Source organism: Oncorhynchus gorbuscha, linkage group LG11 (genome assembly GCF_021184085.1).
Source record: "Oncorhynchus gorbuscha isolate QuinsamMale2020 ecotype Even-year linkage group LG11, OgorEven_v1.0, whole genome shotgun sequence".
NCBI lineage: Eukaryota > Metazoa > Chordata > Actinopteri > Salmoniformes > Salmonidae > Oncorhynchus > Oncorhynchus gorbuscha.
Window position 1 is genome coordinate 3300 of NC_060183.1, and position 144179 is coordinate 147478.

The 144179-nt window shown below is 45.0% G+C and overlaps 1 protein-coding gene across 1 annotated transcript; it reads right to left on the minus strand.

Moving 5' to 3' along the window:
* Window positions 1-13406: 13406 nt before the first annotated feature.
* Window positions 13407-51180, minus strand: LOC124048022 (myosin heavy chain, fast skeletal muscle-like). Its single transcript, XM_046368372.1, has 40 exons — window positions 51044-51180; window positions 50682-50909; window positions 48724-48870; window positions 48357-48513; window positions 46480-46507; window positions 46163-46274; window positions 45902-45994; window positions 45684-45744; window positions 44797-44895; window positions 43243-43346; window positions 42648-42786; window positions 40077-40195; window positions 39715-39864; window positions 39454-39624; window positions 38924-39227; window positions 35305-35369; window positions 35123-35210; window positions 34888-35005; window positions 34203-34326; window positions 33672-33808; window positions 33027-33282; window positions 31543-31785; window positions 31039-31215; window positions 30797-30942; window positions 30515-30605; window positions 28428-28817; window positions 28204-28330; window positions 27891-28009; window positions 25735-25931; window positions 22464-22647; window positions 22164-22329; window positions 21735-21859; window positions 21255-21563; window positions 20822-21025; window positions 20558-20683; window positions 15606-15776; window positions 15219-15323; window positions 15030-15125; window positions 13758-13889; window positions 13407-13524 (listed from the first exon to the last, which is right to left on the minus strand). Exons 2-40 carry the CDS (start codon window positions 50895-50897, stop codon window positions 13504-13506), a joined length of 5817 nt encoding a protein of 1938 aa, XP_046224328.1. The 5' UTR covers window positions 50898-50909; window positions 51044-51180; the 3' UTR covers window positions 13407-13503.
* Between the last annotated feature and the right edge of the window lie 92999 nt (window positions 51181-144179).

Consider the following 144179-nt stretch of genomic DNA (forward strand, 5'->3'; position numbering starts at 1 on the left):
TGGCCTGGCCTGGCCTGGCCTGGCCTGGCCTGGCCTGGCCCTGGCCTGGCCTGGCCTGGCCTGGCCTGGCCTGGCCTGGCCTGGCCTGGCCTGGCCTGGCCTGGCCTGGCCTGGCCTGGCCTGGCCTGGCCTGGCCTGGCCTGGCCTGGCCTGGCCTGGCCTGGCCTGGCCTGGCCTGGCCTGGCCTGGCCTGGCCTGGCCTGGCCTGGCCTGGCCTGGCCCCTGGCCTGGCCTGGCCTGGCCTGGCCTGGCCTGGCCTGGCCTGGCCTGGCCTGGCCTGGCCTGGCCTGGCCTGGCCTGGCCTGGCCTGGCCTGGCCTGGCCTGGCCTGGCCTGGCCTGGCCTGGCCTGGCCTGGCCTGGCCTGGCCTGGCCTGGCCTGGCCTGGCCTGGCCTGGCCTGGCCTGGCCTGGCCTGGCCTGGCCTGGCCTGGCCTGGCCCTGGCCTGGCCTGGCCTGGCCTGGCCTGGCCTGGCCTGGCCTGGCCTGGCCTGGCCTGGCCTGGCCTGGCCTGGCCTGGCCTGGCCTGGCCTGGCCTGGCCTGGCCTGGCCTGGCCTGGCCTGGCCTGGCCTGGCCTGGCCTGGCCTGGCCTGGCCTGGCCTGGCCTGGCCTGGCCTGGCCTGGCCTGGCCTGGCCTGGCCTGGCCTGGCCTGGCCTGGCCTGGCCTGGCCTGGCCTGGCCTGGCCTGGCCTGGCCTGGCCTGGCCTGGCCTGGCCTGGCCTGGCCTGGCCTGGCCTGGCCTGGCCTGGCCTGGCCTGGCCTGGCCTGGCCTGGCCTGGCCTGGCCTGGCCTGGCCTGGCCTGGCCTGGCCTGGCCTGGCCTGGCCTGGCCTGGCCTGGCCTGGCCTGGCCTGGCCTGGCCTGGCCTGGCCTGGCCTGGCCTGGCCCTGGCCTGGCCTGGCCTGGCCTGGCCTGGCCTGGCCTGGCCTGGCCTGGCCTGGCCTGGCCTGGCCTGGCCTGGCCTGGCCTGGCCTGGCCTGGCCTGGCCTGGCCTGGCCTGGCCTGGCCTGGCCTGGCCTGGCCTGGCCTGGCCTGGCCTGGCCTGGCCTGGCCTGGCCTGGCCTGGCCTGGCCTGGCCTGGCCTGGCCTGGCCTGGCCTGGCCTGGCCTGGCCTGGCCTGGCCTGGCCTGGCCTGGCCTGGCCTGGCCTGGCCTGGCCTGGCCTGGCCTGGCCTGGCCTGGCCTGGCCTGGCCTGGCCTGGCCTGGCCTGGCCCCTGGCCTGGCCTGGCCTGGCCTGGCCTGGCCTGGCCTGGCCTGGCCTGGCCTGGCCTGGCCTGGCCTGGCCTGGCCTGGCCTGGCCTGGCCTGGCCTGGCCTGGCCTGGCCTGGCCTGGCCTGGCCTGGCCTGGCCTGGCCTGGCCTGGCCTGGCCTGGCCTGGCCTGGCCTGGCCTGGCCTGGCCTGGCCCTGGCCTGGCCTGGCCTGGCCTGGCCTGGCCTGGCCTGGCCTGGCCTGGCCTGGCCTGGCCTGGCCTGGCCTGGCCTGGCCTGGCCTGGCCTGGCCTGGCCTGGCCTGGCCTGGCCTGGCCTGGCCTGGCCTGGCCTGGCCTGGCCTGGCCTGGCCTGGCCTGGCCTGGCCTGGCCTGGCCTGGCCTGGCCTGGCCTGGCCTGGCCTGGCCTGGCCTGGCCTGGCCTGGCCTGGCCTGGCCTGGCCTGGCCTGGCCTGGCCTGGCCTGGCCTGGCCTGGCCTGGCCTGGCCTGGCCTGGCCTGGCCTGGCCTGGCCTGGCCTGGCCTGGCCTGGCCTGGCCTGGCCTGGCCTGGCCTGGCCTGGCCTGGCCTGGCCTGGCCTGGCCTGGCCTGGCCCTGGCCTGGCCTGGCCTGGCCTGGCCTGGCCTGGCCTGGCCTGGCCTGGCCTGGCCTGGCCTGGCCTGGCCTGGCCTGGCCTGGCCTGGCCTGGCCTGGCCTGGCCTGGCCTGGCCTGGCCTGGCCTGGCCTGGCCTGGCCTGGCCTGGCCTGGCCTGGCCTGGCCTGGCTGGCCTGGCCTGGCCTGGCCTGGCCTGGCCTGGCCTGGCCTGGCCTGGCCTGGCCTGGCCTGGCCTGGCCTGGCCTGGCCTGGCCTGGCCTGGCCTGGCCTGGCCCTGGCCTGGCCTGGCCTGGCCCTGGCCTGGCCTGGCCTGGCCTGGCCTGGCCTGGCCTGGCCTGGCCTGGCCTGGCCTGGCCTGGCCTGGCCTGGCCTGGCCTGGCCTGGCCTGGCCTGGCCTGGCCTGGCCTGGCCTGGCCTGGCCTGGCCCTGGCCTGGCCTGGCCTGGCCTGGCCTGGCCTGGCCTGGCCTGGCCTGGCCTGGCCTGGCCTGGCCTGGCCTGGCCTGGCCTGGCCTGGCCTGGCCTGGCCTGGCCTGGCCTGGCCTGGCCTGGCCTGGCCTGGCCTGGCCTGGCCTGGCCTGGCCTGGCCTGGCCTGGCCTGGCCTGGCCTGGCCTGGCCTGGCCTGGCCTGGCCTGGCTGGCCTGGCCTGGCCTGGCCTGGCCCTGGCCTGGCCTGGCCTGGCCTGGCCTGGCCTGGCCTGGCCTGGCCTGGCCTGGCCTGGCCTGGCCTGGCCTGGCCTGGCCTGGCCTGGCCTGGCCTGGCCTGGCCTGGCCTGGCCTGGCCTGGCCTGGCCTGGCCTGGCCTGGCCTGGCCTGGCCTGGCCTGGCCTGGCCTGGCCTGGCCTGGCCTGGCCTGGCCTGGCCTGGCCTGGCCTGGCCTGGCCTGGCCTGGCCTGGCCCCTGGCCTGGCCTGGCCTGGCCTGGCCTGGCCTGGCCTGGCCTGGCCTGGCCTGGCCTGGCCTGGCCTGGCCTGGCCTGGCCTGGCCTGGCCTGGCCTGGCCTGGCCTGGCCTGGCCCTGGCCTGGCCTGGCCTGGCCTGGCCTGGCCTGGCCTGGCCTGGCCTGGCCTGGCCTGGCCTGGCCTGGCCTGGCCTGGCCTGGCCTGGCCTGGCCTGGCCCTGGCCTGGCCTGGCCTGGCCTGGCCTGGCCTGGCCTGGCCTGGCCTGGCCTGGCCTGGCCTGGCCTGGCCTGGCCTGGCCTGGCCTGGCCTGGCCTGGCCTGGCCTGGCCTGGCCTGGCCTGGCCTGGCCTGGCCTGGCCTGGCCTGGCCTGGCCTGGCCTGGCCTGGCCTGGCCTGGCCTGGCCTGGCCTGGCCTGGCCTGGCCTGGCCTGGCCTGGCCTGGCCTGGCCTGGCCTGGCCTGGCCTGGCCTGGCCTGGCCTGGCCTGGCCTGGCCTGGCCTGGCCTGGCCTGGCCTGGCCTGGCCTGGCCTGGCCTGGCCTGGCCTGGCCTGGCCTGGCCCTGGCCTGGCCTGGCCTGGCCTGGCCTGGCCTGGCCTGGCCTGGCCTGGCCTGGCCTGGCCTGGCCTGGCCTGGCCTGGCCTGGCCTGGCCTGGCCTGGCCTGGCCTGGCCTGGCCTGGCCTGGCCTGGCCTGGCCTGGCCTGGCCTGGCCTGGCCTGGCCTGGCCTGGCCTGGCCTGGCCTGGCCTGGCCTGGCCTGGCCTGGCCTGGCCTGGCCTGGCCTGGCCTGGCCTGGCCCTGGCCTGGCCTGGCCTGGCCTGGCCTGGCCTGGCCTGGCCTGGCCTGGCCTGGCCTGGCCTGGCCTGGCCTGGCCTGGCCTGGCCTGGCCTGGCCTGGCCTGGCCTGGCCTGGCCTGGCCTGGCCTGGCCTGGCCTGGCCTGGCCTGGCCTGGCCTGGCCTGGCCTGGCCTGGCCTGGCCTGGCCTGGCCTGGCCTGGCCTGGCCTGGCCTGGCCTGGCCTGGCCTGGCCTGGCCTGGCCTGGCCTGGCCTGGCCTGGCCTGGCCTGGCCTGGCCTGGCCTGGCCTGGCCTGGCCTGGCCTGGCCTGGCCTGGCCTGGCCTGGCCTGGCCTGGCCTGGCCTGGCCTGGCCTGGCCTGGCCTGGCCTGGCCTGGCCTGGCCTGGCCTGGCCTGGCCTGGCCTGGCCTGGCCCTGGCCTGGCCTGGCCTGGCCTGGCCCCTGGCCTGGCCCTGGCCTGGCCTGGCCTGGCCTGGCCTGGCCTGGCCTGGCCTGGCCTGGCCTGGCCTGGCCTGGCCTGGCCTGGCCTGGCCTGGCCTGGCCTGGCCTGGCCTGGCCTGGCCTGGCCTGGCCTGGCCTGGCCTGGCCTGGCCTGGCCTGGCCTGGCCTGGCCTGGCCTGGCCTGGCCTGGCCTGGCCTGGCCTGGCCTGGCCTGGCCTGGCCTGGCCTGGCCTGGCCTGGCCTGGCCTGGCCTGGCCTGGCCTGGCCCTGGCCTGGCCTGGCCTGGCCTGGCCTGGCCTGGCCTGGCCTGGCCTGGCCTGGCCTGGCCTGGCCTGGCCTGGCCTGGCCTGGCCTGGCCTGGCCTGGCCTGGCCTGGCCTGGCCTGGCCTGGCCTGGCCTGGCCTGGCCTGGCCTGGCCTGGCCTGGCCTGGCCTGGCCTGGCCTGGCCTGGCCTGGCCTGGCCTGGCCTGGCCTGGCCTGGCCTGGCCTGGCCTGGCCTGGCCTGGCCCTGGCCTGGCCTGGCCTGGCCTGGCCTGGCCTGGCCTGGCCTGGCCTGGCCTGGCCTGGCCTGGCCTGGCCTGGCCTGGCCTGGCCTGGCCTGGCCTGGCCTGGCCTGGCCTGGCCTGGCCTGGCCTGGCCTGGCCTGGCCTGGCCTGGCCTGGCCTGGCCTGGCCTGGCCTGGCCTGGCCTGGCCTGGCCTGGCCTGGCCTGGCCTGGCCTGGCCTGGCCTGGCCTGGCCTGGCCTGGCCTGGCCTGGCCTGGCCTGGCCTGGCCTGGCCTGGCCTGGCCTGGCCTGGCCTGGCCTGGCCCCCTGGCCTGGCCTGGCCTGGCCTGGCCTGGCCTGGCCTGGCCTGGCCTGGCCTGGCCTGGCCTGGCCTGGCCTGGCCTGGCCTGGCCTGGCCTGGCCTGGCCTGGCCTGGCCTGGCCTGGCCTGGCCTGGCCTGGCCTGGCCTGGCCTGGCCTGGCCTGGCCTGGCCTGGCCTGGCCTGGCCTGGCCTGGCCTGGCCTGGCCTGGCCTGGCCTGGCCTGGCCTGGCCTGGCCTGGCCTGGCCTGGCCTGGCCTGGCCTGGCCTGGCCTGGCCTGGCCTGGCCTGGCCTGGCCTGGCCTGGCCTGGCCTGGCCTGGCCTGGCCTGGCCTGGCCTGGCCTGGCCTGGCCTGGCCTGGCCTGGCCTGGCCTGGCCTGGCCTGGCCTGGCCTGGCCTGGCCTGGCCTGGCCTGGCCTGGCCTGGCCTGGCCTGGCCTGGCCTGGCCTGGCCTGGCCTGGCCTGGCCTGGCCTGGCCTGGCCTGGCCTGGCCTGGCCTGGCCTGGCCTGGCCTGGCCCTGGCCTGGCCTGGCCTGGCCTGGCCTGGCCTGGCCTGGCCTGGCCTGGCCTGGCCTGGCCTGGCCTGGCCTGGCCTGGCCTGGCCTGGCCTGGCCTGGCCTGGCCTGGCCTGGCCCTGGCCTGGCCTGGCCTGGCCTGGCCTGGCCTGGCCTGGCCTGGCCTGGCCTGGCCTGGCCTGGCCTGGCCTGGCCTGGCCTGGCCTGGCCTGGCCTGGCCTGGCCTGGCCTGGCCTGGCCTGAGCCTGGCCTGGCCTGGCCTGGCCTGGCCTGGCCTGGCCTGGCCTGGCCTGGCCTGGCCTGGCCTGGCCTGGCCCTGGCCTGGCCTGGCCTGGCCTGGCCTGGCCTGGCCTGGCCTGGCCTGGCCTGGCCTGGCCTGGCCTGGCCTGGCCTGGCCTGGCCTGGCCTGGCCTGGCCTGGCCTGGCCTGGCCTGGCCTGGCCTGGCCTGGCCTGGCCTGGCCTGGCCTGGCCTGGCCTGGCCTGGCCTGGCCTGGCCTGGCCTGGCCTGGCCTGGCCTGGCCTGGCCTGGCCTGGCCTGGCCTGGCCTGGCCTGGCCTGGCCTGGCCTGGCCTGGCCTGGCCTGGCCTGGCCTGGCCTGGCCTGGCCTCACCCTTACTGTAGCAATCCCCATCCTAGCTCTAACCTTAACCCCAATCATAGAAGCCTAATCCTAAAACCGAATTTTGACTAGAACCCTGACCCTAACCCTGACCTTAACCTCAACCTTAACCGCAGCAATCCCCACCCTAGTCCTAACCTTAACCCTGATCCTGAATCTAACCTCAGCCCTGACAATAACCTCAGATCCAATCCTGACCCTGAACATAATCCTGATTTTTAACCTCACTTCAAGCTCTAATCCCTAATCCTGAACCTGGACCTAGATTCTGACTTGAATTCAAACCCAAGTTCCCGTATAACAAATTATGTATCCTTAGGAGCAATAGAATTAGAGAACAGGTGCCCGTGTATATGGTCCTCTTGAAGGGCAATTTTTTCCTAACCCTAACCCTAACCCTTACTGGCTAGACCAGTTAAACTATTAAGAGGGGAAGAGTGTATTGATATTACTCCCCAACACTCTAATGTACTGAATCTATCGATTACTTTTAGACTTACAGCGGCAGAACAGCAACTTCTGGAGAAGGGCCTTATGTTTATTCCGACACCCGCTAAGATCGATCGTATGGAGCTCAGGAGGGATTTGCACACTTATCATAGAAAATTAAAATTACTTGACCATTTTAATTATAATACTGACAATCAAAGAGTACCATTCATTGGTCCATCACACTGGGAGCCTAAGCTACAGGGAGTGTCTAATACGATGCAGACTTTAATTCAAAGGGACTCTACTTCCTTTAGTACATTTAGGTTCTATATGGCAGGAAAGGATAATCTTACAAAACAAGAACGGAATTCCTTAAATTCCTTAAGTAAGAATTCAAACATAATTATAAAACCAGCGGATAAGGGATCAAAGATTGTCATTTTGGATAAAACCCAGTATCTGATAGAGGCGAACAGGCAGTTGAGTAATTCTAAACATTATAGGCCACTGACTCACTCATTGCAGCAGGAGACCCAGATACAAATGAGGGAGATTATAGGGGAACTTCATGAGAATAATTACATTACAGACAAACAAATGTTTTATCTATTTGGACCAGATACCCCACGCCCCAGACAATTTTATTTGTTGCCTAAAATCCACAAACCTCCTGAGACGTGGACCATTCCCTCAGAGGTTCCATGTGGTAGGCCGATTGTATCGGATTGTGGTTCGGAATCTTATAGAATAGCAGAGTATTTGGATTATTTCATAAATCCCCTGTCACGGAAACATCAAAGTTTCATTAAGGATACATACGAATTTGTGACACAATTGAAAGGAATTAGTGTGCCTAAAGAAACTGTGTTTTTTTCAATTGATATTGACTCCTTGTATACTAATATCGACACCAACTTGGGTCTCAGAGCAATCAGAAATATTTTCCATAAATATCCAGACCCAGATAGACCAGATGGGGCGTTGCTACAACTATTGGAACTTAGTTTAACAAGAAATGACTTTGAGTTCAACTCGGATTGGTTCCTCCAAATTCATGGTACAGCTATGGGGAAGAAGTTTGCCCCATCATATGCCAATATTTATATGGCAGAATGGGAACAATCTGCCCTCCCAAAATGCATAAAGCTTCCATCCTTGTATTTGCGGTATCTAGATGGTATATTTGGGTTATGGACACATTCTGCCTCAGATTTTATGGAATTTGTGAGGATTTTGAATACACATCATCCGTCGATTACGATTAAATACAACGTTCAGCCGGAACGAATAGAATTTTTGGATACAGAGGTATTTTTTGTAGAGGGGAGGGATAACCTGAAGCAATTAGCAACAAAGGTTTATTTTAAACCCACGGACACTCATTCCCTCTTACATAAATCCAGTTTTCACCCAAAACACACCTACAGAGGGTTGATAAAGTCGCAGCTTATAAGATTTCATAGGATTTGTACACAGGAAAAACATGTAAATGAGGCTATAGGAATTCTCTTTAAGGCTCTTAGACCCAGAGGATACTCAAAACGTTTCCTCCGCACTATAAGAGCGGAGGTGAACACTATGGTGGCAACTGAACCTATACATGGGAGGACTAACAATGATGGCTGTATTATCCCATTTGTCACCACGTATTCACAATCTTCTATGATGTTTAATTCCATAGTGAAGGATCATTTTAAGCAGACAAGGGGGGAGGGGGACACCCTCCAACAGTTCAGAGTAATATCAGCATATCGGCGAAATAAAAATTTGAAAGATGTGCTGGTACACTCTGGATTCAAGGAGAAGCTGGTGCGGCGGGGACCACACTTTAGACAAGTTAAATATATTCAGAATAAATGGTCGGGTCTAGGGGTCCCGGTGTGGGAGGGATTCCAATTGAAGACTACTAACATTGTATATGGAATTGAGTGTCTGAAATGTGGGAAATGGTATATTGGAGAAACTAGGAACTCCCTGGAAGCCAGACTCAAACAACACCTATATCATATAAGTAAAGAGTCAGTTAAAACCACACTATACACCCACTTTAGATCTCATCCAGTAGCCCAGTTAAGAATAGCGGGGTTGGAATCTAACCAAGGGTGGTCGCTAAAACAGAGACAGATCAAGGAGCGAAGTTGGATCAAAAAATTGGGTACTTGCAATCCCACAGGTCTCAATGAAAAGTATTAGAGACTCTAATTCTCCCAACCTTGATCGGAACATTAAACCTGAACCATCCCTATCCCAGTTTACCCTCACCTTAACCTGAGCAATCTCACTCCTAACCCTAGCCAAGTATCACATTCCTAATTTTAACCACAAATCTCAACCTTAAGTCTATTTTATTAAGCTTAAAACCTCATTTAATTCTGACTATAATCCTAACCCTAACCCTAACCCTGACCTTAACCTCACCCTTACTGTAGCAATCCCCATCCTAGCTCTAACCTTAACCCCAATCATATAAGCCTAATCCTAAAACCGAATTTTGACTAGAACCCTAACCCTAACCCTAACCCTAACCCACAAATCTCAACCTTAAATCTATCTTAATAAGCTTAAAACCTTATTTAATTCTGACTATAACCCTAACCCTAACCCTAACCCTGACCTTAACCTCACCCTTACTGTAGCAATCCCCATCCTAGCTCTAACCTTAACCCCAATCATAGAAGCCTAATCCTAAAACCGAATTTTGACTAGAACCCTAACCCTGACCTTAACCTCAACCTTAACCGCAGCAATCCCCACCCTAGTCCTAACCTTAACCCTGATCCTGAATCTAACCTCAGCCCTGACAATAACCTCGGATCCAATCCTGACCCTGAACATAATCCTGATTTTTAACCTCACTTCAAGCTCTAATCCCTAATCCTGAACCTGGACCTAGATTCTGACTTGAATTCAAACCCAAGTTCCCGTATAACAAATTATGTATCCTTAGGAGCAATAGAATTAGAGAACAGGTGCCCGTGTATATGGTCCTCTTGAAGGGCAATTTTTTCCTAACCCTAACCCTAAACCCCCCCCTAACCCTAACCCTAACCCTAAACCAACCACCCCCCCCCCTAACCTTAACCCTAACCCTAACCCACTCCTAACCCTAGCCATGTATCACATTCCTAATCTTAACCACAAATCTCAACCTTAAGTCTATTTTAATAAGCTTAAAACCTCATTTAATTCTGACTATAACCCTAACCCTAACCCTGACCTTAACCTCACCCTTACTGTAGCAATCCCCATCCTAGCTCTAACCTTAACCCCAATCATATAAGCCTAATCCTAAAACTGAATTTTGACTAGAACCCTAACCCTAACCCTAACCCTAACCCACAAATCTCAACCTTAAGTCTATCTTAATAAGCTTAAAACCTCATTTAATTCTGACTATAACCCTAACCCTGAACGTAACCTCACCCTTACTGTAGCAATCCCCATCCTAGCTCTAACCTTAACCCCAATCATAGAAGCCTAATCCTAAAACCGAATTTTGACTAGAACCCTGACCCTAACCCTGACCTTAACCTCAACCTTAACCGCAGCAATCCCCACCCTAGTCCTAACCTTAACCCTGATCCTGAATCTAACCTCAGCCCTGACAATAACCTCAGATCCAATCCTGACCCTGAACATAATCCTGATTTTTAACCTCACTTCAAGCTCTAATCCCTAATCCTGAACCTGGACCTAGATTCTGACTTGAATTCAAACCCAAGTTCCCGTATAACAAATTATGTATCCTTAGGAGCAATAGAATTAGAGAACAGGTGCCCGTGTATATGGTCCTCTTGAAGGGCAATTTTTTTCCTAACCCTAACCCTAACCCTAACCCTAACCCATTAAAAGGGCACACCTACAAACGAAACAACACCTGTATAACATTAAAAGGGCACACCTACAAACGGAACTCATAACCCACTTCCAGGAGCACCCCATCACACACCTTACCATATCAGGGTTACAGTCACATATAGGCTGGACCTGTGGGCAGCGAAAGAGGGTAGAACGGGAGTGGATCCAGCACCTGCAGATAATAACGCTAAATGGCCTGAACGAGAGGTTTTAGAAAATGGGTTTTAACAGATAGGAAAATGGATGGAGAAGAACATGGTTTTATTCATGTTTTATTTTTACTGTCTATATATTTATGGTTTGTTTGGTTTTAGTTTGGCACTTCCTCTTTTAGGTTTTTCCTTTCCTTTAACCCTTTCACACGTACCATCACACGGGTGTGATCGCTCTACAGTGGTCCCTGAAGCTTACGATCACACTCGTGTGTTTAGAATGCTCGTTTAGAACGGCAGTTTCGAATGACGCAACAATCAGCGTTTGAGCTGGCCACTGTAGGGTTAGGGTTAGAGAGGGTTAGGGTTAGGGTTAGAGAGTCAGACCGAAATGCAGCGTGTAGGTTACTCATGACTTTAATGAAGATAAATGCGGTACATGAAATAACTGTATAAGAAAACAACAAACGGAACGTGAACTAATTACAGCCTATCTGGTGACAACTACACAGAGACAGGTACAAACACCCACAAAATACAACGCGAACACAGGCTGCCTAAATACGGTTCCCAATCAGAGACAACGATAAGCAGCTGACTCCAATTGAGAATCGCCTCAGGCAGCCAAGCCTAACTAGACACATCCCTAATCATACACAATCCCAATTAATACAAACCCCAATATGAATACAACATATAAACCCATGTCACACCCTGGCCTACCCAAACATATACCAAAACCACAAAATACAATAACCAAGGCGTGACAGCCACACTTTTTTCTGAAAATATTTACACAAACACAGTCCTTACAAAGTTACGTCCAGAATGTCAGCAGTTTACTTTTGGATGCATTGTTCAGATATTCACAGAAGAAGATACAGCATAACACCATCATCCTTACCGGAAAAATGTAGGCTACATTTGTCCTAGCGTTGAGGATAGATTGACCCAACACAAGCAGTCATATTTTCTAACTCTCGGCTGATGTAAACTACAATATGAATTAGCTAATAGCAATTACTATATATAATGAATTACATCACGGGTGAGCTCACCATTGATCGAAATAACTAGGTAAAATACTTTATAGAAATTGAAAGTAATCCGACGATTAGTTTCAGCGCACAGCCATGCATTTTTTTCCTCACAGAAACCGAAGATAATAAGAGAAGAGGAGATGAGTTTGGAGTTTGGCCTTTTTAAGTACTACACCTATTGTATCAGATCATCAGAAATGGGAGGGATAAACAGGAGATAGGCCCGTGCACCGTAAAACTAACTAGTTGAAACGAAACACAATTATATTCAAAACCTAACCCTAACCCTAACCCTAAACCTAACCCTAACCCTTTTCCCTAACTGATTTGAAGAACACTGCAGAGCAAGTCTCATTATTCTCTACAAACTCACAATGTACACGCCGCAGGAAAGCAAAGGCCTTACGCTCATGTACCTCACTAAGCTGAGCTTTGAGGATGGTAGCACACAATGTCCATTGAAGTAACGAGGTTGCCAGCCTCGTACTCGAGATCAAGAAAATGTTGAAGCTGCAGAGATACCGTGATGAGATCCTGAGGCCCACTTTCCTGCCATTCATCCGCCGCCATGCATACGCCACCATCACCTCATGTTTCAGCATGATAATGCACTGCCCTGTATCGCGAGGATCTGTACACAATTCCTGGAAGCTGAACGTGTCCCAGTTCTTCCATGGCCTGCGTACTCACCAGACATGTCACACATTGAGCATGTTTGGGTTGCTCTGAATCGATGTGCGTGACAGCAGGTTCTAGTTCCCGCCAATACTCAGAAACGTTGCACATCCATTGCAGAGGAGTGGGACAACATTCCACAGGCCACAATCAACAGCCGGATTAACTCTATGCGAAGATGATGTGTCACTGCATGAGGCAAATGGTGGGCACACCAGATACGGGCTGGTTTTCTGATCCACGTCCCTACTATTTATTTAAGGTATCTGTGACCAGCAGATGCATATCTATATTCTCAGTCATGTGAAATCCATAAATTAGGGCCTAATGAATTGTATTTCAATTGACTAATTTCCTTATGTGAACTGTAACTCAATAAAATGTTTGAAATTGTTGCATGTTGTGTTTATTTTTGTTCAGTATATTTTAATGTGCAAAGATTTTGCATGATATACGATCTGCAATTTTGTATTTGAGGGACATGTTTCTCTAAACTCCAAACTTATTCTGGGGGGGATTGATATTCTGATAACTGCCAGATTGTCATTAAGCAATTGAGTAAACTGTTACTATAAAACCTTCATTGCACATTTTTGACGTATTTTGGCAGGGTCTTGGGAGGATTTGACAACAACACTTGATCCAATACATCTTATGGGTGCCTTGGTTCATCCAGATCTTTTTTATCCAGGTCACATATCTTGCTTTTGCTCAATTATGCAGGCAAATGTTAGCAATGTGAGGACATCCTGGTTGACTAATAATGTCAAATAATAATGGATAATGGGTTTCGGAAATACGTGGCAGCGCCAAATGTTAACTGGGTTCCATTTGAGATGACACGCAGCAAGTCCCATCTCTTCCATCTCCTCATTGGGTTTTCATTAGCCTATAAACCCATGTGGATGCTTGAAAGATGAATGAGGAGAGATTAATCAAAGATGCATGTCAAGTAAAATAACAACCCAATGTCATTCTCCCAGGACAAACTGGCTAGAAACAGCTAACTAGCTATGGGGTTGTTTTTGGTACCTGGTTTTTATTTTGGGTACCTGTTTGGTGTTGTTGGGGGTTGTTTGGGGTGATTAGTAGGACCCTTCTGGCTGAAAGTTAATGCTCTGGCATTGACATGAGCAAAGGGCAGCTCCACTGCCATTTCTCCAGCCTCATCCCTCAGCTGTTAACCCAAAAACATGGCTGCTGTAACGAGAGTGGATTCGGGAGATAACCACTTCCGTGGTGCCCCAGGTTATTAATGGTTGAATTGAGGCATGGTTTATTTCAATCACGTAATCAATTAAACGTCAGGTAATCAATTTGATAAAATAGCATGTCATATCATTTAATAATAGTAAGACACAACAACAGTCCAAAAAAAGTATATGTTGGCCAACATGTTTTTAATCAATGCTCACAATTTCACCATGAAAATCATATTTTATGCAACACAGTAAAATGTTAAGAGACTTTGATCTTGTTTATTCAGAAGCTTCTTTGCCCTGTAAGAAGGAAGAAAGAAAATAATGGATCAGTATGAAATAATGAACATGCTAAATTAATGAACATCAAAATAATATAATCAATCAAGCATTTAAGGCTCAGTAATAAGCTTGGATTTTTTATTTTGAATTTCAAAGTTCCATTTTAGTTTGAATTATACTGAAGCATAGGTGGAGTTGATGTGGCCATATTTGAACATGAGTCGGGTGTAGGTTTAGCAGCAGCTCTTTACCTTTCCACCGTCACGGGTCTTGGCTCTGAGCTTGTTGACTTGAGTCTCAGCAATGTCAGCACGCTCCTCAGCCTCCTCCAGCTCATGCTGCACCTTCCTGAATTTAGACATGTGCTGGTTGGCTGCTTCCTCCTGAGAGGGAGAGCATAACATCAGTATATTGTTTGAAGATTCAGGAAGCAAATTCATATTCTTTAAAAATAAGTATTTTAAATGTGTTTTTTATCTTCAGATAGCAATGTGCTGTAAATAGGGAGCTAGATGATACAGCAGAGAAAGTGTGAACGGGGATCAGACCACTGCCTGCAGGGTGAACGGGGATCAAACCACTGCTTGCAGGGTGAACGGGGATCAAACCACTGCCTGCAGGGTGAACGGGGATCAAACCACTGCCTGCAGGGTGAACGGGGATCAAACCACTGCCTGCAGGGTGAACGGGGATCAAACCACTGCCTGCAGGGTGAACGGGGATGAAACCACTGCTTGCAGGGTGAACGGGGATCAAGCCACTGCCTGCAGGGTGAACGGGGATCAAACCACTGCTTGCAGGGTGAACGGGGATCAAACCACTGGCTGCAGGGACATATCTGATCCAGGGGCACTGGCACTACCAGTAGACCAGCCACCAGGATGCAAATTAATACTAACCCTATACTATGCATTGAGAAATGTGCATAATATCTTCAGCAATTACTTGCCATATCAATTGAGTCAATATTGACTAATGTGCAGAAGCACTTTAAGGTTGGAATCCGTTAATACCACAACAACAAAGATGTTATTACAACAACAAAGATGTTATTACAACAACACAGATGTTATTACAACAACAAAGATGTTATTACAACAACACAGATGTTATTACAACAACAAAGATGTTTCTCAAAACAACAAACACTTTTGTTTTCTTTCACATCATTGACTTAAATTATCTATAATTTTCTTCTTGTTTATTTCTCGTGTTAGGGTTATATATTTCTTTACCTTTTATTGGTTATACTATTATTGACTACTGCACTGTTGGGTAGGGGTGTCAAGTTTCACTAACTTGCACACAGAATAGATTTTATTTTACCACAACACTTCATACTCATCTCCTTTGTTTGATAAACAAAACAGAAACAATAACAAATGCGCCTGGGGCGACCAGTGTTTCAACTTTTGTTAATCTCAGCTTTAACTAAACTGTATTTACATGAAGGTAACGAGGGAAAAATATGTTTTCGAAAGCATGCTTTCAGAGTATTTGACTAAGTACAGCAGATGACTTACTGCTTCCTCAGCCTGCCTCTTGTAGGCCTTCACTTTCATCTGCAGCTTATCTACCAGGTCCTGAAGCCTTCCAACGTTCTTCTTATCCTCGTCAGTCTGTGGGACAAAATCAAAGATTCACTGCCTCAGTTTTATATTCCAACCTGTTTGTGTTAGTGTAGATTTTGTGAAAAAGGCACTTCCTGTTACCTGGTAGGTGAGCTCCTTGACTCGGCGCTCATACTTGCGGACTCCCTTGACCGCATCTACACCTCTTTTCTGCTCGGACTCCAACTCAGTCTCAAGCTCACGCACCTTTGTAGAAGAAATTAACATAGGCATTTGTTTGAGGTGGTGAAATCATACATAACAAATCTTTGTAAAACAGAGGTATAGTCTTCTACTCAGTCAAGGACGTACAGTAGCTGTCTGTTCATATACTTTTACAATTTTAATTGAAGGGATCTGTAATGTTAACAGCAGCTTTTCATTATCTAGGTGGGTTATTGAGAGAAAAAGTCATTACACAATGCCCAAGAAACAATGTCCAGAAATCTGTTTTTCAATCCACTCTAATCCACCCTCTTGTTAACTCACCCTGGACTCCAGTTTCTGGAGCTGCTTCTTGCCTCCCTTCATGGCCAGGTTCTCAGCCTCATCCAGGCGGTGCTGCAGGTCCTTGACTGTGACCTCCAGGTTCTTCTTCATCCTCTCCAGGTGAGAGCTGGTGTCCTGCTCCTTCTTCAGCTCCTCAGCCATCATGGCGGCCTGGAATGGTAGTTTGTTTAATGTATGTCTCTCTAGACCAGGGTTCTCCAACCCTTCTGTAGGTTTTTGCTCCAACCTCAGTTATAATTAACTGGATGCAGAATATCAACCAGCTCATTATTAGAATTTTTAACATTTTAGTACCACTATCGTTTTCACTATATATCCTAACTCTTGGTGATGTCATTCGAAACCACAATTTCAACTCTCACTGCTATGTGGACGACATGCAGCTGTACATTTTGACAAAACATGGTGAAGCTCCAAAATTGTCTACCCTGGAAGCCTGTGTTTCAGACATAAGGAAGTGGACGGCGGCAAACGTTTTACTTTGAATCTCGGACAAAACAGAGGTGCTAGTTCTAGGCCCCAAGAAACAAAGAGATATGCTGTTTGATCTGACAAACAATATTGATAGTTGTACAGTCACCTCAAATAAAACTGAAGGACCTTGGCATTACTCTGGACCCTGATCTCTCATTTGATGAACATATCAAGAATATTTCAAGGGCAGATTTTTTCCCACCATAATAACATTGCAAAAATCTAAAACTTATGCAAAAATTATGATGAAAATCTCATCCATATTTTTGTCACTTCTAGATTAGACTACTGCAATGCTCTACTCTCCGACTACCCGGATAAAACATAAAATAAACTTCAGTTAGTTCCGGAGGTCTGACGATGGAGAAGAAGGCAGATGGAGAAGAAGGCAGACGGAGAAGAAGGCAGACGTTTTATGTGCCCCCAACCGATTGTGCTTTTTTTGTTAGTTTATTTGCAACGTATGTTTTTACTTATTTTGTACATATTGTTGCCGCAACAGTCTCTCATGACGGAAAATAACTTCTGGACATCAGGACTGCGATTACTCACCACGGACTGGCAGAATCCTTTTTTTCCTTTGACGAGTCTGATGAGGCCGGCGCGAAAAAATATACTTCTTTCTCAGGAACAGGCCCTGAGGAGAAAAAGGGTCCGGAAGGCGGGCTGCCTTCTGAGAATTCGTAAGCGATCGGAAAAAAAACACTTCCATTCTGCAAGCAAACTTGAAATCTTTGGACAATAAAATAGATGACCTACGTGGAAGATTAAACTACCAACGGGACATTCAAAACTGTAATATCTTATGCTTCACAGAGTCGTGGCTGAACGACGACACTATCAACATACAAGCTGGCTGGTTATACGCTGCACCGGCAGGATAGAACAGCGGTGTCTGGTAAGACAAGGGGCGGCGGACTATGTATTTTTGTAAATAACAGCTGGCGCACAATATCTAAGGAAGTCTCACGCTATTGCTCGCCTGAGGTAGAGTATCTCATCATAAACTGTAGACCACACTACCTACCTAGAGAGATTTCATCTGTATGAAAAACAAGAAAACGCTCACCTAGATGTGGCGCTTCTAGTAGCCAGGGACTTTAATGCAAGGAAACTTAAATCAGTTTTACCAAATTACTATCAGCATGTTAAATGTGCAACCAGAGGGAAAAAAAAAACTCTAGACCACCTTTACTCCACACACGCATACAAAGTTCTCCTTCGCCCTCCATTTGGCAAATCTGACCATAATTCTATCCTCCTGATTCCTGCTTACAAGCAAACATTTAATCGGGAAGCACCAGTGACTAGATCAATAAAAAAGTGGTCAGATGAAGCAGATGCTAAGCTACAGGACTGTTTTGCTCGCACAGACTGGAATATGTTCTGGGATTCCTCCAATGGCATTGAGGAGTACATTACATCAGTCATTGGCTTCATCAATAAGTGCATACCCCAACCAGAAGCCATGGATTACAGGCAACATCCGCACTGAGATAAAGGCTAGAGCAGCCACTTTCAAGGAGAGGGACTCTAACCCGGAAGCTTATTAGAAATGTGCCCTCTAATCCTAACCCTAACCATCAAACAGGAAAAGTGTCTATACAGGACTAAGATGGAATTGTATTACACCAACTCTGATGCTCATCGGATGTGGCAGGGCTTGCAAACCATTACCGACTACAGAGGGAAGAACAGCCAAGAACTGCCCAGTGACACAAGCCTACTAGACGAGCTAAACTACTTTTATGCTCGCTTCAAGGCAAATAACACTGAAACATGCATGAGAGCACCAGCTGTTCTGGAAGACTGTGTGATCACGCTCTCCACAGCCGATGTGAGTAAGAACTTTAAACAGGTCAACATTCACAAGGCCACAGGGCCAGACAGATTACCAGGATGTGTACTGCGAGCATGCGCTGCCCTTTCCCACCTGGACAAATGTGAGAATGATATTCATTGACGACAGCTCAGCGTTCAACACCACAGTGCCCTCAAAGCTCATCAATAAGCTAAGGAGCCTGGGACAAAACACCTCTCTCTGCAACTGGATCCTGGACTTCATGACGGGCCGCCCCCAGGTGTTAAGGGTAGACCACCAACAAACTATCATGGTCCAAGCACACCAAGACAGTCGTGAAGTGGGCACAACAAAACCTATTCCCCCTGAGTAGACTGAAAAGATTTGGCATGGGTTCTCAGATCCTCAAAGGGTTCTACAGCTGCACCATTGAGAGCATCACTGCCTGGTATGGCAACTGCAAGGCACTACAGAGGGTAGTGCGAACGGCCCAGTTCATCACTGGAGCCAAACTTCCTGCCATCCAGGACCTCTATTACCAGGCAGTGTAAGAGGAAGGCCCTAAAAATTGTCAAAGACTCTAGCTACCTTGGTCATAGACCGTTCTCTCTGCTACCGCACGGCAAGCGGTACTGGAGCGCAAAGTCTTGGATGCTTCTAAACAGCTTCTACCCCCAAGCCATAAGACTCCTGAACACCTAATCAAATGGCTACCCAGACTATTTGATCGCTGCTACTCTCTGTTTTTATCATTTGTATATAGTCTTGATGTTGACATTTTACTGCTACTCTTTAATTACTTGTTACTTTTATTTCTTATTCTTATCCGTATTTTTTGTAACTGCAATGTTGGTTAGGGGCTCGTAAGTAAGCATTTCAGTGTTAGGTCTACTACACTTGTTGTATTCGGCGCATGTGACTAATACAATTTGATTTGATTTGAAATACAGCTGCTAAAATCTTGATCATATTACTCCAGTGCTGGCCTTTTCCTGTTAATGCTATCGCTGATTTTCAAGGTTTTACTGCTAACCTACAAAGCATTTCATGGACTTGTTCCTATCTATCTTTCCGATTTGGTCCTGCTGTACCTACCCACAAGTACGCTCGATCACAAGACGCAGGCCTCCTTATTGTCCCTAGAATTTCTAAGCAAACAGCTGGAGACAGGGCTTTCTCTTATAGAGCTCCATTTTTATGGAATGGTCTGCCTGTCCATGTGAGAGACGCAGACTCGGTCTCAACCTTTAAGTCTTTACTGAAGACTAATCTCTTCAGTAGGTCATATGATTGAGTGTAGTCTGGCCCAGGGGTGCGAAGGTGAATGGCAAGGCACTGGAGTGACTAACCACCCTTGCTGTGTCTGCCTGGCTGGCTCAGCTCTCTCCACTGAGATTCTCTGCTTCTAACCCTATTACTGGGGCTGAGTCACTGGCTTACTAGTGCTCTTCCATGCCGTCCCTAGGAGGGGTGCGTCACTTGAGTGTTTTGCGGCCCCCTCGGGCTTGTGCATTGGGGTAGTAAGTTGGTGATCTGTTGATATCCCTTTAGTAGTGAGGGGAATGTGCTTTGGCAAAGTGGGTGTGGTTATGTCCTAACTGGTTGGCCCTGTCCAAGATTATCGTCATACGGGGCCACAGTGTCCCCGATCCCTCCCCCCTTCTCACCCTCCATTATCTATGCTGTACTATATGTACCGGGGAGCTAGGGTCAGTCTGTGCTATCTGGTGTAATTCCCCTGTCTTATCTGGTGTCTGGTGTGAACTTAAGTATGCTCCCTCTAATTCTCCCACTGTGATTATTATTTGACCCTGCTGGTCATCTATGGAACATTTGAACACCTTAAAGAACGATCTGACCTTAATGGCCATGTACTCTTATTATCTCTGCCCAGCACATTCAGAAGAGGACTGGCCACCTCTTAGAGCCTGGTTCCTCTCTAGATTTCTTCCTAGGTTCCTGACTTTCTAAGAGGTTTTTCCTAACCACCATGCTTCTACTTCTGCATTGCTTGCTGTTTGAGGTTTTAGGCTGAGTTTCTGTGTAAGAACTTTGTGACATCTAATGATGTAAAAAGGGCTTTATAAATACATTTGTTGGATAGATTTAGAGCAAAAACCTACAGGAAGGTAGCTCAAGACAGAAAGCCTCCCATGATGTACCAATGTTCCAACATACATATCTACTAAACCAACGTCAGTTTGGCAGAGAGGAATCGAGACGTTGGGAGCCATGAGCGCCCTGCAGTAAAAATGCTAACTTGATAGATCACTCCCAAAGGTGCTTCTACAAAGTATTGACTCAGGGGTGTGATACTTATGGAAATTACATCTGTATTTCATTTAACACGTTTGAAAAATGTCCTAAAAACATGTTTTCACTTTGTCATTATGGGGTATTGTGTGTAGATTGGTGAGACAAAAATCTAATTAATCCATTTTAAATTCAAGCAGTACCACAACAAAATGTGGAATTAGTCGAAGGGTATGAATACTTTCTGAAGGCACTGTAGATTAAATGTATTTATTAGGCTGTTAGAATCGATGTTGCCTCAAACTGGGATGCCTCGAGGCTCAGCCAATACTAGTGTTAACCAGCCCTGTTATCATTGGGGCCAAATGAAGTTGATGTAATTCAATAGATCATGAGAACTCACATCAGTGATGGCCTTCTTGGCCTTCTCCTCTGCATTCCTGCTTTCCTGGACTATGTCCTCCACCTCTCCCTGCACCTGCACCAGGTCAGTCTCCAGCTTCTTCTTGGTGTTCAGAAGGCTGGTGTTCTGGAGGAAACAAGACAAATGGTTTGACTCTCAAGAGAATTTACTTGTCATAAGGCAGAAGTTACAACATATAAAAGCAAGCACTGTGTAAATGGTATGTTTGGTTGAGTTTCATAAGAAATTGATTTTGACCTGTACCTGGGAGTGCAGCAGTCCAACACGCTCGCTAGCGTCCACCAGCTCAGTCTCAGCCACTTTGCGGCCTCTCTCTGTCACCTCCAGGGCAACTCTCAGCTCCTCGATTTCAGCCACCATCAGACCGTTCCTGCGCTCCACCATGGCTGCCTGCTCCTTCATGTCCTCTGAGGCACGGACGGCGTCATCAAGGTGCAGTTGGGCATCCTGGGGTTCATAATGACAGGTTCATTAGGACTTGTGGAAGTAGAGGTGATAGGATCGGTGATAAAAAAAATTATTGGTAAGAATTTCCTCAATATCCCTACATTTCCACAGTATATTAGTCCAATAGATTCAATATTTTAAATTGCATGGTTAAAGCCTGTTTTAAAGATTCACGAACAAATCCCTCCCCATTTTTAGATGTTTGAGCCTGATGTCCCATTCCCTTTACCTTGAGCTGTCCCTGGATGTTCCTCAGATGTTTCTGGGCCTCGGCCGCTTGGCGGTTGGCGTGGCTCAGCTGGATCTCCATCTCATTCAGGTCTCCCTCCATCTTCTTCTTCACCCTCAGGGCATCATTCCTGCTCCTGACCTCAGAGTCCAGGGTGCTCTGCATGGAGTCAGTCAACCTCTGGCTGTTCCTCTTGATCTGCTCCATCTCCTCATCCTTCTCAGCAATCTTCCTGTCTACCTCACCCTTGACCTGGTTCAGCTCCAGTTGCACACGCAGAATCTTGGATTCCTCGTGCTCCAGTGTGCCCTGGACAGGGAGAAGCAGTCAGGTAATTTGTGTTCAATAGATTTGGATGTGAATAACACCAGCAATTAAATATATATGACTACAATAAACACCATTACAGACATCATTGGACTGTAGCTAGCATTGGCACGGGTAACACTGCTTTTCCCATCAAACAGCTGCAGTTTGTACCTCCGCCTCCTCCAGAGCGGTCTGGATCTCAGACTTCTCTGTCTCCACGGTCTTCTTGGCCTTCTCTAGCTCATGGATGCTCTTGCCAGTCTCTCCGATCTGCTCAGTCAGGTCAGAGATCTCCTCTGCACACACAAACACAGGAGCAGTTTAGACTTGAGAGATAATTTTTTGTGGATATTACCAATGCACTGAAGTTGACATTGAATCATAATAACAGATAAATAATTAACAGCACTTCATATGGTCTTGCAAATATAATTGCCCTTCACTTCCTTGGGTTGTTCATAGGAACGCTGATTACGAGTACAAAAAATATAATTTTATACTCAGAGATGGTGTAATAGTAATTTAATGTAAGTTTGATGGTTAAAGCTCCCTCCATCTTTACAACACATGAGCAAAATATAACTGCTGTCAGATGCTCACGTTGCAGGTTCTTGTTCTCTCTCTTCAGAGTCTCCAGATGATCCAGAGCCTCCTCGTAGGAGTTCTTCATCTTGAAGAGTTCAGTGCTCATAGATCGAGCCTCCTTCTGAGCTCCTTCCAGCTCAGCCTGGCTTTCCTCATACTTCTGCTTCCACTCTGACAGAACCTAAGGAAATCCATAGGATTTTCATTAGAACTCATTGATGGAGTTTTGAATCAGGAATATGGTACAATTATACTACAACTGATCAAATTTCAGACAGAAAATATTACCCTAGAGTGAGGTTTATTCATTTTCACCTTGTCAAAGTTTCTCTGCTTCTTGTCAAGGTTGGAGGCCATTGTGTTAGCTCTCTCAATGTCAATCATTATGTCCTCCACCTCTCCCTGCAGCCTCTGCTTGGTCTTCTCCAGGGAGGCGCACTTGGCGTTAACTGCCTCAATAGTCTCTTCAGCCTCCTGCAGACGCTGGGCCAGCTTCTTCCTGTTGGACGACAGACGGTGGTTTTATTGTGAACAATTTTTTCCAAAACAAATGTTACAATACTTGACATTTTCTCAGAGCCCCCTACCACTAGTCTCTCTAGACATCTTGGTTGCCTCCCACAATGTTCTAATGTTCTGGCCTAACCCCTCTGTACATAGTAGAATGGCAGTTTGGTACTATGTCACGGCCTATATAACTACCCACTGGGCACAAACTGGTTCAATCAACATTGTTTCAACATTTGTCAATGTATTGTTACATAAAATACATTGGATTTAAAAAAAGGTATGAACAAACTGTGGTGAAAGGTGAAAATGAAACTACAGGATTACATCAACATGGTGACATTTTCAACACTGACAAACCTTGCATAAAATTTGTTGAATTTGTACCTTTGAAACAACATCAGATCTTCAACGTAATAATCTCTATCAGAAAAAAACAATAGGCTGGACAGCACCTCCTACTGGAGAGTTGATCTATCTACAACTACCCTTTGGTCCTCCATCCAGGGTTTTAACTGGGCTTCCATATTTGTCACAGGCTGTTACCAATCTGCTGTCGTGAGAATGGTTGTTGAGAAATCTCCACTTAATAGGTTCAGTGTTGCGTTGTTATCAAAGTCATTCCAAAAGGGTAGTTTTAATAGAGCAAATGAACTGGAACCATACATAAATACAATTATATTATCGATGATGCTGTTGATGGGAAGTCATCTTATTGTTTAAATTGAATCCAGGATTCAACTAAAAACAGACAATACATATAGGCCTAGCATTTTAAGCTTTGGCAGCTTTCAAATGGAATCTACAACTTAGTAAATTAAATGTTGGATTGATGTCTCCATCTCAAGTCTCTGAACCTAAAATCTAAGTTAAAAAATGACTAAATCAAACCATCCTTTAAAGTTTGATTTAGACCTATTAATTAACCTTGATTTTTGGTTGAAATGGAGATGTGAATGCAACATCAATTATTAATTTGTAGACAAACTGGAATTTAAAAAAAGACTCACAATTTGATATTACTTTTGTAAGACAGCCTAACATTAAGTTATTAACAATCTTACAAACTAATGTACAAATATTTGTTATTGTACATTAGATTTCCACAGAGTAATGAGTAACACATACATGGCCACATTTTGCGGTTACTCAATTTATGTCTAATGTAATCATAGAAAGCATTCAGGGTTGTCAGTCTGTGGAAATCTTACCATTGCTGTAATAATCTGCATCGAATATCGAACGGCATTGATCACTTGCACTATATACTTAATGTCATCTCAACTAGTTGAAATCCAGGTCATTTGGTTGTGTCATTTGATCGAGCACATTGATAGCATTAAGGGTTCTATTCAATCAGATCCTCTTTAAATCGACATCCACATTGCGGTTGTTTTGGTTGTGTCAAAGGTGGAACTGCGTTAGAGCTGTCAAATCCACAAATGGCACCTGGCATACACCTAAAACTGGCACTGTCATTGGCTGCACGGAGTCGCATTAAGAGAAATCCCATGCAGCCTTGCTTACAAATTTGAACACTGGAATGTGAGATGTAATCTACTCCTCCAATAGGGTGATAGATGTAATCTACAGTCGTGGCCAAAGGTTTTGAGAATGACACAAATATAAATTTTCAACAAGTCTGCTGCCTCAGTTTGTATGATGGCAATTTGCATATACTCAAGAATGTTATGAAGAGTGATCAGATGAATTGCAATTCTTGAAAAAGAAGAGTCAACAATATTGACTCTTTGCATCAACTTCATGGAATTTTCAGTAAAAGCCTTTGACACTTTTTAAATGCTTGTAATTATACGTCAGTATTCCATAGTAACATCTGACAAAAATATCTAAAGACACTGAGGCAGCAGACTTTTTTTGTGTAATTCTCAAAACTTTTTGCCACGACTGTACACCTCCATTAGGATGATAGATGTAATCTTATCCTCCATTAGGATGATAGATGTAATCTTGTCCTCCATTAGGATGACATATGTAATCTACACCTACAGTACATTAGGATGATAGAAATCCTCATTGTTTTGTTTAATGATTTTCAATTTGAGCGTCATAATTTCTATACAGCTACACTTTCTTGGTCTGAATTTGTTACGCAAGTGGGATAGGTGTGGCTTGATGACAATGATCAAGAGTGGCTTCTAACCAATTTGACAGTTCCAATGAAGTTACACCTACGACATTGCCAAAATATCAGCTATGTGGGTGACGGCTATCGCCGGTTAACGCATGATCTGATTGATTTTTTAAATTGTTTAATTATTGGTGAAAATGTGCTGGAATCTCATTGATCAATGTATGCCATCAGCATATCACCCTGCATACCACTGCTGGCTTGCTTCTGAAGCTAAGCAGGTCCTGGTCAGTCCCTGGATGAGAGAACAGATGCTGCTGGAAGTGGTGTTGGAGGGCCAGTAGGAGGCACTCTTTCCTCTCAATGCCCCAGGGCAGCGATTGGGGACACTGCCCTGTGTAGGGTGCCGTCTTTTGTATGGGACGTTAAACGGGTGTCCTGACTCTCTGAGGTCATTAAAGATCCCATGACACTTATTGTAAGAGTAGGGTTGTTAACCCCGATGTCCTGGCTAAATTCCCAATCTGGCCCTCAAACCATTACGGTCACCTAATAATCCCCAGTTTACAATTGGCTCATTCATCCCCCTCCTCTCCCCTGGAACTATTCCCCAGGTCGTTGCTGCAAATGAGATTGAGTTCTCAGTCAACTTACCTGGTAAAATAACGGATAAATAAAACAATAGATATATCTACCAAATATGACCCAAATTCTCCATGTTGAAATGACATGGTGGGTACCGTATCTGTTTGAATAAAATACAGATAGCAGCTCGCAAGATGGCAGCTACTAAGATGGGGATCACAGGTTATTTTTAATAGGACCCACCCCACATTCTTTTTCTTATTAAAGTTGCCAAGAAAGTGTCAAAATTGAAACCAGACCACACTGCTGTTGCCTAAGGTGTGGGTTTATGAGACTACTGTACCACTACAACGTCACCACCCACACCCTATATGTGAGTTTCTGCTGTTGCGTGCGACTCACTTGGCCTCCTCCAGCTCCTCTGTGCGCTGAATGGCATCAGTTTCATACTTAGTCCTCCATTGAGCCACCTCGCTGTTGGCCTTGGACATGCCGCGTTGCAGCTCTGCCTTTGCCTCCTGCTCCTCCTCAAACTGCTCCCTCAGTAGGTCACAGTCATGGCGGGCAGACTGGACACCATGGGCCAGTGCATTTTTTGCCTGTGAGATAGAAAGGAAAAGATAAAGAGAAATTAGAGAGATAGTAAAACAAATGACAGTAGATGGCGCTACAGTGGATAGTGGACATTTTACTCTGCTATAAAAAATGTAAATAATGTATGCTGATCTTAACTTTTTGGTATGCAATGTCTCCACTATCATTTCCTTTGACCCAAAAACATCTTCTGGACATCAGAAGAGCGATCACTTGCCTCAATTTGGATGAAGATTTCTATCTCAACGAATCGGCAGCTCTGGGCATTCTGCTTACTCCGGACCAGGCCCTAATCCCTGGTACTCGAAAGAGGAAGTGGCGGCCAAAAAAGAGGCAGGTGAGGCAGCCTCCTAATGAGATTACGTCAGCAAACAAATAAACCAACTTTCCCTTTGTTCTATTGGCTAGCGTACAATCACTGGAGAACAAACTGGACAAACTCTTATCAACGGGACCTAAAGAACTGTAATATTCTGTTTCTCTGAATCTTGGCTGAACAAGGAGGCACCCTGGACCCACTCCAACTCGCATACCTTCCCAACAGATCCACGGATGACGCAATCTCTATTGCACTCCGCCCTCTCCCACCTGGACAAGAGGAACACCTATGTGAGAATGCTGTTCATTGACTACAGCTAAGTATTTGGTATTTTATTAGGAACCCCATTGGCTGTTGCAAAAGCAGCAGCTACTCTTCCTGGTGTACATTTAACACCATAGTGCCCTCCAAACTCATCAATAAGCTCAGGACCCTGTGACTTTCTGACGGGTCGCCCCCAGGTGGTGCGCCTAGGCAACAACACATCTGCCACACTGACCGTCAAAACAGGGGCCCCTCGGGTGCATGCTTAGTCCGCACCTGTACTCCTTGTTCGCCCCACATCAGCAAGACAAAGGAGCTGATCGTGGATTACAGGAAACGGAGAGCCGAACAAGCCCAAATCCACATCGACACAGCTGTAGTGGAGCGAGTCGGGAGCTTCAAGGTCCTCTGTGTCCACAAGTAATTAACATGGTCTTCACACACACCAACACAGTCATGAAGAAGGCACGACAATGCCTCTTCCTCCTCAGGAAGCTGAAAAGATTTGGCATGGGCCCTCAGATCCTCAAAAAGTTCTACAGCTGCACCATCGAGAGCATCTTAACCGGCTGCATCCTGCATCATCGCTTGGCAACTTCTTGGCATCTAACCACAAGGTGCTACAGAGGGTAGTGCGTATGGAGCAGTACATCACTGGGGCCGAGCTCTCTGCCATCCAGAACTTCTGTTCTAGGCGATGTCAGAGAAAGGCCTTAAAAATTGTCAAAGACTCCAGCCACCCAAGTCATAGACTGTTCACTCTGCTTCCGCGGGGCAAACTGTACCGATGCACCCAGACTGGAAAAAACAGGACCCTGAACAGCTTCTATCCCCAAGCCATAATAATGCTAAATAGTTAACCAAATAGCTACCCAGACTATCTGCATTGACCATCCTTTTTGCACTAACTCTTTTGACTCATCCCATTCGCTGCTGCTACTTCTTATTATCTATCCTGTTGCCTAGTTACTTTACCTCTACCTTTATGTACATATCTACCTCAATTACCTCGTTCCCCTGCACATCGACTCAGTACTGGTACCCCATGTATATAGCTAAGTTATCATTACTCAGTACTGGTACCCCGTGTATACAGCCAGGTTATCATTACTCAATACTGGTAACCTGTGTATATAGCCAAGTTATCATTAGTCATTGTGTATTTATTCCTCCTGTTATTATTTTTCTATTATTTCTCTATGTTTCTCTCTGCATTGTTGGGAAGGGCCCATAAGTAAGCATTTCACTGTTAATCCACACCTGTTGTTTACCAAGCACGTGACAATTTGATTTGAAGTCTCTGAGAGTGGCGTAGTCACCGTCTACATGTAGATATTTCTCTACACTCTGTGGTTGGTGGAGTCCAGATTGGGTCCCTTACCTTGACCTCCTCCTCAATCTGCCTCTTCAGCTCCTCCACCTGCTGGGTGAAGGCCTGTTTGCCTCTGGTCATCTGAGACACCAGGGCTTCCTTCTCTTCCAGCTGGCGGCCAAACTCACCTGCAGAGATAGAGGGACATCTTGTTAATGGGGTCTCTGTTCTCTATGATTGAAAATGTGTTGTAGGGCAATGTTAGATGGTGAATAGTAATTTCTACAAATATTTGAATGTGGACTGGACTTCAAGCCCTCAACACATTTTATTGTGTACCACTTAAGCAAAGCATTGGTTTGTTGTTCATTGTTGATGGTACCATTTTCTGTCAGAAGTCTGGCCCTCTGTCCACTGATGTCAGTGACCTGGCGAAGATTCTCATCATTCTTCGTCTTGATCTCACTTAGCTGGTCCTCTAGAGTACGGCACATCTTCTCCAGATTGCCCTGTTAGTGAAACATGTACCATTATTACTTCAGTTCACATAAATGGAAATGTAGTTGACCCTCCTCAACACCGCTTGACCAAAACATCACTAATCACCTTAGCCTTGGCAATGGAGTCCATGTTGCTGGAGAGGTCATCAATCTCCATCTTGTACTCACTCTTCTCCTTCTCCAGCTTCTGTTTGACACGCTGCAGGTTGTCAATCTGCTCCCCGAGCTCAGCCACACTGTCGGCCTGCTTCTTGCGCAGAGCGGCGGCTGTGGCTTCATGCTGCAGGGTGGACTCTTCAAGATCACGACGCAGCTTCTGGAACTCAGCCTCACGCTTCTTGTTCATCTCAATCTGAGCAGCAGTGGCACCTCCGGCCTCCTCCAGCCTCTCGCTGATCTCCTCAAGTTCCCTGGAGAGATCAGCCCTCTGCTTCTCAACTTTGGCCCTGGCAGCACGCTCAGCCTCAATTTCTTCTTCCAGCTCCTCAATACGGGCCTAAAGTAGGGGGCAGGAGCAGCGGGGAATGAACAATAAAGTTGAAACATTGGAACCTCACAAAATAATAAAAGGATGTATATTTCATTCTGAAATCTTGCTCTGATTTATCATCCCAAGGGTCCCATAGATAACATGAAGAGTCGTTTTGTTAGATAAAATACTTTTTCATATCCTAAAAAGGTCAAATCAAAGGTCCATATAGCATGCACGATCGATTTAGAATTTCCACTCGTTCAATTTACAAAGAAAGGATTCTGTGAAAATCTAACCCTAAACGTTGTTTCAACCAGTCAAATTACATTTGTATTTATTCCATCAGAGATTCTAGAACATAACAAAACTTCACTATATCATTAGAGATGTAGTACATCCTGTAGGACACCAAATTTGGTCAGAGAGCGAAGCTTTCATGGCATGCCAATGACACGGGTGGCCTTCACTTGATTGACTGTAACTTTGTCAAATAAGCACCAATCGGGGGCAAACAAAACTAGCTAGATAACCAATGAGCTGGGCTTTACGGGAGTATCTGTCACACAATTTTTCTGCTAACATTGTGCGACAACAAGCCTTTTCCTTTTGGACAAAAATTGCAAGAACATGGAGAGTTATGAAGTTATGAAAACTGGTTGTTTCACAAATGTGGAATTTACAATATGGCTACTAATACTGTAAAAGCTCAATCAAAGTCAAAGTATACAGATTTGATGATATTCTTGCAGAGAAATGTAATGTAAATGTGTCCTTCACAATTTGTCCAAATGTACCTGGGTGACGTCACACTAAATGTCTTGTGGCTTACCCATACTTCAAGTTATCAGTCTGAAACTTTAACATGCACTGCTGCCCTCTTGTAGACACTATCGGAATTACAACCAGAGTGATGGCTAGACTTGGGATCTTTCTGTTGCATTACAAAGATGGTGGTGGAAAAAAAACTTTACATTTTCTTCTACCAGATCTATTGTGTTATTCTCCTACATTTAATTCACTTTTCCACAAACTTTAAAGTGTTTCCTTTCAAATGGTACCAAGAATATTCATATGTTGAAACAAAGCCAGTTACACTAATATATTCAATAGACAGTGTCCCATGTAGGAACCAAACCCAAATCAGTAAAATCCACCCATAAATTTAGATAGAGGTCTCTAGATGGATATAAACCATTTTAGCATGGACATTGCCATTGAGAGCTTCCACCATTTTAAAGTAGTTAACTGGGACAATGATTAGAGCATTGTCTTCTTCAAATTGTGTTGCCTATGGTTAGAAAATGGCTTTAAGCAATAACACTGCCATCTAGTCATGGCAATAAATAAATGACAAGATTTTGATATGGCTCAGGACTCCAGCTCTGCAGGTGGTGGTAAATCACCAATATTAGGTTTACACTTGTTTCAAGCACAAAAGAAGAAAACAATTGACTGTATTAAAATGGAGCTGTCCATGCTATCACATAGGCCATAATGTCACCGATAAAGTATTTGTCCTCTATCTAACTCTATGAAAGCCCCATCTTAACAACATCAGCAACATCAGAAACATCAGCAAGAAACAACATGTTCCAACCTACTGAGCCATCAGAAGCCACCAGTAAAAATGTGTGCTACCAGAAGAAATATGTCACAGTTTTTGTCAGGAAATTATTCAGGTGTTTGCTTTCCTGTACAGGAGCTTAGATCCTGTACTGTACCTGGAGTTCCTTGATCTTCTTCTGCAGCTGAGCTCCCAGAGACTGCTCATCCTCAACCTTGCTGAGGAGCTGGGTGGCCTCAAAGTCCTTCCTAAGAAACACAAACACAATGATTGCACAGTTGGTTTTGGTTCGATAGTTTAAAGACAGAGAATTATACCATTCACATAGTTTATAAAAATCACATGCAAATGCTAATTCATAATTACAATAATTAGTCAAGAACAACCATTGTGTTGATCAACATAGTAGGTAATATTGTAGCCATTTGATTGTGTTTACTTCTTGATTTTCTCATCAGACTGCTGCTTGTCATTCTCCAGGTCCATTATGGATTCCTGGGCCAGTTTCAGATCTCCCTCCAGCTTTCTCTTGGATCTCTCAAGGTCCATACGGAGCTTTTTCTCTTGTTCCAGAGAACCCTCAAGCTACAACATAAAAATACACATATTGTTGAACTCTAAACAACTGAAGCTAATGTCATCTTGCATACTATCATGGCCAAAATGACAAACTCCACTCACGTCGTCCACTTGCTGTTCCAGCTTGGTCTTGGCCTTGGTCAGAGTGTTGACTTTGTCCTCCTCTGCCTGCAGGTCGTCCAGTGTCTGCTGGTGGGCCTCTTGGAGGGCTTTCTTCTCCTTGGTCAGCTTGGCAACACTCTCATCCATAGACGACATCTCCTCTGTCAGATTTTTAACCTGAAAATGGTCACAACAAAATTTGTCTTTGGTCACTACAAAGATTTAGTTTGAAATGTATTGCATTAATTTCATTCAGATTTTAAATGTATCAACAAGTAATGTATTATTGATTTAACACTAGATTTTTTACAATTTTACACCATTTTTACACCATAAACAAAGGGGGAGCTGAACATTCAATGAATGTGAGGAGTACCCCGCAACTAAAATTCCACAATTTTTCCTGCACCCAGAATACGGCTTGAATTCCATTTCAGCTATGTTTTGAGTTGATTATCGTTTGGATTATTGTTTGGTTAGACTGTCTATGGTAAAGCATGAGACCTTGTTTTCAGTGGCGTGCTTCTCCTTCTCCACTTTGGCCAGGGTGAGTTCCAGGTCATCAATGTCCTTCTTCAGCTCAGAGCACTCGTCCTCCAGCTTCCTCTTCTTGGCAGTCAACTCAGAATTCATCTCTTCTTCATCCTCCAGCCTCTCAGTTGTCTCTTTGAGTTTGGCCTCCAGCTGGATCTTGCTCTTGATGAGCCCCTCACACCTTTCCTCAGCATCGTTCAGATTTTCTGATTCCTGTTTTCAGAACAGGATAAAAAATGTGCGTCCTCACTTTCTGTATGAAAATATAGACTAACATTTGTCAAAGAGGTCAAAACAAATCAACATAACTTCAATATATACCATAATAATAATAATAACAATACCAGTAGAAATTTTGGACACACCTACTCATTCCAGGGTTTTTCTTTATTTTGACTATTTTCTACATTGTAGAATAATAGTGAAGACATCAAAACTATGAAATCACACATATGGAATCATGTAGTAACAAAAGTAGTGTAGATGTGCATGCCTGATTAATCAATATTTATAAGGAGTCATATGTCAGAGTTCAGAGTGTGGAACTAAACAAGCATTTCCGCACTAGGATAAGAATTACATCGAAGTCGTGGCGGAAACTTCCTCTGGGGGGGTCCTTTATTTTGGCAGTTACCACTACTTCACAGTGTATGCGTGTGTTCATCGAATCAAATGTTATTTGTCATAAACGCTGAATGCATCAGGTGTAGACTTTACAGTGAAACTTACGAGCCCTTTCCCAACAATGCACAGTTTAAAAAAATTGCTAAGAAAAATAGGAAATAGTAACACTATAAATAACAATAACAAGGCTATATACAGGGAGTACCAGTAACGAGTCAATGTGCAGGGGTACCAGGTAGTTGAGGTAATAACAAGGCTATATACAGGGAGTACCAGTAACGAGTCAATGTGCAGGGGTACCAGGTAGTTGAGGTAATAACAAGGCTATATACAGGGAGTACCAGTAACGAGTCAATGTGCAGGGGTACCAGGTAGTTGAGGTAATACATCATGCAACGTATATGTAGGTAAGGGTAAAAGTGACAAGGCAAACAGGAAAGATAATAAACAGGGTAGAAGCAGTGTATGTGGAGAGTATGAAAATGTGTGTGTGAATGTGTGTGTGCCTGTCTGTCTGTCTGTCTGTCTGTCTGTCTGTCTGTCTGTCTGTCTGTCTGTCTGTCTGTCTGTCTGTCTGTCTGTCTGTCTGTCTGTCTGTCTGTCTGTCTGTCTGTCTGTCTGTCTGTCTGTCTGTCTGTCTGTCTGTCTGTCTGTCTGTCTGTCTGTCTGTCTGTCTGTCTGTCTGTCTGTCTGTCTGTCTGTCTGTCTGTCTGCATGTATGTATGTATGTGTGTTTATGTATTCATGTGTGTGTGTGTATTCATGTGGGTAATCATGTGTGTGTATTCATGTGTGTAAATGTATCCTTATGAGGGTAGTGGCTCACTCACAGATGCGTTTTGGAGTGCCAGGTCATTCTTCTCCTGCAGCAGGGTCACCATCTTCTCCTCCAACTCTTTCTTCTTCGCCAGAGCCTTGGCCAAGTCTGCTGTCATCTTCTCATAGTTCTCCTTCATGTTGGCCATCTCCTTCTCAGTCTCAGCGCTCTTCAGCAGGGGCTTGATCTTGAAGTACACCTTCATCCATGGCCAGGTTTTCACATTCATGAATGAACGGATGTTGTACTGGATGGAGTAGACGGCATCTCTGGTCAACAGAAAGGATAGAGTCGTATGGTGACTGACAAGCTACATTCTGAGAGAGGAAGAACTACCAAATAGAGCCCCCCCCCACCCCCCGCCACATTATGTATACAGCTGAGGAAGGAGGCAAGGGGAAGGTAACCCCTCTTTAATTCATTGACAGCGCTCTAAGCTCATGAGGCATTTTATATTCTTCCAGAATCAATAGGTAAATACAACACATTAAATTTACAATTGAACAGCTTTCCAAATCCTAAATTGCAGCTTTAAAAGAACATTATAAGGCGTACTTTCTCATTCTGAACAACTCGCAGCATATACAGTATGGAATCATACTTCCTTACATACAGGTGGTTCATCGGAAGCTTTGCCAAGATGTCTACTATTCCTCACCTCCTCTCCATCATCTTGGTGAACTCTCTCCTCATGAGGAATCCACGGCTGAGAGCCTGGACCATGCCGACCAGAGAGGCCAGCTTCTCATCTCTCATCTCCTCCAGGACCCCCAGCAGACCGGCTTTGAAGAACACCTGGGCCACAGGTAAACATGGTCAATGGAACCACAGTCAGATGGTAACAGATCGAAAGGGTTGTATCAACAGAGGGGAAATCACCACGGACCATGGGATAGTGTGTTCAGAAGTTGAAAGGTTTTGTACAGTTGTAGATGAATAATTTAAAGTGATACAGATAACCATACCACTGTAACACAATGCACAGGATAATAAATGGAGTTTCTCTTCTTTACCTGGGATGTATGACTGAAAATAACAGTAGAATGTTTCTCCACCTTTTTTATATTAGCTTAATGAAGAAGAAAGTATAACAGGGTGGTTGATCAACTGGAGAGATTTTGAATGGTAAGGGTTTAAAATGTCATTTAAGTTGTGTTTTGTCAGCTTTTTTGGGGGTTATTTGACTGACCTTGGTGTGTCCAAACTTGTAGTCCTCGTGATTCACATCAATGGACCCCAGCAGCTTCTCAGAAGCCTTCTTGTTGTCCATGAACTGGCCTTCAGGGATGACACTGGCATTCAGTACTTTATACCTGAATGAGGAGACATGCTTAACATATGTCAAGTTGCAATAGGTTGGTTATATTACATAAAAGGTAACATATTCTGACCCTTAGAGTTGATCTTTTCCGTTGTTTTGTGTGTGCATGTGGGGGGACCAGTACGAAAAAGTATACATTTTTCACCAGGTAAGTTGACTGAGAACACATTCTCATCAACAACCTGGAGAACAGATGGAGCCAATTGGAATCAGACATTTAGTCAGGAGACCAGTTAATAACACCCTTACATTATACTCCATGGGATTTTTAATGAGCTCAAAGAGTCAGGACATCTGTTTAACTGCCCTGGGACATTGGGATCACCTTAACTCAGAGGAAAGAGTGCCACCTACTGGCCCTCCAAAAGCACTTCCAGCAGCATCTGATCTCCCATCCAGGGACCAACCAGGACCAACCCTGCTTAGCTTCAGAGACAAGCCAGCAGTGATATGCAGGGTGGTATGCTGCTGGATAACACCATCTGCTAAATGACTCAAATGTACATGTAATGTGTATGTATGTATGTGTGCATTTGTGTTTGTGTGCGTGAACCTCTGCTTGAAGTCTGCATAGATGATTCTGCTGGGGAATCCCTTTCTGCAGATCCTGATACCCTCCAGAACACCGTTACACCTGAGCTGGTGGATAACCAGGAAGTTCTCCATCAGACCTGGAAACACAAACCAAGTCTCTTCTAATACTCATAAACAGGTTAAAGATTGGGCTCGTTGATATTACTGATACTTTACTGATTACATAAAAATATATCACTCAATATTTCTTGTACCTGGAGTCTTTGACTCATTGGGGATCAGGCAGCGCACAAAGTGAGGATGAGTGCTCCTCAAGTTGGTCATCAGTTTGCCCAAGTTCTCCTGTAAGAGGATTACAAACCAATTTTTAAATCAATAATTTGGGATAATCAATGCACCTTTTGAAGGACTGAATAAACACATTTCAAAAGCTCACCCTGAACTGCGAGGACACAGTCTGCATGGAACCACCCTTCTTCTTGCCTCCTTTCTTGCTTGTATCTGTTAAAAAGAGATTCATATAAACAAGACAATCTCGGGTTAACTTCACATGTATCTTAATGCAAATCTTGTTTGAGTAAATTAACCCAGGGAAATGTGATACATTCAAAGACTTTCAATAAAAAATGGAGGTCGGAGGTCGAACTACCCACTGGGCACAAACAGTTTCAATCAATGTTGTTTCAAAGTAATTTGTCAATGTACTGTGACTTGGAATCTACGTGGAAAATACACTGGATTTGAAAAAAGTAATCAACAGTTGTTTTGAAGGTGAAATTTCAACCACAGCATTATGTCATCATTATAACCAATTTCAACATAGAAAAACATTGTATAAAATATGTTGAATTAATACCTTTGAAACAACGTGATATCCTCTATCAGAAAAAAACAGTAGGCTGGGCAGCATGTCCTACTGGAGAGTTAGTTGATCTATCTACAGCTAACCTTTGGTCCCTGATCCAGGGTTTGAACCAAGCCCTGCCCCAGGTTCAACTAAAAATAGACAATAAATAAAGGCCAAGGGTTTCAAGCTTTGGTGGAATTCACATTTTATCTTCAAGTTAATTATTAAGATGTTGGATTCACGTCTCCATCTCAACCAAACATTGAAGTTAAATATTGTGACTAAACCAAATCAAACTTTATTTACAGAGTTACACATGGAATAAACAAACTGGAATTATAGCCAGACTAAGTCAGTGGCACAAAACATAAATCTCCTTCAAATGTTGATATTTGGTTGCGTTGACAACCAAACACAATTCAATATGCAGTTTGTCTACAGAACAAGTTCTCACTTACATATGTGACCTGGCTAAGATTCAATACAGTAAATAGCCTATTAACTTGTTGAAAAGTTAAACTAATGATATGTTTGATTCACATCTCCAACTAAACCAAAAACAAAAGTTAAAGAATATGATTAAGCCAGTGGTTCAGATGAAACTATCTGCATAAGATATTCTTTACATGTTGATATTTGGTTGAGTTGTCAAACAAACAATTCAACAAGACTTTTGCAATACAGTAAATTGCCTAAAGTGAAGTCTTACAAACTAATGTAAGAGTATTTATTCAACCTTACAATGAGGAACACATCCATGGCCACACGTTCTGGTTAGCCTATTGTAATATAATCATGTTCTGGTTAGCCTATTGTAATATAATCATGTTCTGGTTAGCCTATTGTAATGTAATCATGTTCTGGTTAGCCTATTGTAATGTAATCATGTTCTGGTTAGCCTATTGTAATGTAATCATGTTCTGGTTAGCCTATTGTAATGTAATCATGTTCTGGTTAGCCTATTGTAATATAATCATGTTCTGGTTAGCCTATTGTAATGTAATCATGTTCTGGTTAGCCTATTGTAATGTAATCATGTTCTGGTTAGCCTATTGTAATGTAATCATGTTCTGGTTAGCCTATTGTAATGTAATCATGTTCTGGTTAGCCTATTGTAATGTAATCATGTTCTGGTTAGCCTATTGTAATGTAATCATGTTCTGGTTAGCCTATTGTAATGTAATCATGTTCTGGTTAGCCTATTGTAATGTAATCATGTTCTGGTTAGCCTATTGTAATGTAATCATGTTCTGGTTAGCCTATTGTAATATAATCATGTTCTGGTTAGCCTATTGTAATATAATCATGTTCTGGTTAGCCTATTGTAATATAATCATGTTCTGGTTAGCCTATTGTAATGTAATCATGTTCTGGTTAGCCTATTGTAATGTAATCATGTTCTGGTTAGCCTATTGTAATGTAATCATGTTCTGGTTAGCCTATTGTAATATAATCATGTTCTGGTTAGCCTATTGTAATGTAATCATGTTCTGGTTAGCCTATTGTAATATAATCATGTTCTGGTTAGCCTATTGTAATATAATCATGTTCTGGTTAGCCTATTGTAATGTAATCATGTTCTGGTTAGCCTATTGTAATGTAATCATGTTCTGGTTAGCCTATTGTAATGTAATCATGTTCTGGTTAGCCTATTGTAATGTAATCATGTTCTGGTTAGCCTATTGTAATATAATCATGTTCTGGTTAGCCTATTGTAATGTAATCATGTTCTGGTTAGCCTATTGTAATGTAATCATGTTCTGGTTAGCCTATTGTAATGTAATCATGTTCTGGTTAGCCTATTGTAATGTAATCATGTTCTGGTTAGCCTATTGTAATGTAATCATGTTCTGGTTAGCCTATTGTAATGTAATCATGTTCTGGTTAGCCTATTGTAATGTAATCATGTTCTGGTTAGCCTATTGTAATGTAATCATGTTCTGGTTAGCCTATTGTAATGTAATCATGTTCTGGTTAGCCTATTGTAATATAATCATGTTCTGGTTAGCCTATTGTAATATAATCATGTTCTGGTTAGCCTATTGTAATATAATCATGTTCTGGTTAGCCTATTGTAATGTAATCATGTTCTGGTTAGCCTATTGTAATGTAATCATGTTCTGGTTAGCCTATTGTAATGTAATCATGTTCTGGTTAGCCTATTGTAATGTAATCATGTTCTGGTTAGCCTATTGTAATATAATCATGTTCTGGTTAGCCTATTGTAATATAATCATGTTCTGGTTAGCCTATTGTAATGTAATCATGTTCTGGTTAGCCTATTGTAATATAATCATGTTCTGGTTAGCCTATTGTAATATAATCATGTTCTGGTTAGCCTATTGTAATATAATCATGTTCTGGTTAGCCTATTGTAATATAATCATGTTCTGGTTAGCCTATTGTAATATAATCATGTTCTGGTTAGCCTATTGTAATATAATCATGTTCTGGTTAGCCTATTGTAATATAATCATGTTCTGGTTAGCCTATTGTAATGTAATCATGTTCTGGTTAGCCTATTGTAATGTAATCATGTTCTGGTTAGCCTATTGTAATATAATCATGTTCTGGTTAGCCTATTGTAATGTAATCATGTTCTGGTTAGCCTATTGTAATGTAATCATGTTCTGGTTAGCCTATTGTAACTATCAATGTCTTCTTATGTAATCATAGAAAGCTCACATGTTCTGGTTAGCCTATTGTAATGTAATCATAGAAAGCTCACGTGTTCAAAATAGCAAAGGTCAGAGGTCTGTGAAGATCTTCACGTTTGCTTTAATGAGCAGAATTGATCATTGCAATGTACTTTTAATGTAATCTCAACTGCAGTCCAGATCATTTGGTTCTGCTATTAGATAGTGATAACACATTAAGTTGTTTAATTAATACAAAATATCTGACATTGTATTTCCATTGGAACTTTGTTTTGAACTTTTGCTTTTAAGTGGTTGAAAGCGCAGTGAAAACACATTTAGATGAGAACCAAAAAAAATCTGACATTTGTTTTTCCATTGGAATTTGGTTGTGCTTTAATATGGTTGAAAGCATATTGATAACACATTAGGATATCAATAAAATTCTGGCTGTCTTTTTGAGTTTGTGAATAAAGGTTGGAATTTGGTTGATCAATGCGTCACGATGAAATGACGTGGTGTGCTCAGTGGGTATTGCTCAGTTAAATCTTTTGATGTGATGCTAGTCTTACCCTCAGGTGGGGCAGCAACATACAGGGTAGCCAACAGTTTCACTGAGGACTTCCCGTACAGCTGAAGAACAGAGTCGTTCAGGGGGTCCTTGTTTTTGTCCAGCCAGCCAGTAATGTTGTAGTCCACAGTGCCGGCATAGTGCACCAGGGAGAAGTGGGCCTCTGCCTTGCCTTTGGCAGGCTTGGGCTTCTCAAACGCCTGGTTTTTGCCAAGATGCTGGTCATAAAGCTTGTTCTTGAAGGTAGTGTCTGAAGACTTGGGGAACATGCACTCCTCTTCAAGGATGGAGAAGATGCCCATTGGCTTCACGAAAAGAGATGTATATTAAATTATTGAAATGTACAATTAGGACCACATTTATTCCTTTACAAAACATGCTATTTTAGGATTATATTCATTTATGGGCATATCATAGGAAACATACTGAGTTCTCAAAAGTCAGATTCCTCTTACCACTGTGATAATCTCACACAGCGCTCCCAATGAGCTATGTTATTGCGGTCCATTTTAATTCTCACAGACAGCTTACCTTCTCAATCAGCTCAATGCAGGCAGCCAAGTCCATGCCAAAGTCGATGAAGGCCCAGATGATTCCCTCTTTCTTGTACTCCTCTTGTTCCAGGACGAACATGGTGTGGTTGAAAAACTGTTGCAGTTTCTCATTGGTGAAGTTGATGCACAGCTGCTCCATGCTGTTGTACTGTTGAAGGTATTTCAGAATCATTTCATCATACAAGGCTGTAATCCCTCTCAATCACAACTAATTGTCTTGCTCTGGTCTCACACTCACATCAAAAATCTCAAACCCGGCAATGTCGAGCACACCAATATAGTACTTCCTTGGATTCTTGGTGTCCAACATCTGGTTAATACGGATGACCATCCACAAGAACATCCTCTCGTAGATGGACTTGGCCAGGGCCGAGACTGAGTTATTGACCTGCAATAATAACAGCTCAAATGAATACATGAGATGTTGACAATGTCTAGTAATAAGGTAATAAAAGCTTGGGGGAAAACACATTACTATTCGCTTCTGGGGAGTTGCAGCGATGAGACAAGATAGTAATTGAAATTGGGAGAAAAGGGGGTAATGCACTCATCCCCAAAATAATTCCTGTGCTCCTAATATGCTGTGATTTACCACCTTACCTGAGGCACAGTCTGTCCCTTGGTCACATACTCATTGCCGACCTTCACTCTGGGGTAGCAGAGAGCCTTTAACATCTCAGCTGAGTTCAGGCCCAGTAGGTAGCCGATTTTATCAGCCACTGGAGAGAGAACCAACAACAGACTCATACTTGTTTCTGATGTCATAATGACAAAATCATTTGGCGAACACTTTGTAGGTTAGGTTTTGATTTTCAACCACATCTACCATTTCAAATCATTTCTGGGGGTAGGAATTTGGTCTCCTGCCTGACTTTCATGTGGCACTGTCTGTCTTAAGTGTTTTATTTCTATGTTTGGAAATGGGACTAATCCTTTCCATATTGTATATCAATGAATGGGTCTAATGCTTTCCATATTGTATATCAATGAATGGGTCTAATGCTTTCCATATTGTATATCAATGAATGGGTCTAATGCTTTCCATATTGTATATCAATGAATGGGTCTAATGCTTTCCATATTGTATATCAATGAATGGGTCTAATGCTTTCCATATTGTATATCAATGAATGGGTCTAATGCTTTCCATATTGTATATCAATGAATGGGTCTAATGCTTTCCATATTGTATATCAATGAATGGGTCTAATGCTTTCCATATTGTATATCAATGAATGGGTCTAATGCTTTCCATATTGTATATCAATGAATGGGTCTAATGCTTTCCATATTTTATATCAATGAATGGGACTAATGCTTTCCATATTGTATATCAATGAATGGGACTAATGCTTTCCATATTGTATATCAATGAATGGAACTAATGCTTTCCATATTGTATATCAATGAATGGAACTAATGCTTTCCATATTGTATATCAATGAATGGGACTAATGCTTTCCATATTGTATATCAATGAATGGAACTAATGCTTTCCATATTGTATATCAATGAATGGGACTAATGCTTTCCATATTGTATATCAATGAATGGGACTAATGCTTTCCATATTTTATATCAATGAATGGAACTAATGCTTTCCATATTGTATATCAATGAATGGGACTAATGCTTTCCATATTGTATATCAATGAATGGAACTAATGCTTTCCATATTGTATATCAATGAATGGGACTAATGCTTTCCATATTGTATATCAATGAATGGGTCTAATGCTTTCCATATTGTATATCAATGAATGGGACTAATGCTTTCCATATTTTATATCAATGAATGGGACTAATGCTTTACATATTGTATATCAATGAATGGGTCTAATGCTTTCCATATTGTATATCAATGAATGGGTCTAATGCTTTCCATATTGTATATCAATGAATGGGTCTAATGCTTTCCATATTGTATATCAATGAATGGGACTAATGCTTTCCATATTGTATATCAATGAATGGGACTAATGCTTTCCATATTGTATATCAATGAATGGGTCTAATGCTTTCCATATTGTATATCAATGAATGGGTCTAATGCTTTCCATATTGTATATCAATGAATGGGTCTAATGCTTTCCATATTGTATATCAATGAATGGGTCTAATGCTTTCCATATTGTATATCAATGAATGGGTCTAATGCTTTCCATATTGTATATCAATGAATGGGACTAATGCTTTCCATATTGTATATCAATGAATGGGACTAATGCTTTCCATATTGTATATCAATGAATGGAACTAATGCTTTCCATATTGTATATCAATGAATGGAACTAATGCTTTCCATATTGTATATCAATGAATGGGACTAATGCTTTACATATTGTATATCAATGAATGGGACTAATGCTTTACATATTGTATATCAATGAATGGAACTAATGCTTTCCATATTGTATATCAATGAATGGGACTAATGCTTTACATATTGTATATCAATGAATGGAACTAATGCTTTCCATATTGTATATCAATGAATGGGTCTAATGCTTTCCATATTGTATATAAATGAATGGGACTAATGCTTTCCATATTGTATATCAATGAATGGGACTAATGCTTTACATATTGTATATCAATGAATGGGACTAATGCTTTACATATTGTATATCAATGAATGGGACTAATGCTTTCCATATTGTATATCAATGAATGGGACTAATGCTTTCCATATTGTATATCAATGAATGGGACTAATGCTTTACATATTGTATATCAATGAATGGGACTAATGCTTTCCATATTGTATATCAATGAATGGGACTAATGCTTTCCATATTGTATATCAATGAATGGGACTAATGCTTTCCATATTGTATATCAATGAATGGGACTAATGCTTTCCATATTGTATATCAATGAATGGAACTAATGCTTTCCATATTGTATATCAATGAATGGAACTAATGCTTTCCATATTGTATATCAATGAATGGGACTAATGCTTTCCATATTGTATATCAATGAATGGGACTAATGCTTTACATATTGTATATCAATGAATGGGACTAATGCTTTCCATATTGTATATCAATGAATGGGACTAATGCTTTACATATTGTATATCAATGAATGGGACTAATGCTTTCCATATTGTATATCAATGAATGGGTCTAATGCTTTCCATATTGTATATCAATGAGTGGGACTCACCTTCTGTGCCATCTGGCTCGGCCTGCTCCTCGCGTTGCTTCTGCTTGAAGTGCAAGTTGCCATGGTGCAGTACAGCTCCTGTCAGCTTGTAGATGCCCATTTTCTCCTCATTAGTGAAGCCTAGGATTCCAATGGCATCCTGGCATTGGAGAGGACGTATAACAGTGATTAACTGACGGTAATTTGTTCAGTTACAGCACGATACAGTGCTCAGTCCAGAACAAATTGTGTGAATGGAATTAATAATAATAATAATAATATATGCCATTTTGCAGACGCTTTTATCCAAAGCGACTTACAGTGAATTGACTGGCTTCTCTGTTCCACATGATTACTTAACACGCTAGTAGATGGGAGTTTTAACACAGTTCCACAGGGCACTTAGCGGCACTCTCTTGTGGATGTTTTAAATGCATGTGCCCCAAGGTGAAGTGTGAAGTCACATGCCTAACTAACACAAGGCATTTAGAATCAAACTAAAAACATATGACAATTCCCAGCTGCTACCAAGTTGAAATTGCTCAGTGCATTCAGTGTGTATGGTGGTTCTACCCATTCCCTATCTAGAGTTTGATTAACCCTTTGTATGACTCACATCTGTGGCATCCAGCTCTTCCTTGTCATTGATGCTGGCCACAGTAATCTGACCCTGGCTGCACATGGGGAAGTCGTAGGGGTTGGTGGTGATGAGCGACATTTCTGTGAACAGCAGAGGATGGCTTGTCAGTTAAATCTTAGAATTCTGCTGTCCTACCTTTACAGTATCTCTCCCTCCTTTACTCAATAGATGGACTCAAGAATACATGTAGTATATAATCATGTTATGACTTTCCCTCCTGGGTGAGGATCACAGGGAGCCCCCCCCCTCTCTCCCACCAGAGGGGAAGGGGGGGAGAAGTGGGGCCAGTCCTAGGACTTTAACGACCGGTTGTAAACCTCCGCTCTCTCTGCACTGCAATATGGAGAAGTCAAAAATACTTTGTGTGTAGATAGAGACTCCACCCAAAACTTTAACATCAAAAGGTTGGACATTGAAACAATATTTCTAACGTAAATAATGAGGGAAGTGGTCGTGAGGGACTTAAAGAACAATCATACTATGAAATATTAGAGTTTATTTAGATTTTAGAGTACCTGAGGATTAAATAGAAATGTCGTTTGACTTGTTTTAACTAAGTTTAGCGGTAGCTTTTTGGATTCCTTTGTCTGCATGTTGAACGAGTGGATTACTCAAATCGATGGCGCCAACTAAACAGACTTTTGGGGAATTAAAGAATAATTTGATCTAACAAAACAACCATTTATGTTGTAGCTGGGACCCTTGGGATTACAAACAGAGGAAGATCTTCAAAAGTTGAAAAATATGTTGATGTGGGGCGTCGTCCTCAAACAATCGCATGGTATGCTTTCGCCGTAAAGCATATTGTAAATCGGACAATGCAGTTATATTAACAAGAATTTAAGCTTTTAAATAATATAAGATACTTGTATGTTCATGAATGTTTAATATTACAATTATTTATTTGAATTGCCCTCCAATTTCACCGGATGTTGTCGGCTGGTGTCCCGCTAGCGAGACACCCGCTAACAATCAGTGTATAATGTATCCTGTGTGTGTGTGTTTATGTAATTCTGTGTGATTATTTAGTTAGTTAGTGAATAAATAATTTGTGTATTGCTGACTCATCATGGAGACTAGGGTTCGTGCAGATTTATAGGATATTATTATGTTCAGAATGAGACTGAAATAGGAGCAAATGATTGATGTATGACGGATAGTATATCGAGATATTCTGATATTCTTGAGTTAAATCGGGAAACAGTAACTCATTAAATGATATTTTCCTGTGGTGCCGCAGATTACTACTTAATGAATTGTTATATGATTAATTTAATTGCGTAATAACTGAAAGTGGTATGTAATTATTCAATGAATAGCTGTCATCGCATTAATGGTAGTCACGTCACAACAATAAACAGCATCAAAAGAGGGGACTGAGACCCATGGACTAGTGCTTCACAGTTCATTCCTTGGTACCTTGAATGTACCCATTTTAATAGTATTAATAGTGTGGACAATTAACTATTTTTTATAAGTTCCACAGATAGGGGTGGAAATAATGTTCTCTGAACCGCTACATTTCCATACCAACTATCTCAGGTTTGTGGCCTGTCATCATTTGGAAGAAGATATGGTAGCCTCTCTCATCGGGCAGCTGGAATGACACTCTGGACTTCTCCAGCAGGTCTAAGAGAGAGAGAGAGAGATACAGAGAAAGAGAGAGAGATACAGAGAGAGAGAGAGAGATAGAGAGATACAGAGAGAGAGATACAGAGAGAGAGAGATACAGAGAGAGATACACAGAGAGAGAGAGAGATACACAGAGAGGGAGAGAGAGAGAGATACAGAGAGAGAGAGAGAGAGATACAGAGAGAGAGAGAGATACACAGAGAGAGAGAGAGGGAGATACACAGAGAGAGAGAGAGGGAGAGAGAGATACACAGAGAGAGAGAGAGAGAGAGAGAGAGAGAGAGAGAGAGAGAGAGAGAGAGAGAGAGAGAGAGAGAGAGAGAGAGAGAGAGAGAGAGAGATACACAGAGAGAGAGATACAGAGAGAGATAAACAGAGAGAGAGAGATACAGAGAGAGAGAGAGAGAGAGAGAGAGAGAGAGAGAGAGAGAGAGAGAGAGAGAGAGATACAGAGAGAGAGAGAGAGAGATACAGAGAGAGAGATAGAGAGAGATACAGAGAGAGAGAGAGAGAGATACAGAGAGAGAGATACAGAGAGAGAGAGAGATACACAGAGAGAGAGAAAGAGATATTGAGAGAGAGAGAGAGATACAGAGAGAGAGAAAGAGAGATACAGAGAGAGAGAGAGAGAGAGAGATACAGAGAGAGAGAGATACAGAGAGATACAGATACAGAGAGAGTGATACAGATATATATATATAGAGAGAGATATTACAAAAAAATATCTTTAAAAAGTGTCTGTGTGAATTTAGGAAACCATTGAGAAACAGTCAAAACCAACTCACAGGTCTCAATGTCAGCTTTAGCCAGTTTGCCTCCTTGGAAATGAATCCTAATGAATTTACCCTGTAGTGGAGCATGGGGGTTAGAAATAGGGCAACTATTTGATAGACCCCTTTAAATGTTACAGTTTGTAGGACATATATTGATAAAACAATAGGGAACTACTAAAATAAATGTTTCCAATGCAAGGTAACTTCCACAGTATTCCCTTCAAACTTACAAAGCGAGACGAGTTGTCATTCCTCACTGTCTTGGCATTACCGTAAGCCTCCAGCAGAGGGTTAGCTGCAATGATCTGATCCTCAAGAGACCCCTGATTGAGACAAACACAAGTAGCTCGGAAACTGATAAAGAGGTCAAGTTTGTTTTTGCTAAATGGCTTGAACACTTTTCTTGAAACAGGATTCACCACTGGAAAAAATAGTTTACACAGCCCATCAGACTGAAATGTGTTAAAAAGGCAAACACAAACACAACCTACCTGCATTTTGCCGGGCTCGTCCTTCTTCTTTTCACCACCAGACACTGCAATGGTGGCGAAGTACTGGATGACACGCTTGGTGTTGACAGTTTTTCCTGCACCGGATTCTCCGCTAGTTTATATGACAGGGAAATAGGGGTTTCAGTCACATGTTTGAGTATCAGATTGGGATTCACTAAAATAGCATTGAGAATAGAACAAATATTCACAGTAATCGACTTATCGTTACACATAGCCTAATCCAATCATAATGTTGTGTATTTTCATCACACCCAAGTTATAATAGAAAAACTTTGAAAAGTTTGTATACAACTTACGTAATCAGGACGGACTGGTTCTCATTATCTGGAACCAAAAACACATTGCTTATCATTTCGGGGCGACAGGTAGTCTACAGTAGTGGTTAGAGCATTGGGCAAATAACCGAAAGGTTGCTGGATCAAATCCCCGAGCTGACAAGTTAAAAATCTGTTGTTTTACCCCTGAACATGAATTTAACCCACTTTTACATTTACATTTACATTTAAGTCATTTAGCAGACGCTCTTATCCAGAGCGACTTACAAATTGGTGCATTCACCTTATGACATCCAGTGGAACAGCCACTTTACAATAGTGCATCTAAATCTTTTAAGGGGGGGGGTGAGAAGGATTACTTTATCCTATCCTAGGTATTCCTTAAAGAGGTGGGGTTTCAGGTGTCTCCGGAAGGTGGTGATTGACTCCGCTGTCCTGGCGTCGTGAGGGAGTTTGTTCCACCATTGGGGGGCCAGAGCAGCGAACAGTTTTGACTGGGCTGAGCGGGAACTGTACTTCCTCAGTGGTAGGGAGGCGAGCAGGCCAGAGGTGGATGAACGCAGTGCCCTTGTTTGGGTGTAGGGCCTGATCAGAGCCTGGAGGTACTGAGGTGCCGTTCCCCTCACAGCTCCGTAGGCAAGCACCATGGTCTTGTAGCGGATGCGAGCTTCAACTGGAAGCCAGTGGAGAGAGCGGAGAGCTTTTCCCTGGTAGACTATCATCGTAAATAAGAATTTGTTCTTAACTCATTTGCCTAGTTAAATGAAGGTTAAATAAAAAATCATTCTCAAAAAACATTATGGAATTCACTTACTTTTTTCATTCTTTACTAATGACCTGTAACTGAGTAAGTCAAATCAAACTTTACAACAAGTGTAGACCTTACCATGCAATGCTTACTTACAAGCCCTTAACCAACAGTGCAGTTCAAGAAAAGTTAAGAAAATATTGACCAAATAAACTAAAGTAAAAACGTATAAAAAGTAACACAATAAAATAACAATAATGGGGTTATATACAGGAGGCACCGGTACCAAGTCAGTGTGCAGGGGTACAGGTTAGTTGAGGTCATTTGTACATGTAGGTAGGGGTGAAGGGACTATGCATAGATAATAAACAGAGAGAAGCAGCAGTGTACAAAACAAATGGAAGGGGGTGTCAATCTAACAGTCCGGTGGCCATTTGATTAATTGTTCAGCAGTCTTATGGCTTGGGGATAGAAGCTGTTCAGCAGTCTTATGGCTTGGGGATAGAAGCTGTTCAGCAGTTTTATGGCTTGGGGGTAGAAGCTGTTCAGCAGTCTGATGGCTTGGGGATAGAAGCTGTTCAGCAGTCTTATGGCTTGGGGATAGAAGCTGTTCAGCAGTCTTATGGCTTGGGGGTAGAAGCTGTACTTAAAGAGCTGCAGTCAGTTTCAGAATGGGTGGCAAGAAATACATTAGTCCTAAATATTTCAAAAACTAAAAGCCTTGTATTTAGGACAAGTCATTTACTAAACCTTAAACCTCAACTCAATTTTGCAATAAATCATGTGGAAATTGAGCAATTTGAGGTGACTAAACTGCTTGGAGTAACCCTGGATTGTAAACTGTTATGGTAAAACATATTGATGCCATAGTAGCTATGAAATGTGCTATGTTTGTAATTGTATGTAACTGCCCTTTATGTTGCTGGACCCCAGGAAGAGTAGCTGCTACCTTGGCAGGAACTAATGAGGATCCATAATAAACCCCAGGAAGAGTAGCTACTGCCTTGGCATTTCCATTCAAGGCTAGTGAAATCAGATATTCCCAGCAGATTGTTCAAACCTAGACTAGAAAGCAGTAGATACCTCTCTAAAGCATATTTGAACTTCCTTCCATCCATTCAACCATCCATCCATCCGTGAGAGTTCATACCGATCTGCATGAACTGAAAGGCGTTGTCAGAGACAGAGAAGATATGGGGTGGGGCCTCCATCCTCTTCTTCCCTCTGTAGGCGTTAACAACCTCCATGTCGTACACAGGAAGCCACTTGTAGGGGTTCACCGTGGCACAGAACAGCCCAGAGTAGGTCTGGATGAAAGGGATTAAATTAAATGAGGGGATTAGCTAAATCTGACTGAAATTGACCTGGATTTCTGTGAGGATGTGGGTCTCTGTTATACTGATGTAGACCTGCTGTTTTGGTATATGTTCATTTCTACCATTCATTGATGTGTAGTATTGTGTGTGTGTGTTTGTTATGTTCATGTATGTGTGTCTGTGTTTATGCAGGTTTCTTACATAGATCATCCATGCTGCATAACGCTCTTTGAGGTTATACAACACAGAGGCTTCATTCAGGTAGGTCATCATGGCCATGTCCTCAATCTTGTCGTACTTAGGGGGGTTCATCTGGAAGATGTCTGCGTCTTTGAACTCTTTTCCTTCCTGAAACAGTCAGAAGTCTAGATTACATGCAGATTAACCTGGACATGACTGAAAACGTTTTGCTCATTAAATACAATTTTGCATTTGTATGTGCAGCCCTCTTGAATCCAACTACATTGTTATCACCCACTGACATGGGGATGTTTGACTAGTCAATACAAAAAATGATGCCATTTTTAAATAGAGCTATAAAAATCATGTGTTTAAAGGTTATATTCTGTTTACAGAAAACAAAGAAATCCTTCTTGTCTTTGGTTACAATTTTTTTTAAAGGTTTTTCTTTAAGGTTGCTTTAATTAAGGGGGAGATCAAGCTGATCCTAACTGTTATAGGCCTATTTCTATTTTGCCCTGTTTATCAAAAGTGTTGGAAAAACTTGTCAAAAATCAACTGACTGGCTTTCTTGTCGTCTATATTATTCTCTCTGGTCTGCAATCTGGTTTCTGCTCAGGTTATGGATGTGTCCCTGCAACCTTAAAGGTTCTAAAATGTCACCATTGCCCTTGATTCTAAGCAATGTTATACTGCTATTTTTATTGACTTGGCCAAGGCTTTTGATACAGTAGACCATTCCATTCTTGTGGGCCAGGCTAAGGAGTATTGGTGTCTCTGAGGGGTCTTTGGCCTGGTTTGCTAACTACCTCTCTCAAAGAGTCCAGTGAATAAAGTCAGAACATCTGCTCTCTCAACCACTGCCAGTCACCAAGGGAGTACCCCAGGGCTCAATCCTAGGCCCCACACTCTTCTCAATTTACACCAACAACATAGCTCAGGCAGTAAGAAGCTCTCTCATCCATTTATACTCAGATTATACAGTACTCAGCTGGCGCCTCCCCGGACTTTGTCTTAAAAGCTCTACAACAAAGCTTTCTTAGTGTCCAACAAGCTTTCTCTGCCCTTAACCTTGTTCTGAACAGCTCCAAAACAAAGGTCATGTGCTTTGGTAAGAAGAATGCCCCTCTCCCCACAGGTGTGATTACTTCCTCTGAGGGTTTAGAGCTTGAGGTAGTTACCTCATACAAGTACTTGGGAGTATGACTAGACGGTACACTGTCCTCTCAGCACGTATGAAAGCTGCAGGCTAAAGTTAAATCTAGACTTGGTTTCCTCTATCATAATCGCTCCTCTTTCACCCCAGCTGGCAAACTAACCCTGATTCAGATGACCATCCTACTCGTGCTAGATTACAGAGACATTATTTATAGATTGGCAGGTAAGGGTGATCTTGAGCGGCTAGATGTTCTTTTCCATTCAGCCATTAGATTTGCCACCAATGCTCCTTATAGGACACATCACTGCACTCTATACTCCTCTGTAAACTGGTAATCTCTGTATACCCATCGCAAGACCCACTGGTTGATGCCTATTTATAAAACCCTCTTAGGCCTCACTCCCACCTAACTGAGATACCCACTGCAGCCCTCATCCTCCACATACAACACCCGGTCCCCAAAGCACACACATCCCTGGGTCACTCCACTTTGCACTTTGCAATTCGCAATGTTGTGTTGCTTCCATGTTGTTGTCATGTTGTGTTGCTACCATGATGTCTTGTCATTTGTTGCAGCCATGCTGTGTTGTTGTCTTAGGTCTCTCTTTATTGTTGTGCTGTCTCTTGTCGTGATGTGTGTTTTGTCCTATATTCTTTTTACATTCAAAAAAATAGATGTTTCCCAGCCCTCGTCCCCACGGGAGGTATTGTGCCTTTTGGTAGGCCGTCATTGTAAATAAGAATTAGTTCTTAACTGACTTGCCTAGTTAAGGTTGAAAAAAATAGAGTAATTCCATAAACTTCAACAAATCAGGCTTACCTCCTTAGTGCCGTCAGGATTTGTGACTGTCACAGTACACTTTCCTTCGGCCCTGCCAGTAATTAAACCCTTAAGGTAAAGCTCCTTGACATCTGACACATAGCAGGAATTCTTTGAATCAAAGGGTGCTGTTTGTGCCTCAATCCTCTCCCTCTCAGGCTTACGGAGGTATATGGCAGCCTTGCCGTAGATGGCCATCTCCGCATCCGTGCTCATGGTGACGGATCACTAGGAAAGAGATTAAATAAGAAAGAGTAACAGGATTGACTGTGGCGCTTCCTCACTAGTCAACATAGTTAGATGAGCGATCTCTCTATAATATTTTTGTCACTTTTAATGTGAAGACTAAAACCATGTCTCACCTTCTTTCCCTCCTCCTACAGATTACTTTGTACTTCTTGGAGGACGCTGTTAAACAGTAAGGTGTCATGAATATTCACAAGCCCAAAGCCTTATCATTTAGCCCTCGAAGGGATAGAACAGTTTTTGAATGGCATCATTCAACTCAGTCATTACAGCCATTTCCAATTCAACTACAGGTGCAACTGGTGACTTTCATTTTCCTGGCAACTCACTTTACTACACATTATGTAAAGAATTCAAATATACACCCCTGAAAACTCAGTTACATTCTAGACCACCCACTCAAATTCCAAACAAGTGCAGGAGCATCACTTTAGACAGTAAATGAAAGTTACATTTGAAGTAAAACACATTTAAAGTAAAACACATTCCTTAAAGCAACATTTTAAATCAAAGTCACTTGATTGCATATTGTAACATCTTTCACGCGTCAAGAAAAATGCAGAACTCAATTTAAACAGTGCAGTTAGTTACTGTCGCTGACTACAAATATGAGACAACGGTAAACATGTGAAGAGAGGAGACAGCCTTACCACAGAGGAAGAAGGTATCTGACTTGTGGATGCGGGTGCCTCAGCCTCCTTATATCTGGTTGAAAGTGCCCACCAAGCACAAGTTAATTATGGACCACTCTGGTTAAGGAAATGGATTGGAGGAGAGGCCTCTGTATTTCACTGTCTTACCAGCGTCACCACTTCCAGGAGCACCACACTATATGACTTTGGGATTTAATATTAGTCTCAATTTATTTTCACTGAATGTATATAAATGATAGTTGCCATTACCCAAAAATATGACATTATCAAATACCACTGGGACTCAAATACGGAGTGGATCCACTCTATTAAATACAATTTTAAACACTTTAACAAATGTTTATATATTTAAGTAGACTGAAGATATTTTTTGGCCGGTTTGTGGGTGGAGAGAACATTAGCACCCCGCAGACAAAGAGTTTATGACAAGTTATTTTAAAGATATTGCATGATATGTGACCTTTGTTTTTGTATTTGAGGGACATGTTTCTCTAAGCTCCAAACTTGGTCTGGGCAGGGAGGGGGTAGAGGGGGACACTGATATACTGTTAACTAAGTTTAGGAGGGGTTGTGGGGAGGTGGAGGGGGACACTGATATCATGTTAACGAAGTTACGCCGGGATAGTTGGATTATTCAGAGTTGGGTTGAAGCATTAGGTTGCAAAGAGAAGGACAAACTGAATTGCTTTCAAGGAGGACTGGCTTGAATAGTGAGTATGACCACACAATGTACTTTCATCATGAGCTAAAGCTATTGGTTTTCTTCTCAAAGCTGCAAAGAAAATGTTGTGATCCATTTAATAAACACAAGAGACCACTAAATTAGATAAAAGGGTGTGGTGGCACTAGTAGGACCAGCGGCATCTAGTGAGGCAAATGTGGTATTTTCACACTAATTTATGATGAAGAATGCTTGTCAGACATAGAGAACTGACACTGTATACTGTTGTTGGAGTGGGGTGGGGTGTGAGCTTATTTTCTCAGAGATCAAATTATATCTCAACAAAGTAATGTTTCAGGAGTGCTAATCATATCTGTTCATAACTACATAAATGATTTCAGCACAATCTGAGGCGACGGGTGTCAAGCCTCTTTCTTGTGCTTTTTGAGGATGGAAAGAACCATCAAACTTTATTGAAGTAGAACATGGGGAAGCCCTTGCTGAATACTGCAGTGATCCCCCGTTTCCTAAAACAATAACACATGTTGGCTAGGCTAGCCAACAAACTGTCAGGGGAAGCCCTCAATACATGCTGACTCACAGACAGTCAGGTGGAGATGTAAAGTGTGGTTATTTGACTAGGTTAACTATGGTTATTTATTATGGAGTGGCTGTGGTTATTTAACTAGGTTAACTATGGTTATTTATTATGGAGTGGCTGTGGTTATTTAACTAGGTTAACTATGGTTATTTATTATGGAGTGGCTGTGGTTATTTAACTAGATTAACTATGGTTATTTATTATGGAGTGGCTGTGGCTATTTAACTAGGTTAACTATGGTTATTTAACTAGGTTAACTATGGTTATTTATTATGGAGTGGCTGTGGTTATTTAACTAGATTAACTATGGTTATTTATTATGGAGTGGCTGTGGTTATTTAACTAGGTTAACTGTGGTTATTTATTATGGAGTGGCTGTGGTTATTTAACTAGGTTAACTGTGGTTATTTATTATGGAGTGGCTGTGGTTATTTTATTAGGTTAACTTTGGTTATTTATTATGGAGTGGCTGTGGTTATTTGACTAGGTTAACTATGGTTATTTATTATGGAGCGGCTGTGGTTATTTAACTAGGTTAATATATATATATTTATTTATTATGGAGTGGCTGTGGTTATTTTACTAGGTTAATATATATATATATTTATTTATTATGGAGTGGCTGTGGTTATTTGACTATGTTAACTATGGTTATTTATTATGGAGTGGCTGTGGTTATTTGACTAGGTTAACTTTGGTTATTTATTATGGAGTGGCTGTGGTTATTTAACTAGGTTAATATATATATTTATTTATTATGGAGTGGCTACAGTTATCTAACTAGATTAACTGTGGTTATTGTGGTTAATTTTACTAAAATATTTCAATAGTCATATGGAAAAGTCCACAGAACCTCTCCAAAAGGCTTTCGAAGCCATCATTGGCTAAATCGGTTTTGTCCAACTCGTCTCCGAACCTACGCATTTGCCACAGTCACACCCTGGATCTAGTTTAGTTTTCTAGTAATCCTGTTCTATCGGACCACCATCTTATTACGTTTACAATCACAGAAAATAATCTGCTCAGACCTCAACCAAGGATTATCTAAAGCTGCACTATAAATTCTCAGACAACCCAAAGATTCCTAGATGCCCTTCCAGGTCCCGGGACCTGCTGTTTTCTACTCGCCCTCTCTGTCTCCCTCTACTGCACCTGCTGTCTCAACCTCTGAATGTTCAGGCTATGAAAAGCCAACTGACATTTACTCCTGAGGTGCTGGCCTGTTGCGCCCTCTACAACCACTGTGATTATTATTTGACCCTGCTGGTCATCAATGAACAGTTGAACATATTAAAGAACAATCTGGCCTTAATGGCCATGTACTCTTATAATCTCCACCTGGCACAGTCAGAAGAGGACTGGCCACCAATCATAGCTGGCCTTAATGGCCATGTACTCTTATAATCTCCGCCTGGCACAGTAAGAAGAGGACTGGCCACCCCTCAGAGCAGGCCATAATGGCCATGTACTCTTATAATCTCCACCTGGCACAGTCAGAAGAGGACTGGCCACCCCTCAGAGCTGGCCTTAATGGCCATGTACTCTTATAATTTCCACCCGGCACAGTCAGAAGAGGACTGGCCACCCCTCAGAGCTGGCCTTAATGGCCATGTACTCTTATAATTTCCACCCGGCACAGTCAGAAGAGGACTGGCCACCCCTCAGAGCTGGCCTTAATGGCCATGTACTGGCACAGTTAATGGCCAATGGCCATGTACTCTTATAATTTCCACCCGGCACAGTCAGAAGAGGACTGGCCACCCCTCAGAGCTGGCCTTAATGGCCATGTACTCTTATAATTTCCACCCGGCACAGTCAGAAGAGGACTGGCCACCCCTCAGAGCTGGCCTTAATGGCCATGTACTCTTATAATTTCCACCCGGCACAGTCAGAAGAGGACTGGCCACCCCCCAGAGCATGATTCCTCTCTGGGTTTATTCCTAGGTTCTTGCCTTCATAGGAACTTTTTCATTGCCACTGTGCTTCTACATCTGCATTGCTCGCTGTTTGCGGTTTTAGGTTTCTGTATAAACACTCTGTGACATCTGCTGATGTAAAAAAAGGCTTTATAAATACATTTGATTTGAAATCCTTGTTGAACATCTCATTCCAAAATCATGGGCATTAATATGGAGTTGGTCCCCCCTTTGCTGCTATAACAGCCTCCACTCTTATGGGAAGGCTTTCCACTAGATGTTGGAACATTGCTGCTATAACAGCCTCCACTCTTCTGGGAAGGCTTTCCACTAGATGTTGGAACATTGCTGCAGGGGCTTGCGTCAATTCATCCACAAGAGCATTAGTGAGGTCGGGCACTGATGTTGGGAGATTAGGCCTGTCTCGCAGTCGGCGTTCCAATTCATTCCAAAGGTGTTCCATGGGGTTGAGGTCAGGGCTCTGTGCAGGCCAGTCAAGTTCTTCCACACCGATCTCGACAAACCATTTCTGTATGGACCTCGCTTTGTGTATTGGGGAACTGTCATGCTGAAACAGGAAAGGTCCTCCCCCAAGCTGTTGCCGCAAAGTGTGAAGCAAAGAATCGTCTAGAATGTCATTGTATGCTGTAGCATTAAGATTTCCCTTCACTTGAACTAAGAGGACCAAATCAGGAAAAAGCCCCAGACCATCATCTACTAAACTAAACCCTAACCCTACATTTGTCACTATGCAATGGGGCAGGTAGCAAACCCATATTCATCCATCATCCATCGGACTGCCAGATGGTGAAGCATGATTTATCACTCCAGAAAACACATTTCCACCGCTCCAGAGTCCAATGGCGGCGAGCTTTACACCACTCCAGCCGACGCTTGGCATAAAACATGGTGATCTTAGGCTTGAGTTTCCATGGCTGCTCGGCCATGGAAACTCATTTCATGAAGATCCTGGCAAACACTTCTGATGTTGCTTCCAGAGGCTGTTTCGAACTCGGAAGTAAGTGTTGCAACTGAGGACAGACATTTTTTTATGCGCTACGTGATTCAGCCCTCAGCGATCCCATTCTGTGAGCTTGTGTGGCCTACCACTTCGCGGCTGAGCTGTTGTTGCTCCTAGATGTTTTACACTTCACAATAACAGCACTTATAGTTGACCAGAGCTGCTCTACCAGGACAGAAATGTGACGAACTGAAGGAAAGGTGGCATCCTATGACGGTGCTACATTGAAATTCACTGAGCTCTTCAGTAAGGCCCATTCTACTGCCAATGTTTGTCTACGGAGATTGCACGGCTGTGTGCTCAATTTTATACACCTGTCAGCACTAATTTGAAGGGGTATCTACATACGTTTGTATATATAGTGTACTACTTATATATAGTGTACTTGAACTGTGTGTCTGAGAATGCTGGGAATCCGCCTGCCTTCTGGAAGGTAGTGGAATCTCTGAAATGAAAATCCACCCCCTCAATACCCCAGCAGATTAGGACAACCTCTAACAGATAAGATAGTCATTTATGTTGTGTTTAGAACCACTTTGCCTCAGATGGCACCTTATTGGACAGAATAGTTGCAGAGAACGATACATTTCCAGATACACATTTCTCATTTCAACCATTTGATGTCTATGTACTAAGTGCCTTATTGAAGATTGATGTAAAACAATCCACTGGGGCTACAGATTGCGAGTTGAAGATAAATAATTTTACTAAGAGTATTAGTAATTAGTAATTGACTGACCCCGTCACTCCAGATCTCCTAAAAGTACTATTTCTAGGGTCAATTTTAGATCAATGCTATGCATTTTCAGCCATTCTTGAACCTAAGACCAGAAACAGGCTACCTGAGGGCAATACCTAAATAAATGGTCTATTGATTCTGTATCCTCACAACAAAATCTGCAGAGCTTTGATGATTTCATGCCCCAAATATTCAAAATTTTGTTGGTGGCAAGAATTCTATGTAATAATCTTAGCTGAAAAGCACAAAGTCTTGAATCTTGCGTTGTTTTATATATCAACTTACACCCTGTACCATGGAATCAGTACATCAAAAATCTCTTCCCAACTATTTTGCAATCTGTATGCCACAGTTGTCAACATCCTGGTCCTCAAATGAAACTGGTAACTTTCCTATTTATGCTATTTTTATTATTTTTATTGTTTTGATCCTTTATATTGGGCAGACAGACCAGTTCCCTACCTCCTCCCACTGCCACCACCAGTTTTGATCCTTTATATTGGGCAGACAGACCAGTTCCCTACCTCCTCCCACTGCCACCACCAGTTTTGATCCTTTATATTGGGCAGACAGACCAGTTCCCTACCTCCTCCCGCTGCCACTACCAGTTTTGATCCTTTATATTGGGCAGACAGACCAGTTCCCTACCTCCTCCCACTGCCACTACCAGTTTGATCCTTTATATTGGGCAGACAGACCAGTTCCCTACCTCCTCCCGCTGCCACTACCAGTTTTGATCCTTTATATTGGGCAGACAGACCAGTTCCCTACCTCCTCCCGCTGCCACTACCAGTTTTGATCCTTTATATTGGGCAGACAGACCAGTTCCCTACCTCCTCCCGCTGCCACTACCAGTTTTGATCCTTTATATTGGGCAGACAGACCAGTTCCCTACCTCCTCCCGCTGCCACCTGCCTCCGCCAGTTTTGATCCTTTATATTGGGCAGACAGACCAGTTCCCTACCTCCTCCCGCTGCCACCACCAGTTTTGATCCTTTATATTGGGCAGACAGACCAGTTCCCTACCTCCTCCCGCTGCCACCACCAGTTTTGATCCTTTATATTGGGCAGACAGACCAGTTCCCTACCTCCTCCCGCTGCCACCACCAGTTTTGATCCTTTATATTGGGCAGACAGACCAGTTCCCTACCTCCTCCTGCTGCCACCACCAGTTTTGATCCTTTATATTGGGCAGACAGACCAGTTCCCTACCTCCTCCCCCTGCCACCTGCCTCCTCCAGTTTTGATCCTTTATATTGGGCAGACAGACCAGTTCCCTACCTCCTCCCGCTGCCTCCTCCAGTTTTGATCCTTTATATTGGGCAGACAGACCAGTTCCCTACCTCCTCCCACTGCCACCACCAGTTTTGATCCTTTATATTGGGCAGACAGACCAGTTCCCTACCTCCTCCCGCTGCCACCACCAGTTTTGATCCTTTATATTGGGTAGACAGACCAGTTCCCTACCTCCTCCCGCTGCCACCACCAGTTTTGATCCTTTATATTGGGCAGACAGACCAGTTCCCTACCTCCTCCCCCTGCCACCTGCCTCCTCCAGTTTTGATCCTTTATATTGGGCAGACAGACCAGTTCCCTACCTCCTCCCGCTGCCACCACCAGTTTTGATCCTTTATATTGGGCAGACAGACCAGTTCCCTACCTCCTCCCGCTGCCACCACCAGTTTTGATCCTTTATATTGGGCAGACAGACCTGTTCCCTACCTCCTCCCGCTGCCACCAGCAGTTTTGATCCTTTATATTGGGCAGACAGACCAGTTCCCTACCTCCTCCCCCTGCCACCTGCCTCCTCCAGTTTTGATCCTTTATATTGGGCAGACAGACCAATTCCCTACCTCCTCCCGCTGCCACCACCAGTTTTGATCCTTTATATTGGGCAGACAGACCAGTTCCCTACCTCCTCCCGCTGCCACCTGCCTCCGCCAGTTTTGATCCTTTATATTGGGCAGACAGACCAGTTCCCTACCTCCTCCCACTGCCACCACCAGTTTTGATCCTTTATATTGGGCAGACAGACCAGTTCCTTACCTCCTCCCGCTGCCACCACCAGTTTTGATCCTTTATATTGGGCAGACAGACCAGTTCCCTACCTCCTCCCGCTGCCACCACCAGTTTTGATCCTTTATATTGGGCAGACAGACCAGTTCCCTACCTCCTCCTGCTGCCACCACCAGTTTTGATCCTTTATATTGGGCAGACAGACCAGTTCCCTACCTCCTCCCCCTGCCACCTGCCTCCTCCAGTTTTGATCCTTTATATTGGGCAGACAGACCTGTTCCCTACCTCCTCCCGCTGCCACCACCAGTTTTGATCCTTTATATTGGGCAGACAGACCAGTTCCCTACCTCCTCCCCCTGCCACCTACCACCACCAGTTTTGATCCTTTATATTGGGCAGACAGACCAGTTCCCTACCTCCTCCCACTGCCACCTGCCACCACCAGTTTTGATCCTTTATATTGGGCAGACAGACCAGTTCCCTACCTCCTCCCGCTGCCACCACCAGTTTTGATCCTTTATATTGGGCAGACAGACCAGTTCCCTACCTCCTCCCGCTGCCACCTGCCTCCGCCAGTTTTGATCCTTTATATTGGGTAGACAGACCAGTTCCCTACCTCCTCCCACTGCAACCTGCCTCCGCCAGTTTTGATCCTTTATATTGGGCAGACAGACCAGTTCCCTACCTCCTCCCGCTGCCACCACCAGTTTTGATCCTTTATATTGGGCAGACAGACCAGTTCCCTACCTCCTCCCGCTGCCACCACCAGTTTTGATCCTTTATATTAGGCAGACAGACGAGTTCCCTACCTCCTCCTACTGCCACCTGCCTCTGACAGTTTTGATCCTTTATATTCGGCAGACAGACCAGTTCCCTACCTCCTGCCGCTGCCACCTGCCTCCGCCAGTTTTGATCCTTTATATTGGGCAGACAGACCAGTTCCCTACCTCCTCCCGCTGCCACCACCAGTTTTGATCCTTTATATTGGGCAGACAGACCAGTTCCCTACATCCTCCTGCTGCCACCACCAGTTTTGATCCTTTATATTGGGCAGACAGACCAGTTCCCTACCTCCTCCCCCTGCCACCTGCCTCCTCCAGTTTTGATCCTTTATATTGGGCAGACATACCAGTTCCCTACCTCCTCCCACTGCCACCACCAGTTTTGATCCTTTATATTGGGCAGACAGACCAGTTCCCTACCTCCTCCCGCTGCCACCACCAGTTTTGATCCTTTATATTGGGCAGACAGACCAGTTCCCTACCTCCTCCCGCTGCCACCTGCCTCCGCCAGTTTTGATCCTTTATATTGGGCAGACAGACCAGTTCCCTACCTCCTCCCACTGCCACCACCAGTTTTGATCCTTTATATTGGGCAGACAGACCAGTTCCTTACCTCCTCCCGCTGCCACCACCAGTTTTGATCCTTTATATTGGGCAGACAGACCAGTTCCCTACCTCCTCCCGCTGCCACCACCAGTTTTGATCCTTTATATTGGGCAGACAGACCAGTTCCCTACCTCCTCCCGCTGCCACCACCAGTTTTGATCCTTTATATTGGGCAGACAGACCTGTTCCCTACCTCCTCCCGCTGCCACCACCAGTTTTGATCCTTTATATTGGGCAGACAGACCAGTTCCCTACCTCCTCCCGCTGCCACCACCAGTTTTGATCGTTTATATTGGGCAGACAGACCAGTTCCCTACCTCCTCCTGCTGCCACCACCAGTTTTGATCCTTTATATTGGGCAGACAGACCAGTTCCCTACCTCCTCCCGCTGCCACCTGCCTCTGCCAGTTTTGATCCTTTATATTGGGCAGACAGACCAGTTCCCTACCTCCTCCCGCTGCCACCTGCCTCCGCCAGTTTTGATCCTTTATATTGGGCAGACAGACCAGTTCCCTACCTCCTCCCGCTGCCACCACCAGTTTTGATCCTTTATATTGGGCAGACAGACCAGTTCCCTACCTCCTCCCGCTGCCACCACCAGTTTTGATCCTTTATATTGGGCAGACAGACCAGTTCCCTACCTCCTCCCCCTGCCACCTACCACCACCAGTTTTGATCCTTTATATTGGGCAGACAGACCAGTTCCCTACCTCCTCCCACTGCCACCTGCCACCACCAGTTTTGATCCTTTATATTGGGCAGACAGACCAGTTCCCTACCTCCTCCCGCTGCCACCACCAGTTTTGATCCTTTATATTGGGCAGACAGACCAGTTCCCTACCTCCTCCCCCTGCCACCTACCACCACCTTTTTTGATCCTTTATATTGGGCAGACAGACCAGTTCCCTACCTCCTCCCACTGCCACCACCAGTTTTGATGCTTTATATTGGGCAGACAGACCAGTTCCCTACCTCCTCCCGCTGCCACCACCAGTTTTGATCCTTTATATTGGGCAGACAGACCAGTTCCCTACCTCCTCCCGCTGCCACCTGCCTCCGCCAGTTTTGATCCTTTATCTTGGGCAGACAGACCAGTTCCCTACCTCCTCCCGCTGCCACCACCAGTTTTGATCCTTTATATTGGGCAGACAGACCAGTTCCCTACCTCCTCCCGCTGCCACCACCAGTTTTGATCCTTTATATTGGGCAGACAGACCAGTTCCCTACCTCCTCCCGCTGCCACCACCAGTTTTGATCCTTTATATTGGGCAGACAGACCAGTTCCCTACCTCCTCCCGCTGCCACCACCAGATTTGATCCTTTATATTGGGCAGAAAGACCAGTTCCCTACCTCCTCCCGCTGCCACCACCAGTTTTGATACTTTATATTGGGCAGACAGACCAGTTCCCTACCTCCTCCCACTGCCACCACCAGATTTGATCCTTTATATTGGGCAGACAGACCAGTTCCCTACCTCCTCCCACTGCCACCAGCAGTTTTGATCCTTCATATTGGGCAGACAGACCAGTTCCCTACCTCCTCCCCCTGCCACCTACCACCACCAGTTTTGATCCTTTATATTGGGCAGACAGACCAGTTCCCTACCTCCTCCCACTGCCACCTGCCACCACCAGTTTTGATCCTTTATATTGGGCAGACAGACCAGTTCCCTACCTCCTCCCGCTGCCACCACCAGTTTTGATCCTTTATATTGGGCAGACAGACCAGTTCCCTACCTCCTCCCGCTGCCACCACCAGTTTTGATCCTTTATATTGGGCAGACAGACCAGTTCCCTACCTCCTCCCGCTGCCACCACCAGTTTTGATCCTTTATATTGGGCAGACAGACCAGTTCCCTACCTCCTCCCGCTGCCACCACCAGTTTTGATCCTTTATATGGGGCAGACAGACCAGTTCTCTACCTCCTCCCGCTGCCACCTGCCTCCGCCAGTTTTGATCCTTTATATTGGGTAGACAGACTAGTTCCCTACCTCCTCCCACTGCCACCACTAGTTTTGATCCTTTATATTGGACAGACAGACCAGTTCCCTACCTCCTCCCCCTGCCACCTGCCTCCTCCAGTTTTGATCCTTTATATTGGGCAGACAGACCAGTTCCCTACCTCCTCCCGCTGCCACCACCAGTTTTGATCCTTTATATTGGGCAGACAGACCAGTTCCCTACCTCCTCCCACTGCCACCACCAGTTTTGATCCTTTATATTGGGCAGACAGACCAGTTCCCTACCTCCTCCCGCTGCCACCACCAGTTTTGATCCTTTATATTGGGCAGACAGACCAGTTCCCTACCTCCTCCCGCTGCCACCACCAGATTTGATCCTTTATATTGGGTAGACAGACCAGTTCCCTACCTCCTCCCGCTGCCACCACCAGTTTTGATACTTTACATTGGGCAGACAGACCAGTTCCCTACCTCCTCCCGCTGCCACCACCAGTTTTGATCCTTTATATTGGGCAGACAGACCAGTTCCCTACCTCCTCCCGCTGCCACCACCAGTTTTGATCCTTTATATTGGGCAGACAGACCAGTTCCCTACCTCCTCCCGCTGCCACCACCAGTTTTGATCCTTTATATTGGGTAGACAGACTAGTTCCCTACCTCCTCCCACTGCCACCACCAGTTTTGATCCTTTATATTGGGCAGACAGACCAGTTCCCTACCTCCTCCCCCTGCCACCTACCACCACCTTTTTTGATCCTTTATATTGGGCAGACAGACCAGTTCCCTACCTCCTCCCACTGCCACCACCAGTTTTGATGCTTTATATTGGGCAGACAGACCAGTTCCCTACCTCCTCCCGCTGCCACCACCAGTTTTGATCCTTTATATTGGGCAGACAGACCAGTTCCCTACCTCCTCCCACTGCCACCACCAGATTTGATCCTTTATATTGGGCAGACAGACCAGTTCCCTACCTCCTCCCGCTGCCACCACCAGTTTTGATCCTTTATATTGGGCAGACAGACCAGTTCCCTACCTCCTCCCCCTGCCACCTACCACCACCTTTTTTGATCCTTTATATTGGGCAGACAGACCAGTTCCCTACCTCCTCCCACTGCCACCACCAGTTTTGATGCTTTATATTGGGCAGACAGACCAGTTCCCTACCTCCTCCCGCTGCCACCACCAGTTTTGATCCTTTATATTGGGCAGACAGACCAGTTCCCTACCTCCTCCCACTGCCACCACCAGATTTGATCCTTTATATTGGGCAGACAGACCAGTTCCCTACCTCCTCCCGCTGCCACCACCAGTTTTGATCCTTTATATTGGGCAGACAGACCAGTTCCCTACCTCCTCCCGCTGCCACCTGCCTCCGCCAGTTTTGATCCTTTATCTTGGGCAGACAGACCAGTTCCCTACCTCCTCCCGCTGCCACCACCAGTTTTGATCCTTTATATTGGGCAGACAGACCAGTTCCCTACCTCCTCCCGCTGCCACCACCAGTTTTGATCCTTTATATTGGGCAGACAGACCAGTTCCCTACCTCCTCCCGCTGCCACCACCAGTTTTGATCCTTTATATTGGGCAGACAGACCAGTTCCTTACCTCCTCCCGCTGCCACCACCAGTTTTGATCCTTTATATTGGGCAGACAGACCATTTCCCTACCTCCTCCCGCTGCCACCACCAGTTTTGATCCTTTATATTGGGCAGACAGACCAGTTCCCTACCTCCTCCCGCTGCCACCACCAGTTTTGATCCTTTATATTGGGCAGACAGACCAGTTCCCTACCTCCTCCCGCTGCCACCTGCCTCCGCCAGTTTTGATCCTTTATATTGGGCAGACAGACTAGTTCCCTACCTCCTCCCACTGCCACCACCAGTTTTGATCCTTTATATTGGGCAGACAGACCAGTTCCCTACCTCCTCCCCTGCCACCTGCCTCCTCCAGTTTTGATCCTTTATATTGGGCAGACAGACCAGTTCCCTACCTCCTCCCGCTGCCACCACCAGTTTTGATCCTTTATATTGGGCAGACAGACCAGTTCCCTACCTCCTCCCGCTGCCACCACCAGTTTTGATCCTTTATATTGGGCAGACAGACCAGTTCCCTACCTCCTCCCGCTGCCACCACCAGTTTTGATCCTTTATATTGGGCAGACAGACCAGTTCTCTACCTCCTCCCGCTGCCACCTGCCACTACCAGTTTTGATCCTTTATATTGGGCAGACAGACCAGTTCCCTACCTCCTCCCGCTGCCACCACCAGTTTTGATCCTTTATATTGGGCAGACAGACCAGTTCCCTACCTCCTCCCGCTGCCACCACCAGTTTTGATCCTTTATATTGGGCAGACAGACCAGTTCCCTACCTCCTCCCACTGCCACCACCAGTTTTGATCCTTTATATTGGGCAGACAGACCAGTTCCCTACCTCCTCCCCTGCCACCTGCCTCCTCCAGTTTTGATCCTTTATATTGGGCAGACAGACCAGTTCCCTACCTCCTCCCGCTGCCACCACCAGTTTTGATCCTTTATATTGGGCAGACAGACCAGTTCCCTACCTCCTCCCGCTGCCACCACCAGTTTTGATCCTTTATATTGGGCAGACAGACCAGTTCCCTACCTCCTCCCACTGCCACCACCAGTTTTGATCCTTTATATTGGGCAGACAGACCAGTTCCCTACCTCCTCCCCTGCCACCTACCACCACCTTTTGATCCTTTATATTGGGCAGACAGACCAGTTCCCTACCCCTCCCCCACTGCCACCACCAGTTTTGATCCTTTATATTGGGCAGACAGACCAGTTCCCTACCTCCTCCCGCTGCCACCACCAGTTTTGATCCTTTATATTGGGCAGACAGACCAGTTCCCTACCTCCTCCCACTGCCACCACCAGTTTTGATCCTTTATATTGGGCAGACAGACCAGTTCCCTACCTCCTCCCGCTGCCACCACCAGTTTTGATCCTTTATATTGGGCAGACAGACCAGTTCCCTACCTCCTCCCCTGCCACCTACCACCAGTTTTGATCCTTTATATTGGGCAGACAGACCAGTTCCCTACCTCCTCCCGCTGCCACCACCAGTTTTGATCCTTTATATTGGGCAGACAGACCAGTTCCCTACCTCCTCCCGCTGCCACCTGCCTCCGCCAGTTTTGATCCTTTATCTTGGGCAGACAGACCAGTTCCCTACCTCCTCCCGCTGCCACCACCAGTTTTGATCCTTTATATTGGGCAGACAGACCAGTTCCCTACCTCCTCCCGCTGCCACCACCAGTTTTGATCCTTTATATTGGGCAGACAGACCAGTTCCCTACCTCCTCCCGCTGCCACCACCAGTTTTGATCCTTTATATTGGGCAGACAGACCAGTTCCCTACCTCCTCCCGCTGCCACCACCAGTTTTGATCCTTTATATTGGGCAGACAGACCAGTTCCCTACCTCCTCCCGCTGCCACCACCAGTTTTGATCCTTTATATTGGGCAGACAGACCAGTTCCCTACCTCCTCCCGCTGCCACCACCAGTTTTGATCCTTTATATGGGGCAGACAGACCAGTTCTCTACCTCCTCCCGCTGCCACCTGCCTCCGCCAGTTTTGATCCTTTATATTGGGTAGACAGACTAGTTCCCTACCTCCTCCCCCTGCCACCAGCCTCCTCCAGTTTTGATCCTTTATATTGGGCAGACAGACCAGTTCCCTACCTCCTCCCCTGCCACCTGCCTCCTCCAGTTTTGATCCTTTATATTGGGCAGACAGACCAGTTCCCTACCTCCTCCCGCTGCCACCACCAGTTTTGATCCTTTATATTGGGCAGACAGACCAGTTCCCTACCTCCTCCCGCTGCCACCACCAGTTTTGATCCTTTATATTGGGCAGACAGACCAGTTCCCTACCTCCTCCCGCTGCCACCACCAGTTTTGATCCTTTATATTGGGCAGACAGACCAGTTCTCTACCTCCTCCCGCTGCCACCTGCCACTACCAGTTTTGATCCTTTATATTGTGCAGACAGACCAGTTCCCTACCTCCTCCCGCTGCCACCACCAGTTTTGATCCTTTATATTGGGCAGACAGACCAGTTCCCTACCTCCTCCCGCTGCCACCACCAGTTTTGATCCTTTATATTGGGTAGACAGACTAGTTCCCTACCTCCTCCCACTGCCACCACCAGTTTTGATCCTTTATATTGGACAGACAGACCAGTTCCCTACCTCCTCCCCCTGCCACCTGCCTCCTCCAGTTTTGATCCTTTATATTGGGCAGACAGACCAGTTCCCTACCTCCTCCCGCTGCCACCACCAGTTTTGATCCTTTATATTGGGCAGACAGACCAGTTCCCTACCTCCTCCCGCTGCCACCACCAGTTTTGATCCTTTATATTGGGCAGACAGACCAGTTCCCTACCTCCTCCCGCTGCCACCACCAGATTTGATCCTTTATATTGGGCAGAAAGACCAGTTCCCTACCTCCTCCCGCTGCCACCACCAGTTTTGATACTTTATATTGGGCAGACAGACCAGTTCCCTACCTCCTCCCACTGCCACCACCAGATTTGATCCTTTATATTGGGCAGACAGACCAGTTCCCTACCTCCTCCCACTGCCACCACCAGTTTTGATCCTTTATATTGGGCAGACAGACCAGTTCCCTACCTCCTCCCGCTGCCACCAGCAGTTTTGATCCTTCATATTGGGCAGACAGACCAGTTCCCTACCTCCTCCCCCTGCCACCTACCACCACCAGTTTTGATCCTTTATATTGGGCAGACAGACCAGTTCCCTACCTCCTCCCACTGCCACCTGCCACCACCAGTTTTGATCCTTTATATTGGGCAGACAGACCAGTTCCCTACCTCCTCCCGCTGCCACCACCAGATTTGATCCTTTATATTGGGCAGAAAGACCAGTTCCCTACCTCCTCCCGCTGCCACCACCAGTTTTGATACTTTATATTGGGCAGACAGACCAGTTCCCTACCTCCTCCCACTGCCACCACCAGATTTGATCCTTTATATTGGGCAGACAGACCAGTTCCCTACCTCCTCCCACTGCCACCACCAGTTTTGATCCTTTATATTGGGCAGACAGACCAGTTCCCTACCTCCTCCCGCTGCCACCAGCAGTTTTGATCCTTCATATTGGGCAGACAGACCAGTTCCCTACCTCCTCCCCTGCCACCTACCACCACCAGTTTTGATCCTTTATATTGGGCAGACAGACCAGTTCCCTACCTCCTCCCACTGCCACCTGCCACCACCAGTTTTGATCCTTTATATTGGGCAGACAGACCAGTTCCCTACCTCCTCCCGCTGCCACCACCAGTTTTGATCCTTTATATTGGGCAGACAGACCAGTTCCCTACCTCCTCCCGCTGCCACCTGCCTCCGCCAGTTTTGATCCTTTATATTGGGCAGACAGACCAGTTCCCTACCTCCTCCCTGCCACCTGCCTCCACCAGTTTTGATCCTTTATATTGGGCAGACAGACCAGTTCCCTACCTCCTCCCACTGCCACCACCAGTTTTGATGCTTTATATTGGGCAGACAGACCAGTTCCCTACCTCCTCCCGCTGCCACCACCAGTTTTGATCCTTTATATTGGGCAGACAGACCAGTTCCCTACCTCCTCCCGCTGCCACCACCAGTTTTGATCCTTTATATTGGGCAGACAGACCAGTTCCCTACCTCCTCCCGCTGCCACCACCAGTTTTGATCCTTTATATTGGGCAGACAGACCAGTTCCCTACCTCCTCCCGCTGCCACCACCAGTTTTGATCCTTTATATTGGGCAGACAGACCAGTTCCCTACCTCCTCCCGCTGCCACCACCAGTTTTGATCCTTTATATTGGGCAGACAGACCAGTTCCCTACCTCCTCCCGCTGCCACCACCAGTTTTGATCCTTTATATTGGGCAGACAGACCAGTTCCCTACCTCCTCCCGCTGCCAGCACCAGTTTTGATCCTTTATATTGGGCAGACAGACCAGTTCCCTACCTCCTCCCGCTGCCACCACCAGTTTTGATCCTTTATATTGGGCAGACAGACCAGTTCCCTACCTCCTCCCGCTGCCACCACCAGTTTTGATCCTTTATATTGGGCAGACAGACCAGTTCCCTACCTCCTCCCGCTGCCACCACCAGTTTTGATCCTTTATATTGGGCAGACAGACCAGTTCCCTACCTCCTCCCGCTGCCACCACCAGTTTTGATCCTTTATATTGGGCAGACAGACCAGTTCCCTACCTCCTCCCGCTGCCACCACCAGTTTTGATCCTTTATATTGGGCAGACAGACCAGTTCCCTACCTCCTCCCGCTGCCACCACCAGATTTGATCCTTTATATTGGGCAGAAAGACCAGTTCCCTACCTCCTCCCGCTGCCACCACCAGTTTTGATACTTTATATTGGGCAGACAGACCAGTTCCCTACCTCCTCCCACTGCCACCACCAGATTTGATCCTTTATATTGGGCAGACAGACCAGTTCCCTACCTCCTCCCACTGCCACCACCAGTTTTGATCCTTTATATTGGGCAGACAGACCAGTTCCCTACCTCCTCCCGCTGCCACCAGCAGTTTTGATCCTTCATATTGGGCAGACAGACCAGTTCCCTACCTCCTCCCCCTGCCACCTACCACCACCAGTTTTGATCCTTTATATTGGGCAGACAGACCAGTTCCCTACCTCCTCCCACTGCCACCTGCCACCACCAGTTTTGATCCTTTATATTGGGCAGACAGACCAGTTCCCTACCTCCTCCCGCTGCCACCACCAGTTTTGATCCTTTATATTGGGCAGACATACCAGTTCCCTACCTCCTCCCGCTGCCACCTGCCTCCGCCAGTTTTGATCCTTCATATTGGGCAGACAGACCAGTTCCCTACCTCCTCCCGCTGCCACCTGCCTCCGCCAGTTTTGATCCTTTATATTGGGCAGACAGAGCAGTTCCCTACCTCCTCCCACTGCCACCACCAGTTTTGATCCTTTATATTGGGCAGACAGACCAGTTCCCTACCTCCTCCCGCTGCCACCACCAGTTTTGATCCTTTATATTGGGCAGACAGACCAGTTCCCTACCTCCTCCCGCTGCCACCACCAGTTTTGATCCTTTATATTGGGCAGACAGACCAGTTCCCTACCTCCTCCCGCTGCCACCACCAGTTTTGATCCTTTATATTGGGCAGACAGACCAGTTCCCTACCTCCTCCCGCTGCCACCACCAGTTTTGATCCTTTATATTGGGCAGACAGACCAGTTCCCTACCTCCTCCCGCTGCCACCACCAGTTTTGATCCTTTATATTGGGCAGACAGACCAGTTCCCTACCTCCTCCCGCTGCCACCACCAGTTTTGATCCTTTATATTGGGCAGACAGACCAGTTCCCTACCTCCTCCCGCTGCCAGCACCAGTTTTGATCCTTTATATTGGGCAGACAGACCAGTTCCCTACCTCCTCCCGCTGCCACCACCAGTTTTGATCCTTTATATTGGGCAGACAGACCAGTTCCCTACCTCCTCCCGCTGCCACCACCAGTTTTGATCCTTTATATTGGGCAGACAGACCAGTTCCCTACCTCCTCCCGCTGCCACCACCAGTTTTGATCCTTTATATGGGGCAGACAGACCAGTTCCCTACCTCCTCCCGCTGCCACGACCAGTTTTGATCCTTTATATTGGGCAGACAGACCAGTTCCCTACCTCCTCCCGCTGCCACCACCAGTTTTGATCCTTTATATTGGGCAGACAGACCAGTTCCCTACCTCCTCCCGCTGCCACCACCAGTTTTGATCCTTTATATTGGGCAGACAGACCAGTTCCCTACCTCCTCCCGCTGCCACCACCAGTTTTGATCCTTTATATTGGGCAGACAGACCAGTTCCCTACCTCCTCCCGCTGCCACCACCAGTTTTGATCCTTTATATGGGGCAGACAGACCAGTTCTCTACCTCCTCCCGCTGCCACCTGCCTCCGCCAGTTTTGATCCTTTATATTGGGTAGACAGACTAGTTCCCTACCTCCTCCCACTGCCACCACCAGTTTTGATCCTTTATATTGGACAGACAGACCAGTTCCCTACCTCCTCCCCCTGCCACCTGCCTCCTCCAGTTTTGATCCTTTATATTGGGCAGACAGACCAGTTCCCTACCTCCTCCCGCTGCCACCACCAGTTTTGATCCTTTATATTGGGCAGACAGACCAGTTCCCTACCTCCTCCCACTGCCACCACCAGTTTTGATCCTTTATATTGGGCAGACAGACCAGTTCCCTACCTCCTCCCGCTGCCACCACCAGTTTTGATCCTTTATATTGGGCAGACAGACCAGTTCCCTACCTCCTCCCGCTGCCACCACCAGATTTGATCCTTTATATTGGGCAGACAGACCAGTTCCCTACCTCCTCCCGCTGCCACCACCAGTTTTGATACTTTACATTGGGCAGACAGACCAGTTCCCTACCTCCTCCCGCTGCCACGACCAGTTTTGATCCTTTATATTGGGCAGACAGACCAGTTCCCTACCTCCTCCCGCTGCCACCACCAGTTTTGATCCTTTATATTGGGCAGACAGACCAGTTCCCTACCTCCTCCCGCTGCCACCACCAGTTTTGATCCTTTATATTGGGCAGACAGACCAGTTCCCTACCTCCTCCCGCTGCCACCACCAGTTTTGATCCTTTATATTGGGCAGACAGACCAGTTCCCTACCTCCTCCCGCTGCCACCACCAGTTTTGATCCTTTATATGGGGCAGACAGACCAGTTCTCTACCTCCTCCCGCTGCCACCTGCCTCCGCCAGTTTTGATCCTTTATATTGGGTAGACAGACTAGTTCCCTACCTCCTCCCACTGCCACCACCAGTTTTGATCCTTTATATTGGACAGACAGACCAGTTCCCTACCTCCTCCCCTGCCACCTGCCTCCTCCAGTTTTGATCCTTTATATTGGGCAGACAGACCAGTTCCCTACCTCCTCCCGCTGCCACCACCAGTTTTGATCCTTTATATTGGGCAGACAGACCAGTTCCCTACCTCCTCCCACTGCCACCACCAGTTTTGATCCTTTATATTGGGCAGACAGACCAGTTCCCTACCTCCTCCCGCTGCCACCACCAGTTTTGATCCTTTATATTGGGCAGACAGACCAGTTCCCTACCTCCTCCCGCTGCCACCACCAGATTTGATCCTTTATATTGGGTAGACAGACCAGTTCCCTACCTCCTCCCGCTGCCACCACCAGTTTTGATACTTTACATTGGGCAGACAGACCAGTTCCCTACCTCCTCCCGCTGCCACCACCAGTTTTGATCCTTTATATTGGGCAGACAGACCAGTTCCCTACCTCCTCCCGCTGCCACCACCAGTTTTAATCCTTTATATAGGGCAGACATACCAGTTCCCTACCTCCTCCCGCTGCCACCACCAGTTTTGATACTTTACATTGGGCAGACAGACCAGTTCCGTACCTCCTCCCGCTGCCACCACCAGATTTGATCCTTTATATTGGGCAGACAGACCAGTTCCCTACCTCCTCCCGCTGCCACCACCAGATTTGATCCTTTATATTGGGCAGACAGACCAGTTCCCTACCTCCTCCCGCTGCCACCACCAGTTTTGATCCTTTATATTCGGCAGACAGACCAGTTCCCTACCTCCTCCCGCTGCCACCAACAGTTTTGATCCTTTATATTGGGCAGACAGACCAGTTCCCTACCTCCTCCCGCTGCCACCACCAGTTTTGATCCTTTATATTGGGCAGACAGACCAGTTCCCTACCTCCTCCTGCTGCCACCACCAGTTTTGATCCTTTATATTGGGCAGACAGACCAGTTCCCTACCTCCTCCCGCTGCCACCACCAGTTTTGATCCTTTATATTGGGCAGACAGACCAGTTCCTTACCTCCTCCCGCTGCCACCACCAGTTTTGATCCTTTATATTGGGCAGACAGACCATTTCCCTACCTCCTCCCGCTGCCACCACCAGTTTTGATCCTTTATATTGGGCAGACAGACCAGTTCCCTACCTCCTCCCGCTGCCACCACCAGTTTTGATCCTTTATATTGGGCAGACAGACCAGTTCCCTACCTCCTCCCGCTGCCACCACCAGTTTTGATCCTTTATATTGGGCAGACAGACCAGTTCCCTACCTCCTCCCGCTGCCACCACCAGTTTTGATCCTTTATATTGGGCAGACAGACCAGTTCCCTACCTCCTCCCGCTGCCACCACCAGTTTTGATCCTTTATATTGGGCAGACAGACCAGTTCCCTACCTCCTCCCGCTGCCACCACCAGTTTTGATCCTTTATATTGGGCAGACAGACCAGTTCCCTACCTCCTCCCGCTGCCACCACCAGTTTTGATCCTTTATATTGGGCAGACAGACCAGTTCCGTACCTCCTCCCGCTGCCACCACCAGATTTGATCCTTTATATTGGGCAGACAGACCAGTTCCCTACCTCTTCCCGCTGCCACCACCAGTTTTGATCCTTTATATTGGGCAGACAGACCTGTTCCCTACCTCCTCCTGCTGCCACCACTAGATTTGATCCTTTATATTGGGCAGACAGACCAGTTCCCTACCTCCTCCCCCTGCCACCTGCCTCCTCCAGTTTTGATCCTTTATATTTGGCAGACAGAGCAGTTCCCTACCTCCTCCCGCTGCCACCACCAGGTTTGATCCTTTATATTGGGCAGACAGACCAGTTCCCTACCTCCTCCCACTGCCACCACCAGTTTTGATCCTTTATATTGGGCAGACAGACCAGTTCCCTACCTCCTCCCGCTGCCTCCTCCAGTTTTGATCCTTTATATTGGGCAGACAGACCAGTTCCCTACCTCCTCCCGCTGCCACCACCAGTTTTGATCCTTTATATTGGGCAGACAGACCAGTTCCCTACCTCCTCCCGCTGCCACCACCAGTCTTGATCCTTTATATTGGGCAGACAGACCAGTTCCCTACCTCCTCCCGCTGCCACCACCAGTTTTGATCCTTTATATTGGGCAGACAGACCAGTTCCCTACCTCCTCCCGCTGCCACCACCAGGTTTGATCCTTTATATAGGGCAGACAGACCAGTTCCCTACCTCCTCCCGCTGCCACCACCAGTTTTGATCCTTTAGATTGGGCAGACAGACCAGTTCCCTACCTCCTCCCACTGCCTCCTCCAGTTTTGATCCTTTATATTGGGCAGACAGACCAGTTCCCTACCTCCTCCCGCTGCCACCGCCCTTCGCCAGTTTTGATCCTTTATATTGGGCAGACAGACGAGTTCCCTACCTCCTCCTACTGCCACCTGCCTCTGACAGTTTTGATCCTTTATATTCGGCAGACAGACCAGTTCCCTACCTCCTCCCGCTGCCACCTGCCTCCGCCAGTTTTGATCCTTTATATTGGGCAGACAGACCAGTTCCCTACCTCCTCCCGCTGCCTCCTTCAGTTTTGATCCTTTATATTGGGCAGACAGACCAGTTCCCTACCTCCTCCCGCTGCCACCACCAGTTTTGATCCTTTATATTGGGCAGACAGACCAGTTCCCTACCTCCTCCCGCTGCCACCACCAGTTCTTGATCCTTTATATTGGGCAGACAGACCAGTTCCCTACCTCCTCCCGCTGCCACCACCAGGTTTGATCCTTTATATTGGGCAGACAGACCAGTTCCCTACCTCCTCCCACTGCCACCACCAGTTTTGATCCTTTATATTGGGCAGACAGACCAGTTCCCTACCTCCTCCCGCTGCCACCACCAGTTTTGATCCTTTATATTGGGCAGACAGACCAGTTCCCTACCTCCTCCCGCTGCCACCACCAGTCTTGATCCTCTATATTGGGCAGACAGACCAGTTCCCTACCTCCTCGCGCTGCCACCACCAGTTTTGATCCTTTATATTGGGCAGACAGACCAGTTCCCTACCTGCTCCCGCTGCCACCTGCCTCCGCCAGTTTTGATCCTTTATATAGGGCAGACAGACCAGTTCCCTACCTCCTCCCGCTGCCACCACCAGTTTTGATCCTTTAGATTGGGCAGACAGACCAGTTCCCTACCTCCTCCCACTGCCTCCTCCAGTTTTGATCCTTTATATTGGGCAGACAGACCAGTTCCCTACCTCCTCCCGCTGCCACCGCCCTTCGCCAGTTTTGATCCTTTATATTGGGCAGACAGATGAGTTCCCTACCTCCTCCTACTGCCACCTGCCTCTGACAGTTTTGATCCTTTATATTCGGCAGACAGACCAGTTCCCTACCTCCTCCCGCTGCCACCTGCCTCCGCCAGTTTTGATCCTTTATATTGGGCAGACAGACCAGTTCCCTACCTCCTCCCGCTGCCACCACCAGTTTTGATCCTTTATATTGGGCAGACAGACCAGTTCCCTACCTCCTCCCGCTGCCACCACCAGTCTTGATCCTTTATATTGGGCAGACAGACCAGTTCCCTACCTCTTCCCGCTGCCACCACCAGTCTTGATCCTTTATATTGGGCAGACAGACCAGTTCCCTACCTCCTCCCACTGCCACCACCATTTTTGATCCTTTATATTGGGCAGACAGACCAGTTCCCTACCTCCTCCCGCTGCCACCACCAGTTTTGATCCTTTATATTGGGCAGACAGACCAGTTCCCTACCTCCTCCCGCTGCCACCACCAGTCTTGATCCTCTATATTGGGCAGACAGACCAGTTCCCTACCTCCTCCCGCTGCCACCACCAGTTTTGATCCTTTATATTGGGCAGACAGACCAGTTTCCTACCTCCTCCCGCTGCCACCTGCCTCCGCCAGTTTTGATCCTTTATATTGGGTAGACAGACCAGTTCCCTACCTCCTCCCGCTGCCACCACCAGTTTTGATCCTTTATATTGGGCAGACAGACCAGTTCCCTACCTCCTCCCGCTGCCACCACCAGTTTTGATCCTTTATATTGGGCAGACAGACCAGTTCCCTACCTCCTCCCGCTGCCACCACCAGTCTTGATCCTTTATATTGGGCAGACAGACCAGTTCCCTACCTCCTCCCGCTGCCACCACCAGGTTTGATCCTTTATATTGGGCAGACAGACCAGTTCCCTACCTCCTCCCGCTGCCACCACCAGTTTTGATCCTTTATATTGGGCAGACAGACCAGTTCCCTACCTCCTCCCGCTGCCACCACCAGTTTTGATCCTTTATATTGGGCAGACAGACCAGTTCCCTACCTCCTCCCGCTGCCACCACCAGTCTTGATCCTTTATATTGGGCAGACAGACCAGTTCCCTACCTCCTCCCGCTGCCACCACCAGTTTTGATCCTTTATATTGGGCAGACAGACCAGTTCCCTACCTCCTCCAGCTGCCACCTGCCTCCGCCAGTTTTGATCCTTTATATTGGGTAGACAGACCAGTTCCCTACCTCCTCCCGCTGCCACCACCAGTTTTGATCCTTTATATTGGGCAGACAGACCAGTTCCCTACCTCCTCCCCCTGCCACATGCCTCCTCCAGTTTTGATCCTTTATATTGGGCAGACAGAGCAGTTCCCTACCTCCTCCCGCTGCCACCACCAGGTTTGATCCTTTATATTGGGCAGACAGACCAGTTCCCTACCTCCTCCCACTGCCACCACCAGTTTTGATCCTTTATATTGGGCAGACAGACCAGTTCCCTACCTCCTCCCGCTGCCTCCTCCAGTTTTGATCCTTTATATTGGGCAGACAGACCAGTTCCCTACCTCCTCCCGCTGCCACCACCAGTTTTGATACTTTACATTGGGCAGACAGACCAGTTCCCTACCTCCTCCCGCTGCCACCACCAGTTTTGATCCTTTATATTGGGCAGACAGACCAGTTCCCTACCTCCTCCCGCTGCCACCACCAGTTTTGATCCTTTATATTGGGCAGACAGACCAGTTCCCTACCTCCTCCCGCTGCCACCACCAGTTTTGATCCTTTATATTGGGCAGACAGACCAGTTCCCTACCTCCTCCCGCTGCCACCACCAGTTTTGATCCTTTATATGGGGCAGACAGACCAGTTCCCTACCTCCTCCCGCTGCCACGACCAGTTTTGATCCTTTATATTGGGCAGACAGACCAGTTCCCTACCTCCTCCCGCTGCCACCACCAGTTTTGATCCTTTATATTGGGCAGACAGACCAGTTCCCTACCTCCTCCCGCTGCCAGCATCAGTTTTGATCCTTTATATTGGGCAGACAGACCAGTTCCCTACCTCCTCCCGCTGCCACCACCAGATTTGATCCTTTATATTGGGCAGACAGACCAGTTCCCTACCTCCTCCCGCTGCCACCACCAGTTTTGATCCTTTATATTGGGCAGACAGACCAGTTCCCTACCTCCTCCCGCTGCCACCACCAGTTTTGATCCTTTATATTGGGCAGACAGACCAGTTCCCTACCTCCTCCCGCTGCCACCACCAGTCTTGATCCTTTATATTGGGCAGACAGACCAGTTCCCTACCTCCTCCCGCTGCCACCACCAGTCTTGATCCTTTATATTGGGCAGACAGACCAGTTCCCTACCTCCTCCCGCTGCCACCACCAGATTTGATCCTTTATATTGGGCAGACAGACCAGTTCCCTACCTCCTCCCGCTGCCACCACCAGTTTTGATCCTTTATATTGGGCAGACAGACCAGTTCCCTACCTCCTCCCGCTGCCACCACCAGTTTTGATCCTTTATATTGGGCAGACAGACCAGTTCCCTACCTCCTCCCGCTGCCACCACCAGTTTTGATCCTTTATATGGGGCAGACAGACCAGTTCTCTACCTCCTCCCCCTGCCACCTGCCTCCGCCAGTTTTGATCCTTTATATTGGGTAGACAGACTAGTTCCCTACCTCCTCCCACTGCCACCACCAGTTTTGATCCTTTATATTGGACAGACAGACCAGTTCCCTACCTCCTCCCCCTGCCACCTGCCTCCTCCAGTTTTGATCCTTTATATTGGGCAGACAGACCAGTTCCCTACCTCCTCCCGCTGCCACCACCAGTTTTGATCCTTTATATTGGGCAGACAGACCAGTTCCCTACCTCCTCCCGCTGCCACCACCAGTTTTGATCCTTTATATTGGGCAGACAGACCAGTTCCCTACCTCCTCCCGCTGCCACCACCAGTTTTGATCCTTTATATTGGGCAGACAGACCAGTTCTCTACCTCCTCCCGCTGCCACCTGCCACTACCAGTTTTGATCCTTTATATTGGGCAGACAGACCAGTTCCCTACCTCCTCCCGCTGCCACCACCAGTTTTGATCCTTTATATTGGGCAGACAGACCAGTTCCCTACCTCCTCCCGCTGCCACCACCAGGTTTGATCCTTTATATTGGGCAGACAGACCAGTTCCCTACCTCCTCCCACTGCCACCACCAGTTTTGATCCTTTATATTGGGCAGACAGACCAGTTCCCTACCTCCTCCCGCTGCCACCACCAGTTTTGATCCTTTATATTGGGCAGACAGACCAGTTCCCTACCTCCTCCCACTGCCACCACCAGTTTTGATCCTTTATATTGGACAGACAGACCAGTTCCCTACCTCCTCCCCCTGCCACCTGCCTCCTCCAGTTTTGATCCTTTATATTGGGCAGACAGACCAGTTCCCTACCTCCTCCCGCTGCCACCACCAGTTTTGATCCTTTATATTGGGCAGACAGACCAGTTCCCTACCTCCTCCCGCTGCCACCACCAGGTTTGATCCTTTATATTGGGCAGACAGACCAGTTCCCTACCTCCTCCCACTGCCACCACCAGTTTTGATCCTTTATATTGGGCAGACAGACCAGTTCCCTACCTCCTCCCGCTGCCTCCTCCAGTTTTGATCCTTTATATTGGGCAGACAGACCAGTTCCCTACCTCCTCCCGCTGCCACCACCAGTTTTGATACTTTACATTGGGCAGACAGACCAGTTCCCTACCTCCTCCTGCTGCCACCACCAGTTTTGATCCTTTATATTGGGCAGACAGACCAGTTCCCTACCTCCTCCCGCTGCCACCACCAGTTTTGATCCTTTATATTGGGCAGACAGACCAGTTCCCTACCTCCTCCCGCTGCCACCACCAGTTTTGATCCTTTATATTGGGCAGACAGACCAGTTCCCTACCTCCTCCCGCTGCCACCACCAGTTTTGATCCTTTATATGGGGCAGACAGACCAGTTCCTACCTCCTCCCGCTGCCACGACCAGTTTTGATCCTTTATATTGGGCAGACAGACCAGTTCCCTACCTCCTCCCGCTGCCACCACCAGTTTTGATCCTTTATATTGGGCAGACAGACCAGTTCCCTACCTCCTCCCGCTGCCAGCATCAGTTTTGATCCTTTATATTGGGCAGACAGACCAGTTCCCTACCTCCTCCCGCTGCCACCACCAGATTTGATCCTTTATATTGGGCAGACAGACCAGTTCCCTACCTCCTCCCGCTGCCACCACCAGTTTTGATCCTTTATATTGGGCAGACAGACCAGTTCCCTACCTCCTCCCGCTGCCACCACCAGTTTTGATCCTTTATATTGGGCAGACAGACCAGTTCCCTACCTCCTCCCGCTGCCACCACCAGTCTTGATCCTTTATATTGGGCAGACAGACCAGTTCCCTACCTCCTCCCGCTGCCACCACCAGTCTTGATCCTTTATATTGGGCAGACAGACCAGTTCCCTACCTCCTCCCGCTGCCACCACCAGATTTGATCCTTTATATTGGGCAGACAGACCAGTTCCCTACCTCCTCCCGCTGCCACCACCAGTTTTGATCCTTTATATTGGGCAGACAGACCAGTTCCCTACCTCCTCCCGCTGCCACCACCAGTTTTGATCCTTTATATTGGGCAGACAGACCAGTTCCCTACCTCCTCCCGCTGCCACCACCAGTTTTGATCCTTTATATGGGGCAGACAGACCAGTTCTCTACCTCCTCCCGCTGCCACCTGCCTCCGCCAGTTTTGATCCTTTATATTGGGTAGACAGACTAGTTCCCTACCTCCTCCCACTGCCACCACCAGTTTTGATCCTTTATATTGGACAGACAGACCAGTTCCCTACCTCCTCCCCCTGCCACCTGCCTCCTCCAGTTTTGATCCTTTATATTGGGCAGACAGACCAGTTCCCTACCTCCTCCCGCTGCCACCACCAGTTTTGATCCTTTATATTGGGCAGACAGACCAGTTCCCTACCTCCTCCCGCTGCCACCACCAGTTTTGATCCTTTATATTGGGCAGACAGACCAGTTCCCTACCTCCTCCCGCTGCCACCACCAGTTTTGATCCTTTATATTGGGCAGACAGACCAGTTCTCTACCTCCTCCCGCTGCCACCTGCCACTACCAGTTTTGATCCTTTATATTGGGCAGACAGACCAGTTCCCTACCTCCTCCCGCTGCCACCACCAGTTTTGATCCTTTATATTGGGCAGACAGACCAGTTCCCTACCTCCTCCCGCTGCCACCACCAGTTTTGATCCTTTATATGGGGCAGACAGACCAGTTCTCTACCTCCTCCCGCTGCCACCTGCCTCCGCCAGTTTTGATCCTTTATATTGGGTAGACAGACTAGTTCCCTACCTCCTCCCACTGCCACCACCAGTTTTGATCCTTTATATTGGGCAGACAGACCAGTTCCCTACCTCCTCCCCCTGCCACCTGCCTCCTCCAGTTTTGATCCTTTATATTGGGCAGACAGACCAGTTCCCTACCTCCTCCCGCTGCCACCACCAGTTTTGATCCTTTATATTGGGCAGACAGACCAGTTCCCTACCTCCTCCCGCTGCCACCACCAGTTTTGATCCTTTATATTGGGCAGACAGACCAGTTCCCTACCTCCTCCCGCTGCCACCACCAGTTTTGATCCTTTATATTGGGCAGACAGACCAGTTCTCTACCTCCTCCCGCTGCCACCTGCCACTACCAGTTTTGATCCTTTATATTGGGCAGACAGACCAGTTCCCTACCTCCTCCCGCTGCCTCCTCCAGTTTTGATCCTTTATATTGGGCAGACAGACCAGTTCCCTACCTCCTCCCGCTGCCACTACCAGTTTTGATCCTTTATATTGGGCAGACAGACCAGTTCCCTACCTCCTCCCGCTGCCACCACCAGTTTTGATCCTTTATATTGGGCAGACAGACCAGTTCCCTACCTCCTCCCGCTGCAACCACCAGTTTTGATCCTTTATATTGGGCAGACAGACCAGTTCCCTACCTCCTCCCGCTGCCTCCTCCAGTTTTGATCCTTTATATTGGGCAGACAGACCAGTTCCCTACCTCCTCCCGCTGCCACCACCAGTTTTGATCCTTTATATTGGGCAGACAGACCAGTTCCCTACCTCCTCCCGCTGCCACCACCAGGTTTGATCCTTTATATAGGGCAGACAGACGAGTTCCCTGCCTCCTCCCGCTGCCACCGCCCTCCGCCAGTTTTGATCCTTTATATTGGGCAGACAGACGAGTTCCCTACCTCCTCCCACTGCCACCTGCCTCTGACAGTTTTGATCCTTTGTATTGGGCAGACACACCAGTTCCCTACCTCCTCCCGCTGCCACCTGCCTCCGCCAGTTTTGATCCTTTATATTGGGCAGACAGACCAGTTCCCTACCTCCTCCCGCTGCCACCACCAGTTTTGATCCTTTATATTGGGCAGACAGACCATTTCCCTACCTCCTCCCGCTGCCACCTGCCTCCACCAGTTTTGATCCTTTATATTGGGCAGACAGACGAGTTCCCTGCCTCCTCCCGCTGCCACCGCCCTCCGCCAGTTTTGATCCTTTATATTGGGCAGACAGACGAGTTCCCTACCTCCTCCCACTGCCACCTGCCTCTGACAGTTTTGATCCTTTATATTGGGCAGACACACCAGTTCCCTACCTCCTCCCGCTGCCACCTGCCTCCGCCAGTTTTGATCCTTTATATTGGGCAGACAGACCAGTTCCCTACCTCCTCCCGCTGCCACCACCAGTTTTGATCCTTTATATTGGGCAGACAGACCAGTTCCCTACCTCCTCCCGCTGCCACCACCAGTTTTGATCCTTTATATTGGGCAGACAGACCAGTTCCCTACCTCCTCCCGCTGCCACCACCAGTTTTGATCCTTTATATTGGGCAGACAGACCAGTTCCCTACCTCCTCCCGCTGCCTCCTCCAGTTTTGATCCTTTATATTGGGCAGACAGACCAGTTCCCTACCTCCTCCCGCTGCCTCCTCCAGTTTTGATCCTTTATATTGGGCAGACAGACCAGTTCCCTACCTCCTCCCGCTGCCACTACCAGTTTTGATCCTTTATATTGGGCAGACAGACCAGTTCCCTACCTCCTCCCGCTGCCAACACCAGTTTTGATCCTTTATATTGGGCAGACAGACCAGTTCCCTACCTCCTCCCGCTGCCACCACCAGTTTTGATCCTTTATATTGGGCAGACAGACCAGTTCCCTACCTCCTCCCGCTGCCACCACCAGTTTTGATCCTTTATATTGGGCAGACAGACCAGTTCCCTACCTCCTCCTGCTGCCACCACAGGTTTGATCCTTTATATAGGGCAGACAGACCAGTTCCCTACCTCCTCCCGCTGCCACCTGCCTCCACCAGTTTTGATCCTTTATATTGGGCAGACAGACGAGTTCCCTGCCTCCTCCCGCTGCCACCGCCCTCCGCCAGTTTTGATCCTTTATATTGGGCAGACAGACGAGTTCCCTACCTCCTCCCACTGCCACCTGCCTCTGACAGTTTTGATCCTTTATATTGGGCAGACAGACCAGTTCCCTACCTCCTCCCGCTGCCACCACCAGTTTTGATCCTTTATATTGGGCAGACAGACCAGTTCCCTACCTCCTCCCCCTGCCACCTGCCTCCTCCAGTTTTGATCCTTTATATTGGGCAGACAGACCAGTTCCCTACCTCCTCCGCCTGCCACCTGCCTCCTCCAGTTTTGATCCTTTATATTGGGCAGACAGACGAGTTCCCTGCCTCCTCCCGCTGCCACCGCCCTCCGCCAGTTTTGATCCTTTATATTGGGCAGACAGACGAGTTCCCTACCTCCTCCCACTGCCACCTGCCTCTGACAGTTTTGATCCTTTATATTGGGCAGACACACCAGTTCCCTACCTCCTCCCGCTGCCACCTGCCTCCGCCAGTTTTGATCCTTTATATTGGGCAGACAGACCAGTTCCCTACCTCCTCCCGCTGCCACCACCAGTTTTGATCCTTTATATTGGGCAGACAGACCAGTTCCCTACCTCCTCCCGCTGCCACCACCAGTTTTGATCCTTTATATTGGGCAGACAGACCAGTTCCCTACCTCCTCCCGCTGCCACCACCAGTTTTGATCCTTTATATTGGGCAGACAGACCAGTTCCCTACCTCCTCCCGCTGCCTCCTCCAGTTTTGATCCTTTATATTGGGCAGACAGACCAGTTCCCTACCTCCTCCCGCTGCCTCCTCCAGTTTTGATCCTTTATATTGGGCAGACAGACCAGTTCCCTACCTCCTCCCGCTGCCACTACCAGTTTTGATCCTTTATATTGGGCAGACAGACCAGTTCCCTACCTCCTCCCGCTGCCAACACCAGTTTTGATCCTTTATATTGGGCAGACAGACCAGTTCCCTACCTCCTCCCGCTGCCACCACCAGTTTTGATCCTTTATATTGGGCAGACAGACCAGTTCCCTACCTCCTCCCGCTGCCACCACCAGTTTTGATCCTTTATATTGGGCAGACAGACCAGTTCCCTACCTCCTCCCGCTGCCACCACAGGTTTGATCTTTTATATAGGGCAGACAGACCAGTTCCCTACCTCCTCCCGCTGCCACCTGCCTCCACCAGTTTTGATCCTTTATATTGGGCAGACAGACGAGTTCCCTGCCTCCTCCCGCTGCCACCGCCCTCCGCCAGTTTTGATCCTTTATATTGGGCAGACAGACGAGTTCCCTACCTCCTCCCACTGCCACCTGCCTCTGACAGTTTTGATCCTTTATATTGGGCAGACAGACCAGTTCCCTACCTCCTCCCCCTGCCACCTGCCTCCTCCAGTTTTGATCCTTTATATTGGGCAGACAGACCAGTTCCCTACCTCCTCCCCCTGCCACCTGCCTCCTCCAGTTTTGATCCTTTATATTGGGCAGACAGACCAGTTCCCTACCTCCTCCCGCTGCCACCACCAGTTTTGATCCTTTATATTGGGCAGACAGACCAGTTCCCTACCTCCTCCCGCTGCCACCACCAGTTTTGATCCTTTATATTGGGCAGACAGACCAGTTCCCTACCTCCTCCCACTGCCACCACCAGTTTTGATCCTTTATATTGGGCAGACAGACCAGTTCCCTACCTCCTCCCGCTGCCTCCTCCAGTTTTGATCCTTTATATTGGGCAGACAGACCAGTTCCCTACCTCCTCCCGGTGCCTCCTCCAGTTTTGATCCTTTATATTGGGCAGACAGACGAAATCCCTACCTCCTCCCGCTGCCACCACCAGTATTGATCCTTTATATTGGGCAGACAGACCAGTTCCCTACCTCCTCCTACTGCCACCTGCCTCCTCCAGTATTGATCCTTTATATTGTGCAGACAGACCAGTTCCCTACCTCCTCCCGCTGCCACCTGCCTCCTCCAGTATTGAACCTTTATATTGGGCAGACAGACGAGTTCCCTGCCTCCTCCCGCTGCCACCGCCCTCCGCCAGTTTTGATCCTTTATATTGGGCAGACAGACCAGTTCCCTACCTCCTCCCGCTGCCACCACCAGTTTTGATCCTTTATATTGGGCAGACTGACCAGTTCCCTACCTCCTCCCGCTGCCAACACCAGTTTTGATCCTTTATATTGGGCAGACAGACCAGTTCCCTACCTCCTCCCGCTGCCTCCTCCAGTTTTGATCCTTTATATTGGGCAGACAGACCAGTTCCCTACCTCCTCCCGCTGCCTCCTCCAGTTTTGATCCTTTATATTGGGCAGACAGACCAGTTCCCTACCTCCTCCCGCTGCCACTACCAGTTTTGATCCTTTATATTGGGCAGACAGACCAGTTCCCTACCTCCTCCCGCTGCCACCACCAGTTTTGATCCTTTATATTGGGCAGACAGACCAGTTCCCTACCTCCTCCCGCTGCCACCACCAGTTTTGATCCTTTATATTGGGCAGACAGACCAGTTCCCTACCTCCTCCCGCTGCCACCACCAGGTTTGATCCTTTATATAGGGCAGACAGACCAGTTCCCTACCTCCTCCCGCTGCCACCTGCCACCACCAGGTTTGATCCTTTATATTGGGCAGACAGACCAGTTCCCTACCTCCTCCCGCTGCCACCGCCCTCCGCCAGTTTTGATCCTTTATATTGGGCAGACAGACGAGTTTCCTACCTCCTCCCACTGCCACCTGCCTCTGACAGTTTTGATCCTTTATATTGGGCAGACAGACCAGTTCCCTACCTCCTCCCGCTGCCACCACCAGTTTTGATCCTTTATATTGGGCAGACAGACCAGTTCCCTACCTCCTCCCCCTGCCACCTGCCTCCTCCAGTTTTGATCCTTTATATTGGGCAGACAGACCAGTTCCCTACCTCCTCCCGCTGCCACCACCAGTTTTGATCCTTTATATTGGGCAGACAGACCAGTTCCCTACCTCCTCCCGCTGCCACCACCAGTTTTGATCCTTTATATTGGGCAGACAGACCAGTTCCCTACCTCCTCCCACTGCCTCTTCCAGTTTTGATCCTTTATATTGGGCAGACAGACCAGTTCCCTACCTCCTCCCACTGCCACCACCAGTTTTGATCCTTTATATTGGGCAGACAGACGAGTTCCCTACCTCTTCCCACTGCCACCTGCCTCTGACAGTTTTGATCCTTTATATTGGGCAGACAGACCAGTTCCCTACCTCCTCCCGCTGCCACCACCAGTTTTGATCCTTTATATTGGGCAGACAGACCAGTTCCCTACCTCCTCCCCCTGCCACCTGCCTCCTCCAGTTTTGATCCTTTATATTGGGCAGACAGACCAGTTCCCTACCTCCTCCCGCTGCCACCACCAGTTTTGATCCTTTATATTGGGCAGACAGACCAGTTCCCTACCTCCTCCCGCTGCCACCACCAGTTTTGATCCTTTATATTGGGCAGACAGACCAGTTCCCTACCTCCTCCCGCTGCCACCACCAGTTTTGATCCTTTATATTGGGCAGACAGACCAGTTCCCTACCTCCTCCCACTGCCTCTTCCAGTTTTGATCCTTTATATTGGGCAGACAGACCAGTTCCCTACCTCCTCCCACTGCCACCACCAGTTTTGATCCTTTATATTGGGCAGACAGACCAGTTCCCTACCTCCTCCCGCTGCCACCACCAGTTTTGATCCTTTATATTGGGCAGACAGACCAGTTCCCTACCTCCTCCCACTGCCTCCTCCACTTTTGATCCTTTATATTCGGCAGACAGTCCAGTTCCCTACCTCCTCCCGCTGCCTCCTCCAGTTTTGATCCTTTATATTGGGCAGACAGACGAGTTCCCTACCTCCTCCCGCTGCCACCACCAGTATTGATCCTTTATATTGGGCAGACAGACCAGTTCCCTACCTCCTCCCACTGCCACCACCAGTATTGATCCTTTATATTGGGCAGACAGACCAGTTCCCTACCTCCTCCTACTGCCACCTGCCTCCTCCAGTATTGATCCTTTATATTGTGCAGACAGACCAGTTCCCTACCTCCTCCCGCTGCCACCTGCCTCCTCCAGTATTGATCCTTTATATTGGGCAGACAGACCAGTTCCCTACCTCCTCCCACTGCCACCACCAGTTTTGATCCTTTATATTGGGCAGTCAGACCAGTTAACAATAGTGCAGGTGGGGTTACTTAACCTATCCTAGGTATTCCTTAAAGAGGGGGTTTCTGAAGGTGGTGATTGACCTACCTCCTCCCACTGCCACCACCCGTTTTGATCCTTTATATTGGGCAGACAGACGAGTTCCCTACCTCCTCCCACTGCCACCTGCCTCTGCCAGTTTTGATCCTTTATATTGGGCAGACAGACTAGTTCCCTACCTCCTCCCGCTGCCACCTGCCTCCTCCATTTTTAGGGCAATGTTGTAATCAATTGGTTGTGCTCTTGGATTGAGTAGACCTTTCCGTACAATTTTGATAACTCCATGAAGGACATAATTCTACCATTCCAATTTACAATATAATTTAAGAACAAAATACCTTTTTCAAACATCTTTCCCATAAATACAGATATTTTATCAACCAGCCCAGTTGAGTTCAGCCATAATATTTGTTGTAATATTTGTTCTATCTTTTGAGGGGGATGAAATTGAAATTGTAACCAGCTCTGCTATGCTTGTTTGAAAAAGGAGAGATACTTTGAAAAAAGTATAATTTTCAATTAATCTAAAATGAGATGTGTCAATCTGCACAAAGGCAAAAAGGCCATTTTTAAAGAATGGATGAGCTTTTCTTATTAATCTACTTGAGAACCATTTAGGGTTCAAATAAAACTTTTGAATGAGTGAAGCTTTTAGAGAGAGGTTTAGTGCTTTTATATTTATTAATCTTAACCCACCCAATTCATATTCATTACATAGATAGGCACGTTTTATTCAGTCTGGTTTATTTTTGGCTCATAGGATTTGAAAAAAGAATCATCAGGAGTAGGCAGCGCCATAAGTACGTGAGTAAACTAAGATATGACTAAGGAGTTAATCAGGGCCTTTTTTACCATAAATACATTATTTTTACCCATTTTATAAGAGAATTACCGAAATTGAAAAAAATCCAGGTATTTATAAATCAAATCCAGTCTTACTTTATCAAATGCCTTTTTAAAATTTGCTATAAATACCATTCCTGGCTTCTTATGTGTTTCATGATGTTCTATCATTTCTAGTAGTTGTCGTATATTGTCTCCAATGTATCGTCCATGTAAAAAACCTGTCTGATCAGGATGAACAATGAGTTATTTAGTTGTCTTTTTGTCTGGTGAAGGAACTGAGGAATTGAGAGACAACTAAACCACCCTGTCTCACTGCTCTTGATCATTTCAAACTGTCTGACTTGCGTCCATTGTTTATGATTTTGTTGCAGAGACCTGGTATAATACAGTACCTTTCACAATTTTATGAGGGACCCGCCAAAGTTAAAGTACTGTATTTTAGACATTCATATAAGATGTCCCAGCTGATCTTATTAAATGATCCCATGATGATCTTTTATAGTGGCATGGACATTATATCTGATTTCCATAAAGAATAAGAACCCCTCTTTTGTACAACCTCCCCAATCACTAACCCTTTCTTCCATTTTGAAAAAAATCTACCTACCCAATCACTAACCCTAAACCTTTCCTCCATATTGGTAAAATACAACCTCGCCAATCACTAACCCTTTCTTCATTTTGCTTCACTCTTAGCTGTAGAGTGTGTCTCTAGTCAGAAAATTATATGATGCCTTTTTGTAATTTAGCAAGTTGAATACCTCTTTTCATTTAGAGTAATTTGCTAGGTCATTACAGTAGTAACTAGCAATGCCTAATCCTGACATACTCATCTAATATTCGTAAAATTCTATGACACAAAGACACTTAATAACAAATCAGAAAACAGCAAGTTGTCAGAGACTGTAGATGAAAAATGTTTTGTTCAGAGTGAGGGCTGGTATAACTCCTAACCCTAACCCTAACCCTAACCCTAACTGCCAGATGTCATTAAGCAGTTGAGTAATGATTGTACCATGATATTTAAAATATTGGGTTTAAAAATGTACCATTATACCCTAAAAGTTACCAAACTGTACCATGTACATTATTTGGTACATTATTTGTATTTTGAGATTTTTGTACCCCAGGGAACAATACTTTACCCTAACCATACCCTTTTTTTCTGAGAGTGTAGAATAGGGAATCGTGACATCTATTCAATACATTTCTTTCAGCAATGTTCAGAACATTTCATCTCAATGAATACACCCTGTTTGTTTCAGATGCAGTGTCCACCCAGCACATCAGTATAAGAAGTCCCATAGGGGGGAAATGCCGGATGCACTAGTTGAGCAGGAGGCTGGAACTAAGAGTTTATGACATTCAAGTTATTTTAATGTGCAAGGATCTTGCATGATATATGACTCATACTTCTGAAGGAGTTGGCCCTTACCTTCTACTTCTGAAGGAGTTGGCTCTTACCTTCTACTTCTGAAGGAGTTGGCCCTTACATCATACTTCTGAAGGAGTTGGCCCTTACATCATACTTCTGAAGGAGTTGGCTCTTACCTTATACTTCTGAAGGAGTTGGCTCTTACCTTATACTTCTGAAGGAGTTGGCCCTTACATCATACTTCTGAAGGACTTGGCCCTTACATCATACTTCTGAAGGAGTTGGCTCTTACCTTATACTTCTGAAGGAGTTGGCTCTTACCTTATACTTCTGAAGGAGTTGGCCCTAACCTCATACTTCTGAAGGAGTTGGCCCTTACCTCATACTTCTGAAGGAGTTGGCTCTTACCTTATACTTCTGAAGGAGTTGGCTCTTACCTTATACTTCTGAAGGAGTTGGCCCTTACATCATACTTCTGAAGGAGTTGGCCCTTACATCATACTTCTGAAGGAGTTGGCTCTTACCTTATACTTCTGAAGGAGTTGGCTCTTACCTTATACTTCTGAAGGAGTTGGCCCTAACCTCATACTTCTGAAGGAGTTGGCCCTAACCTCATACTTCTGAAGGAGTTGGCCCTTACCTCATACTTCTGAAGGAGTTGGCCCTAACCTCATACTTCTGAAGGAGTTGGCCCTTACATCATACTTCTGAAGGAGTTGTCCCTTACATCATACTTCTGAAGGAGTTGGCTCTTACCTTATACTTCTGAAGGAGTTGGCCCTTACATCATACTTCTGAAGGAGTTGGCCCTTACATCATACTTCTGCTTATACTTCTGAAGGAGTTGGCTCTTACCTTATACTTCTGAAGGAGTTGGCTCTTACCTTATACTTCTGAAGGAGTTGGCCCTTACATCATACTTCTGAAGGAGTTGGCCCTTACATCATACTTCTGAAGGAGTTGGCTCTTACCTTATACTTCTGAAGGAGTTGGCTCTTACCTTATACTTCTGAAGGAGTTGGCCCTTACATCATACTTCTGAAGGACTTGGCCCTTACATCATACTTCTGAAGGAGTTGGCTCTTACCTTATACTTCTGAAGGAGTTGGCTCTTACCTTATACTTCTGAAGGAGTTGGCCCTAACCTCATACTTCTGAAGGAGTTGGCTCTTACCTTATACTTCTGAAGGAGTTGGCTCTTACCTTATACTTCTGAAGGAGTTGGCCCTAACCTCATACTTCTGAAGGAGTTGGCCCTTACATCATACTTCTGCTTATACTTCTGAAGGAGTTGGCTCTTACCTTATACTTCTGAAGGAGTTGGCTCTTACCTTATACTTCTGAAGGAGTTGGCCCTTACATCATACTTCTGAAGGAGTTGGCCCTTACATCATACTTCTGAAGGAGTTGGCTCTTACCTTATACTTCTGAAGGAGTTGGCTCTTACCTTATACTTCTGAAGGAGTTGGCCCTAACCTCATACTTCTGAAGGAGTTGGCCCTTACCTCATACTTCTGAAGGAGTTGGCCCTTACCTCATACTTCTGAAGGAGTTGGCTCCTAACCTCATACTTCTGAAGGAGTTGGCCCTTACCTCATACTTCTGAAGGAGTTGGCTCTTACATCATACTTCTGAAGGAGTTGGCTCTTACCTTATACTTCTGAAGGAGTTGGCCCTTACATCATACTTCTGAAGGAGTTGGCCCTTACCTCATACTTCTGAAGGAGTTGGCTCTTACCTTATACTTCTGAAGGAGTTGGCTCTTACCTTATACTTCTGAAGGAGTTGGCCCTTACATCATACTTCTGAAGGAGTTGGCCCTTACATCATACTTCTGAAGGAGTTGGCTCTTACCTTATACTTCTGAAGGAGTTGGCTCTTACCTTATACTTCTGAAGGAGTTGGCCCTAACCTCATACTTCTGAAGGAGTTGGCCCTAACCTCATACTTCTGAAGGAGTTGGCTCTTACCTTATACTTCTGAAGGAGTTGGCTCTTACCTTATACTTCTGAAGGAGTTGGCCCTTACATCATACTTCTGAAGGAGTTGGCCCTTACATCATACTTCTGAAGGAGTTGGCTCTTACCTTATACTTCTGAAGGAGTTGGCTCTTACCTTATACTTCTGAAGGAGTTGGCCCTAACCTCATACTTCTGAAGGAGTTGGCCCTAACCTCATACTTCTGAAGGAGTTGGCCCTTACCTCATACTTCTGAAGGAGTTGGCCTCATACTTCTGAAGGAGTTGGCCCTTACCTCATACTTCTGAAGGAGTTGGCCCTTACCTCATACTTCTGAAGGAGTTGGCACCTCATACTTCTGAAGGAGTTGGCCCTTCTGAAGGAGTTGGCCCTTACATCATCATACTTCTGAAGGAGTTGGCTCTTACCTCATACTTCTGAAGGAGTTGGCTCTTACCTTATACTTCTGAAGGAGTTGGCCCTTACCTCATACTTCTGAAGGAGTTGGCCCTCTCATACTTCTGAAGGAGTTGGCTCTTACCTCATACTTCTGAAGGAGTTGGCTCTTACCTTATACTTCTGAAGGAGTTGGCTCTTACCTCATACTTCTGAAGGAGTTGGCCCTTACATCATACTTCTGAAGGAGTTGGCCCTTACCTCATACTTCTGAAGGAGTTGGCTCTTACCTTATACTTCTGAAGGAGTTGGCTCTTACCTCATACTTCTGAAGGAGTTGGCCCTAACCTCATACTTCTGAAGGAGTTGGCCCTAACCTCATACTTCTGAAGGAGTTGGCCCTAACCTCATACTTCTGAAGGAGTTGGCCCTAACCTCATACTTCTGAAGGAGTTGGCCCTAACTACTTCTGAAGGAGTTGGCCCTTACCTCATACTTCTGAAGGAGTTGGCTCTTACCTATACTTCTGAAGGAGTTGGCTCTTACCTTATACTTCTGAAGGAGTTGGCTCTTACATCATACTTCTGAAGGAGTTGGCTCTTACATCATACTTCTGAAGGAGTTGGCTCTTATCATCATCATACTTCTGAAGGAGTTGGCTCTTACCTTATACTTCTGAAGGAGTTGGCCCTTACATCATACTTCTGAAGGAGTTGGCTCTTACATCATACTTCTGAAGGAGTTGGCCCTTACATCATACTTCTGAAGGAGTTGGCTCTTACATCATACTTCTGAAGGAGTTGGCTCTTACCTTATACTTCTGAAGGAGTTGGCCCTTACATCATACTTCTGAAGGAGTTGGCTCTTACATCATACTTCTGAAGGAGTTGGCCCTTACATCATACTTCTGAAGGAGTTGGCTCTTACCTTATACTTCTGAAGGAGTTGGCCCTTACATCATACTTCTGAAGGAGTTGGCTCTTACATCATACTTCTGAAGGAGTTGGCCCTTACATCATACTTCTGAAGGAGTTGGCTCTTACCTTATACTTCTGAAGGAGTTGGCTCTTACCTTATACTTCTGAAGGAGTTGGCCCTTACCTTATACTTCTGAAAGGGTTGGCCCTTACCTCATACTTCTGAAGGAGTTGGCCCTTACCTTATACTTCTGAAGGAGTTGGCTCTTACCTCATACTTCTGAAGGAGTTGGCTCTTACCTTATACTTCTGAAGGATTTGGCCCTTACCTCATACTTATGAAGGAGTTGGCCCTTACCTCATACTTCTGAAGGAGTTGGCCCTTACCTTATACTTTGCTTAGTTTGATTTATCACCCTGGTGAAACAGGGTCTTTAAACTGTTTAACAGCTCATTACATTTCAGTTCAATGTGTAGTTATTTATCAAATACAGAAGATATTTACATGTTTGTGGGTGGAGAGACATTCACACCATGCAGACTAAGAGTTTATGACAAGTTATTTTAATGTTCAAAGATCTTGCATGATATACGATCTGCATTTTTGTATTTGAGGGACATGTTTCTCTAAGCTCCAAACTTATTCTGGGGGGGATTGATATACTGATAATTGCCAGATGTCATTAAGAAGTTGAGTAAACTGTCACTATAAAACTGTCATTGCATATATTTGAAGTATTTTGGCAGGGACTTGGGTGGAGGATCGGACAGTAACACTTGATCCAATACATTTAAGAGTGCTTTAAATGACTCCGTCTGTGCTCGCAAAGTAGTTTTATCACCACAGACAGGAGTTTGTCTGACATCCAATGCCTTGGCTCATGTCAGGATTTGTTACATGATACCAATACAGCTAACAGCCAGTTAAAATCTAAAACTAAATGTGAAAATGATAATTAATGTCACATGCTCTGGCATGGATCCACTCAACAGACGAGCTCTGCTTATTTTCCAGGTCACATATCTGGCTGCAGATCTATTACAGGGGCCAATGTCAGCAATGCCAGGACATCCTGGTCGACTAATAAGGTCGAAATAATGTGCTGGCCTGCACAAGATCTCTCTGTGGTCCACAGTATAGATTTTGAGGTCCTAACTTTTCAGCGTGCAGTGTGAAGTCAATGGAGGGCTAAATGTAATATTAATGTCATACATTTACAAGGATAAACACTTGCATCCAATGGGCAGCTGGTGCGTTTTTCAGCAAGCTTTGCAAATCTTTTTTTGAGAACCTTGTGGTCAACTAATAAGGTCAAGAGAATATGCTGTCCAATACCGGATCTGTGGCTTTACAGATTTCAGCAAGCTTTGCTTTGTTGGCAGGTCTGCTGCCATCTGAGCCATACACCAGAGGATATAACTAGGGCTGCAGCGGTCATGACATTTTGTCAGACAGTTATTGTCACGCAAAAGGCTGCCGGTCTCACAGTAATTAACCATTAATTAGCATAAACATGTTTAGCTTCGCCAGGACTCCACACATACAAGCCTTTGGAACATCTACATTATAAAAAGTCTAATAAATCAATAAAATATACACCATCACAGTAAATCCATGATGTATTTTAGGTCTAAAGAAACATTATGAAGAAAATGTATTTCAGATGAACAGAATATGAATTGGCCTTCTGTATTATATCTGGCTATGTGCCATACCATAGGCTGTAACTAGTTCATTTAGCAACAAGATATGACTAAGTCCTGTGTCATTATTTTATATCATATGATTTTATAGTGAGAAGAATATAATTGAACTAAAATAGTAAAATATAAAAAATATTTTCCCATTCCGGAGAGAGTGCGTATATGAAGTGGCTATGTTGAGCGTAAAAGTGATCATTTGAAATGGGTTATATACGCTAGATTTAGAGTTATTGGGCAACTTCAGTTGTGAATGATACAAACCTTAGAATGTCTTAGAAATCAAAACATATACTGAACAAAAATATATAAGCAACATGCAACAAATAAAATATTTTACAGTTATAGTTCATATTAGGAAATTAGTTCATTGAAATAAATTCATTCGGACCTAATCTATGGATTTCACATGACTGGGAATACAGATAAGCATCTGTTGGTCACAGATACCTTAAAAGAAAAAGTAGTGGTGTGGATCAGAAAACCAATCAGTATCGGGTGTCAGCAACATTTGCCTCATGCAGCGCGACACATCTCCTTCACATGGAGTTGTTCCAGCTGTTGTTTGTGGCCTGTAGAATGTTGTCCCAACTCCTCTTCAATGGATGTGCGAAGTTGCTGAATATTGTCGGGAACTGGAACACGCTGTCCCAACTTGTAAGTCGCTCTGGATAAGAGCGTCTGCTAAATGACTTAAATGTAAACGTCGATGCAGAGCATTCCAAACATTCTCAATGGGTGACATGTCTGGTGAGTACGTAGGCCATGGAAAAACTGGCAGGTATCACCCTTTCCCTTTCCCTTTCCAACTGACTAGGTATCCCCCTTTCCCTTTACAACTGACTAGGTATCCCCTTTCCCTTTATAACTGACTAGGTATCCCCCTTTCCCTTTACAATTGACTAGGTATCCCCCTTTCCCTTTCCAACTGACTAGGTATTCCCCTTTCCCTTTACAACTGACTAGGTATCCCCCTTTCCCTTTACAACTGACTAGGTATCCCCCTCCCCCTTTCCCTTTACAACTGAGCTAAGGTAACTGAGCTAAACGACTACCGCCCCGTAGCACTCACTTCCGTCATCATGAAGTGCTTTGAGAGACTAGTCAAGGACCATATCACCTCCACCCTACCTGACACCCTAGACCCACTCCAATTTGCTTACCGCCCAAATAGGTCCACAGACGATGCAATCTCAACCACACTGCACACTGCCCTAACCCACCTGGACAAGAGGAATACCTATGTGAGAATGCTGTTCATCGACTACAGCTCGGCATTCAACACCATAGTACCCTCCAAGCTCGTCATCAAGCTCGAGACCCTGGGTCTCGACCCCGCCCTGTGCAACTGGGTACTGGACTTCCTGACGGGCCGCCCCCAGGTGGTGAGGGTAGGCAACAACATCTCCTCCCCGCTGATCCTCAACACGGGGGCCCCACAACGGTGCGTTCTGAGCCCTCTCCTGTACTCCCTGTTCACCCACGACTGCGTGGCCACGCACGCCTCCAACTCAATCATCAAGTTTGCGGACGACACAACAGTGGTAGGCTTGATTACCAACAACGACGAGACGGCCTACAAGGAGGAGGTGAGGGCCCTCGGAGTGTGGTGTCAGGAAAATAACCTCACACTCAACGTCAACAAAACTAAGGAGATGATTGTGGACTTCAGGAAACAGCAGAGGGAACACCCCCCCTATCCACATCGATGGAACAGTAGTGGAGAGGGTAGCTAGTTTTGTTATGCAGGTGAATGAGGACCCAAAAGCGACTTAACGAAAACAGAGTCTTTATTCCAGTTGTAGACAAAAGTGATAATCCTGGATATATCTAGGTGAAAGCAAAACAGGAAAACTGAAATCCACTCGTCAGTAGAGAGGAATGACTGGAGACTCGACCACAGACTGCAGGTTGTTTCGGGAAGGCACTGTAGCTGACACTGACACCTGCTCACACGCAGCATCTGAAGAAGGTAAAACACGACAGGGCATAACAAGGACACAGAACAGCGAACAGCATACAAGGATCCGACAAGGACAGAAGCGGAAAACAGAGGGAGAAATAGGGGCTCTAATCAGAAGGCAAAATAGGGGACAAGTGTGAAAAGAGAAAATGAGGTAGTTAGGAGAATGAGGAACAGCTGGGAGCAGGAACGGAACGATAGAGAGAGAGAGCGAGAGAGGGAGAGAGGGATAGAAAGAGGGAAAGAACCTAATAAGACCAGCAGGGGGAAACGAACAGAAGGGAAAGCACAAGGACAAGACATGACAATATAAGACAAAACATGACAAGTTTTAAGTTCCTCGGCATACACATCACAGACAAACTGAATTGATCCACTCACACTGACAGCGTCGTGAAGAAGGCGCAGCAGCGCCTATTCAACCTCAGGAGGCTGAAGAAATTTGGCTTGTCACCAAAAGCATTCACAAACTTCTACAGATGCACAATCGAGAGCATCCTGGCGGGCTGTATCACCGCCTGGTACGGCAACTGCTCTGCCCTCAACCGTAAGGCTCTCCAGAGGGTAGTGAGGACTGCACAACGCATCACCGGGGGCAAACTACCTGCCCTCCAGGACACCTACACCACCCGTTGTTACAGGAAGGCCATAAAGATCATCAAGGACATCAACCACCCGAACCACTGCCTGTTCACCCCGCTATCATCCAGAAGGCGAGGTCAGTACAGGTGCATCAAAGCTGGGACCGAGAGACTGAAAAACAGCTTCTATCTCAAGGCCATCAGACTGTTAAACAGCCACCACTAACATTGAGTGGCTGCTGCCAACACACTGTCATTGACACTGACCCAACTCCAGCCATTTTAATAATGGGAATTGATGGGAAATGATGTAAATATATCACTAGCCACTTTAAACAATGCTACCTTATATAATGTTACTTACCCTACATTATTCATCTCATATGCATATGTATATACTGTACTCTACATCATCGACTGCATCCTTATGTAACACATGTATCACTAGCCACTTTAACTATGCCACTTTGTTTACTTTGTCTACACACTCATCTCATATGTATATACTGTACTCGATACCATCTACTGTATGCTGCTCTGTACCATCACTCATTCATATATCCTTATGTACATGTTCCTTATCCCCTTACACTGTGTATAAGACAGTTTTGGAATTGTTAGTTAGATTACTTGTTGGTTATCACTGCATTGTCGGAACTAGAAGCACAAGCATTTCGCTACACTCGCATTAACATCTGCTAACCATGTGTATGTGACAAATAAAAAATAAAATTTGATAAAATTGGATTTGGAACTGACTAGGTATCCCCCTTTCCCTTTACAACTGACTAGGTATCCCCCTTTCCCTTTCCCTTTACAACTGACTAGGTATCCCCCTTTCCCTTTACAACTGACTAGGTATCCCCCTTTCCCTTTACAACTGACTAGGTATCCCCCTTTCCCTTTACAACTGACTAGGTATCCCCCTTTCCCTTTCCAACTGACTAGGTATCCCCCTTTCCCTTTCCCTTCACAACTGACTAGGTATCACCCTTTCCCTTTACAACTGACTAGATATCCCCCTTTCCCTTTATAACTGACTAGGTATCCTCCTTTCCCTTTCCAACTGACTAGGTATCCCCCTTTCCCTTTACAACTGACTAGATATCCCCCTTTCCCTTTCCAACTGACTAGGTATCCCCCTTTCCATTTCCAACTGACTAGGTATCCCCCTTTCCCTTTACAACTGACTAGATATTCCCCTTTCCCTTTCCAACTGACTAGGTATCCCCCTTTCCCTGTCCAACTGACTAGGTATCCACCTTTCCCTTTACAACTGACTAGGTATCACCCTTTCCCTTTACAACTGACTAGATATCCCCCTTTCCCTTTATAACTGACTAGGTATCCTCCTTTCCCTTTCCAACTGACTAGGTATCCCCCTTTCCCTTTACAACTGACTAGATATCCCCCTTTCCCTTTCCAACTGACTAGGTATCCCCCTTTCCATTTCCAACTGACTAGGTATCCCCCTTTCCCTTTACAACTGACTAGATATCCCCCTTTCCCTTTCCAACTGACTAGGTATCCCCCTTTCCCTGTCCAACTGACTAGGTATCCCCCTTTCCCTTTACAACTGACTAGATATCCCCCTTTCCCTTTACAACTGACTAGGTATCCCCTTTCCCTTTCCAACTGACTAGGTATCCCCCTTTCCCTTTCCCTTTACAACTGACTAGGTATCCCCCTTTCCCTTTACAACTGACTAGGTATCCCCCTTTCCCTTTATAACTGACTAGGTATCCCCCTTTCCCTTTACAACTGACTAGGTATCCCCCTTTCCCTTTCCCTTTACAACTGACTAGGTATCCCCCTTTCCCTTTACAACTGACTAGGTATCCCCCTTTCCCTTTATAACTGACTAGGTATCTCCCCTTCCCTTTCCAACTGACTAGGTATCTCCCTTTCCAACTGACTAGGTATCCCCCTTCCCTTTCCCTTTACAACTGACTAGGTATCACCCTTTCCCTTTCCCTTTACAACTGACTAGATATCCCCCTTTCCCTTTACAACTGACTAGGTATCTCCTCTTCCCTTTCCAACTGACTAGGTATCCCCCTTTCCCTTTATAACTGACTAGGTATCCCCCTTTCCCTTTCCCTTTCCAACTGACTAGGTATCCCCCTTTCCCTTTCCCTTTCCAACTGACTAGGTATCCCCCTTTCCCTTTCCCTTTCCAAAGGACTAGGTATCCCCCTTTCCCTTTCCAATTGACTAGGTATCCACCTTTCCCTTTCCAACTGACTAGGTATCTCCACTTCCCTTTCCAACTGACTAGGTGCCCCTCTTTCCCTTTCCAAAGGACTAGGTATCCCCCTTTCCCTTTCCAATTGACTAGGTATCCACCTTTCTCTTTCCAACTGACTAGGTATCCCCCTTTCCCTTTCCAACTGACTAGGTATCCACCTTTCCCTTTCCAACTGACTAGGTATCCCCCTTTCCCTTTCCAACTGACTAGGTATCCACCTTTCCCTTTCCAACTGACTAGGTATCCCCCTTTCCCTTTCCAACTGACTAGGTATCCACCTTTCCCTTTCCAACTGACTAGGTATCCACCTTTCCCTTTCCAACTGACTAGGTATCTCCACTTCCCTTTCCAACTGACTAGGTGCCCCTCTTTCCCTTTCCAAAGGACTAGGTATCCCCCTTTCCCTTTCCAATTGACTAGGTATCCACCTTTCCCTTTCCAACTGACTAGGTATCCCCCTTTCCCTTTCCAACTGACTAGGTATCCACCTTTCCCTTTCCAATTGACTAGGTATCCACCTTTCCCTTTCCAATTGACTAGGTATCCACCTTTCCCTTTCCAACTGACTAGGTATCTCCCCTTCCCTTTACAACTGACTAGGTATCACCCTTTCCCTTTACAACTGACTAGGTGCCCCCTTTCCCATTCCAACTGACTAGGTATCTCCCCTTCCCTTTCAAACTGACTAGGTATCCCCCTTACCCTTTACAACTGACTAGGTATCCCCCTTTCCCTTTCCAACTGACTAGGTATCCCCCTTTCCCTTTCCAACTGACTAGGTATCCCCTTCCCCTTCCCTTTCCAACTGACTAGGTATCCCCCTTTTCCATTCCAACTGACTAGGTATCCCCCTTTCCCTTTCCAACTGACTAGGTATCCCCCTTTTTGGGTTTACAACCGACTAGGTATCCCCCTTTCCCTTTCCAACTGACTAGGTATCCCCCTTTCCCTTTACAACTGACTAGGTATCCCCCTTTCCCTTTCCATTTACAACTGACTAGGTATGCCCCTTTCCCTTTCCATTTACAACTGACTAGGTATCCCCCTTTCCATTACCCTTTACAACTGACGAGGTATCCCCCTTTCCCTTTCCCTTTCCAACTGACTAGGTATCCCCCTTTCCCTTTCCAACTGACTAGGTATCCCCCTTTCCCTTTCCAATTGACTAGGTATCCACCTTTCCCTTTCCAACTGACTAGGTATCCCCTTTCCCTTTACAACTGACTAGGTGCCCCCTTTCCCATTCCAACTGACTAGGTATCCCCTTTCCCATTCCAACTGACTAGGTATCCCCTTTCCCTTTCCAACTGACTAGGTATCCCCTTCCCCTTCCCTTTCCAACTGACTAGGTATCCCCCTTCCCCTTTCCAACTGACTAGGTATCCCCTTCCCCTTCTCTTTCCAACTGACTAGGTATCCCCCTTTCCCTTTCCAATTGACTAGGTATCCACCTTTCCCTTTCCAACTGACTAGGTATTTCCCCTTCCCTTTACAACTGACTAGGTATCCCCCTTTCCCTTTACAACTGACTAGGTGCCCCCCTTTCCCATTCCAACTGACTAGGTATCTCCCCTTCCCTTTCAAACTGACTAGGTATCCCCCTTACCCTTTACAACTGACTAGGTATCCCCCTTTCCAGTTCCAACTGACAAGGTATCCCCCTTTCCCTTTCCAACTGACTAGGTATCCCCCTTTCCCTTTCCAACTGACTAGGTATCCCCTTCCCCTTCCCTTTCCAACTGACTAGGTATCCCCCTTTTCCATTCCAACTGACTAGGTATCCCCCTTTCCCTTTCCAACTGACTAGGTATCCCCCTTTCCCTTTACAACCGACTAGGTATCCCCCTTTCCCTTTCCATTCCAACTGACTAGGTATCCCCTTCCCCTTCCCTTTCCAACTGACTAGGTATCCCCCTTTCCCATTCCAACTGACTAGGTATCCCCCTTTCCCTTTCCAACTGACTAGGTATCCCCTTCCCCTTCCCTTTCCAACTGACTAGGTATCCCCCTTCCCCTTTCCAACTGACTAGGTATCCCCTTCCCCTTCCCTTTCCAACTGACTAGGTATCCCCCTTTCCATTACCCTTTACAACTGACGAGGTATCCCCCTTTCCCTTTCTCTTTCCAACTGACTAGGTATCCCCCTTTCCCTTTCCAACTGACTAGGTATCCCCCTTTCCCTTTCCAATTGACTAGGTATCCACCTTTCCCTTTCCAACTGACTAGGTATCCCCCTTTCCCTTTACAACTGACTAGGTGCCCCCCTTTCCCATTCCAACTGACTAGGTATCACCCCTTCCCTTTCCAACTGACTAGGTATCCCCCTTTCCCATTCCAACTGACTAGGTATCCCCCTTTCCCTTTCCAACTGACTAGGTATCCCCTTCCCCTTCCCTTTCCAACTGACTAGGTATCCCCCTTCCCCTTTCCAACTGACTAGGTATCCCCTTCCCCTTCCCTTTCCAACTGACTAGGTATCCCCCTTTCCCATTCCAACTGACTAGGTATCCCCCTTTCCCATTCCAACTGACAAGGTATCCCCCTTTCCCATTCCAACTGACTAGGTATCCCCCTTTCCCTTTCCAATTGACTAGGTATCCACCTTTCCCTTTCCAACTGACTAGGTATCCCCCTTTCCCTTTACAACTGACTAGGTGCCCCTCTTTCCCATTCCAACTGACAAGGTATCCCCCTTTCCCTTTCCCTTTCCAACTGACTAGGTATCCCCGTTTCCCTTTCCAACTGACTAGGTATCCCCCTTTCCCTTTCCAACTGACTAGGTATCCCCCTTTCCCTTTACAACTGACTAGGTATCCCCCTACCCCTTCCCTTTCCAACTGACTAGGTATCCCCCTTTCCCTTTCCAACTGACTAGGTATCCCCCTTTCCCATTCCAACTGACTAGGTATCCCCTTCCCCTTTCCAACTGACTTGGTATCCCCCTTCCCCTTTCCAACTGACTAGGTATCCCCCTTCCCTTTTCAACTGACAAGGTATCCCCCTTCCCCTTTCCAACTGACTAGATATACCCCTTTCCCTTTACAACTGACTAGGTATCCCCCTTTCCCTTTCCCTTTACAACTGACTAGGTATCCCCCTTTCCCTTCCCCTTTACAACTGACTAGGTATCCCCCTTTCCCTTCCCCTTTACAACTGACTAGGTATCCTCCTTTCCCCTTTCCCTTTACAACTGACTAGGTATCCCCCTTTCCCTTCCCCTTTACAACTGACTAGGTATCCCCCTCTCCCTTTACAACTGACTAGGTATCCCCCTTTCCCTTTACAACTGACTAGGTATCCCCCTTTCCCTTCCCCTTTACAACTGACTAGGTATCCCCCTCTCCCTTTACAATTGACTAGGTATCCACCTTTCCCTTTCCAACTGACTAGGTATCCCCCTTTCCCATTCCAACTGACTAGGTATCCCCCTTTTCCTTTCCAACTGACTAGGTATCCCCCTTTCCCTTTCCCAATCCAACTGACGAGGTATCCCCCTTCCCTTTCCAATTGATTAGGTATCCACCTTTCCCTTTCCAACTGATTAGGTATCTCCCCTTCCCTTTCCAACTGACTAGGTATCCCCCTCCCCTTTACAACTGACTAGATATCCCCCTTACCCTTTACAACTGACTAGGTATCCCTTTCCCTTTACAACTGACTAGGTATCCCCCTTTCCCTTTCCCTTTACAACTGACTAGGTATCCCCCTTTCCCTTTACAACTGACTAGGTATCCCCTTTCCCTTTCACTTTACAACTGACTAGGTATCCCCCTTTCCCTTTCCCTTTACAACTGACTAGGTATCCCCCTTTCCCTTTACAACTGACTAGATATCCCCTTTCCCTTTCCAACTGACTAGGTATCCCCCTTTCCCTTTCCAACTGACTAGGTATCCCCCTTTCCCTTTCCCTTTCCCTTTACAACTGACTAGGTATCCCCCTACCCCTTTCCAAATGACTAGGTATCCCCGTTCCGCTTTCCAAGTGACTAGGTATCCCCCTTCCCCTTTCCCTTTACCACTGACTTGGTATCCCCCTTTCCCTTTACAACTGACTAGGTATCCCCCTTCCCCTTTACAACTGAGTAGGTATCCGTTGGACATATTCAATCAATCCATATACCAGTCTGCTGTTCCCACATGCTTCAAGAGGGCCACCATTGTTCCTGGTCCCAAGAAAGCTAAGGTAACTGAGCTAAACGACTACCGCCCCGTAGCACTCACTTCCGTCATCATGAAGTGCTTTGAGAAACTAGTCAAGGACCATATCACCTCCACCCTACCTGACACCCTAGACCCACTCCAATTTCCTTACTGTCCAAATAGGTCCACAGACGATGCAAGACGATGCAATCTCAACCACACTGCACACTGCCCTAACTCATCTGGACAAGAGGAATACCTATGTGAGAATGCTGTTCATCGACTACAGCTCGGCAGTCAAAACCATAGTACCCTCCAAGCTCATCATCAAGCTCGAGACCCTGGGTCTCAACCCCGCCCTGTGCAACTGGGTACTGGACTTCCTGACGGGCCGCCCCCAGTTGGTGAGGGTAGGCAACAACATCTCCACCCCGCTGATCCTCAACACTGGGGCCCCACAAGGGTGCGTTCTGAGCCCTCTCCTGTACTCCCTGTTCACCCACAACTGCGTGGCCACGCACGCCTCCAACTCAATCATCAAGTTTGCGGACGACACAACAGTGGTAGGCTTGATTACCAACAACGACGAGACGGCCTACAGGGAGGAGGTGAGGGCCCTCGGAGTGTGGTATCAGGAAAATAACCTCACACTCAACGTCAACAAAACTAAGGAGATGATTGTGGACTTCAGGAAACAGCATAGGGAACACCCCCCTATCCACATCGATGGAACAGTAGTGGAGAGGGTAGTAAGTTTTAAGTTCCTCGGCATACACATCACAGACAAACTGAATTGGTCCACTCACACAGACAGCATCGCGAAGAAGGCGCAGCAGCGCCTCTTCAAACTCAGGAGGCTGAAGAAATTTGGCTTGTCACATAAGCACTCACAAACTTCTTCAGATGCACAATCGAGAGCATCCTGTCGGGCTGTATCACCGCCTGGTATGGCAACTGCTCCACCCACAATCGTAAGGCTCTCCAGAGGGTAGTGAGGTCTGCACAACGCATCACCGGGGCAAACTACCTGCCCTCCAGGACAACTACACCACCCGATGTTAGAGGAAGGCCATAAAGATCATCAAGGACAACAACCACCCGAGCCACTGCCTGTTCACCCCGCTATCATCCAGAAGGCGAGGTAAGTACAGGTGCATCAAAGCTGGGACCGAGAGACTGAAAAACAGCTTCTATCTCAAGGCCATCAGACTATTAAACAGCCACCACTAACATTGAGTGGCTGCTGCCAACACACTGACACTGACTCAACTCCAGCCACTTTCATAATGGGAATTGATGGGAAATGATGTAAAATCTATCACTAGCCACTTTAAACAATGCTACCTTATATATATTACATACCCTACATTATTCATCTCATATGCATATGTATATACTGTACTCTATATCATCTACTGCATCCTTATGTAATACATGTATCACTAGCCACTTTAACTATGCCACTTTGTTTACATACTCATCTCATATGTATATACTGTACTCGATACTATCTACTGTATCTTGCCTATGCTGCTCTGTACCATCATTCATTCATATATCTTTATGTACATATTCTTTATCCCCTTACACTGTGTATAAGACAGTAGTTTTGGAATTGTTAGTTAGATTACTTGTTGGTTATTACTGCATTGTCGGAACTAGAAGCACAAGCATTTCACTACACTCGCATTAACGTCTGCTAACCATGTGCATGTGACAAAGAAAATTTGATTTGAGATAATCTTTGAAAGAGAGGGTCCAGATTGTCTTGCCCGGCTGATTTGTAGGGGTCCAGATTTTGCAGCTCTTTCAGAACATCAGCTATCTGGATTTGGGTGAAGGAGAAATGGGGAGGCTTGGGCAAGTTGATTTGGGGGTGCAGGGCTGTTGACCGGGGTAGGGGTAGCCAGGTGGAAGGTTTGGCCAGCCGTATGCTTATTGAAATTCTCAATTATAGTGGATCTATCGTGGTCAAATCAAATCAAATCTAAGGTTGAAAGTCATGCGTCCTCCGATACACAACCCAACCAAGCCGCGCTGCTTCTTAACAAAGTGTGCATCCAACCCGGAAGTCAGCCGCACCAATGTGTCGGAGGAAACACTAGCAACCTTGGTTTAGCAACCTTGGTTTAGCAACCTTGGTTTAGCGCGCACTGCGCCCGGCCCGCCACAGGATTCGCTGGTGCACGATGAGACAAGGATATCCCTACCGGCCAAGCCCTCCCTAACCCGGACGACGCTAGGCCAATTGTGCTTCGCCCCCACGGACCTCCCGGTCACGGCCAGTTACGACAGAGTCTGGGCGCGAACCCAGGGTCTCTGGTGGCACAGCTGGCACTGCAGTACAGCACCCTTAACCACTACGCCACCCGGGAGGCCCTTACCAACATCTTTTAAGCAGACCACCATAGTGCCTGTGCCCAAGAACACTAAGGTAACCTGCCTAAATTACTATTGACCCATGGCACTCACATCTGTAGCCATGAAGTGCTTTGGTCATGGCTCACATCAACACCGTTATCCCAGAAACCCTAAACCCACTCTTTGCAAACTGCCCCAACAGGTCCACAGATGATGCAAGCTCTATTGCATTACACACAGCCCTTTCCCACCTGGACAAAAGGAACACCTATGTGAGAATGGTATACATTGACTACAGCTCAGCGATCAACACTATAGTGCCCTCAAAGCTCATCAATAAGCTCAGGAACCTGGGACTAAACACCTCCCTCTGCAACTGGATCCTGGACTTCCTGACTGGCCGCCCCCAGGTGGTAAGGGTAGGTAACAACATCCGTATGCTGATCCTCAAAACAGGGGCCCCTCAGGGGTGCGTGCTCAGCCCCCACCTGTACTCCCTGTTCACTCATGACTGCACGGCCAGGCACGACTCCAACACCATCATTAAGTTTGCCGATGACACAACAGTGGTCGGCCTGATCACCGACAACGATGAGACAGCCTATAGGGAGGAGGTCAGAGACCTGAATGTGGGGTGCCAGGACAAAAACCTCTCCCTCAACGTAAACAAGACAAGGAGATGATTGTGGACTCCAGGAAAAAGAGGACCGAGCACGCCTCTATTCTCATTGATGGGGCTGCAGTGCAGCAGGTTGAGAGCTTCAAATTCCCTGCCATCCAGGACCTCTATACCAGGCGGTGTAAGAGGAAGGCCAAAAAATGGTCAAAGACTCCAGCCACCCTAGTCATAGACTGTTCTCTCTGCTACAGCAGGCAAGCGGTACCGGAGCACCAAGTCTAGGTCCAAGAGGCTTCTAAACAGCTTCTACCCCCAAGCCATAAGACTCCTGAACACTTAATCATATGGCTACCCAGACTATTTGCATTGCACCCCCCTCTCTTTTACACAGCTGCTACTCTCTGTTGTTATCATCTAAGCATAGTCACTTTAATAACTCTAGCTACATGTCTATTTTACCTCAACTAACCAGTTCCCTCGCATTGATCCTGTACCAGTACCCTGTATATAGTCTTGTCATTGTTATTTTACTGCTGCTCTTTAATAGCTTGTTACTTTTATTTCTTATTCTTATCAGTATTTTTTAACTGCATTGTTAATTACGGGCTTGTAAGTAAGCATTTCACTGTAAGGTCTACACCTGTTGTATTTGGTGCGGGTGACTAATAAAATTTGATTTGATGTTAAATTGTCATGTGTCATGAAGTAATGTACAACACGCATAATGCAACTCATTCTGTGTCGTACAGTCTCTCTCCACCAGGTGTAGCGCTTCTCTCACAGATTAAAACAAGAAAGGGACAGGGTAAGGGGGGATACCTCGTCAATTGTACAACTAAATGCATTCATTTTTTGCGTCATCACTGCCAGCCTTCATGACTCAAAAGCCGCGACAGCCGCTGTTTACTTGTGAAGATAACTTTAGCGGCTCTCTAAAAATCTGATTCAAATTCGACACAAACCTTCAAATAGGTATGTAATGACATTACCTAAACTCTTTATAGTGTTTTATTTACATTTACATTATTTAGAGGTGATAAGTTGGACAGATCGGGTGAAGAAAAAAACAATTATCCACTTCCCCATCCATAATTTAAAAAAAAAAGACTGGATGGACCTCATTGCCTTCTTCAATCATGCAGAGACGGGCATCACGAAGGTCTTGTCATTGATTTTGCTGGAAAGGGGAGAAATTGCGCTTTACAATGGTATTCATATTACAGTTGACCTGGAACTATTACGTTTTTTGGGTGCTAAAATAAAAGGCACGTTACAGCGCAATGTACAAAACTGCGTTAGCCAACTATATTATATATTTTAATTATAAATTAAATATGGTCTATTGGAGAAAATTGACATTACAGTATTCAGACGTAGCCTATAAACGTCAATGGAAAACATCAACTGTCTGTTACACTTCAGATCACATAAAGCAAAATACTTGATCTATTTAGCCTACTACTACGAAGTGGGTCCAATGAGAGATGAAAGAAATGGCAGCCTATCCTAACTTGTAGCCCTATAGGCTATTTCGCAAGTAGCCAATGAAACCATCACAGTCAGAAAAGGAGAGGAATTGATTTAGCAATGATCATGGACATGAAATAAATAATAGCAAATTGATGCCAATTTCTAATTATTTTAGAATGCAAAGATAAAACAAATCGATTTTCGCTCTTCTCACTAACGGTAAATGACTGGATCCTGTTACTATTTCAGCTTCCTGTTTTATTGTTGTTATGAAGTCTCTACATACAGTATTTTCCTGCACAAGGCTAGGCTAGTTTTGCCTTCTTGCCATGCAATACTTCAACCACTAGAAACTGCATACGCACATGGTCCAAAGTATGTGTGAGGATAACCACATTCTCACTTCAAATTCAGACTTTATAAATGCCAACCTTTGGATGAAAACTAAAAACTGATGCAAATATTATGTGATATATTTTGTATGTATTCAACGTTTCTAAATGTGGCCCCAGGTTTGTAGTAGAGGGCTAGAACACCTGAATCAACCTGTCACTTAACACAATAATAAAAATGTCATCTCAGGTGCCACTTCAGAATCTCCCTGAAGTGTTCAATTGAGTTGAAATCTGGTGACTGAGACGGCCATGGCATATTACTTACATTGGTTTCATACTCATCAAACCATTCAGTGACCACTTGTCATCCTATGGGGGTATAGCCATGGTAGCCAAAATAATGGCCTGCCCAGCATTTTTATACATGACCCTAAGCATGATGGGATGTTAATTGCTAAATTAACTCAGGAACCACACCTGTGTTGAAGCACCTGTTTTTAATATACTTTGTATCCCTCGTTTACTCATGTGTTTAGTTTATTTTAGCAGTTACCTGTAGATCAATAGGTTTTGAATTGGCATGAATAGAATGGACGTTTGATTGTAGCTATCAACTGTTGTTCCCATTGATCAGTCCATTGCTTTCTTTAGTGAAGGTTTATGTAACAAGTTATGTTTTATGTGGTGGGGATTTGGACCCCAACCTGGAGGGCCAGGGACTGTTTCCTCCTACTCTTTGACCTGTCTGGCTCATTTGCACCTGCTGGGGATATTTACCCCCTCCGGGTTAAGCTATCAGGATCATTGGAGTGACAGTCCTAGAGATCTTGTTTCCCATCGTTGCACGAACAGGTTCAGTCTCCCTCAGAGTTCCCACATCACCATGGTCAGGAGGATCTCATCCGCCAGGTTCCCAATCGTTTGATGCAGAGGTTCTTTAAAAAAACATTGGGTCAAGTTATGATACAAAATATAGAAATAAAAACAAACTCCTATATTATGCTTATATTATGCTTTCAATATACAGTACATTGTTTATGGGGGACGGCAGGTAACCTGGCAGTTCAGAGTTGGGCCAGTAACCGAAAGCCGGCAAGGTGGAAAAATCTGTCATTCTGCCCTCGAGCAAGGCAGTGAACCCCCACACTGACTGCTCCCCAGGCGCCAATGACGTAGATGTCGATTAAGGCAGCCCCCCACACCTCTCTGATTCAGAGGGTTATATGCAGAAGACAGATGTTGGTTGAATGCATTCAGTTGTACATCTGAATAGGTATCCCCCTTTCCCTTCACCTAGTCTATACAGGTCGATTTACACTAAGTGGACAAAACATTAAGAACACCTTCCTAATATTCAATAGCACCCCAATTTTCCCACAGAACAGCCTGAGTTCATCCAGGCATGGACTTTACAAGGTGTTGAATGCGTTCCACAGGGATGATGGCCCATGTTGACCCCAATGCGTCCTACAGTTGTGTCAAGTTGGCTGGATGTACTTTGGGTGGAGGAGCATTGATGCACAAGGGAAACCGTTGAGTGTGAAAAACCTAGCAGTGTTGCGGTTCTTGACACAAACCAGTGCGCCTGGCACCTACTACAATACCCTGTTCAAAGGCACTTAAACCATTTGTCTTGCCTCTGTCTCAGTCTCAGTCTCTCTCTGTCAACTCAATTCAATTCAAAGGGCCAAAGCAAGTGAAATAGATAATAAACAAAAGTGTAAAAAATAAATAAATGAATGGTTAACATTACTGTCTCTCTCTCTCTGGCAAACTCAAATAAATCAAAATCAAATCAGGCTGGATCTCCACCCTTAAGTAAGGGTGTGACAGGCTAGATCTACTATCTCTATTACATTATGACAGACCAGCTAGTTCTACTGTCTCTATTATGTTATGACAGACCAGCTAGATCTATTGTCTTTATAATATTAGGACAGTCCAGCTATATCTACTGCATCTATTATATTTTGACAGACCAGCTAGATCTGTCTTTATTATACTATGACAGACCAGCTAGATCTACTGTCTTTATTATACCATGACAGACTAGCTAGATCTACTGTCTCTATTATATTATGACAGACCAGCTAGATCTACTGGATCTATTATATTATGACAGACCAGCTAGATCTACTGGCTCTATTATATTATGACAGACCAGCTAGATCTACTGTCTCTATTATATTATGACAGACCAGCTAGATCTACTGTCTCTATTATATTATGACAGACCAGGTAGATCTACCGTCTCTATTATATTATGACAGACCAGCTAGATCTACTGTCTCAATTATATTATGACAGACCAGCTAGATCTATTGTCTCTATTATATTATGACAGACCAGCTAGATCTATTGTCTCTATTATATTATGACAGACCAGCTAGATCTATTGTCTCTATTATATTATGACAGACCAGCTAGATCTACTGTCTCTCTTACATTACGACAGACCAGCTAGATCTATTGTCTTTATATAATATTATGACAGACCAGCTATATCTACTGTCTCTATTATATTAATACAGACCAGCTAGAACTGTCTTTATTATATTATGACAGACCAGCTAGATCTATTGTCTTTATATAATATTATGACAGACCAGCTATATCTACTGTCTCTATTATATTAATACAGACCAGCTAGAACTGTCTCTATTATATTATGACAGACCAGCTAGATCTACTGTCTCTCTTACATTACGACAGACCAGCTAGATCTATTGTCTTTATATAATATTATGACAGACCAGCTATATCTACTGTCTCTATTATATTAATACAGACCAGCTAGAACTGGCTCTATTATATTATGACAGACCAGCTAGATCTATTGTCTTTATATAATATTATGACAGACCAGCTAGATCTACTGTCTCTATTATATTATAACAGACCAGCTAGATCTACTGGATCTATTATATTATGACAGACCAGCTAGATCTACTGGATCTATTATATTATGACAGACCAGCTAGATCTACTGTCTCTATTATATTATGACAGACCAGCTAGATCTACTGTCTCTATTATATTATGACAGACCAGGTAGATCTACCGTCTCTATTATATTATGACAGACCAGCTAGATCTACTGTCTCTATTATATTATGACAGACCAGCTAGATCTATTGTCTCTATTATATTATGACAGACCAGCTAGATCTATTGTCTCTATTATATTATGACAGACCAGCTAGATCTATTGTCTCTATTATATTATGACAGACCAGCTAGATCTACTGTCTCTCTTACATTACGACAGACCAGCTAGATCTATTGTCTTTATATAATATTATGACAGACCAGCTATATCTACTGTCTCTATTATATTAATACAGACCAGCTAGAACTGTCTTTATTATATTATGACAGACCAGCTAGATCTATTGTCTTTATATAATATTATGACAGACCAGCTAGATCTACTGTCTCTATTATATTAATACAGACCAGCTAGAACTGGCTCTATTATATTATGACGGACCAGCTAGATCTACTGTCTCTATTATATTATGACAGACCAGCTAGATCTACTGGCTCTATTATATTATAACAGACCAGCTAGATATACTGGCTCTATTATATTATGACAGACCAGCTAGATCTATTGTCTTTATAATATTATGACAGTCCAGCTAGATCTACCGTCTCTATTATATTATGACAGACCAGCTAGATCTACTGTCTCTATTATATTATGACAGACCAGCTAGATCCAGTGGATCTATTATATTATGACAGACCAGCTAGATCTACTGTCTCTATTATATTATGACAGACCAGCTAGATCTATTGTCTCTATTATATTATGACAGACCAGCTAGATCTACCGTCTCTATTATATTATGACAGACCAGCTAGATCTACCGTCTCTATTATATTATGACAGACCAGCTAGATCTATTGTCTCTATTATATTATGACAGGCCAGCTAGATCTACCGTCTCTATTATATTATGACAGACCAGCTAGATCTACCGTCTCTATTATATTATGACAGACCAGCTAGATCTACCGTCTCTATTATATTATGACAGACCAGCTAGATCTATTGTCTCTATTATATTATGACAGACCAGCTAGATCTACCGTCTCTATTATATTATGACAGACCAGCTAGATCTATTGTCTCTATTATATTATGACAGACCAGCTAGATCTACCGTCTCTATTATATTATGACAGACCAGCTAGATCTACCGTCTCTATTATATTATGACAGACCAGCTAGATCTATTGTCTCTATTATATTATGACAGACCAGCTAGATCTACCGTCTCTATTATATTATGACAGACCAGCTAGATCTACCGTCTCTATTATATTATGACAGACCAGCTAGATCTACCGTCTCTATTATATTATGACAGACCAGCTAGATCTACTGTCTCTATTATATTATGACAGACCAGCTAGATCTACTGTCTCTATTATATTATGACAGACCAGCTAGATCTACCGTCTCTATTATATTATGACAGACCAGCTAGATCTACTGTCTCTATTATATTATGACAGACCAGCTAGATCTACCGTCTCTATTATATTATGACAGACCAGCTAGATCTATTGTCTCTATTATATTATGACAGACCAGCTAGATCTACTGTCTATAGACACATGCATACATAAATACTGTAACGGCTGTTGGTGGAAGAACGTGAGGACCAAAGCGCAGCACATGTTCGTCATTTATTAAATAGAACGGAACACTAAATACAAAGTAACAAAAAGAACAACCGAAACAGCTCCGTCAAGTGCAAACCAGAAAGCAACTACCCACAAAACCCATGTGGGCATAGCTACCTAAGTATGGTTCTCAATCAGAGACAACGATAGACAGCTGTTCCTGATTGAGAACCACACCCGGCCAAAAACAATGAAATACCAAAACATAGAAAAAGGAACACAGAAAGCCCACCCTGATCACACCCTGGCCTAACCAAAATAGAGAATAAAAGCCTCTCTATGGCCAGGGTGTGACAGGGGTGGGCCTTCTTACGGCGGCGGCTCAGGTGCGGGACGTGGACCGCGCTCCACCTCAGTCTTGGCCCACTTAGGTGGCCCTCTGAGGCGGGGACCCTCGCAGCGGGCCCTGGACTGAAGACCCTCGTAGAGTCCGCCACTAGACTGAGGGGCGCCTCTGGACTGAGGGGCGCCTCTGGACTGAGGCGCGCCTCTGGACTGAGGGGCGCCTCTGGACTGAGGGGCTGCGATTCTGGCAGCTCCAGAGTGAAGGGCGGCTCTGGCATCTCCGGAGTGAAGGGCGGCTCTGGCAGCTCCGGAGTGAAGGGCGGCTCTGGCAGCTCCGGAGTGAAGGGCGGCTCTGGCAGCTCCGGAGTGAAGGGCGGCTCTGGCAGCTCCGGAGTGAAGGGCGGCTCTGGCAGCTCTGGAGTGAAGGGCGGCTCTGGCAGCTCCGGAGTGAAGGGCGGCTCTGGCAGCTCCGGAGTATTTTCCAACAAAGTCATAAAAGGTTCACTGGACTGGTCTAGCAGAGTGTATGAATAGTGTATCAAACTAGTGGTTTTAAGCCTCTAGCCTCCACTCTCTTTGTAACATATTGCATGTTCTGTACACAAGGCAGTGCATTTTCCCAACCTGTAAGAAACATGGGTGGAAAGACAAGAAACATTCATTTAGTATTTTGATAATCAGGCCATTCAGTAACTGTCAACTTTCTCTAAATAATTGAGGGTTTTAACCATGTGTCAGGAATCAATGTTTGTATATATTCAAAAATGGGCTGACTGCAGCTTTAAGATAATGGCATAAAACTAAATCCTGACCACCGTACACAATGAAATACAAGAACAGATCATGCTGACTTACACAAGACGTAGGACACTTTCTGCAGAATGGTATGTTAGGAAGGAGAAAGACAATACTGGACTTCTCAAACTGGAATGAGCAAAGACATAACAGGTACAGTACATAAAAAAATGTGTTTGCAGTTTTGGGACTATTCTATTGGTCCATTAAAGTATGGAATGATTTAAAATAGTATTTCAGCCCAGTTGTGTGTCGGTAAATGTAGTGGTACTCCAAGAAGTAAGGAGCGGAGATACTCACGTTGCAGGGTTGGGTAGGTAGCCAGGTGTAGCACTGCCTAGTTTACCTGAGAGAGAAGCAGGGAATAATGTCAACAAATGCCTCATCAGTGGCAAAGAGCTGTTGTGTGTCTTTTACCTTAGGGAAATCATGTCATGTGTTACATACGTAGAATGTATGCACACATGACTGTAAGTCGCTTTGGATAAAAGCGTCTGCTAAATGGCATATTTTTTTTTTTATATATTTTTTTTTACATGTGTATACATTAGTATGGTGTATAGTGAGGTGATATGTTGAGAAGTGGGGGCGGGGGGTATAAAATGTGAGTATTCTCACATTGGAATATAGACAATCAGAATAATGCCTCAAATATATCATTTCAGATTTAGCCTACATAGATTTTTAGATACTCACCTTTAACCAAAAGAGTTGTGGACAAAATGATGCTCCAATGACACAATAACATGACTAAAATGTAAGTTTCTCTCATGCACTGAACATCTACTAACGTGACTTCCAAGACAAAATAGTTTTGCTATTACATGTTAATTTGCCTGCATGTATTTAACCATCACTACTTTTTAAGTGTTTTATTTCACCTTTATTTAACCAGGTAGGCCAGTTGAGAACACCTTTATTTAACCAGGTAGGCCAGTTGAGAACACCTTTATTTAACCAGGTAGGCTAGTTGAGAACACCTTTATTTAACCAGGTAGGTTAGTTGAGAACAAGTTCTCATTTACAACTGCGACCTGGCCAAGATAAAGCATAGCAGTGTGACACAACACAGAGTTACACATGGAGTAAACAAACATACAGTCAATACAGTAGAAAATCTATATACAGCATCAACAACTGATTTATATAGAATGGTCAAAGGTATCTATTAGTATCTCTAATGATCCCAGTGTTTATAGAAAACATATTTTAAACTGCCATTGAAAAAGGACATCTTTCTGATTTACTAATGCCAGTTCACTAAGACTTGGATGGCTGGTCATGTGACATGGACAAAATGGCCGCTGCCCATCAACATTTTAGCTAATTAGCTCTTAACAAATATTTATAACTTTCATTCATTTTTACATTACATTTAAGTCATTTAGCAGACGCTCTTATCCAGAGCGACTTACAAATTGGTGCATTCACCTTATGACATCCAGTGGGACAGTCACTTAACAATAGTGCATCTAAAACTTAGGGGGGGTGGGGTGAGAGGGATTACTTAACCTATCCTAGGTATTCCTTAAAGAGGTGGGGTTTCAGGTGTCTCCGGAAGGTGGTGATTGACTCCGCTGTCCTGGCGTCGTGAGGGAGTTTGTTCCACCATTGGGGGGCCAGGGCAGCGAACAGTTTTGACTGGGCTGAGCGGGAGCTGTACTTCCTCAGTGGTAGGGAGGCGAGCAGGCCAGAGGTGGATGAACGCAGTGCCCTTGTTTGGGTGTAGGGCCTGATCAGAGCCTGGAGGTACTGAGGTGCCGTTCCCCTCACAGCTCCGTAGGCAAGCACCATGGTCTTGTAGCGGATGCGAGCTTCAACTGGAAGCCAGTGGAGAGAACGGAGGAGCGGGGTGACGTGAGAGAACTTGGGAAGGTTGAACACCAGACGGGCTGCGGCGTTCTGGATGAGTTGAAGGGGTTTAATGGCACAGGCAGGGAGCCCAGCCAACAGCGAGTTGCAGTAATCCAGACGGGAGATGACAAGTGCCTGGATTAGGACCTGCGCCGCTTCCTGTGTGAGGCAGGGTCGTACTCTGCGGATGTTGTAGAGCATGAACCTACAGGAACGGGCCACCGCCTTGATGTTAGTTGAGAACGACAGGGTGTTGTCCAGGATCACGCCAAGGTTCTTGGCGCTCTGGGAGGAGGACACAATGGAGTTGTCAACCGTGATGGCGAGATCATGGAACGGGCAGTCCTTCCCCGGGAGGAAGAGCAGCTCCGTCTTGCCGAGGTTCAGCTTGAGGTGGTGATCCGTCATCCACACTGATATGTCTGCCAGACATGCAGAGATGCGATTCGCCACCTGGTCATCAGAAGGGGGAAAGGAGAAGATTAATTGTGTGTCGTCTGCATAGCAATGATAAGAGAGACCATGTGAGGTTATGACAGAGCCAAGTGACTTGGTGTATAGCGAGAATAGGAGAGGGCCAAGAACAGAGCCCTGGGGGACACCAGTGGTGAGAGCGCGTGGTGAGGAGACAGATTCTCGCCACGCCACCTGGTAGGAGCGACCTGTCAGGTAGGACGCAATCCAAGCGTGGGCCGCGCCGGAGATGCCCAACTCGGAGAGGGTGGAGAGGAGGATCTGATGGTTCACAGTATCGAAGGCAGCCGATAGATCTAGAAGGATGAGAGCAGAGGAGAGAGAGTTAGCTTTAGCAGTGCGGAGCGCCTCCGTGATACAGAGGAGAGCAGTCTCAGTTGAATGACTAGTCTTGAAACCTGACTGATTTGGATCAAGAAGGTCATTCAGAGAGAGATAGCGGGAGAGCTGGCCAAGGACGGCACGTTCAAGAGTTTTGGAGAGAAAAGAAAGAAGGGATACTGGTCTGTAATTGTTGACATCCAATCTATTGCCATCCATTACATAACACTTCAAAAATGATGTCTCATTTTGAATTAATAGTACTTAACCTACATGGTATTAGTGATATCAGACCTCATGTCACTTTCACCGAAAATAAATGTTTCTCAAGTTTTGTTCTTCGAAGCTAGCTAGCTAATTTGACAAACAATGTCTGATAGTTAGTTTTGGATTCTGTGTTTTACATTATAGCCATTACCATATATATGATTAAATATTATCTGATGTTGGTTGTGTGAGGTGTCTGCATTTGTGCACTGGAGTAATCATTATGAGATTAAACAACTGCTTGCTACTTGCCTGTTCGTGTGTGACAAGAACTGAGTAACATGGTGTGACCTGCATGTTGCAAAATTGTAGATAACAACCCAGCGATGCTTTGTCCTTGTGTTTGTATGTAACAATACTTGAGCACATGGTGTGACTTGCTGTATCTTACAAAGTTGTGATAGGGAGGGGTGGTCATCACGAGGTTTAACTGAGATGGAAAAATACTGAACAACACAATAGCAGGAACTGAGCAACTGTTCTAACTAGGCTGCGATACCAGAACAGTAAGGATCTATACATCGACGGAGGGAGGACTCCAAGAAGCGCCAAGAGGCGGGGACCCGCCTGAGCACCTGCAATAGGCTGAGCAAGTTTAAACCACGCCCAGTCTCTACTGTGATAGGCCAACAGACGGGTTGGCCTATGTCCATCACAGTATAAGAACACTGTTTACATACATCTTGTCAGTTCTCTGTTCTGCCCTGCGTGGTATTACAGAGAGCCCGTATATACGAAAGTTGCATTTGCCATTTATGACTTAGCTAATAAAAAATACATAGTATAAAATACATAGTATAAAATCGGTGACTCATTGTTATATTTATCCTGATACCAGATTCGAATTTATGCAACTCTAACATTAGCTAGCTACATATCAATTGTGCAAATTTTTGTAATCAGAGTAACATGATAGTATTACCCATATTTTCATTACCATAACGCACAATGCGCAAAAATATTCCTAAAAATATTTAACCTCCACACATTAACAAGTAAAATAGCTCAAATGAAAGATAAACAAGTTGTTTATCTAGCCAGCAAGTCAGATTTCTAAAATGTTTTACGGCGAAAACATAGCACATATTTATGTCAAACCACCACCACAGACATAGCTCATTAGCATAGCCAAGTAGGAAAAAATATGCAATCAACAAACGCAGGATTAAAAGAAAAATCATTTCACTAACCTTTTGAAATCTTCATCAGATGACAGTAATATAACATGTTACACAGTACATTCATTTTTTTCAATAATATGCTATATATATCCATAAATCTCCGTTTACAATGATGCATCGTTCAAATAATGCTACTAAAATGTCCGGAGAGATTAAATAGCTCCGGCAGATAACGTCAGCTAACAAGGAATACACATCATAAACTTTGACTAAATATGCATGTTTTACATATGTATAGGAAGATACACTTCTTCTAAATGCAAACGCTGTGTTACTTTTATTTATAACATTACATTTTGCGTTTACCAGGCTATAATAGGGAGTCGGCGCTCCCACATTAGCATAATGACTCCTCTATCTTGGAGTCGACAGAAACCCAAAATTAATACATAAATATTCCCTTACCTTTGCTGTTCTTCCATCAGAAGACCTGTACTCACCAAATTAGCGTTCAGTTTTCAAGTCTGCGTCTTTCGGTTCTCAAAATAGCCTGATTTTGGTAAAAATGTAGGCAAAATTGAAGTGGTTGCGCACCAAAACGTCGAAAATATATATCATATGTCGAGTAAACTTGTCAAACTATGTTCATAATTAAGCTTTAACATGTTATAAAGGTCTACAGCAATTGTGAGGACGAAGCGAAACACATACGTCTTTTAATCGATCCTGAGGGAAAGAGAGAAAATGTGCAGAGTGCGCATACAGGGCACTATTTTTTTGGTGTGACCGAGACCTTTCGGCACGCTCAACGTCTCGTGAGCGTGCGATTCACACACTGACAAGCCCCATAGAAGGCAGCCTTCACGCTGAACACGTAGAAACTGTTGCAAGAGCGGTAGCCTTTTGGGAAGTGCGTTAAAGATGACGTCAAAGCAGGGGCAACTTTTTCCATTACAAGAGAGATTTTGGGAGAATGCATGCCCTGACACTTCTGCTTTACATAGAGACAAAATTTAAACGGTTTTAGAATTGTTAGAGTGTTTTCTATTCGATAATATTTTTTACATGCAAATATTAGCAACTTTTGAAAAAAATGTATCCTGTTTTATATGGGTACCCAAATCCTCCAGAAGGGTCAGTAAACCGTGGTATCCTGAACAGGTTAAAAGGTATCTTTACTTTTACTCAAGTATGATAATTGGGTACTTTTTACAACATTGCATTTCCGAGACCAACACGGAGGCCATTATCCATTACTTTTCAGACAGATGACCGAGACCAACACGGAGGCCATTATCCATTACTTTTCAGACAGATGACCGAGACCAACACGGAGGCCATTATCCATTACTTTTCAGACAGATGACCGAGACCAACACGGAGGCCATTATCCATTACTTTTCAGACAGATGACCGAGACCAACACGGAGGCCATTATCCATTACTTTTCAGACAGATGACCGAGACCAACACGGAGGCCATTATCCATTACTTTTCAGACAGATGACCGAGACCAACACGGAGGCCATTGTCCATTACTTTTCAGACAGATGACCGAGACCAACACGGAGGCCATTGTCCATTACTTTTCAGACAGATGACCGAGACCAACACGGAGGCCATTATCCATTACTTTTCAGACAGATGACCAAGACCAACACGGAGGCCATTATCCATTACTTTTTTTATTACATGTGTAATGCATTATTATTGAATTCACCATTAAGTACTAATTATTATTGAATTCACCATTAACTACTAATTATTATTGAATTCACCATTAAGTACTATTTGTTGTTGAACATTTACATTTACATTACATTTAAGTCATTTAGCAGACGCTCTTATCCAGAGCGACTTACAAATTGGTGCATTCACCTTATGACATCCAGTGGAACAGTCACTTTACAATAGTGCATCTAAATCTTAAAGGGGGGGTGAGAGGGATTACTTATCCTATCCTAGGTATTCCTTAAAGAGGTGGGGTTTCAGGTGTCTCCGGAAGGTGGTGATTGACTCCGCTGTCCTGGCGTAGTGAGGGAGTTTGTTCCACCATTGGGGGGCCAGAGCAGCGAACAGTTTTGAATGGGCTGAGCGGGAGCTGTACTTCCTCAGTGGTAGGGAGGCGAGCAGGCCAGAGGTGGATGAACGCAGTGCCCTTGTTTGGGTGTAGGGCCTGATCAGAGCCTGGAGGTACTGAGGTGCCGTTCCCCTCACAGGTCCGTAGGCAAGCACCATGGTCTTGTAGCGGATGCGAGCTTCAACTGGAAGCCAGTGGAGAGAACGGAGGAGCGGGGTGACGTGAGAGAACTTGGGAAGGTTGAACACCAGATGGGCTGCGGCGTTCTGGATGAGTTGAAGGGGTTTAATGGCACAGGCATGGAGCCCAGCCAACAGCGAGTTGCAGTAATCCAGACGGGAGATGACAAGTGCCTGGATTAGGACCTGCGCCGCTTCCTGTGTGAGGCAGGGTCGTACTCTGCGGATGTTGTAGAGCATGAACCTACAGGAACGGGCCACCGCCTTGATGTTGGTTGAGAACGACAGGGTGTTGTCCAGGATCACGCCAAGGTTCTTAGCGCTCTGGGAGGAGGACACAATGGAGTTGTCAACCGTGATGGCGAGATCATGGAACGGGCAGTCCTTCCCCGGGAGGAAGAGCAGCTCCGTCTTGCCGAGGTTCAGCTTGAGGTGGTGATCCGTCATCCACACTGATATGTCTGCCAGACATGCAGAGATGCGATTCGCCACCTGGTCATCAGAAGGGGGAAAGGAGAAGATTAATTGTGTGTCGTCTGCATAGCAATGATAGGAGAGACCATGTGAGGTTATGACAGAGCCAAGTGACTTGGTGTATAGCGAGAATAGGAGAGGGCCTAGAACAGAGCCCTGGGGGACACCAGTGGGGAGAGCGCGTGGTGAGGAGACAGATTCTCGCCACGCCACCTGGTAGGAGCGACCTGTCAGGTAGGACGCAATCCAAGCGTGGGCCGCGCCGGAGATGCCCAACTCGGAGAGGGTGGAGAGGAGGATCTGATGGTTCACAGTATCGAAGGCAGCCGATAGATCTAGAAGGATGAGAGCAGAGGAGAGAGAGTTAGCTTTAGCAGTGCGGAGCGCCTCCGTGATACAGAGGAGAGCAGTCTCAGTAGAATGACTAGTCTTGAAACCTGACTGATTTGGATCAAGAAGGTCATTCAGAGAGAGATAGCGGGAGAGCTGGCCAAGGACAGCACGTTCAAGAGTTTTGGAGAGAAAAGAAAGAAGGGATACTGGTCTGTAATTGTTGACATCGGAGGGATCGAGTGTAGGTTTTTTCAGAAGGGGTGCAACTCTCGCTCTCTTGAAGACGGAAGGGACGTAGCCAGCGGTCAGGGATGAGTTGATGAGCGAGGTGAGGTAAGGGAGAAGGTCTCCGGAAATGGTCTGGAGAAGAGAGGAGGGGATAGGGTCAAGCGGGCAGGTTGTTGGGCGGCCGGCCGTCACAAGACGCGAGATTTCATCTGGAGAGAGAGGGAGAAAGAGGTCAGAGCACAGGGTAGGGCAGTGTGAGCAGAACCAGCTGTGTCGTTTGACTTAGCAAACGAGGATCGGATGTCGTCGACCTTCTTTTCAAAATGGTTGACGAAGTCATCTGCAGAGAGGGAGGAGGGGGAGGGGGAGGAGGATTCAGGAGGGAGGAGAAGGTGGCAAAGAGCTTCCTAGGGTTAGAGGCAGATGCTTGGAATTTAGAGTGGTAGAAAGTGGCTTTAGCAGCAGAGACAGAGGAGGAAAATGTAGAGAGGAGGGAGTGAAAGGATGCCAGGTCCGCAGGGAGGCGAGTTTTCCTCCATTTCCGCTCGGCTGCCCGGAGCCCTGTTCTGTGAGCTCGCAATGAGTCATCGAGCCACGGAGCGGGAGGGGAGGACCGAGCCGGCCTGGAGGATAGGGGACATAGAGAGTCAAAGGATGCAGAGAGGGAGGAGAGGAGGGTTGAGGAGGCAGAATCAGGAGATAGGTTGGAGAAGGTTTGAGCAGAGGGAAGAGATGATAGGATGGAAGAGGAGAGAGTAGCGGGGGAGAGAGAGCGAAGGTTGGGACGGCGCGATACCATCCGAGTAGGGGCAGTGTGGGAGGTGTTGGATGAGAGCGAGAGGGAAAAGGATACAAGGTAGTGGTCGGAGAATTGGAGGGGAGTTGCAATGAGGTTAGTGGAAGAACAGCATCTAGTAAAGATGAGGTCGAGCGTATTGCCTGCCTTGTGAGTAGGGGGGGAAGGTGAGAGGGTGAGGTCAAAAGAGGAGAGGAGTGGAAAGAAGGAGGCAGAGAGGAATGAGTCAAAGGTAGACGTGGGGAGGTTAAAGTCGCCCAGAACTGTGAGAGGTGAGCCGTCCTCAGGAAAGCAGCTTATCAAGGCATCAAGCTCATTGATGAACTCTCCGAGGGAACCTGGAGGGCGATAAATGATAAGGATGTTAAGCTTGAAAGGGCTGGTAACTGTGACAGCATGGAATTCAAAGGAGGCGATAGACAGATGGGTAAGGGGAGAAAGAGAGAATGACCACTTGGGAGAGATGAGGATCCCGGTGCCACCACCCCGCTGACCAGAAGCTCTCGGGGTGTGCGAGAACACGTGGGCGGACGAAGAGAGAGCAGTAGGAGTAGCAGTGTTGTCTGTGGTGATCCATGTTTCCGTCAGTGCCAAGAAGTCGAGGGACTGGAGGGAGGCATAGGCTGAGATGAACTCTGCCTTGTTGGCCGCAGATCGGCAGTTCCAGAGGCTACCGGAGACCTGGAACTCCACGTGGGTCGTGCGCGCTGGGACCACCAGATTAGGGTGGCCGCGGCCACGCGGTGTGGAGCGTTTGTATGGTCTGTGCAGAGAGGAGAGAACAGGGATAGACAGACACATAGTTGACAGGCTACAGAAGAGGCTACGCTAATGCAAAGGAGATTGGAATGACAAGTGGACTACACGTCTCGAATGTTCAGAAAGTTAAGCTTACGTAGCAAGAATCTTATTGACTAAAATGATTAAAATGATACAGTACTGCTGAAGTAGGCTAGCTGGCAGTGGGTGCGTTGTTAACACTACACTAATCAAGTCGTTCCGTTGAGTGTAATAGTTTCGACAGTGCTGCTATTCGGGGGCTAGCTGGCTAGCTAGCAGTGTTGTTTATGTTACGTTGCGTTAAAAGAACAACAATAGCTGGCTAGCTAACCTAGAAAATCGCTCTAGACTACACAATTATCTTTGATACAAAGACGGCTATGTAGCTAGCTATGTAGCTAGCTACGATCAAACAAATCAAACCGTTGTACTGTAATGAAATGAAATGAAATGAAAAATGTGATACTACCTGTGAATGCGACCGGGTTGTTGAGTTCTATTCAGAAGACATTGGCTAGCTGTTGGCTAGCTGTTGGCTAGCTAGCAGAGTCTCCTACGTTAAGGACGACAAATAGCTGGCTAGCTAACCTCGATAAATTAAGATAATCACTCTAAGACTACACACTCTAAACTACACAATTATCTTGGATACGAAGACAGCAAAGACAGCTATGTAGCTAGCTAACACTACACTAATCAAGTCGTTCAGTTGGGTGTAATAGTTTCTCCAGTGCAGCTAATCAGTGGACGTTAGCTAGCTGGCTAGTGAAGACTACGTTAGGACGGCGAAATACGATAATTACGCAATTATCTTTGATACAAAGACGGCTATGTAGCTAGCTAAGAAGAAATTGCTAAGATTGCTAAGATTAGACAAATCAAACCGTTGTGCTATAATGAAATGTAATGAAGTGCGGAGCGAAGTGCCGATGCGACTACTAATTATTATTGAATTCACCATTAAGTACTATTTGTTGTTGAATTCACCATTAACTACTAATTATTATTGAATTCACCATTAAGTACTATTTGTTGTTGAATTCACCATTAACTACTAATTATTATTGAATTCACCATTAAGTACTATTTGTTGTTGAATTCACCATTAAGTACTATTTGTTGTTGAATTCACCATTAACTACTAATTATTATTGAATTCACCATTAACTACTAATTATTATTGAATTCACCATTAAGTACTATTTGTTGTTGAATTCACCATTAACTACTAATTATTATTGAATTCACCATTAAGTACTATTTGTTGTTGAATTCACCATTAAGTACTATTTGTTGTTGAATTCACCATTAAGTACTATTTGTTGTTGAATTCACCATTAACTACTAATTGTTATTGAATTCACCATTAACTACTAATTATTATTGAATTCACCATTAACTATTTGTTGTTGAATTCACCATTAACTACTAATTATTATTGAATTCACCATTAACTACTAATTATTATTGAATTCACCATTAAGTACTATTTGTTGTTGAATTCACCATTAACTACTAATTATTATTGAATTCACCATTAACTACTAATTATTATTGAATTCACCATTAACTACTAATTATTATTGAATTCACCATTAAGTACTATTTGTTGTTGAATTCACCATTAACTACTAATTATTATTGAATTCACCATTAACTACTAATTATTATTGAATTCACCATTAACTACTAATTATTATTGAATTCACCATTAAGTACTATTTGTTGTTGAATTCACCATTAAGTACTATTTGTTGTTGAATTCACCATTAACTACTAATTGTTGTTGAATTCACCATTAAGTACTATTTGTTGTTGAATTCACCATTAAGTACTATTTGTTATTGAATTCACCATTAAGTACTATTTGTTGTTGAATTCACCATTAAGTACTATTTGTTGTTGAATTCACCATTAAGTACTATTTGTTATTGAATTCACCATTAACTACTAATTATTATTGAATTCACCATTAAGTACTATTTGTTGTTGAATTCACCATTAAGTACTATTTGTTGTTGAATTCACCATTAAGTACTATTTGTTGTTGAATTCACCATTAAGTACTATTTGTTGTTGAATTCACCATTAAGTACTATTTGTTGTTGAATTCACCATTAAGTACTATTTGTTGTTGAATTCACCATTAACTACTAATTATTATTGAATTCACCATTAACTACTAATTATTATTGAATTCACCATTAAGTACTATTTGTTGTTGAATTCACCATTAACTACTAATTATTATTGAATTCACCATTAAGTACTATTTGTTGTTGAATTCACCATTAAGTACTATTTGTTGTTGAATTCACCATTAAGTACTATTTGTTGTTGAATTCACCATTAACTACTAATTATTATTGAATTCACCATTAACTACTAATTATTATTGAATTCACCATTAACTACTAATTATTATTGAATTCACCATTAAGTACTATTTGTTGTTGAATTCACCATTAACTACTAATTATTATTGAATTCACCATTAACTACTAATTATTATTGAATTCACCATTAACTACTAATTATTATTGAATTCACCATTAAGTACTATTTGTTGTTGAATTCACCATTAACTACTAATTATTATTGAATTCACCATTAAGTACTATTTGTTGTTGAATTCACCATTAACTACTAATTATTATTGAATTCACCATTAAGTACTATTTGTTGTTGAATTCACCATTAACTACTAATTATTATTGAATTCACCATTAACTACTAATTATTATTGAATTCACCATTAAGTACTATTTGTTGTTGAATTCACCATTAACTACTAATTATTATTGAATTCACCATTAAGTACTATTTGTTGTTGAATTCACCATTAAGTACTATTTGTTGTTGAATTCACCATTAACTACTAATTATTATTGAATTCACCATTAAGTACTATTTGTTGTTGAATTCACCATTAACTACTAATTATTATTGAATTCACCATTAACTACTAATTATTATTGAATTCACCATTAAGTACTATTTGTTGTTGAATTCACCATTAACTACTAATTATTATTGAATTCACCATTAAGTACTAATTATTATTGAATTCACCATTAAGTACTATTTGTTGTTGAATTCACCATTAACTACTAATTATTATTGAATTCACCATTAACTACTAATTATTATTGAATTCACCATTAAGTACTATTTGTTGTTGAATTCACCATTAACTACTAATTATTATTGAATTCACCATTAACTACTAATTATTATTGAATTCACCATTAACTACTAATTATTATTGAATTCACCATTAAGTACTATTTGTTGTTGAATTCACCATTAACTACTAATTATTATTGAATTCACCATTAACTACTAATTATTATTGAATTCACCATTAAGTACTATTTGTTGTTGAATTCACCATTAACTACTAATTATTATTGAATTCACCATTAACTACTAATTATTATTGAATTCACCATTAAGTACTATTTGTTGTTGAATTCACCATTAAGTACTATTTGTTGTTGAATTCACCATTAACTACTAATTATTATTGAATTCACCATTAACTACTAATTATTATTGAATTCACCATTAAGTACTATTTGTTGTTGCACATGCCTGCTTGGCACTTCAATCCACTAGATGTCGCCATATACACAAAAATTTATGAATAAAACAATGTTGTAGGCCTGATGTGCATGACAATGTGGCTAGCTAACATAAATCATGTTGTAATATCGCTAGAACCTCAGGGGCATTACCAAAGTACTTTAGAAGGCAAGCAGCACCCTGCTCAGCTCAACAGGGGCGATCTACCTCCACTGCTGGTGGAAGACATTGTTACTGTTGGGGATGTATCAACTATGATGACATATTCATAACAGATCTCATCATATTACAGTAATATTTTATTTTATTTTTTCAGGGACAGTGCACATTTATCAATGTTTCAGTAAAAGTGCCGGTTTTAGCCAGCCAGCTAATTTTCAACTGCAGTCCCTGGGAAGGTTATTAAAAACAATTACAATACAGACGATCAATGAGCAGTGAGCACACACAGAACAACATAGAACAAGCAAGACGTAGCATACAGACAGAGCAACATAGAGCAAACAAGACATAGCATACAGACAGAGCAACATAGAACAAGCAAGATGTAGCATACAGACAGAGCAACATAGAACAAGCAAGACGTAGCATACAGACAGAGAAACATAGGACAAGCAAGACGTAGCATACAGACAGAGCAACATAGAACAAGCAAGACATAGCATGCAGGCATGCAGAGAGAGCAACATAGAACAAGCAAGACGTAGCATACAGACAGAGCAACATAGAACAAGCAAGACATAGCATGCAGGCATACAGACAGAGCAACATAGAACAAGCAAGACGTAGCATACAGACAGAGCAACATAGAACAAGCAAGACGTAGCATACAGACAGAACAACATAGGACAAGCAAGACGTAGCATATAGACAGAGCAACATAGAACAAGCAAGACATAGCATGCAGGCATACAGACAGAGCAACATAGAACAAGCAAGACATAGCATACAGACAGAACAACATAGGACAAGCAAGACGTAGCATACAGGCAGAGCAACATAGAACAAAAAGCAACAAAACAAAATCCATTAAAGCAAAGTGTTTCCACACCTCACAAGCTACAGACAACAGACAACATGGAAAGCGGCAATACACAGCTAGGGACCATGTTCACAAATCTGATTGACCTTTAGCCATGTCTTCATGCATTTTGTGAAAGTGTGATAAGTGGTGCAGTTATGTGTGTCTGATGGCAGTGTATTCCAGACATGGGAAGCTCTCACAGAGAAAGCGGATTTACTAAAGGTGCTTTTCCTTAAGGGAACTATACAGTCACCTCTCATTGCAGACCTTGTGGATAAATTTAATGTCAATTGCTATATATATCCTGATGTTCTGATATGAAAATGCAAGTGTTTGCCAAGAGTATATGCTGCAATATGATACTGCTGTTAAACAATGTACTTATTTAAATACCATGAGATAAATAATTAGATGATTTAATGACACATGTATTTACATTTACATTTAAGTCATTTAGCAGACGCTCTTATCCAGAGCGACTTACAAATTGGTGCATTCACCTTATGACATCCAGTGGAACAGTCACTTTACAATAGTGCATCTAAATCTTAAAGGGGGGGGAAGAGGGAATACTTATCCTATCCTAGGTATTCCTTAAAGAGGTGGGGTTTCAGGTGTCTCCGGAAGGTGGTGATTGACTCCGCTGTCCTGGCGTCGTGAGGGAGTTTGTTCCACCATTGGGGGGCCAGAGCAGCGAACAGTTTTGACTGGGCTGAGCGGGAGCTGTACTTCCTCAGTGGTAGGGAGGCGAGCAGGCCAGAGGTGGATGAACGCAGTGCCCTTGTTTGGGTGTAGGGCCTGATCAGAGCCTGGAGGTACTGAGGTGCCGTTCCCCTCACAGCTCCGTAGGCAAGCACCATGGTCTTGTAGCGGATGCGAGCTTCAACTGGAAGCCAGTGGAGAGAACGGAGGAGCGGGGTGACGTGAGAGAACTTGGGAAGGTTGAACACCAGACGGGCTGCGGCGTTCTGGATGAGTTGAAGGGGTTTAATGGCACAGGCAGGGAGCCCAGCCAACAGCGAGTTGCAGTAATCCAGACGGGAGATGACAAGTGCCTGGATTAGGACCTGCGCCGCTTCCTGTGTGAGGCAGGGTCGTACTCTGCGGATGTTGTAGAGCATGAACCTACAGGAAGGGGCCACCGCCTTGATGTTGTATAATGTATTGCTCATTAAGGGTTAGCTAACCCTAACCCTAACCCATTAAGGTAACATGTATAATGTATTGCTCATTAAGGGTTAGCTAACCCTAACCCATTAAGGTAACATGTATAATGTATTGCTCATTAAGGGTTATCTAACCCTAAACCATTAAGGTAACATGTATAATGTATTGCTCATTAAGGGTTAGCTAACCCTAACCCTAACCCATTAAGGTAACATGTATAATGTATTGCTCATTAAGGGTTAGCTAACCCTAACCCTACCCCATTAAGGTAACATGTATAATGTATTGCTCATTAAGGGTTAGCTAACCCTAACCCTAACCCATTAAGGTAACATGTATAATGTATTGCTCATTAAGGGTTAGCTAACCCTAACACTACCCCATTAAGGTAACATGTATAATGTATTGCTCATTAAGGGTTAGCTAACCCTAACCCTAACCCATTAAGGTAACATGTATAATGTATTGCTCATTAAGGGTTAGCTAACCCTAACCCTAACCCATTAAGGTAACATGTATAATGTATTGCTCATTAAGGGTTAGCTAACCCTAACCCATTAAGGTAACATGTATAATGTATTGCTCATTAAGGGTTAGCTAACCCTAACTCTACCCCATTAAGTTAACATGTATAATGTATTGCTCATTAAGTGTTAGCTAACCCTAACCCATTAAGGTAACATGTATAATGTATTGCTCATTAAGGGTTAGCTAACCCTAACCCTAACCCATTAAGGTAACATGTATAATGTATTGCTCATTAAGGGTTAGCTAACCCTAACCCATTAAGGTAACATGTATAATGTATTGCTCATTAAGGGTTAGCTAACCCTAACCCATTAAGGTAACATGTATAATGTATTGCTCATTAAGGGTTAGCTAACCCTAACCATAACCCATTAAGGTAACATGTATAATGTATTGCTCATTAAGGGTTAGCTAACCCTAACCCTAACCCATTAAGGTAACATGTATAATGTATTGCTCATTAAGGGTTAGCTAACCCTAACCCATTAAGGTAACATGTATAATGTATTGCTCATTAAGGGTTAGCTAACCCTAACCCTAACCCATTAAGGTAACATGTATAATGTATTGCTCATTAAGGGTTAGCTAACCCTAACCCTAACCCATTAAGGTAACATGTATAATGTATTGCTCATTAAGGGTTAGCTAACCCTAACCCTAACCCATTAAGGTAACATGTATAATGTATTGCTCATTAAGGGTTAGCTAACACTAACCCTAACCCAATTAAGGAAACATGTATAATGTATTGCTCATTAAGGGTTAGCTAACCCTAAACCATTAAGGTAATATGTATAATGTATTGCTCATTAATGGTTAGCTAACCCTAACCCATTAAGGTAACATGTATAATGTATTGCTCATCAAGGTTTAGCTAACCCTAACCCTAACCCATTAAGGTAACAAGTGTATTGTATTGCTCATTAAGGGTTAGCTAACCCTAACCCATTAAGGTAACATGTATAATGTATTGCTCATTAAGGGTTATCTAACCCTAACCATAACCCATTAAGGTAACATGTATAATGTATTGCTCATTAAGGGTTAGCTAACCCTAACCCTAACCCATTAAGGTAACATGTATAATGTATTGCTCATTAAGGGTTAGCTAACCCTAACCCTACCCCATTAAGGTAACATGTATAATGTATTGCTCATTAAGGGTTAGCTAACCCTAACCCTACCCCATTAAGGTAACATGTATAATGTATTGCTCATTAAGGGTTAGCTAACCCTAACCCATTAAGGTAACATGTATAATGTATTGCTCATTAAGGGTTAGCTAACCCTAACCCTAACCCATTAAGGTAACATGTATAATGTATTGCTCATTAAGGGTTAGCTAACCCTAACCCTAACCCATTAAGGTAACATGTATAATGTATTGCTCATTAAGGGTTAGCTAACCCTAACCCATTAAGGTAACATGTATAATGTATTGCTCATTAAGGATTAGCTAACCCTAACCCTAACCCATTAAGGTAACATGTATAATGTATTGCTCATTAAGGTTTAGCTAACCCTGACCCATTAAGGTAACATGTATAATGTATTGCTCATTAAGGGTTAGCTAACCCTAACCCTAACCCATTAAGGTAACATGTATAATGTATTGCTCATTAAGGGTTAGCTAACCCTAACCCTAACCCATTAAGGTAACATGTATAATGTATTGCTCATTAAGGGTTAGCTAACCCTAACCCTAACCCATTAAGGTAACATGTATAATGTATTGCTCATTAAGGGTTAGCTAACACTAACCCTAACCCAATTAAGGAAACATGTATAATGTATTGCTCATTAAGGGTTAGCTAACCCTAAACCATTAAGGTAATATGTATAATGTATTGCTCATTAATGGTTAGCTAACCCTAACCCATTAAGGTAACATGTATAATGTATTGCTCATCAAGGTTTAGCTAACCCTAACCCTAACCCATTAAGGTAACAAGTGTATTGTATTAGTCATTAAGGGTTAGCTAACCCTAACCCTAACCCATTAAGGTAACATGTATAATGTATTGCTCATTAAGGGTTAGCTAACCCTAACCATAACCCATTAAGGTAACATGTATAATGTATTGCTCATTAAGGGTTAGCTAACCCTAACCCTAACCCATTAAGGTAACATGTATAATGTATTGCTCATTAAGGGTTAGCTAACCCTAACCCTAACCCATTAAGGTAACATGTATAATGTATTGCTCATTAAGGGTTAGCTAACCCTAACCCTACCCCATTAAGGTAACATGTATAATGTATTGCTCATTAAGGGTTAGCTAACCCTAACCCATTAAGGTAACATGTATAATGTATTGCTCATTAAGGGTTAGCTAACCCTAACCCTAACCCATTAAGGTAACATGTATAATGTATTGCTCATTAAGGGTTAGCTAACCCTAACCCTAACCCATTAAGGTAACATGTATAATGTATTGCTCATTAAGGGTTAGCTAACCCTAACCCATTAAGGTAACATGTATAATGTATTGCTCATTAAGGATTAGCTAACCCTAACCCTAACCCATTAAGGTAACATGTATAATGTATTGCTCATTAAGGTTTAGCTAACCCTAACCCATTAAGGTAACATGTATAATGTATTGCTCATTAAGGGTTAGCTAACCCTAACCCATTAAGGTAACATGTATAATGTATTGCTCATTAAGGGTTAGCTAACCCTAACCCTAACCCATTAAGGTAACATGTATAATGTATTGCTCATTAAGGGTTAGCTAACCCTAACCCTAACCCATTAAGGTAACATGTATAATGTATTGCTCATTAAGGGTTAGCTAACCCTAACCCATTAAGGTAACATGTATAATGTATTGCTCATTAAGGGTTAGCTAACCCTAACCCTAACCCATTAAGGTAACATGTATAATGTATTGCTCATTAAGGGTTAGCTAACCCTAACCCTACCCCATTAAGGTAACATGTATAATGTATTGCTCATTAAGGGTTAGCTAACCCTAACCCTACCCCATTAAGGTAACATGTATAATGTATTGCTCATTAAGGGTTAGCTAACCCTAACCCATTAAGGTAACATGTATAATGTATTGCTCATTAAGGGTTAGCTAACCCTAACCCTAACCCATTAAGGTAACATGTATAATGTATTGCTCATTAAGGGTTAGCTAACCCTAACCCTAACCCATTAAGGTAACATGTATAATGTATTGCTCATTAAGGGTTAGCTAACCCTAACCCATTAAGGTAACATGTATAATGTATTGCTCATTAAGGATTAGCTAACCCTAACCCTAACCCATTAAGGTAACATGTATAATGTATTGCTCATTAAGGTTTAGCTAACCCTGACCCATTAAGGTAACATGTATAATGTATTGCTCATTAAGGGTTAGCTAACCCTAACCCTAACCCATTAAGGTAACATGTATAATGTATTGCTCATTAAGGGTTAGCTAACCCTAACCCTAACCCATTAAGGTAACATGTATAATGTATTGCTCATTAAGGGTTAGCTAACCCTAACCCTAACCCATTAAGGTAACATGTATAATGTATTGCTCATTAAGGGTTAGCTAACACTAACCCTAACCCAATTAAGGAAACATGTATAATGTATTGCTCATTAAGGGTTAGCTAACCCTAAACCATTAAGGTAATATGTATAATGTATTGCTCATTAATGGTTAGCTAACCCTAACCCATTAAGGTAACATGTATAATGTATTGCTCATCAAGGTTTAGCTAACCCTAACCCTAACCCATTAAGGTAACAAGTGTATTGTATTAGTCATTAAGGGTTAGCTAACCCTAACCCCAACCCATTAAGGTAACATGTATAATGTATTGCTCATTAAGGGTTAGCTAACCCTAACCATAACCCATTAAGGTAACATGTATAATGTATTGCTCATTAAGGGTTAGCTAACCCTAACCCTAACCCTAACCCATTAAGGTAACATGTATAATGTATTGCTCATTAAGGGTTAGCTAACCCTAACCCTAACCCATTAAGGTAACATGTATAATGTATTGCTCATTAAGGGTTAGCTAACCCTAACCCTACCCCATTAAGGTAACATGTATAATGTATTGCTCATTAAGGGTTAGCTAACCCTAACCCATTAAGGTAACATGTATAATGTATTGCTCATTAAGGGTTAGCTAACCCTAACCCTAACCCATTAAGGTAACATGTATAATGTATTGCTCATTAAGGGTTAGCTAACCCTAACCCTAACCCATTAAGGTAACATGTATAATGTATTGCTCATTAAGGGTTAGCTAACCCTAACCCATTAAGGTAACATGTATAATGTATTGCTCATTAAGGATTAGCTAACCCTAACCCTAACCCATTAAGGTAACATGTATAATGTATTGCTCATTAAGGTTTAGCTAACCCTAACCCATTAAGGTAACATGTATAATGTATTGCTCATTAAGGGTTAGCTAACCCTAACCCATTAAGGTAACATGTATAATGTATTGCTCATTAAGGGTTAGCTAACCCTAACCCTAACCCATTAAGGTAACATGTATAATGTATTGCTCAATAAGGGTTAGCTAACCCTAACCCATTAAGGTAACATGTATAATGTATTGCTCATTAAGGGTTAGCTAACCCTAACCCTAACCCATTAAGGTAACATGTATAATGTATTGCTCATTAAGGGTTAACTAACCCTAACCCTAACCCAGTAAGGTAACATGTATAATGTATTGCTCATTAAGGGTTAGCTAACCCTAACCCATTAAGGTAACATGTATAATGTATTGCTCATTAAGGGTTAACTAACCCTAACCCATTAAGGTAACATGTATAATGTATTGCTCATTAAGGGTTAGCTAACCCTAACCCATTAAGGTAACATGTATAATGTATTGCTCATTAAGGGTTAGCTAACCCTAACCCTAACCCATTAAGGTAACATGTATAATGTATTGCTCATTAAGGGTTAGCTAACCCTAACCCTAACCCATTAAGGTAACATGTATAATGTATTGCTCATTAAGGGTTAGCTAACACTAACCCTAACCCAATTAAGGAAACATGTATAATGTATTGCTCATTAAGGGTTAGCTAACCCTAAACCATTAAGGTAATATGTATAATGTATTGCTCATTAATGGTTAGCTAACCCTAACCCATTAAGGTAACATGTATAATGTATTGCTCATCAAGGTTTAGCTAACCCTAACCCTAACCCATTAAGGTAACAAGTGTATTGTATTAGTCATTAAGGGTTAGCTAACCCTAACCCTAACCCATTAAGGTAACATGTATAATGTATTGCTCATTAAGGGTTAGCTAACCCTAACCATAACCCATTAAGGTAACATGTATAATGTATTGCTCATTAAGGGTTAGCTAACCCTAACCCTAACCCATTAAGGTAACATGTATAATGTATTGCTCATTAAGGGTTAGCTAACCCTAACCCTAACCCATTAAGGTAACATGTATAATGTATTGCTCATTAAGGGTTAGCTAACCCTAACCCTACCCCATTAAGGTAACATGTATAATGTATTGCTCATTAAGGGTTAGCTAACCCTAACCCATTAAGGTAACATGTATAATGTATTGCTCATTAAGGGTTAGCTAACCCTAACCCTAACCCATTAAGGTAACATGTATAATGTATTGCTCATTAAGGGTTAGCTAACCCTAACCCTAACCCATTAAGGTAACATGTATAATGTATTGCTCATTAAGGGTTAGCTAACCCTAACCCATTAAGGTAACATGTATAATGTATTGCTCATTAAGGATTAGCTAACCCTAACCCTAACCCATTAAGGTAACATGTATAATGTATTGCTCATTAAGGTTTAGCTAACCCTAACCCATTAAGGTAACATGTATAATGTATTGCTCATTAAGGGTTAGCTAACCCTAACCCATTAAGGTAACATGTATAATGTATTGCTCATTAAGGGTTAGCTAACCCTAACCCTAACCCATTAAGGTAACATGTATAATGTATTGCTCAATAAGGGTTAGCTAACCCTAACCCATTAAGGTAACATGTATAATGTATTGCTCATTAAGGGTTAGCTAACCCTAACCCTAACCCATTAAGGTAACATGTATAATGTATTGCTCATTAAGGGTTAACTAACCCTAACCCTAACCCAGTAAGGTAACATGTATAATGTATTGCTCATTAAGGGTTAGCTAACCCTAACCCATTAAGGTAACATGTATAATGTATTGCTCATTAAGGGTTAACTAACCCTAACCCTAACCCATTAAGGTAACATGTATAATGTATTGCTCATTAAGGGTTAGCTAACCCTAACCCATTGTGTCTCCTGACCCCTCCTGTCTCAGCCTCCAGTATTTATGCTGCAGTAGTTTATGTGTCGGGGGGCTAGGGTCAGTTTGTTTATCTGGAGTACTTCTCCTGTCCTATTCGGTGTCCTGTGTAAATCTAAGTGTGCGTTCTCTAATTCTCTCCTTCTCTCCTTCTTTCTCTCTCTCGGAGGACCTGAGCCCTAGAACCATGCCCCAGGACTACCTGACATGATGACTCCTTGCTGTCCCCAGTCCACCTGGCCATGCTGCTGCTCCAGTTTCAACTGGCCTGGGCCCTAGGACCATGTCCCAGGACTACCTGACATGAGGACTCCTTGCTGTCCCCAGTCCACCTGGCCATGCTCCTGCTCCAGTTTCAACTGTTCTGCCTTACTATTATTCAACCATGCTGGTCATTTATGAACATTTGAACATCTTGGCCACGTTCTGTTATAATCTCCACCCGGCACAGCCAGAAGAGGACTGGCCACCCCACATATGCTCTCTCTAATTCTCTCTTTCTTTCTCTCTCTCGGAGGACCTGAGCCCTAGGACCGTGCCCCAGGACTACCTGACATGATGGCTCCTTGCTGTCCCCAGTCCACCTGACTGTGCTGCTGCTCCAGTTTCAACTGTTCTGCCTTATTATTATTTGACCATGCTGGTCATTTATGAACATTTGAACATCTTGGTCATTTTCTGTTATAATCTCTACCCGGCACAGCCAGAAGAGGACTGGCCACCCCACATAGCCCGGTTCCTCTCTAGGTTTCTTCCTAGGTTTTGGCCTTTCTAGGGAGTTTTTCCTAGCCACCGTGCTTTTACACCTGCATTGTTTGCTGTTTGGGGTTTTAGGCTGGGTTTCTGTACAGCACTTTGAGATATCAGCTGATGTACGAAGGGCTATATAAATAAATTTGATTTGATTTTGATTTGACCTAACCCATTAAGGTAACATGTATAATGTATTGCTCATTAAGGGTTAGCTAACCCTAACGCTAACCCATTAAGGTAACATGTATAATGTATTGCTCATTAAGGGTTAGCTAACCCTAACCCTAACCCATTAAGGTAACATGTATAATGTATTGCTCATTAAGGGTTAGCTAACCCTAACCCATTAAGGTAACATGTATAATGTATTGCTCATTAAGGGTTAGCTAACCCTAACCCTAACCCTAACCCATTAAGGTAACATGTATAATGTATTGCTCATTAAGGGTTAGCTAACCCTAACCCTAACCCATTAAGGTAACATGTATAATGTATTGCTCATTAAGTGTTAGCTAACCCTAACCCTAACCCATTAAGGTAACATGTATAATGTATTGCTCATTAAGGGTTAGCTAACCCTAACCCATTAAGGTAACATGTATAATGTATTGCTCATTAAGGGTTAGCTAACCCTAACCCTAACCCATTAAGGTAACATGTATAATGTATTGCTCATTAAGGGTTAGCTAACCCTAACCCTAACCCATTAAGGTAACATGTATAATGTATTGCTCATTAAGGGTTAGCTAACCCTAACCCATTAAGGTAACATGTATAATGTATTGCTCATTAAGGGTTAGCTAACCCTAACCCATTAAGGTAACATGTATAATGTATTGCTCATTAAGGGTTAGCTAACCCTAACCCATTAAGGTAACATGTATAATGTATTGCTCATTAAGGGTTAGCTAACCCTAACCCATTAAGGTAACATGTATAATGTATTGCTCATTAAGGATTAGCTAACCCTAACCCTAACCCATTAAGGTAACATGTATAATGTATTGCTCATTAAGGTTTAGCTAACCCTAACCCATTAAGGTAACATGTATAATGTATTGCTCATTAAGGGTTAGCTAACCCTAACCCATTAAGGTAACATGTATAATGTATTGCTCATTAAGGGTTAGCTAACCCTAACCCTAACCCATTAAGGTAACATGTATAATGTATTGCTCATTAAGGGTTAGCTAACCCTAACCCTAACCCATTAAGGTAACATGTATAATGTATTGCTCATTAAGGGTTAGCTAACACTAACCCTAACCCAATTAAGGAAACATGTATAATGTATTGCTCATTAAGGGTTAGCTAACCCTAAACCATTAAGGTAATATGTATAATGTATTGCTCATTAATGGTTAGCTAACCCTAACCCATTAAGGTAACATGTATAATGTATTGCTCATCAAGGTTTAGCTAACCCTAACCCTAACCCATTAAGGTAACAAGTGTATTGTATTGCTCATTAAGGGTTAGCTAACCCTAACCCTAACCCATTAAGGTAACATGTATAATGTATTGCTCATTAAGGGTTAGCTAACCCTAACCATAACCCATTAAGGTAACATGTATAATGTATTGCTCATTAAGGGTTAGCTAACCCTAACCCTAACCCATTAAGGTAACATGTATAATGTATTGCTCATTAAGGGTTAGCTAACCCTAACCCTAACCCATTAAGGTAACATGTATAATGTATTGCTCATTAAGGGTTAGCTAACCCTAACCCTACCCCATTAAGGTAACATGTATAATGTATTGCTCATTAAGGGTTAGCTAACCCTAACCCATTAAGGTAACATGTATAATGTATTGCTCATTAAGGGTTAGCTAACCCTAACCCTAACCCATTAAGGTAACATGTATAATGTATTGCTCATTAAGGGTTAGCTAACCCTAACCCTAACCCATTAAGGTAACATGTATAATGTATTGCTCATTAAGGGTTAGCTAACCCTAACCCATTAAGGTAACATGTATAATGTATTGCTCATTAAGGATTAGCTAACCCTAACCCTAACCCATTAAGGTAACATGTATAATGTATTGCTCATTAAGGTTTAGCTAACCCTAACCCATTAAGGTAACATGTATAATGTATTGCTCATTAAGGGTTAGCTAACCCTAACCCATTAAGGTAACATGTATAATGTATTGCTCATTAAGGGTTAGCTAACCCTAACCCTAACCCATTAAGGTAACATGTATAATGTATTGCTCATTAAGGGTTAGCTAACCCTAACGCTAACCCATTAAGGTAACATGTATAATGTATTGCTCATTAAGGGTTAGCTAACCCTAACCCTAACCCATTAAGGTAACATGTATAATGTATTGCTCATTAAGGGTTAGCTAACCCTAACCCATTAAGGTAACATGTATAATGTATTGCTCATTAAGGGTTAGCTAACCCTAACCCTAACCCTAACCCATTAAGGTAACATGTATAATGTATTGCTCATTAAGGGTTAGCTAACCCTAACCCTAACCCATTAAGGTAACATGTATAATGTATTGCTCATTAAGTGTTAGCTAACCCTAACCCTAACCCATTAAGGTAACATGTATAATGTATTGCTCATTAAGGGTTAGCTAACCCTAACCCATTAAGGTAACATGTATAATGTATTGCTCATTAAGGGTTAGCTAACCCTAACCCTAACCCATTAAGGTAACATGTATAATGTATTGCTCATTAAGGGTTAGCTAACCCTAACCCTAACCCATTAAGGTAACATGTATAATGTATTGCTCATTAAGGGTTAGCTAACCCTAACCCATTAAGGTAACATGTATAATGTATTGCTCATTAAGGGTTAGCTAACCCTAACCCATTAAGGTAACATGTATAATGTATTGCTCATTAAGGGTTAGCTAACCCTAACCCATTAAGGTAACATGTATAATGTATTGCTCATTAAGGGTTAGCTAACCCTAACCCATTAAGGTAACATGTATAATGTATTGCTCATTAAGGATTAGCTAACCCTAACCCTAACCCATTAAGGTAACATGTATAATGTATTGCTCATTAAGGTTTAGCTAACCCTAACCCATTAAGGTAACATGTATAATGTATTGCTCATTAAGGGTTAGCTAACCCTAACCCATTAAGGTAACATGTATAATGTATTGCTCATTAAGGGTTAGCTAACCCTAACCCTAACCCATTAAGGTAACATGTATAATGTATTGCTCATTAAGGGTTAGCTAACCCTAACCCTAACCCATTAAGGTAACATGTATAATGTATTGCTCATTAAGGGTTAGCTAACACTAACCCTAACCCAATTAAGGAAACATGTATAATGTATTGCTCATTAAGGGTTAGCTAACCCTAAACCATTAAGGTAATATGTATAATGTATTGCTCATTAATGGTTAGCTAACCCTAACCCATTAAGGTAACATGTATAATGTATTGCTCATCAAGGTTTAGCTAACCCTAACCCTAACCCATTAAGGTAACAAGTGTATTGTATTGCTCATTAAGGGTTAGCTAACCCTAACCCTAACCCATTAAGGTAACATGTATAATGTATTGCTCATTAAGGGTTAGCTAACCCTAACCATAACCCATTAAGGTAACATGTATAATGTATTGCTCATTAAGGGTTAGCTAACCCTAACCCTAACCCATTAAGGTAACATGTATAATGTATTGCTCATTAAGGGTTAGCTAACCCTAACCCTAACCCATTAAGGTAACATGTATAATGTATTGCTCATTAAGGGTTAGCTAACCCTAACCCTACCCCATTAAGGTAACATGTATAATGTATTGCTCATTAAGGGTTAGCTAACCCTAACCCATTAAGGTAACATGTATAATGTATTGCTCATTAAGGGTTAGCTAACCCTAACCCTAACCCATTAAGGTAACATGTATAATGTATTGCTCATTAAGGGTTAGCTAACCCTAACCCTAACCCATTAAGGTAACATGTATAATGTATTGCTCATTAAGGGTTAGCTAACCCTAACCCATTAAGGTAACATGTATAATGTATTGCTCATTAAGGATTAGCTAACCCTAACCCTAACCCATTAAGGTAACATGTATAATGTATTGCTCATTAAGGTTTAGCTAACCCTAACCCATTAAGGTAACATGTATAATGTATTGCTCATTAAGGGTTAGCTAACCCTAACCCATTAAGGTAACATGTATAATGTATTGCTCATTAAGGGTTAGCTAACCCTAACCCTAACCCATTAAGGTAACATGTATAATGTATTGCTCAATAAGGGTTAGCTAACCCTAACCCATTAAGGTAACATGTATAATGTATTGCTCATTAAGGGTTAGCTAACCCTAACCCTAACCCATTAAGGTAACATGTATAATGTATTGCTCATTAAGGGTTAACTAACCCTAACCCTAACCCAGTAAGGTAACATGTATAATGTATTGCTCATTAAGGGTTAGCTAACCCTAACCCATTAAGGTAACATGTATAATGTATTGCTCATTAAGGGTTAACTAACCCTAACCCTAACCCAGTAAGGTAACATGTATAATGTATTGCTCATTAAGGGTTAGCTAACCCTAACCCTAACCCATTAAGGTAACATGTATAATGTATTGCTCATTAAGGGTTAGCTAACCCTAACCCATTAAGGTAACATGTATAATGTATTGCTCATTAAGGGTTAGCTAACCCTAACGCTAACCCATTAAGGTAACATGTATAATGTATTGCTCATTAAGGGTTAGCTAACCCTAACCCTAACCCATTAAGGTAACATGTATAATGTATTGCTCATTAAGGGTTAGCTAACCCTAACCCATTAAGGTAACATGTATAATGTATTGCTCATTAAGGGTTAGCTAACCCTAACCCTAACCCTAACCCATTAAGGTAACATGTATAATGTATTGCTCATTAAGGGTTAGGTAACCCTAACCCTAACCCATTAAGGTAACATGTATAATGTATTGCTCATTAAGTGTTAGCTAACCCTAACCCTAACCCATTAAGGTAACATTTATAATGTATTGCTCATTAAGGGTTAGCTAACCCTAACCCTAACCCATTAAGGTAACATGTATAATGTATTGCTCATTAAGGGTTATCTAACCCTAAACCATTAAGGTAACATGTATAATGTATTGCTCATTAAGGGTTAGCTAACCCTAACCCTAACCCATTAAGGTAACATGTATAATGTATTGCTCATTAAGGGTTAGCTAACCCTAACCCTACCCCATTAAGGTAACATGTATAATGTATTGCTCATTAAGGGTTAGCTAACCCTAACCCTAACCCATTAAGGTAACATGTATAATGTATTGCTCATTAAGGGTTAGCTAACCCTAACACTACCCCATTAAGGTAACATGTATAATGTATTGCTCATTAAGGGTAAGCTAACCCTAACCCTAACCCATGAAGGTAACATGCATAATGTATTGCTCATTAAGGGTTAGCTAACCCTAACCCTAACCCATTAAGGTAACATGTATAATGTATTGCTCATTAAGGGTTAGCTAACCCTAACCCATTAAGGTAACATGTATAATGTATTGCTCATTAAGGGTTAGCTAACCCTAACTCTACCCCATTAAGTTAACATGTATAATGTATTGCTCATTAAGTGTTAGCTAACCCTAACCCTAACCCATTAAGGTAACATGTATAATGTATTGCTCATTAAGGGTTAGCTAACCCTAACCCTAACCCATTAAGGTAACATGTATAATGTATTGCTCATTAAGGGTTAGCTAACCCTAACCCATTAAGGTAACATGTATAATGTATTGCTCATTAAGGGTTAGCTAACCCTAACCCATTAAGGTAACATGTATAATGTATTGCTCATTAAGGGTTAGCTAACCCTAACCATAACCCATTAAGGTAACATGTATAATGTATTGCTCATTAAGGGTTAGCTAACCCTAACCCTAACCCATTAAGGTAACATGTATAATGTATTGCTCATTAAGGGTTAGCTAACACTAACCCTAACCCAATTAAGGAAACATGTATAATGTATTGCTCATTAAGGGTTAGCTAACCCTAAACCATTAAGGTAATATGTATAATGTATTGCTCATTAATGGTTAGCTAACCCTAACCCATTAAGGTAACATGTATAATGTATTGCTCATCAAGGTTTAGCTAACCCTAACCCTAACCCATTAAGGTAACAAGTGTATTGTATTGCTCATTAAGGGTTAGCTAACCCTAACCCTAACCCATTAAGGTAACATGTATAATGTATTGCTCATTAAGGGTTAGCTAACCCTAACCATAACCCATTAAGGTAACATGTATAATGTATTGCTCATTAAGGGTTAGCTAACCCTAACCCTAACCCATTAAGGTAACATGTATAATGTATTGCTCATTAAGGGTTAGCTAACCCTAACCCTAACCCATTAAGGTAACATGTATAATGTATTGCTCATTAAGGGTTAGCTAACCCTAACCCTAACCCATTAAGGTAACATGTATAATGTATTGCTCATTAAGGGTTAGCTAACCCTAACCCATTAAGGTAACATGTATAATGTATTGCTCATTAAGGGTTAGCTAACCCTAACCCTAACCCATTAAGGTAACATGTATAATGTATTGCTCATTAAGGGTTAGCTAACCCTAACCCTAACCCATTAAGGTAACATGTATAATGTATTGCTCATTAAGGGTTAGCTAACCCTAACCCTACCCCATTAAGGTAACATGTATAATGTATTGCTCATTAAGGGTTAGCTAACCCTAACCCATTAAGGTAACATGTATAATGTATTGCTCATTAAGGGTTAGCTAACCCTAACCCTAACCCATTAAGGTAACATGTATAATGTATTGCTCATTAAGGGTTAGCTAACCCTAACCCTAACCCATTAAGGTAACATGTATAATGTATTGCTCATTAAGGGTTAGCTAACCCTAACCCATTAAGGTAACAAGTGTATTGTATTGCTCATTAAGGGTTAGCTAACCCTAACCCTAACCCATTAAGGTAACATGTATAATGTATTGCTCATTAAGGGTTAGCTAACCCTAACCCTAACCCATTAAGGTAACATGTATAATGTATTGCTCAATAAGGGTTAGCTAACCCTAACCCATTAAGGTAACATGTATAATGTATTGCTCATTAAGGGTTAGCTAACCCTAACCCTAACCCATTAAGTTAACATGTATAATGTATTGCTCATTAAGGGTTAACTAACCCTAACCCTAACCCAGTAAGGTAACATGTATAATGTATTGCTCATTAAGGGTTAGCTAACCCTAACCCATTAAGGTAACATGTATAATGTATTGCTCATTAAGGGTTAACTAAGCCTAACCCTAACCCATTAAGGTAACATGTATAATGTATTGCTCATTAAGGGTTAGCTAACCCTAACCCATTAAGGTAACATGTATAATGTATTGCTCATTAAGGGTTAGCTAACCCTAACGCTAACCCATTAAGGTAACATGTATAATGTATTGCTCATTAAGGGTTAGCTAACCGTAACCCTAACCCATTAAGGTAACATGTATAATGTATTGCTCATTAAGGGTTAGCTAACCCTAACCCATTAAGGTAACATGTATAATGTATTGCTCATTAAGGGTTAGCTAACCCTAACCCTAACCCTAACCCATTAAGGTAACATCTATAATGTATTGTTCATTAAGGGTTAGCTAACCCTAACCCTAACCCATTAAGGTAACATGTATAATGTATTGCTCATTAAGTGTTAGCTAACCCTAACCCTAACCCATTAAGGTAACATGTATAATGTATTGCTCATTAAGGGTTAGCTAACCCTAACCCATTAAGGTAACATGTATAATGTATTGCTCATTAAGGGTTAGCTAACCCTAACCCTAACCCATTAAGGTAACATGTATAATGTATTGCTCATTAAGGGTTAGCTAACCCTAACCCTAACCCATTAAGGTAACATGTATAATGTATTGCTCATTAAGGGTTAGCTAACCCTAACCCATTAAGGTAACATGTATAATGTATTGCTCATTAAGGGTTAGCTAACCCTAACCCATTAAGGTAACATGTATAATGTATTGCTCATTAAGGGTTAGCTAACCCTAACCCATTAAGGTAACATGTATAATGTATTGCTCATTAAGGGTTAGCTAACCCTAACCCATTAAGGTAACATGTATAATGTATTGCTCATTAAGGATTAGCTAACCCTAACCCTAACCCATTAAGGTAACATGTATAATGTATTGCTCATTAAGGTTTAGCTAACCCTAACCCATTAAGGTAACATGTATAATGTATTGCTCATTAAGGGTTAGCTAACCCTAACCCATTAAGGTAACATGTATAATGTATTGCTCATTAAGGGTTAGCTAACCTAACCCTAACCCATTAAGGTAACATGTATAATGTATTGCTCATTAAGGGTTAGCTAACCCTAACCCTAACCCATTAAGGTAACATGTATAATGTATTGCTCATTAAGGGTTAGCTAACACTAACCCTAACCCAATTAAGGAAACATGTATAATGTATTGCTCATTAAGGGTTAGCTAACCCTAAACCATTAAGGTAATATGTATAATGTATTGCTCATTAATGGTTAGCTAACCCTAACCCATTAAGGTAACATGTATAATGTATTGCTCATCAAGGTTTAGCTAACCCTAACCCTAACCCATTAAGGTAACAAGTGTATTGTATTGCTCATTAAGGGTTAGCTAACCCTAACCCTAACCCATTAAGGTAACATGTATAATGTATTGCTCATTAAGGGTTAGCTAACCCTAACCATAACCCATTAAGGTAACATGTATAATGTATTGCTCATTAAGGGTTAGCTAACCCTAACCCTAACCCATTAAGGTAACATGTATAATGTATTGCTCATTAAGGGTTAGCTAACCTAACCCTAACCCATTAAGGTAACATGTATAATGTATTGCTCATTAAGGGTTAGCTAACCCTAACCCTACCCCATTAAGGTAACATGTATAATGTATTGCTCATTAAGGGTTAGCTAACCCTAACCCATTAAGGTAACATGTATAATGTATTGCTCATTAAGGGTTAGCTAACCCTAACCCTAACCCATTAAGGTAACATGTATAATGTATTGCTCATTAAGGGTTAGCTAACCCTAACCCTAACCCATTAAGGTAACATGTATAATGTATTGCTCATTAAGGGTTAGCTAACCCTAACCCATTAAGGTAACATGTATAATGTATTGCTCATTAAGGATTAGCTAACCCTAACCCTAACCCATTAAGGTAACATGTATAATGTATTGCTCATTAAGGTTTAGCTAACCCTAACCCATTAAGGTAACATGTATAATGTATTGCTCATTAAGGGTTAGCTAACCCTAACCCATTAAGGTAACATGTATAATGTATTGCTCATTAAGGGTTAGCTAACCTAACCCTAACCCATTAAGGTAACATGTATAATGTATTGCTCAATAAGGGTTAGCTAACCCTAACCCATTAAGGTAACATGTATAATGTATTGCTCATTAAGGGTTAGCTAACCCTAACCCTAACCCATTAAGGTAACATGTATAATGTATTGCTCATTAAGGGTTAG

What these genes read in the sequence shown, in the direction of transcription:
- LOC124048022 (XM_046368372.1), bottom strand. Translation starts at nt 50,897, where the DNA reads ATGAGCACGGATGCGGAGATGGCCATCTACGGCAAGGCTGCCATATAC. An exon ending in AAGAGCTGGATGCCACAGAT is followed by an intron (nt 42,787 to 43,242) that starts GTGAGTCATACA and finishes CTCCAATGCCAG; the next exon opens with GATGCCATTGGAATCCTAGG. An exon ending in AGAGGCAGGCTGAGGAAGCA is followed by an intron (nt 13,890 to 15,029) that starts GTAAGTCATCTG and finishes TCTCCCTCTCAG; the next exon opens with GAGGAAGCAGCCAACCAGCA.